Consider the following 118,110-nt stretch of genomic DNA (forward strand, 5'->3'; position numbering starts at 1 on the left):
TTACAGAGGTAAGAAAATATTTATAGGACCTGTTTCTAATCACTTTCATTACATGATTTAAAAATACATGATCGGTATTTTTCAGGGTTTTATCCAGTAGTTTCAGGGCCTTGTGTGAATGACCAATTTTAGTCCCCAAAATTAATACTTTAGTAACAGACTCTTGTGTTAAAATCAAACAGTTCAGACTATATACAATTAGAGTAATAATATACAGTATACTTTTAAAACATATTTTCCCACATACAATTCTCAGCTTTCTAGAGATGACACTCTTTGGCCAAGGTAAGCATTCATGTGAGGATTGTCCTGGTGCCTGGATCATACATCCAATACATGTACCATGTAGATATTCCATTAAGCAGTGCTTCAGAATTCCAAAAACAGTGGCTCTGACAATGCATTGCATTGCTCTGTGGCGCTTGCTGGGTGAGCTGAAGCTTGTTTCATCCGCTTCCAGGCCTAGAATACTTTTCAGGATGACATGGCCTGGCTGCCCCATTGACAGATCAGCACAACCCTAAAAAGAAATTAAGAAAATACTTTGGTGTCTCCCAAACACACACAGCATGTCTTTAATATCTGTGTTACAAATAATCACACGTACCTGTATTTGAAATTTTCCTGTTGAAGCCATCTTCCATAATGCCACCAGCGATGGCACCTCTGCTTTAATTTCAACAGTTTTTCCAGGGTCTTCTGCACCAACATTATTCACACAGTGGTCCTGGAAAATGGAACAATCTATCATGAAGCTGTATCCTGCCTGTGACCCTTTTACAAACTTCGGAAACCACCACAAAATATCCCCTCCAACCATCCATCCGTCCACATAGATAGAAACATTGAAATCGTACCTGTGCTACAAGGTTCTCTACTGAAATGATTTCCAACATATTGTGCCACATTTGGGAAAGCTCGGCCTCCTCCTCGCGTAAAAGTTTAGGTGGTGGAAAAGCAGAGTAATCAGAACTGGTACTGATATACCGTTTTCGGGGGTCACGTTCCTCAGCCAGCAGAGGAGTAGCTGATGGCCCCAGAGGGGTGCTTGGCCGCGACATGTTCTCTGTACAGAAAACGTGTCTGTGCAAGAAAAAAGGCTGTTTTCCTGGGGGAAGGCTGTCCCTATTGGTCAGTGGGGTTGTGGGGCGTGACCTTACAGGGCCAGACTCTAAGACCTCTTCCTATTGGTCCGCAGTGGCATGGCGAGTTTGTAGAGGGGTCACATGACCCCACCGGGCCAATCCAGGCACAGCTTGGAAACAGCCCCATGGGCCATCTCTGCTCCTGTACCTGCTAGGGCTCTAAAACATCTTCCTATTGTCCCATGGCAGTGTGACGAGTTCATAGAGGGGTCACATGACCCCGCCGGGGCCAATCCGGGCGCAGCTTGGAAATGGCTCTGTGAGCCATTTCCACATCCGTGCCCCCTAGGGCTCTAAAACCAATGCCTATGGGTCCACGGCGGCATGGCGAGTTTATAGAGGGGTCACATGAGCCCCGTAAAGTGACCCTGAAGGTCATATGACCAGGTCAGCTGATTGCATACATGGGGCTTCCGGCTAGGGTGGGACTTCCCGTCTCAACGGGGGGCAGCGCAACTGTCATCTTCAAAAACAGGGCGTGGTTTAGAGTTTGATGCGAACCCCCCTCCTTTATTTCTCTGGCAGACATTCCTACATATTAGGCAGAGATCTTATCATGGATATTGTTCTGGAGTGTGTGTGTGTGTGTGTACACTAGGGGACAGGATGCTAGTTGGGTAGCAGGACATTGCTGGCTGGGGCATGCTGGGAATTTTAGAACTTTTTTCTGTCTGAACAAGCATAGGATTGTACCCTAAAACACGTCTAAACAAAGTGTACACCGAAGATCGTTTGGAGGGTCCCAATCCATGTTTAATACCAACAGTAATTACAGTACAGGGATCTTTGAATCCATTTCTTTCTTGTAATGATGCAAATATTAGTTCCCAGATAAAATACAAGTAGTCAAGACAGCACTGCTGAGTATTTTGCTTACCAAGACTTCTCTATAGAGTTGTCTGGCAGTATCACAGGCAAGGAGCTTTGATATCAAAGAAACTATCCGACTCCCGAATCAGACCACATGGATACAGTTTCTACAATACTTTTTCACCAATTGCTTTTTCGTAAATCCAAGTTCACAGTCTTGACTTCTCTGATGATCAAATCACACCTACGAAAACTTAAACCTAAACATACACTTTCCAAGTTAGATACAATTCCTTGAGCAAATTGACAAGGGTAGTTGGCCCATTGCTGGCTAGTGCTGTCCCCGGCCTATTTTGAGGATCCCTGCAATTCCCTAACTTCTTTGGATAAGCGGAGCATTAGAAACAGAATTCTCGAAGCAGATTGCCATGAAACGATTCTAGCTAGCCCACACCAGGCCTTTCCACCATGGTTCAGGTTTTTGTTTTTGTTTTTTTCAAAAAAGGACAATATTTACAACAGTATTTCCAGGATTTCACTTTTGTGGCTCTCAGAAAGGCTTTTACAGCCCTTCGTTTTCAAGCCATGACAACCGCTTGTTTGGATGGGAAGTACAATGGGATCTCTTTGGCTCAGCGGAGCTGCATTTCTGGCTCTGGGGAAGTTGAGGACATAGTACGTTATCTCCTTCATTGCCCCTTGCATGAGAAACCCGGGACCCGCCTTTTGGGGAACCTCCTGAAAAGCAGACCTAGCAGGTCTCCTGTGGAGATAATCTGTGATCTACTGGCAGACTATAACAAATGTATTGCAACGAGGGTCGCGTCTTCTGCAGTAGCAGCTCAAAAAATCCGTTGTAACCTTTTAATGACATCTGTTGTGAATTGCCGAAGAGATCGTTTATGATAACATAACGCTGCATGAGCTTGTCCAGTTTGTCTGTCTGGTATATTTCTGTTATATAAACTGATTTGTATTCTCAGAGCCCGTTTTTAATGAACTTATTTGTTTTAACGTCTGTATGGTTATTCTGTTTTATTGTGGCCTGATCTTAGCATTTTACTTTCTTATTTTCTCTTTTTTGTATGGCCCCCGGATTCTGTTTTTAGGTATTCATTATTTGATGCTTTCGCTTTGGGCTTATGTTATATATAGGGATGTACGAAAATCACTTACCTTTGGGGGATTATGCTGATGGTGCAGGGGGAGGCGTTCCGTCCCTCCCCCCAGAATCCTTGCCAGGGGGGGAGGTGCTCCGTTCCTCCCCCCCCTGGAATCCTGGCCGGCCAGCTCCGCTCCACAGTGATTCTGTGGAGCCGCTGGCCGGCTCCGCCAGCAGCTGGACATCTGGCCACTGGCTAGCAGAGACGCAAATGGCGGCAGCCATAGCTGCTGCCGTTTCCGTCCCTGCAGTCAGCCATGATAGGCTATGTAAATGTTTACGTAGCCTATCACGGCTGAGTAAAAAAACAAAAACAAAAAAATGTGCGTACGCAAATGGCGGCGCCCATGGGCGCCGCCATTTGCATACGTGCGTTTTTTTGGTGTTTTTTTTTTACTCAGCCGTGATAGGCTACGTAAACATTTACGTAGCCTATCATGGCATTTTTTAAAAAATCTAGCCGTGATAGGCTACGTAAAGATTTACGTAGCCTATCACTTTTTTTGTTTTGTTTTTAAACCTGGAAATGGTGGTGGTGGCAGCCGGTCGGAAGACCAGCCGCTGCAGCCACCGCTGCCGAACTGCCACCGGAGCCGCCGCCGGAGCCGCCGCCGGAGCCGCCGCCGCCACGAAGATCCGCCCCAGGTAAGTCCCGTTCCGGGGGGGGTGGCGGGGGGGTGGGCCATTCCACCATCGATTTCGGGGGGCCGAATGCACTGGCATTCGTCCTCCCCGAGATTCGTGGTGGAACTTTTGTATATCCCTTGTTATATATAGCTGTATTGTAACTTGTATTTGTAAAGGCCTATAGGCTATGGACAAATAATAAACAACACACTGTCAAAGTTTACTAATTAAACCTAGGGATAAACATATTTCTAGATGGATTTTTCCTACACATCTATATATGTGATTTAATATTTATAGCTGACAAAATATTTTTGCTAATTAATTGATAAGTTAGGACTCCAAGGCCTCCACGCACAACAAAGAGTGTTTGTTGAGGGGCTTCCTCAGCCGGGGAGCCAAAAGGTGGGCCGAGGAAGAAAATTCTCCAGACACCCCTTGGACTGCAGCCCCCCCTCCCCATGGCCTCTGAGAAATGGCCAAAGTGCCCCCTCCCAATCCAGGCTTATTGTCCCAGAAGGAGGAGGGAATTTGGTCTCCACCCCTGACGTGCCAGTCCACATGGAAATAATTTTGGGAGTGAGGAGGACCAGAGTCATGGAGGAGGAGGAGGAGGAGGAGGAAGGCTGACAGCCAGTATGTCCCAATCAAGAAGGAGATGGAAGTCCTGGAAACCATGCAGCCCCCTTCCAGGCCATCCCAGAGAGAGATCCGCCCCCCTCCATCTTATGCAGCGGTGCTTCTGATCAAATTAGTGGCTATTTCATGGGGATTTTGTTTGCCAGCTAGAGCTTCACAACATCTCCCCCCTCACAGTGAAGTCTCTGGTCTCCCAGTCTGGCTGCTGAAAGGAACGGGAGTCAGCCCTCTCTGCCTCCGCCCAGCCCATGCATTCCTCCTGCCAGTCTTATGAGTGCCATCCCCTGCCCAGCCCCTCGGAGGGACCCAAGGGTGTCACTCTCTCACTTCACCCATGCTCAGCACACACCTGGAGCAGCAGCCCAAGGCACAGGTGTGTGTGGACAGGGTCCCTTTTGCTCCTCCTGCTGCCATTCTGGCTCCTCTGCCAAGGCTGGACATGGGACCTCCACAGTGGAGAAGGCCAGGAGACAATGGGAGGAGCAGGTGAGGGACGCCTGGTTTAACCCGATCCTGGCCCCAAAAGGATTGGTTGGGCAGTCTAGGGCAAGCTCAGCCAATGGGGGAAAGTCCCTGGGGCTGACCAGGCTGTTGCTGGGTGAAAGAACTCCAGATTGCAGTCCAAGGAGGAGATTGAAAGAGTTCCAGTGCCCATTACCTGTTCCCGAGAGGGAGCTGCCGGACCCTCTGACCCCAGCCAAAGTGGAGCAGGGGAGACCCTTTAGTTAACCCCTGATGTATCCCTGACCACAATTCCTCCCCCTCTCTTGTGCACTCCTGGCAGGGACCACCTCATCACCTCCGCACGCTGCATCACCTCACCTGTTGCACACTGGGAGCCATAAAGAAATGTTTGAACATGGGAGAGCAACGAGGCCCCCATGACGGGAGGCTCTCCTGCCCCCACTCCAGAGTCCTTTGTAGAGTCCCTGGTCCTAGCCAGAGTCTAGCCCTGTTGGTGCAATAGCGTCTGGATCCATCCCAAAGGGGAGGCAGCCAGAGGGAGTAGCCTCATAATGGAAGGATGTAAGACCCAACTCTGGGGGGACCTAGTTTGTTTGGGGGTTAAATCTGGGTTGTATAACCCATAAATGACCCGGAGTTTCCGGGTCTGCACATTACAGAACAAGCCGGGAATGGAGCATTTGTGGGGAGTTAATTAAAAAAGCAGCTTCTGCCATCCACTCGTCCCTGCAGTTCCTGGGTTAAGCAATTGCTGCCATGATGTGCTAACCAGGTCATGGGCTTCTTTGAGTCACCAGAGTCCTAACTCTTGGGCTGTTGGGATGCTGCATCTATGCCCCAAATCTAAAGCTCTCTTTTAAAGAACAGCCCAAAGTCCTGTCTCTGCTCACTCAGTGAAAGTAAGACTGGCTGCTGAATGGCTCAAGGCTGTAACTTTGGGAGTAAACTGGACTAAGAATTATTCTGCCTTCCAGTTTAAGCAGGAAGGTAAGAATTGACATGCTGCTGAAAAAGCATTTACCTGATGACTCTTCTAGGGGTGACGTCTGGAGCCTGACAGGGGTGGTGACCCCTTGTCAATACACAGTTCTGCCTTATTTATTGATATATTTATTCACAGAAACATTTTTATACCACCTTCTGTCCCTGGAAAGGAATCACATCGTGTTTTATAATAGTAAAACCTCAAAACAGTTAAAAACAGAGAGCATTAAAATCCAGAATATAACAGTGAAAAACAACAACTGCAACAAAGTAAGCAGGATTAAAATGGCCAGAAGGTCTCCTCCAGTGCTTTTCTGAGGGTGACTTGAAGCCCTGTTTGCCAAGTGCAGACTACCACATAAAAATTAGCAGACAACCAGTGTGTTTGGAAAAACTCTTGCTCAGCCATCCCCTCACCCTGCTCCCTGGCTTTGTGGCCAGGAAGGCCAGCACCACAGTCATTGTTTTGGCCAAGACAGAAGAGACGGCAACTGAGAAGATGATGCTGAAGGCCGTTTATTGGAGGAGGCAGGTCACTTTCCTTGGGTGGCCAATGAAGAGGAAAGAGGACAAGAAGGAAAACAGGAGGGAGACGAGGAGAATGTAGGAGAGGTCCCGGTTGTTGGCTTTAACTACCGGAGTTTCTAGGAATTTTATAAAGATTCCTAACACAAAGGCTGTGATTAGGGAGAAGAATAGGGCAAAGGAAACCAGGATGATCCCCAAATATTCACCATAGGACAGAAAAGTTGTAACCTTGGGGATACATCCATCTCGCTCCTTGTTTGGATGCTGATCATCCGGACACTTGGTGCAATGGTCTGAATCTGGAAAGAACAAGAGAAACATTTCTGTTGCATTAGGGATGGGCGAAAGTCCCTTACCTGGCCCCGCAGCTTGCTTCGCGGTGGGGGGGAGGCGCTTCGGTTCTCCCCCCAAAGTTCAGGCCAGGGGGTGAGGCGCCCCACCTCGCCCGGCCGAAATTCAGGCCGGGGGGAAGGTGCCCTGCCTTGCCCAGCCGAAATTCAGGCCGGGGAGAAGCGCCCCGTCTCCCCGGCCATGAAATAAAAAAGAAAATGTAAAAAAAAACAAAAACCCACACCCATGATAGGCTACGTAACCATTTATGTAGCCTATCACGGCTGACTTTGGAAATCTAGCCGTGATAGGCTACGTAAATCGTTACGTAGCCTATCACGTGTTGTTGTTGTTGTTTTTACTTTATTTTGTAATGGCGGCAGCGGCAGCCGGTCGGAAGACCGGCCGCCGGCCCCGCCCCCACTGAAACGCCACCGAAACGCCGCCGGGACCCGCCACCGTGAGGGACATTCGAGGGAGGTAAGTCCCATCCCGGGGGCGGGGGTGGAGAATTTCACCGCCAATTTCGGGGGGCCGAATGCGTTGGCATTCGGCCTCCCTGAGATTCATGGAGAAATTCTCCGCCATCCCTACCTTGCATTCTTGCCAATCTCTGTCTTTTTACATTCCATCAAATATATTTTTCTGGTGTGATGGGCAGCACATATTCATTTCATGCAGGGCGCAGTCAGGCCTGCCAAGAGTCATCATTCTCCGATGTCAACAAGGCATGCTTGGTGTCTCTTGTGTTTAAACATGATGTTAAACCAGGGATGGAGAACCTCCAGCCCACAGACCTCATCTGGTCCATGGAGGTTCTCCATCCAGCCTTTGAAACCTCCATGAAATCTTCCAGGGCGCAGGAATTCATTGACTGAACATAACTCCAGGGGATTTGGGCACTGAGGAATTCAGCTGGCTCTTCCCATTGCTGGCTGAGTGTGTTTTGCTGGTTGTCTGTTGTCCCCAGGGGGACAGGGGACAGTGCAGAAAGGCCAAGGGACTTGAGGCACCTTGCCCATTGAGGAAGCATCTCCAAAACAGCTGGCGGCTAGAGCAGAGATTGTATATCTTGTTTTATTATCTTGTATTGTTATGTGTATTTTTTTAACACCCAAGACTGGCTTGGCTATTCAGTGGTATAGAACTTAAATTACTATGATAATGATAATGATAATGATAATGATAATAATGGCTGCTAGTCTTGATGGCTGTGTGCAACCTCCACTATCAGAGGTAGTATGCTGGGGAACATGGGCAGGAGGCTGCTTTTGCACTCATGTCCTCCTTGTGGGTTTCCCCCAGCAGCTGGTTGGCCACTGTGTGAACAGAATTCTGGACTAGACAGCCATTTCATTTGATTTGCCATGTATCTACTCAAGTTTTTAGATTTACTTGTAGATAAACTCAAATATTACGACATGCCACTAAGCTTCCCCTGACCCCCTTCCCAAGGAAACCAAACCTTGGTGATCAATCCATCCCTGCAATTTCTCACTGCTCAGAGAAGTGGGGTGAACACAACCATATTAACTATGGAGGGCGTGCATGTGATGTAAAGTGCAGGAGATACATGTAGGCTGGGTGTGCAGATCCCTGTCCCTGTGTCCCATCCACTGCCTTTCCAAACTCCTGCCCTCAGTCCATCCTCCCAGTTCAATTTTCATGACTCACTCTGTGAAAAATATTACAGAAAATCCAACAAAGGAAGGTTTAGAAATGCCTTTAGAGAACAGGTCTGAGTAGATCTTTCCCCTCTTCCTCATGGGCTGCATTTTCCTCTGGAGTCACCCACCTTCCTGGGTGGAGATGGTCCCTTCTGTGCAGGGAGGACAGTCATAGCAGCAAACCGGCTTTCCCTCCTGAACCACCTTGACGGATCCCGGGCGACAGCTTTCCACGCACCTGGAAGGAGGCAGGGTCCAAGCATAAAGATAAGAAGCATGAAGGGGAATGTGTTAGGGCCATTTTAGCTACAGAAATGCGGGAGAGAGTGCGAAGGACCCATCAGGGCCTCCAGGATTGAACTTGAAGTAACTAAGCTTAAGCACATGCAACTGAAAACCCTCCATGTGGCTTCCCACTTTACTCCCCGGGTGTGTCTCCTCCCCTCCCTCTCTTGTTTCCCTTGTGTTTGACTTGAAGGGACCCATCCTCTTGTAGTCCGCAAAGTGCCATATAGACTGGTGGAGCTATATCAATGGAGACATGGTTCAAGTACTACGTCATGTGCAGCCTGTGTTTGAAGGTGATCCTTCTGGTGTCCAGCTGGGGAGCAGAGCTGGGTGAAGGCTCCTCTCTCTCCGAGATCTGGGAGAACTGCTGCTCGCTGGAACTGACAGGGTGCAATTCGAGCAGCCTTCTCCAGCCTGGTGCCAATGGCCTTAGTGATGACCAGGAAGAAAGGGGGCTGCAGTCAGGGCTGACCTCCAGGGTAGGCCTGATGGGGACCTGCTGAGGGTCCAGAGCCCAGCAGGGGTCCAGGGACAAAAAGCACCCTGGGCCTGCTTTTCCTCTGCACCGCTGCAACATGCCTGGTCCCCTCTTGTCGTGGCCCAGACAAGGGTGGTGGTGAGAAGGAGGAGCAGGAGATACCACTGCCTGCTTGCTCACTGCCTCTTTGCTTGTCAAGCAAACCAGAGGCAGCGATGATGAGAAAGAGGAGGAGGGTGAAAAGGCAGCTCGCTGACGGAGGTGGCCGATGGAGGGCCTCTTGCCCAAGGGCCCTCAGAAACCTGGAGCAGGAACTCTTCTTCTCACCTGGTTGAGCCGTTTGGGCCACACAGTAGCATCCTGGTCAATTGTGAACTTGAGGCCTGGGGATCCCTGTCTTTCTATGCTCCCAAATTTCACTCTCATGACAGACCGTCCGATTGGGAAAGTTCACCCAGTGCACAATGTCAAGGTTGTTCAGCTCTCCGCTCCATCCTTGTTTCTCCTGTTGCTCAGGGCTGGTTCCACACTCAGGGCTTGGTGTGTCTCTTAACATTCTCAAGGGACCACAGTTCTTCCTGAATGCCCATTGTCTGCTTTAGCAGTTTGGAGACCTGAAGCCTTCCTGTATCCAACAGTCATCATTTCAGGGTGAAGACTTTCCCCTCCTCCCAGGCATCTAACAGCAAATGATAAGGTTTTAACTGGTTCTGGCATTTCTATTGTTAATTTTTTATTCTTTTTTTTCTGTAAATGGTTTTTGTATTATGCCTCATACTGTTTTTTTCAGGTTTTAATATTTTGTAAACCACCCAGAGAGCTTTGGCTATTGGCCATTACAGAAATGTAATATATAATAATAAAATAATAAATAATTCAACATATAAACTTGTTCTGCCACCTGGGCCTGGTCTTATCCTCAGGCAAAGGGAGATAGGGATGTACGAAATACTCACCTGGCTCCGCGCCAGGGCATCCACAGTGGGGGGGAGGCGCTCCGTCTCTCCCCCCAGAATCCTCTCCAGCCGGCTCCACTCCGCAGCGGCTCCGTGGAGCCACTGGCCAGGGCCAGCCACAGCTGGACTTCCGGCCACGGCCGGGCTGCTGCAGCCGCAAATGGTGGCCGTCACAGCGGATGCCATTTGTGTCCTTGCAAGCAGCCATGATAGGCTATGTAAGTATTTACGTAGCCTATCATGGCAAAGAGCAGGGGCGCAAATGGCATAGCAGCTGCCATTTGCGTCCCTTCTCTATTCCATGATAGGCTACGTAAATACTTATGTAGCTTATCACGGCTGCAAGAATGCAAATGGCGGCAGCAGAAGCCCGGCTGCGGCCAGCCAGGAGAACAGCAGCCGCTGCTGCAGCCGCCCCAGGTAAGTTCCGTCCTGGGGTGATTCCGCAGGGTGATGGGGGGCAGGAGGCTGTTCCGCCATGGATTCCAGGGGAATGGAATGGAATCCGTGGTGGAATTCTCTGACATCCCTAAAGGGAGGTGGTACATAGAATCGTAGAATCCCAGACTAGTAGGGTTGGAAGGGGCCTATAAGACCATCAAGTCCAACCCCCTGCTCAGTGCAGGAATCCAAGTCAAAGGATGCCTGACAGATGGCTGTGCAGCTTCATCTTGAACGCCTCCAGTGTAGGACAGCCCACCACCTCCCTAGGTCATTGGTCCCATTGTCGTATTGCTCTAACAGTCAGGAAGTTTTTCCTGATGTTCAGCCGGAATCTGGCTTCCTGTAACTTGAGCCCATGATTCCGTGTCCTGCACTCTGGGATGATCAAGAAGAGATCCGGGCCTTCCTCTCTGTGACAACCTTTCCAGTACTTGAAGAGCACTATCATATCTCCCCTCAGTCTTCTCTTCCCAAGGCTAAACATGCCCAGTTCTTTCAGTCTCTCCTCATTTGTTTCCAGTCTTCTGATCATCCTCGTTGCCCTCCTCTGAACCCCTTCCAGTTTGTCTGCATCCTTCTTCAAGTGTGGTGCCCAGGACGGGACAAAGTGGTCATGATGAGGCCTAGCCATTGCGTACTGTTAAAAGGCAGCCTAGTGTTTTTGATGCAAGTCCGTTTGCAACCCTATCCAGGGAGTAAGTTAGCACACTGACCTGGGAGTACGTTCAAGTGAAATCAGTAGGGCTTGCTTCTGTGTAGGCACACAGATTATTCAGCTGTACATGTTATATACAGCATTTAGTATTTGTTTGGGAGAGACTCTGAATTTCTTGCTTCAGGCATCAAATTGTAGGTGGAGATTCAATTTTTAAAAATTGATCTCACCAGAAAATGATATAAAATGAGATGCAAGAAACACTTCTGCACAGAGCGGAGAAAACTAATACAAAATGATGGGGGAAAGTAAAAAGATCAAAACTCACCAGGAAAAAAATATACATATTTATCCAACACTAACAGCACATGAACCATTGTTGCATATCCGGACGCCATTTTAGATGCCAGCACTACATAGTGACACGACTGCAGACAAAGGCGGGGAAGGAGGGAGGGAGATGCCTCCGTGGAGCCAGGTAGATGCTCAGAGAGCAGCCCGGTCATGAGACAGGAAGGACCAGAGAGGGCCAGCAAGATGGCTGACTCCAGTGGGGAGCATGGAATGGGCCAATGCAGACACAGAGGAGTTGCACCAGTGATGGAACTATAGCCATATGGGCTGACCCCCAGAGGCCAGTCTCAAGTGACCACAAGAGGGAGCAGCACAGGAATATTTGCAGCTGGTTTTGCTCCATATATATCCAATGTATGAACTATTTTTTTATATTCTCAGATTTTAAATCCAAGGCAATTATTCTGGAATTGTACAATTGATCACCATGTTCAAAAGAGAAATCTGTGATGGGAAAGGGAATACCTGCCATGGCTGTAGCCTTTGAACGTCCAGCTGATCTCCACCCTCCACCACCATCCTCTTGGCTCTGGATGAATAAGCGGCATACAAGGCACAGGCCACAGCCTGGACAGTGTTGTAAATGATGTAGTTGTCTGCAGCCAGGATTCTCTCCACGACCTCTCGGGGCAGGGCCTCCAGTTTCTCATTCTCTCTGCATCTTGTCCAGCCTTTCACAGACAAGGCATGTTTCGAATAGGAACAATGAAATGCTTTGTCTGAAAAATGTTTCATAGCAGAAAAGAAGGACTGAAAATGATGGTCTTGTATCTTCTTTTTTCCCTGGATAGAGAAGGAAAATATACTGTGGATATCATATGTGAGAAAGACAGACTTTTATATGAAAACTCCAGTGTGATGTCCCACAAAGCTGTTTTGATACAGATTATACCTACAATGGGTTTCATCAACTTTTCTGTTGCTTGCTGTATATAATACATTGCATTTATGAAGTATTTAGTCTCTGCACAATAAACAAAGATGTTGACTTGTCTCCAAACATGCAATGAATGTTTATGGAGCTCTGCTTTTCCTGTATTCAGTCCTGAGATGCTTTGTGAGAAAGCGATACAAACACCGTTCCTGATGAGCTCATGGGTCAAGACCTTCATGCATCTTTCCCCATTGTCATTGTCTGGAGCCAGGAGACCAACCTAGGTCCATCTGAAATGCAGGAGCAGTTTGACAATCCCCGGGTACTGGGTTCCTTCTTTGGGGACTGTCCAGTACAAAAAAGGGAACTGAGTTTTATCACTCAGAACATGAGAATCAAAAGCATAAGTGACCTGGCAAAGAAAGAAACAGATGGGTAGTTAGTAGTAAAGGAGGGGGGTTTGCATCAAACTCTAAACCACGCCCCATTCTCAAAGGTGACAGTTGCACCACCCCCTGTTGAGGCGGGAAGTCCTGCCCTAGCCGGAAGTCCGATGTATGCAATCAGCTGACCTGGTCATATGACCTTCAGGGTCACCTTACGGGGGCCATGTGGCCCCTCTACGAACTCATCATGCTGCCATGGATCAATAGGAATTGGTTTTAGAGCCCTAGGGGTTACGGGTGCAGAGATGGCCCACAGGGTCATTTCCAGGCCGTGCCCGGATTGGCCCGGCGGGGTCATGTGACTCCTCTACGAACACACCATTCCACCGTGGACCAATAGGAAGAGGTCTTAGAGCTTGGCCCTGTAAGGTCACGCCCCACAACCCCATTGACCAATAGGGACAGCCTTCCCCCAGAAAAACAGCCTTTTTTCTGCACAGAGAACATGTCATGGCCAAGCACCCCTCCGGGGCCATCAGCTACTCCTCCACCAGCTGCAGAATGTGACCCCCAAAAACGGTATATCAGTACCAGTTCTGATTACTCTGCTTTTCCACCACAAAAACTTCTACACGAGGAGGAGGCCGAGCTTTCCCAAATGTGGCACAACATGTTGGAAGTCATTTCAGTAGAGAACCTTGTAGCACAGGTACGATTTCAATGTTTCTATCTATGTGGACGGATGGATGGTTGGAGGGGATATTTTGTGGTGGTTTCTGAAGTTTGCAAAAGGGTCACAGGCAGGATACAGCTTCATGATAGATTGTTCCATTTTCCAGGACCACTGTGTGAATAATGTTGGTGCAGAAGACCCTGGAAAAACTGTTGAAATTAAAGCAGAGGTGCCATCGCTGGTGGCATTATGGAAGATGGCTTCAACAGGAAACTTTCAAATACAGGTACGTGTGATTATTTGTAACACAGATATTAAAGACATGCTGTGTGTGTTTGGGAGACACCAAAGTATTTTCTTAATTTCTTTTTAGGGTTGTGCTGATCTGTCAACGGAGCAGCCAGGCCATGTCATCCTGAAAAGTATTCTAGGCCTGGAAGCAGATGAAACAAGCTTCAGCTCACCCAGCAAGCGCCACAGAGCAATGCAATGCATTATCAGAGCCACTGTTTTTGGAATTCTGAAGCACTGCTTAACTGAATATCTACATGATACATGTATTGGATGTATGATCCAGGCACCAGGACAATCCTCACATGAATGCTTACCTTGGCCAAAGAGTGTCATCTCTAGAAAGCTGAGAATTGTATGTGGGAAAATATGTTTTAAATGTATACTGTATATTATTACAATTTGGACAGACTGCACCTACTAACCGGAAATTATCTGTGACAAACTGTGACAAGTATTTGCCCTAGAAGCCTTTACATCTTGCAAGACTCCTGCACCAACCTGCATAACAGGGTACCTTGAAATATTGATCTAAAATAGTTATTTGGTCTTCTGCAGTTTTTGTATAAGTGTTTCTCTCTCATGAGTTTTCATCAAAAGCAATAGAATATTAAGGTATATTCCTGTATGATGTTTGAATCAGTTTGATTCTAACAAAGCATTCTGTCAGAAACATTTGTGTTGACATGCTGTGACTTTGGACAGAAACTTCCACTGACCTAAGACCCTGTTAGGAGAAAGATGACATTTCCCCAGCTGAACTCAGGAAAGGAGCAAAATGTGTTTCAGATAAGAAAGTGAAAAAAGGAAGAACCGCTGCCAGACAGTGCACGTGTCCAGGTTAGAGGGATGTATGAATCCCTTACCTTGTTCTGTTCCGGGGATCCGTGGGGGGGGGGAGGCGATCCATCCCTCCCCCCGGAATCCTCCACAGCTGGCTCCGCTCCATGGTAAGGCTGCAGAGCTGCCAGCTGGGGCCGGCCACAGCTGGACTTCCAGCTGCTGCCAGGCTGCTGCGGCCGCAAATGGCGGCCATTGTAGCGACCACCATTTGTGTCCTTGCATTACGCCGTGATAGGCTATGTAAGTATTTACATAGCCTATCACGGCAAAAGGCAGGGACACAAATGGCATAGCGGCCGCCATTTGCATCCCTGCCTTTTGCCGTGATAGGCTATGTAAGTAGCCGGAGCTGCCGCCGCTGCCGCATTCACCACCACATCCGCCGCCAGGTAGGTCCGTCCCGAGGGGGGATTTCGGGGGGTGGCGGGGGGAGGCCGTTCTGCCATGGACTCCGGGGGGCTGGATTCTTTGTGGCGGATTTCTCCAACATCCCTACCAGGTTATGACACAAGTAAGTCAACATAAAATATTGTGAGGAACCTGTCAGAAAATCCAACAAGTAATGAAATAAATACATTAGTTCCCAAAAGCATCGCTGAGAACTTGGGAAAAAGTAATAACCAATTTGGAAAGAAAATCCTGTTTCATGAGAAACATACATAAGTGGCTGATAAGAAATCATTTGAATATGAGAGGGAAAACGCAAGAGCTCAAGGACATCCCGCCTTTCCTCACAGAACCCAAAATCAGTTCTCACGGGATGCTACCGCTGTCCTCAGAAGGATAATAGAACCAGTCCTCACTGACTTCTCTGCTCCATTTTTCTCCCAGCTGAGAAATGTGATGTGGGTGAGATATTTTAATTCTTAAAGGCAATGCCCCTAAATAATTCTTAAATAACTTAAGGCACAATCCTATTCAGAAAGGTGGCCACCTCTGAACTCAGAGGTGGCCGCCTATCCAATGCAGGGCAGGAGAAGCACCGAGGTGATAATTCCCTCCACGCTCCTCCTGCCCTGCATTTTTGGCTAGACAGTCACTTTCAGCTGTCTGGCCATGGGAGGGCGGATGGGGGAGGAGGCTGCTAGATGACACATAGGATGTGTTGTACCGGCAGCTCTTCTCTCCCCGCCCAGGAATGCCCCCCAGAACGCCCCGTTTCAGCTGCTCCACGCTCCTCTTCCGAGCACAGAGCATGCCTCTGCCACAGCGGGGAAGGGGGTGAAGGTTGGTTCTCCAGGAACCCACCTCAGAGCGCGGGCTCCAAGGTCGGTTCCAGGAAAACAAGATATCCTATGGCCGTAATGAAAGCTAAAAACCCAAATCCAAGAGATAACATCCCAAGACAAGGACAAAACTGTCACAATACTTCATGCCAATGGGACAAATAGTCTTAATTTTATGACAGATAAAATGTCCAGGCTACATAATAATTTTGTTGTTGTTCAGTCGTTCAGTCGTGTCCGACTCTTTGTGACCCCACGGACCATAGCACGCCAGGCCTCCCTGTCCTGTGCTCTCTCCCGGAGCGTGCTCAAGTCCATATTCATTGCATCGGTGATGCTATCTAGCCATCTCATCCTCTGCCGTCCCCTTCTCCTTTTGCCTTTAGTACATAATAATAGAACACGGAAAAACTGAGATGCCCTAAACTATGGAGCATCTCCTGAGTCTCCATAAAGGAAGCAAGTTCCAGGAGTTCATCTCACTTTCCCAGCAGTATTGAACTTGGCCAAGAAACGGAACCCAGAATAGGAGAACCCTTGATTCTTAGGGGGGACAATGAGCTGTGAAGTTGTGGCCCGCCCCCATCACGGGTGTGCCTGAGGGCGCCCTTGCTTCCTGAGCTATAAGCATATGAATGAGGCCCAAACTACACATTATGTTAATCACATGGTTTGCCCTTTAGTGGGAGATTTTTTATTTTATTTTTTAACCACAAATAGCCAGCATAACCCCACTGATATTGATTGGGACCCGTGTGTGTGTGTGTGTGTGTGTGTGTGTGAGTGAGACAGAGAGAGAGAGAGAGAGAGAGAGAGAGAGCTTTAACACTTCAAACCCCACTGTGGATCCATATCAACTATTTTCGGGGGGGGGGGATCTCCCATTGAGGTTCCATGGAGCACCTCTTGATTTCTTTGGAGAGAACCCCCAAGTAGAATGAGACTCATCCTGCAAACCCCACCCCCACCCCTGCCACAACTGTGGGATTTTGTAGATGTTCAGGAAGATTGAAATCTGGATGGTGATCTCAGAGGCAGATTCTTCCAGAACGGCCAGTGGGTGACTCCATAGTCCACAGTTGTAGTTGGGAACTTTGGCCTGCCCAGGAGAGAACAGCTCTAGCAAGGCATCCGAAGTCATTCTGGCATCGATATAGTTGTCATGGATGTTGTACCCAGGGTGATGTTGGGTAAGAGCCTGGGGTTCTGGTTGATCTCCTGGGTGGCCAACAAGAAGGGCAGGATCTTCCAGTACTCTGTGGTTATTTTCCTGAAAGAAGTGTCCCATTGTCATCTTCTCTGCAATTATGACACTAAAGTATTCTGCTGTTGCTTCTTTGACTCTGTGAGCCTTTCGGGGCAACATCACTCTCTGCATCATGTTTCTAGAATTTTCTTCACACTAAAACTGACCCCGCCATGCTCAGGAAGGCTGCTCTAAAGGGAGCTGGTAGCTACTTTTAAAAGGGTGGGGGTTCCTGGATGCACTTGTGGTAAAATAGAGCCTCTAAATTAGGAAGAAAGTAACTGAACAAATCTCTCTCTCTCTCTCTCTCTCTCTGTGTGTGTGTGTGTGTGTGAGAGAGAGAGAGAGAGAGAGAGAGAGGAAAGTGAGTTGTCATGACCTTGCTTGAGTTGCAGTCTCTTGAAGCTCTTCTTCTAGTAATTTACTCTGCACGCCTTCAGAGATTTCTGTTCTGAGATTTCTGTAGCGGCTTCATTCCAGGGTTTTTGTCTCAGCTTTATCCACCACCCTCACCCCACATCCTAGCATTTCTGTGTCCTAATGGCAACAGCATCAACAACAACTCAATTACATGAGTCTGCTTGAGCTGGTGAGGTTAATTTTACTGTAGCTCTATAATTCTTAGCATGTATATTGTGCGTCAAGGTACTGCAAGGACATCGTATCTATTTATTCCTGGCCCCATATTATCTCTGTTTATATTATTATCTTCATACCTTATCCAACAGTTTCAAGTCACTCTGCCATGATGCTCCATGGTTAACATTGGCCAGTCACTGACTCACAGCCTAACCTACTTCACGGGGTTTCTTCTGAGGATAAAATGGAGAGGAGAAGGACCATGTATGCTGCCTTGGGCTCCTTGGAGGAATAGTCAGGATATAAATGTTCCCTCCCCCACATCTCTCACATGCATAAGTAGCTAAAATCACATATCCTCCAACTGTTAATAGTTGAAAGTTAGTACATAATCATATTCTAACATAAATATGGAACACGTTGCTAATAACATGTTGCATATTTATGTTGAGTGTCATTTTCTTGGTGGAAAGATGGGATACAAATACAGCAAGCAAACAAATAAATAAATCATACTCTTTTAAAAAACGAACCCGCGGGCTTTGCACTGAATGGAGTCTTCATGTTGATGGATCCCAAAAGGCAAGATAGGACGGCGATTTACCAGGTACCAGAGAACCAGGACAGTCCTTGATAATTAGGAAGGGTTGGAGCTCATGAAATTCATAACTCCGTCACACCCACATTGACTTGCCTGGAGTGTCTGACACAGGGAGGCCCGTTGAAACTGTATGGCAGATACAAAGCAAACGTTGTAGGGATGACTCCACTGATGAGGTGGTCTCCTGGCCTGTAATGGTTCGGTGGGTCTGTTTCATCCCTTTTCAGAGTCAAGGGGCATTTGGCTTTCAGCACCCCGCCGGTTGCCTGGGGCAGCAGCAGCAGCAAGAGCAGAATCATTTTGGTTATGCCTGGAAGAGCCTCCACCTTGCTCCTCTCAACTAATCAGAAGAAAAATGAGAAGAAGCCACCACCACCCTGCAAGACCGAGGCTGCTGCAGCTTTCCTAGTACAGATAGAGCCCAGGCAGCCAAGGCTCCACCTCTGAAGGGGATGATAGGAAGTCACCCTCACACCCCCAGAGTCCTCCTCACCTGCCCCAGACCTCTTTGCAAGCTCTCAGTGAGGCAGGAGGCATTTTTGCCCCAGTCCTTTTGCAAGACCTGGATGCAAGACCTCACTGTGTTTTGACTCTGATGTTCATGTCAGTAGACTCACAGGTGACTTGCGGGGCAGGGAGGTATCCCTTGAATTTTCTCAAGAAGAAGAATAAATTGCTATGATTTTCATAATTTTATGTGGAAGAAATTGGATCACCTCTGCAATATCCTGAACTCTCCATTCAGCTGGAGGAAAACAAGTCTGCGAGAAATCACAGATGAAGCTTCACACTCCAGATTTGGGAGGGGGGGAGCTGAGCTTGGCCAACCGTTTACCAGTGAAACACCTTGAAGTGACCCAGAATGAAAGTATTCTTTTAAGATATACAATTAACCAAAAAATCTATTATGTTAGGGGCTTCTCATGTTAAATAAAGCTCCACAATAGTGTATTTGATGTTTATGGCAGTAGACTCATAGGTTACTGGGGGTGGGGTGGGGATCCCTTGAGATTTGGGCCATGCCCTCAACAGAAGCACTATTGAGGCACTATGCATATGGCACGGGATCTTGACCATCAGTGGCAGAGTGGAGAACCTAAGTCCCATGTTGGTCTGTTCCCTAGAGGAAACACATGGTGCCTATGCAACTGAAGCTGTCATGCAACTGAAGCTACCCATCCACAATACAGTTACCCGGCTGTCAACCAAGACCAATCACATAGAATGAGAGAGCTGGAAGGGACCTTGAAGGTCATGTAGTCCAGTCCCCTGCTCAGTGCAGGATAAGCCATGGGCTAAGCATCCTCCTTACTCCACTTCCCACACACAGGCTTTTGGTTAGCTTTGTAATCCTGAAAGAAAAATCCTGTAAAGTTGGTTGGTTCAGAATGAGAAAAAGAGCTCAGAGGGAGAGAGGGAGAGAGAGAATGCCTTACTTGGAAGTACAGTTGAGTTAATGGCACAGGAAGGATTCAAGCTCTGGGTTTCATAGGCTATGGAACTTCATTGAATATATGCAAACGTAGTCTAATGTAAACCATATGTAGAGACGGAGGCTAGAGCAGAGCAATTTACTGGGACTTCTACTTCCAGAATCTTTGTGGGATTAGATCGGGTCCTTTCCACATGGCTTTTAAAAAAAACCTAAACTTCTCAATAAGGTCTATGTGTTTCATTGCAAAGCCACTAGGTGGCATCGTTGTTTAATTTGCAATAATGCGACTTTAAACAGTATACCCTCATTTACATCGACACCGTGGTGGGAGGAGGGAAAATGCCCAACTTTCATCGTCATAGAAAACAACGCAATAGAGCTCACAAAGACTGGGTGGTGCCCTGGAGGAGAACTGTGTGGTGTACAGGACCCACAGACTTCTGTGAGTAAGCAATCTCCATAGCAGAATAAAAGCCCCGTGAGAAGGAGCCCTTAATGTCATTGGCCACTGAGTAAAAAGTCTTTCCATGTTTTAAAGCAATTACGTTAGCATATAAAGGACTCTAAAAAATTGCACATGCTTTATACCTCTCCTTGTAATCTTGATGACCATCATAACGTCACCGCCTGAGGGGAGGGGGACCTTGAGGAAGGGCCCACAGAGCTTGGAAAGGAGCAGATTCCGTGACAAGGTATGTGAAATGGATGTAAAAATGTGTCCGCTCTTTAGGAAACAACAACATGTGTTTGGGGGCTCAGAACCTTGCAAGGAAGGTACACTGTCTCATCTGAAAACCCATTCCACAAAGAATTCAGTTTAGGAGGAAGTTCCATTCTGCACACGGTCAAAGATAAAAATAAATAGAGCATGGTTTGCGCATGACACAGCTGGGCTCTGGCACAGAAAAGGACTGCAAGAATGCTGCTCTGAATCTGGAGTGCACAATGGGGCACAACATTTCCTCCCCCCCCCCAACACACACAAGTCTAATCCTATACATGTCTACTCAGAAGTAAGACCCACTGAGAGTAATGTAGCTTTATCCCTGGTAAGCGGATAGAGTATTGCAGCCTCAATGGGCTAAAAGGAAAGCTGCTTTAAAATGCTTTATCTGTGGCAGGAGCGGGGGGATCAGTTTTTTCCAAAACCTACAGATACCTTATGCTACTTCTGGGACACAGCACATACTACCCCTTTCCCCTTACCCACGATGACAACTGGTTTTTCCCAAAGATGATGTACAAATGAAGGAATGTTGCTGCAAAGTAAACTCCATGTAAGCCTTGGGTGGGGTTGTTGTTGTTATTGATGTTGTTCAGTCGTTCAGTCATGTCCGACCCTTCGTGACCCCACGGACCATGCACGCCAGGCTTTCCTGTCCTGCGCTCTCTCCCGGAGTGTGCTCAAGTCCATATTCTTTGCATCGGTGATGCTATCTAGCCATCTCATCCTCTGCCGTCCCCTTCTCCTTTTGCCTTCAGTCTTTCCCAGCATCAGGGTCTTTTCCAGGGAGTTTTCTCTTCGCATTAGGTGGCCAAAATATTGGAGCTTCAGCTTCAGGATCTGTCCTTCCAATGAGCACTCAGGGTTGATTTCCTTTAGGATGGACTGATTTGACCTCCTTGCAGTCCAGGGGACTCGTAAGACTCTTCTCCAGCACCACAGTTCGAAAGCATCAATTCTTCGGCGCTCAGCCTTCCTTATAGTCCAGCTCTCACAGCCATACATTACTACTGGGAAAACCATAGCTTTGATTAGGCGGACCTTTGTCGGCAAGGTGATGTCTCTGCTTCTTACTATGCTGTCTAGGTTTGCCATAGCTTTCCTCCCAAGGAGCAAGCATCTTTGAATTTCATGGCTGCAGTCACTGTCTGCGGTGATCTTGGAGCCCAAGAAAATAAAATCTGTCACTGCTTCCATTTCTTCCCCTTCTATATGCCAGGACGTGATGGGGCCAGATGCCATGATCTTCGTTTTTTTAATGTTGAGTTTCAAACCAGCTTTTGCACTCTCCTCTTCCACCCTCAACAAGAGGCTCTTTAGATCCTCTTCACTTTCTGCCATTAGGGTGGTATCGTCTGTGTATCGGAGGTTGTTGATAATTCTCCCGGCAATCTTAATTCTGACCTGTGATTCATCCAACCCGGCGTTTCTCATGATGTACTCTGCATTTAAATTAAATAAGCAGGGCGACAATATACAGCCTTGTCGTACTCCTTTCCCAGTTTGGAACCAATTGGTTGTTCCATGTCCGGTTCTTACTGTTGCTTCTTGACCCTCGTACAGGTTTCTCAGGAGACAGGTAAGGTGGTCTGGTACTCCCATCTCTTTCAGAATTTGCCAAAGTTTGTTGTGATCCACACAATCAAAGGCTTTAGCGTAGTCAATGAAGTAGAAATAGACGTTTTTCTGGAATTCTCTTGCTTTCTCCATGATCCAGTGAATGTTGGCGATTTGATCTCTAGTTCCTCTGTCTCTTCAAATCCCCATTTGTACTTCTGGTAGTTCTCGGTTCACATGCTGCTGAAGCCTAGCTTGTAGGATTTTGAGCATCACCTTGCTGGCATGTGAAATAAGCGCAATTGTGCGGTAGTTTGAACACTCTTTGGCGTTGCCCTTCTTTGGAATTGGAATGTAGACTGACCTTTTCCAGTCTTGCGGCCACTGTTGAATGTTCCAAATTTGTTGGCATATTGAGTGCAGCACTTTAACAGCATCATCTTTTAGGATCTTAAATAGCTCAGCTGGAATACTGTCATCTCCGCTAGCTTTGTTGTTACTAATGCTTCCTAAGGCCCACTTGACTTCACTCTCGAGGATGTCCGGCTCCAGTTCAGTGACCACATTATCATGGCTATCAGGGACATTCAGATCTTTCCTGTATAGTTCTTCTGTGTATTCTTTCCACCTCTTCTTAATCTCATCTGCTTCTGTTAGGTCCCTGCCTTCTTTGTCCTTTATCATGCCCGTCTTTGCACAAAACGTTCCCTTGAGATCTCCGATTTTCTTGAAGAGATCTCTAGTCTTTCCCATTCTGTTGTTTTCCTCGATTTCTTTGCATTGTTCATTTAAGAAGGCCTTCTTGTCTCTCCTTGCTATTCTCTGGAACTCTGCATTCAGTTGGATATATCTTCCCCTTTCTCCCTTGCTTTTCGCTTCCCTTCTTTCCTCAGCTACTTCTAAAGCCTCATCAGACAGCCACTTTGCCTTCTTGCATTTCTTTTTCTTTGGGATGAATTTAGTTGCTGCCTCTTGAACAATGTTACGGACCTCCATCCATAGTTCCTCAGGCATTCTGTCTATCAGGTCTAATCCCTGAAATCTATTCCTCACCTCCACTGTATATTCATCAGGGATATGCTTTAGGTCATACCTGAATGGTTTAGTGGTTTTCCCTACGTTCTTCAATTTCAGCCGAAATTTTGCAAGAAGCAGCTCATGATCTGATCCACAGTCAGCTCCAGGTCTTCTTTTTACTGACTGTATAGAGCTTCTCCATCTTTGGCTGCAAAGTACATAATCAATCTGAGTAGTAGTAATGGGGGACTTCAATTTTCCCGATATTTGTTGGGAGACAAATTCTGCAAAACATGGCCCCTCCAGGAAATTCCTGACTTGTGTGGCAGATAACGTCCTCCTACAGAAAGTAGAGGAAGGAACTAGAGGATCGGCTATCCTTGACTTGATCCTAACCAACAGAGATGACTTAGTGGATAAGGTAGCAGTTACAGGAACTCTGGGGGAAAGCGACCATGTTGCACTTGAGTTCTTGGTTCTAAGGGAAGCAAAAGCCGAGTGTAGTCAAACGCGTACCCTGGATTTTAAGAAAGCTGATTTTAATAAACTCAGAACAATGATCAGTAAGGTCCCATGGCAAGCGACTCTAACGAGAAAAGGAGTCCAAGATGGGTGGGAGCTTTTAAAAAAGGAAATTTTCAAGGCACAATCACAAATAATTCTAAGAAGAAGAAAAGGTGGAAGACAACAGAAGAAGCCAATGTGGCTTCACAAAAAGCTTAGGGATGACCTGAAAACAAAAAAGGACACATATAGGAAGTGGAAAGAAGGCCAAGTAACAAAGAAAGAGTCCAGGCAGGTAGCACAGAATTGCAGGGATGGCATCAGGAAGGCTAAAGCTGAGAACGAGCTGAGGCTAGCGAGGGATGCTAAAAACAACAAAAAGGCTTTCTTCAGCTACGTGCATAGTAAAAGGCAGAGGAATGAAATGATTGTTCAGCTATGAAATAAGGATGGCAAAACGACAACATGACAAAGAAAAGGCAGAGGTGCTCTATTCCTACTTTGGCTCAGTCTTCTCCCAAAAGAGGGTCTATGACCCCCCTGGCAAAGGCGAAGTACAGGCTGAAGGGGCAGGATTGCAGCTTGAGATCGATAGGCATATGGTCAAGGAACACCTAATGCTTTTGCTTTTGCCCGGCACCTTTCCTTGTATGAATTCGGTAGGGATGTACGAAAGGGACTTACCTTGTCCCGCAGCTTGCTTCGCGATGGGGGGGAGGCGCTTCGCTTCTCCCCCCGAAATTCAGGCCGGGGGGGGAGGCGCCCCGCCTCGCCTGGCCGAAATTCAGGCCGGGGGGGGAGGCGCCCCGTCTCCCCAGCCGCAAAATAAAAAGTGGGGGGGGGGAAACCGTGATAGGCTACGTAACGATTAACGTAGCCTATCACGGCTAGATTTCCAAAGTCAGCCGTGATAGGCTACGTAAATCATTACGTAGCCTATCACGTGTGACTTTGGGAAAAAAAAAGCAGCGCATACGCAAATGGCGGCGCTATTTGCGTTGCCCTTATTTTCACCGTAGTCTACGTAAATCTTTACGTAGACTACCGGGACCAAATAAGGAATGCAAATGGTGGTGCCCATAGGGCGCCGCCATTTGTGTACGCGCTTTTTTTTTCTTCAAAGTCACCTGTGATAGGCTACGTAACGATTTACGTAGCCTATCGCGGCTGACTTTGGAAATCTAGCCATGATAGGCTACGTTAATCGTTACGTAGCCTATCACGGGTTTGGTTTTTTTTTAACTTTACTTTGTAATGGCGGCGGCGGCAGCCGGTCAGAAGACCGGCTGCCGCCCCCGCCCCCGACGAAAAGCCGACGAACCGCCGCCGGGACCCACCGCCAGGAGGGACATTCGCCAAAGGTAAGTCCCATCCTGGGGGGGGCGGGGGGCGGAGAATTTCACTGCCGATTTCGGGGGACTGAATGCGTTGGCACTCGGCCCCCCGAAGTTTCGGGGAGAAATTCTCGGCCATCCCTAGAATTCGGAGCAGCCAGCGCCAGTCTAAGTCCTCCTGCCTCGTGGAGTTCAGACAGAGCCTGCCGGCAACTGGTGATGTCGGCCTCAATCTATTTGCGGATTGGGCAGGATTGGAGCTGAAGGGGGGCTGTTCTCAGAATGGGGGGGCTGTCCAGAAAAGCCACGCTACTGGGAGGGGACGGCAGGAGGGAGCATGACGGGGAAGGGAAATTCTGTGCAACAGGAGCGTGTGTGTTTGCTCAGCAAACTTCGGCGTTGCTTCTGCTTCCTGAGGAGGCTCAGACAGGGCCTGACCAAACCTCGATTCCTCCCCCAGGAGATTAAAATCTGGATGCTCTCTGCCACCACCACCACCCCATGCTTTTTCATTTGCTGCCTGAGACGCATAAAAATGGCACATTGAAAGTGATCCAAGGTGGACCAGGGTCCCCTTTTCTTAGTTTCATTTGCAGCCCCTTAATCTGCCCTGGGCGCCATCAGGGCCCCCAACGTAGCGAATTCTATGGCCACCATCACAGGGCAGCAGGTGCTTCACACTGACCCACGGCCCCCCTGTCATAGTAGCCCTTGACAGCAGTGGCCATCCCAACACTCCTGGTAGCCAATTTGACTCTGCGCCGCTGAGGGAAGGAGCCCTTCCTTCCGTCTCCCACCATTCAGCATCATGGGATGACCCCGTCGGGTCCTGGGATCATGGGAGAAGGGCCTTGGCTCGGGGGCTGAGCACCTGCATGGCATGCAAAGGCTTCAACCCCTGGAGCATCTGCAGGTGGGGCTGAGCAAGACCCCCACCCCACCCCGAGAGCCCCTCCCAGTCTGTGGAGCCAGTCCTGCGCTGGAAGGGCGGAGGCTTCAGTTGGGGTCAGGCCGCTTCCTCTGTTCCTCTGTGCAAGTGAGACTTTTTGCCACCATTCGGTTCTGTTCTGAGTCCGGGCCGTGTCTCACCCGGGAGCCTCCTGCTCTGCAGCCATTTCTGGCTGCTTCCCTTGGCCCGCTTGGCAGCCTGGTCCCTCTGTTGCTTACCTGTGAAGTGGCATCGGGGCTTATTTGATCTGAGCCCGAGGCTGAAAACACTTTTCCATACTGGTATCCACCTCTGGATCAAGCATGTGGTGGTAATACAAATGTGCCCCTGAGCATGTGCAGAGTGTATTTACTTCCCTATGGAATGGCCTTAATAAGCTCGTGCACAACTATGGGATGAGTGGAGGACTTTGATTTTCCTAAGGAAGCCAAAACTGCTTGGTCCAGTCCTAGGGTCGGGAAGCAGGTCAGGTCCCGCCTGTCCCATCTTGCCTGGCCTGGCCTTTCCACCACCACCACCCCGCACTCTGGCTCTGTGCCAGGGTTTTCCAGGCCCGGCTCGGCCCCTGATGCGGCCCCTGTGTGCTTGTCTAGGTTTCTGTTTTGTGGGGACGTTTCTCGAGTCGAGACTTGAGCTGTGCCAATCACAGGCTCCGGGACTACACTGGTCATCAGTTGCTGGGCAGGGAAGGCCTCGTCTTTGCAAATCTGTCTCTTGAATGGTCCTTTCACATGCTGCCCTGAACGTCTCAGACTCCTGCAGGCTGGAGAGACTCGCTCTGGTTGGGGGGGGGGGGGAGATCAAAAATGAGCCATTGACAAAGCCCCCCCCCTTCCCATCCCCCATGGGAAAGAGCAGCCCCCAGAGCAGGCTCTTCTTGATTGGGGGCAGCGAAGGTGCAAAGCAGCCAGGGGGAGCCCAGAAGGGCCCAGATGCACTCAGACTCAAGGGCCCATCCAGTCCAGATGGGTGAGAGGAAGAGAGATCTGTTCTAGTTACATTCACATTATGGAAATTATGGTTCTAGTTACATTATGGTTCTAGTTACATTCACATTATGGAAATACAATAATACAGTGTCTTGGGAGATTCTAGGGGCTTCCAAAATTCTTTGTTGTAACTCTGTAATTTGGGCTATATGAGGAACATGTTTAAATATAGAAGACACTGGAGCCTTCAGATAAAAATATGTCCACACATATGGTACACAAAGTGAAAGATTGCAAGTCATGTCTTTACCCAAAAATTATCTTTTCCATGAGTGATTGTTGTCCATGTTATGCTATTATTAACCCACTGTTGTTCAATAGGACTTTTACTGGTCCATTTTTCCAAGGACTTGTTCCACATTTGTACTGTGAAACCTAATGTGGATGGTAAACTGAGTCTACTTGTATACAGATCAAATTGGAATGTTATATTACTTTTCTCTCCATTTATGATATGTTTATCACCATCTTTTGTCCACCATATGCATCCCATTGGATCTCATATCTACACAGTCATTATAGTCATTATTATATATACAGGACTTTGTGTTGTATTGTGTGGCTGTCTTTCCACTTCCGGGTCATGTCCTTGCGCTTCACTAACGTCAAGATCAGGGGACTGGAAACAAAGCCCTATGAAGGGAGACTGAAAGAACTGGGCATGTTTAGCCTTGAGAAGAGAAGACTGAGGGGAGATACGATAGCACTCTTCAAGTACTTGAAAGGTTGTCACAGAGAAGAAGGCCAGGATCTCTTCTTGATCATCCCAGAGTGCAGGACACGGAATAATGGGCTCAAGTGACAGGAAGCCAGATTCCGGCTGAACATCAGGAAAAACTTCCTGACTGTAAGAGCAATATGACAATGGAACCAATTACCTGGGGAGGTGGTGGGCTCTCCCACACTGGAGGCCTTCAAGATGAGGCTGGACAGCCACCTGTCAGAGATGCTCTGACTTGGATTCCTGCACTGAGCAGGGGGTTGGACCTGATGGCCTTGTAGACCCCTTCCAACCCTACTATTCTATGATTCTATGATTCTATGATTCTATGATTCTATGATAAGATCAGCCATGTGTTCTGGTGCTTACATACATCATCCTTTCGTGGTTCCAAAGAGGGGGTTACATCATCATAATCATATTCAGGCTCAAGATCTGCAGGATCAAGAATATTAATTGAAAGAACACAACACACAAGCTTTCGCGGGCTCTGGAACTCCATGATTAAACACGGGCTCTTCGTGAATAAATTTTTAACATCAAAATGTAGACACTTGCAGCAAAAGACAAGGGAAAACAAGGGGGGGACAACAAAATATGGGTCTTTACGGACCCCAGTTCTCATATTCACTCTCAGTATTAAATATTAAATAGCCCATGGAAAGATGTCACCCTCATTCACTTCCTTGTCTTCAGGAGCTACCAAGTCCCAAAGCAGATGATCCAGATGCGGTGCATTCAACAAATGTAATGGAAGCGTTTGTCTTGGCCTCTCACCACGTTGTTGCATGAGCTCTCCGTACTTGCAGTAGGTGACTCTCAACTTGTTACAGTGCAATAGCATTTATTCTATCCCCATTCACTCGAATAAACTCCTTCAGGATTTCTCTATATGGTTTCAATTATTTTACTAGGACTTAACTATACTATTTCATAGCAATGTACCTTTGCATCAGATAGACTAAGCTTGCCATCTTCCCTTAGCCATTTGCTAATTAGACTAGCTGCATATTCATTTTATACATTTCCTTATTACCCCTACTTGCCTTATAACAATTCAAGTTGTTTACTTCTTCATTCTTTTAATTGTCTTGTTGCTATAACCCACCCAAAAAATTCTGCTGAGAAAATCTGGCTGGTCTGGTGATCACCTCTACTGATGGGAAAATGTCACACAGAGTGAACCATAGACAAAACAGACAATGAGTCATTGCTCTAAAGTCAACAATATATACACATTTCATTTCACTTAGGCGAACAGCCCTTTATTTCCTTCAGGGGTCCTATCTCTAGTCTCAGAAGAGAAATGGGATATTCTTCACCACCATTCCAATCCAAAATCAGGTGTTGCACCTAACAACAGGGAGCCCTCAAATCTCCCTAACCTGACATCTTAACTCACAAGGGTTTCCTCCCTTGGCCTTTCTAGTGGTCCTACTCCTTTTCCCAATACACTACGTCAGTCAAATGCCAGCAATACATTCTTCAACAATAATACACTCTTAAAATCAATCAGGTGTCTAAAACAGTCCCATAACACACATGAAACTCACATATTAAATTAATCCAAAGGGCTTGCGGGTCTGACTGAAACGCTAAGGAAACATAGTAACAAGCAGTAGTATAGCAAAGGGAAATTTATGGCTATATAGCTATCAAAACTCGCAGAGGCAATCTATCACATTCTATCTTGTCTATCCAGTGGAGGTGGAATTGCCCACAATGTTGGAGTCTGAAAACATCCAGTATAGAGTGGTGACCAGCATTGTTACAAACTCATCACCCACTTTAATTCTGTAAGGTCTTGTCCATTTTAGGTCCACCTTTTTCTTCTGAACTAGTTTCTTGACTACATCTTTTTTACATCAGCTCTGGCCAAGCTTGCTTTCTTCATTTTCTTCCATTGCCTCATTTGCACACTGTTTCTGCACAAACTTTTTTTCCCTTCTCTTCCTTCACTTGAGGTTGAGTAGTTACTACAATTCCACACTGGACAAGCTTTTTAGTTGCTCTGTCTACAGAACTATTAACACACACCAAAGCATTAGGTTCTACTTGTTCTGTACCCAAAACCCTGTCTGATATCTTGGCTGCATATCCTGCATGTCCAGTCACTGAGGTTGGGTCACTTAACATGACATCTACAGGTTGCTTTCCAACTAAAGAACATTCAACTCTTGAATCCATTAAATTTGGAAGCAGCTTCTTTTTCTCTGATCCCCCCTGTTCAGCATAGACATCCGGTCTGCCAATATAACGAGGCTGTACCAGAGCTATTACAGTCCATTTATGTTCACAGGGGCCACAAGGGATCCGACTTCCCTATTCCTCATCTTCTTCCCCCACACTAGGAATTGCAGCCAGGCGTTGCACCTCAGCTCGCAAGTCAGTATAGGAGGGAGAAGCTGGTCTTTGTCTACTTATCACTGCAACCTGTGGGGAATTAGAATGAGGTGCTGGGGGTGGCCCAGCTTTCTGGCACTCTCCAGATGCCTTTGGGGGCTGAGACCATTTGTTCTTGTCTCTAGTTAAGCTTGCTGGCTTATCAACTAACTGCTGTAATAGGGCCTTATCTAGTGGTCTCATGTCCACACTTGCCTTCACTAAATGTTGCCAGATTTGACCTCTCAAACTCAGGCTTTGTCCTTCCGTTCCCCCTCCATTATTTCTGGTTTTCCATTGTTGGGGCCTATCCTGACTCCCTTTAGCATCTTGCTCACTTAGTACATTATTTTCACAACCTGCCTGATTTGAATAAGTTACTACAGCAACTTTCTTATCTTTCTTGTCCCTCTCTTTCATGCTCAACAACCGTTCTGCTCTTTTGGCTCCTTCCACTAGCCGTTCAAAAGGAACTTGCATTGGGTCCTCTGTTCCCATCAAACACCTTATGCCATACTTCAGTCCTTCAAACCATGCATCTTTATACCTAGCCAGTAACATATCAGGCATCCCTTCCTCATTTAGATCTGTATGTTTTGAAACTACGCCTACAACTTGGAATCTTAAGAAGTACTCTGCTACCGTCTCCTTATCTTGTTGAGTACAAGTCAGGAAAAGTCGTCCCATTGTAGTAAAAATGTAACCTAAAAGCCATTGCATGTGTCTTAAGCAGCACGTAGTATTGTAAGAGCTGCGCATGCCTGGAATGAGTGAGCAGTAACCCTAAGATAAGGTAGCCAGGCAAACTGCTAGCAACCAACCAAAGTGACACGCTGGCTAAGGAATGCAAGCTGAGGTGATAAAACTGTAGCGCGGGAGTTGCCCAGGGTCGACTCTGCTTTTGAGCATGAGCTCCTTTCTTGAACTGTTTGCAAACAATAAAATCGAGTTGGACCCAGCCTGAAGTTGACTCTCCTCTTTGGGGCAAATTGGACTCGCCTCCAGGGGGCGAAACTAGCATTTTGTGCAACACCATCTGAGCTATAGTCATGAACCGACTACCAACATAGTTCAATATGTACTGGAGTCCAAACCGTTCTTTACCTGCCCAGTCCCCTCTGACATCCTCTAATTCTGCTTTCATCACTTTTCCTAGACCTGGGGCACAAACCGGAATCATATCTACAACATCCTACACATCCAGCTGTGTCTGAGACCAAACCATAGCAGCCCATTTATACACATTGTCAGCTTCTAAGGGACCAAGCACTTTTACCAAAGCCTGTTTCTCTGTTTCTGAAAGATGCCTGGACACTGTCTCAATTACTTTCCTCTTAGTGGGGGCTGGAGGGACTTGTGCCACAATCTGAGGAGTAATGACTTCCTCCTCAACTGTCTCTTCCACCACAGTGTCCATCCCCCCCCCCCCGTCTACCATCTCTGAAGGAGCTAAAGTCCTCCTACATTTTATCTGCTTCCGAAAAGGGGCAGCAGGCTGTGTCGTAATGACAGGTATCTGAGTGGGAGGCTCTTCCTCATACTTAGTGCCACTGCACAGGATGACATGCACATGCCTGGGATTCCCATTTCCTACTGTTAATGGTAAGGGAGGAGCAGACGGCACTATTTTCTCTTGATAACAACTACTCTCCCAGTCCCGTTCAAAACATTTTAAATCATCTCCACTGGCATCCAAAGCAGGCCTTCCAACTATGGAACAAATTGTCTTTTGTGCCCGTAAAGCTCCCTTCAGCTTATCTGTCGGAGCTATGCATGAAGCATGGCTCTCCTCACACGTCTGTGCAGTCTGCTGTTTCCTCAACTGCTGCGTCACGACCTCAGTGGCACCTCTAGCTCTGCATTCCTCACACTGAATGCTTCTAGTTGCCCTTCCAGCTGATTACAGCTAGATCCCAACAGGTCTACCTGTTCCCTCAGTCTCTCTTTCTCTGTGACTAAGCTCAAGTTCTGAAGTACTGCTTGCTTTCATTCCCTCTCAAAACATTCACACTTCAGCTGCAATTTCTCGTAGCCCCCTGCCTTGCTTATCAAAGCTACCCTCGCCTGATCCCGTTCCTCAGTCGCCTGTCCCAATCCAATAGTCATAAGACAAAGACATGCATTCAGTTCCTTCATACTACCAGGCTTCACCTTTTCCTCCTCCACATACTGGTCAAGCAACTTACTCACACTGTCCTCTTCAAACGGTACAGGAAGGGGTGCTTTCCCCCAAGGGTTAGATCCTGTATGTTCACAGATCTGTACCAATTTGGACTTCACTGCTATTGGAAGCTTCTTTTTACCAATTAAGACATCAGTCAGAGGGACTTTAGAGTCCTTCCCCATATTCTCTGGGGTCAATTTCTTAGCGTGAAACAACCTTTTCAAACCCGGCATTATGGAGACGATCATGGGGTCAATCTCTAGACACGGTAAATATTCAACAACTATGTCTGCAGAGCGGCTTGGCTTGAAAATACCGTGGGAACAGCTTGGTTTCCCAGCCAATGCACCAATGTAAATTTGGTCCCGTTTAACCTCAGAACCTGCACCAAATGGGTCCAAAGCACCCCAATGGGTAACCAAGCTAATCCCAACAGGTAAACATTACCACAGAACATCACCACAGACGAGATTGTAGCTTGAAACTCTTTTTAAGGCTTTATTGTGGAAAACTCAGGAAAATACAAAATAAAGAAAGTGGCATGGTGGTTATATGAGCGTTAGAAATTCTTTCTCCAATTACAGGGAAAGAGAATACAACAAAAATAGAAGATAAATCAAGAGAAAACTCACTGGAAAAGACCCTGATGCTGGGAAAGATTGAAGGCAAAAGAAGGGGACGGCAGAGGATGAGATGGCTAGATAGCATCACCAATGCAATGAATATGAACTTGAGCACACTCCGGGAGAGGAAGGCCTGGCGTGCTCTGGTCCATGGGGTCACGAAGAGTCGGACACAACTTAACGGCTGAACAACAACAACAACAACAAACCCCTCCATGGGAGCTGACAGATCCCCAAATCTCATACACCTCTGTGCAACCAGTGAAAAGTTATAGCTCTTTGCTTTGAGAGTTTTTGTTGAAAAAATCAAATTTTACCTGTGCCTAGCACAAAAACTACTGGGCCAAACAGTCTGAACTTTGGCAGGTGGAATCTGCCCCATGGGAGCTGAGAGCACCCGAAATTCCATGTATTTATCATGGAAACTGAAAAAGGTATGGCTGTTTCTATTTTCCAAAGCGAGTCAATGGGAAAATGTCATAGCAGAATGATTTGGATAGCTGAATCGTGCTTCGGATCTGAATCCGAAACAAAGCAGATGGAGTCCGAAGTGAAGCGGGGGGCGGGGTCTGTGCACAGCCCCAATTTTTGCAGGGCTGTACCACAACATGCATCCGAGTTTGCCTCTGCTGCTGCGGTCCTGCTCCTGTGTATGTCCTTCAGGGCGGCTCAGATGGCCGAGGCCGGGCAGGCAGGACGACCGGCACGGCCTTTCACCTGGTCTTCCATCTCAGCCGGGGACTCAGTCATTGCAAAGGGCTCGGATGTTATGCATCAGAAGCCAGCTTCTGGGAGTGTGTTTCTTTCTACCTGCAGGCTGGCTGGAAAGCAGAGCATGTGCAGAGTGCACAACGTACAGCCAGTACATGTGCCTCTGGGATTAAGGGCAAGGGCAGGGGCCCGGGGAGGCTTTTGCCCGGCACCGTCCCTTGAATGGATTAGGATCAGCCAGGGCCAGTCTGAGTCCTCCTGTCTTGCTGAGTTCAGCCAGAGCCTGCCGGCAACTGGTGATGTCGGCCTCAATCTATCAGCGGATTGGGCGGGATGGGAGCCAAAAGGGGGCTATTCTCAGAAAAGGGGGGGCTGTCCAGAAATGGCACTGGGCTGGGCGGGGGCCGCAGGAGGGAGCAAGATGGGGGCGGGGAAATTCTGTGCAAAAGGAGCGTGTGCGTTTGCTCAGCCAACCTCTGCGTCGCCTCCTGCCTGAGACGCCTGCCTGAGGGAACTTAGACGGGGTCCAGCCAACCTTGATTCCTGCCCCCAGGAGATTAAAATCTGATGCTCTCTGCCCCCCCACACACACACACCTTGCCCCTGATCATGGGCTGAGCAGCATAAAAACAGCAAATTGAAAGTGATCAAAGGTGGATCAGGTCCTCTTTTCAGGACCACCAACGCTGTGAATCCCCACTTCCCCCAGAGGCACGAACATGAGAATATGCGAGCAGCTCTGAGCCTGGACCGGCCCCAGGGACCCCCTAGTCCAGCACTCTGTTCCCACTGTGGCCGACCAGAGGCCCCCCGCGAAGCCCGCAAGAGGACACGAGCGCCAGGGACCCTCCCGCACCCGTTCCCCGGCAAGTGGTCCTGAGCGCTGTGCTGCCCCTGCCCCTGGCCGCCGTCACAGGGCAGCAGGTGCTTTGCACTGAGCCCCCCCTTGCAGTAGCCCTTGCCAGCAGCGGCCCTCCCTACGCATGAAGGAGCCCTTCCTTCCCTCTCCCGCCATTCAGCATCATGGGACGACCCCGCTGGGTCCTGGGGTTAGGGGAGAAGGGCCCTGGGTCAGGGGCTGAGCACCTGCGTGGCACGCAAAGGCTGCACCCCGGAAGCGTCTGCAGGTGGGGCTGGGCGAGGCCTCCCCTCAGAACCTGAGAGCCCCCCCCCCACAGTCCGTGGAGACAGTTCTGCGCTGGAAGGGCCGGAGGCTTCAGTCGGGGGTCAGGTGGCTTCCTCCGTTCCTCTTCGCAAGGGACCCATTTTGAAAGGGGCCCATTTTGCCACCATTTGGTTCCATGCTGAGTCCAGGCTGCGTCTCACCCTGGGAGCCTCCTGCTCTGCAGCCATGTCCGTGCCGGGCCCCACCTGGCTGCTTCCCTCGGCCCGCTTGGGCAGCCCGGTCCCTCTGATGCTCACCTGTGAAGTGGAATCGGGGCTTAATCTGAGCCCGGGGCTGGAAACACTTTTCCAGAATGGCATTCACCTCTGGATCACACATGTGGTGGTCATAGAAATGTGCCCCTGAGCATGTGCAGAGTGTATTTACTTCCCTGTGGGGGTAGCTTCAATAAGCTCGTGCGCAACTATGGGATGGGTGGAGGACGCTGATTTTCCCAAGGAAGCCACACCTGCTTGGCCCAGGCCTGGGCTGGGGAAGCAGGTCAGGTGCTGCCTGGCCTGGCCTGGCCTGGCCTGGCCTTTCCCTCCCCACCCCACCACGGCCCGCACGCTGGCTCTGAGCGGGGGCTTTCCAGGCCCGGCTGGTCACCGGATGCGGCCCCTGCGTGCCTGTCGAGGTTTCTGTTTTGCGGGGACTTTCATGAGTCGAGACTTGAGCTGTGCCAATCACAGGCTCTGGGACGGCCCTGGTCATCAGTTGCTGGGCAGGGAAGGCCTCGCCTTTGCAAAACTCGTCCATGAACGGGGGTCTTTCCAGGCTGCCCTGAACCTCTCAGACTCCTGCAGGCTGGGGAAACTCACTCTGGGTGTGGGGGGAAGGGGTCAAAAATGAACCACTGCCAAGGCCCCCGCCCCCGTCTCTCTGGGCCAGGCGTTTCACGTTTCCTGCTTTGGGCATGAAACAAGCAGGTGAAATCCACTGAAGGTTTTCCACTGAGAGGCCCCCAGAGCAGATTTGGGGGGCATGCCGGGGTCTTCAGGGGAAGAGGAGAAAGTCTTGTTGTGCCAGCAAAAGCCCCTTGCACAAAATCGGATCCTGCCCCAAGAGTCTCAGGGCTCCTGCAGGACTCACAGATTGATTGGGGTCCGTATCAGCCTGGCTGCTTCCTCGGAGGCATGAGGGGTCTCCTCGGATGGCGGTGAGGGGTCTACACGCATATAGCCACATGGAGACCAACAGCAGCCCCCAGAACAGGCCCTTCTTGGTTGGGGGCAGTGGAGGTGCAAAGTGGCAGGGGGAGTCTGGGCAGCCTGCCTGGCCAAGGCTCCTTCTCACTTCTTTGAACAGAGCCCCAGAAGGGCCCAGATGCTGCCCAGGCCAAATATTTACGTAGGCTAAAACGGGGAATCAAAAAGGGACGCAAATAGCGCCCACTATGCTATTTGCGTTCCCCTTTATTTTCGCCGTCATTGCCTACGTAAATATTTACGTAGACTAAGACGGGCAAAAATAAGGAACACAAATGGCGGTGGCCATGGCCGCCGCCATTTGCGTACACGCGTTGTTGTTTTTTTAAGTCAGATGTGATAGGCTACGTAAACATTTACGTAGCCTATCATGTCTTTTTTTTTTTTAACTGGAAATGGCGGTGGTGGCAGCTAGTCGGAAGACCGGCCGCTGCAGCTGCCGCCGCCCGGAAGATCCGCCCCAGGTAAGTCTCGTCCCGGGGGGGGGGGCGGGGGGGCCGGCCGTTCCGCCACAGATTTCGCGGGGCCGAATGTGCTGGCATTCGGCCTCCCCAAGATCTGTGGTGGAATTCTCTGACATCCCTAGTCTTCTGAGAGCGCTGTGATAGTCCTGTCCTGCCCTGATTCATGGAGGGTCCCAAGCGCAGGTGCTGCGTTGGAGGCCGAAGGGCCCAGGGTCACTCCGGGCAAAGGCAGTCCAAAGGGCCTCCGGGGAGCAGGGATGGGAGACGTCCCCCCTTCCGCTGGGCATCAGAAACGGCCGCCCAGGAGCTTCTCCGCAGCTTTGCAGGCCTTGGGCTGGCGGGTGGCTTGGTCCGGCTGTGCTGTTCCCCAGCAGACCCCCGCACAGAGACCCCTCCCGCAAGGCTTGGGGGGCGTCCGGATCCGTCCCGAGGGGTCCCGCCCCAGGAAGACCAGCAGGTGGGGGAAGCCGGGGGGAGCAGCCCCAGAGTGGGAGGAAGGAAGAGCTCATTTGGAGCGGGGGGGGGGACAGAGCCTGCCTGCCAGACCCCTCAAGGAGCGGAGCCCCCCCCTCCCCACCCCCACCACAGCCCCAATCCCAGGCCACACGTCCCGCTGGGCATCGCAGGGCTGCTCCTTGCCAAAGACCATCAGACCAGCCGGCCGCCTGATGCTCCGCTCCAGATGCGGCTTCCTCCTGGAGCCCCTCGGCTGCAGCCCCCCTGGCCTGGAAGGAGGAGGAACCGGGGGGCTCCTTAATCCGCCCCCCCCAGCACAGACACACGGAGGGAGAGCGAGAGATGCGGAGCCCCCCTGCCTCCTCCTGCAGCAAACCCGTCTCCTCGCGGAAGACGAACCGGCTGCGCTTCTGCCGGAGACGGATGACGCGGCTGAGGGGCGAATTCTCACTGGTGCCTCTCTCGCCCCCTCCGCTGCCCCCCATCACAGACCCCAAAGTTTCCCTCTGGGGCTGGAGCAGACTTCTCTCTTCCCCGGCTTGTGGGGCGGCAGCCATGGGGCCGGTCTGGGCTCCCCCGGTGACGATGGTGCTGCTGCTGGGGCCGTCCTTGCTCCCTGGGGCTGGAGGGAGGAAGGCGCCCCCAGGTAAGGGAGGAGATGGGTGAAGGGGGGTGGAGACAGACCCCTCCTGATGCCCCTCACCATCCCAATGGGACCCCCTTAAGCCCAAAGGCAGGTGGTCCCTGGGGAGAGAAAAGGGACGCAGGGAGCCTCCGAGGCCCAGGGAGGGGTGGGTGGAAAAGCGACGTGGGGGCCCCGGGATCCTCAGCCAGCCCCCAGCCCCCCTTCTGCCTCCCCCCATTGCCTCTGGAGCTGCCTCGAGAGGGGTGGGACACTGGAGGGTCTGTCGCCCCCAAGGAGGCCCCCTTGGCAGGGGGGGTGTGATGAGGAAGAACAGAGCAGGGCAGGACGGGGGCAGAGAGGAGCTGGTGGGGTCTGTGCTGAAAGGGCGCGCTTAGCACACCGTCTTTGCTGGATCAGGCCAAGAAGGTCTGTCTAGTTCTCCCCCTTCCTCCAAGCGTGGCCCCCACGTGGCCCCCGCAGGCTCGCAAAGCCACTTCCAGCCGCCCTTTCCCCTCCCGACGGGCAGAAGGGCTTTGGTGCCTTCACGAGGCGGAGGGGCCTCCCCAGGGAGAAGCAGGGATGGGGGGGTGGGGGGGGACCGAACCAGCCCCTCCCATCGTCTGCCCCCCTCTGGGCTCCCCGCTTGGCAGCCTCCTCTTGAGCAAAGCTCACCAGAAGTGGGGCGCACGCTCAGCGCCGGCCCTGGCATCAGCCGAGAGCCCTGGAGCAGCCACGGGGATGGGCAGGAGCCCAGCCTGCACCCAGCAGGGCGCTGCAGTGATGAGGGACGTCTGCACCTGTGGAACTTCTGCCTGGCCCGCAGCTCTTAAGGGCAGAAGAGCCCTGCCAGGAAAGAGATGGTGGCCCCAGCCCTTCTCCCTGTCGCTGCCCTTCCAAACTCCCCCCCTCCCCCCATCCCAATCTGTGTAGAGTCCACAGAGGAGGAGTTGAGGGTTGGAGGAGGGGACTCCCCTGCAGGGTCTGCCGGTGGTGGTCCTGGGAAGGCACTGCTCAACCCCCCTCCCCACTCCATGGCCCTCAGATGGGGTGGTGTCACGGCCAGTATTTTTGGACCTGAATTGTTGTGTTATGTCCTGGTTGCAGGCTGAGGGAGTAACTTACATCAGCCCTGCGGTGTTGTCCAGTGCTGTTTTCCTGAAACTGCAGGTTGGGGGAGAGAGTCGGGGAGGACAACCCTGCAGTGCAGGCCAGTGGTATTATATGTCTTCCAGAATGGGGGGGCCTGTGGCCATGAGAGAAGGGCGTAGGGCAGCCCTGCGGTGTAGTCCACTGCTGGGACGGAGGCTGGTGGGGACCCTCAGCCAGAGCTCCTCTTACAAAAGAGCCCTCAGCTTGCAGCACAGGCCCCCCTGCTTCACTGGCAGCCCCCTCAGCCCCCTCCTGAGTCCAAATCAAGCCCTGAGCTGCAAGCTGCTTCCTCCATAGACTTTTCAGTGCTCAAAAACAAAACAGGAATTAATTGTTTTCGCATAAAAGGGGACCTGAGTGAGGCTGGGGGAACTCCTCCCTCTGCTGCTGCTAGGGATGTACAAAACTCTTACCTGGCTCCGCGCCGGGCAATCCGCGGTGGGGGGGAGGCGCTCCATCCCTCCCCCCGAAATCCTCGACGGGGGGGGAGGCGATCCATTCCTCCCCCCCAGAATCCTGCCCGGCTGGCTCTGCTCCACGGCCAGGCCGTGGAGCCGCCGGTCGGGCCAACCCGCAGAGGGGCCTCCAGCTGCTGCTGGGCTGCCGTGGACGCAAATGGCGTCCTGAGTAGGGGACGCCATTTGCGTCCCTATGGTAGCCTGTGATAGGCTACGTAAATATTTACGTAGCCTATCACGGCTAAAGCGGGAACGCAAATGGCATCCCCTACACCATTTGCGTTCCCGTTTTCTCTGCAAATTTTTCTACGTAAATATTTACGTAGCCTATCACGGCTAAAGCGGGAACGCAAATGGCATCCCCTACACCATTTGCGTTCCCGTTTTCTCTGCAAATTTTTCTACGTAAATATTTACGTAGCCTATCACGGCTAAAGCGGGAACGCAAATGGCATCCCCTACACCATTTGCGTTCCCGTTGTCTCCGCAAATTTTTCAACATAAATATTTACGTAGCCTATCACGGCTAAAGCGGGAACACAAATGGCGTCCCCTACACCATTTGCGTTCCCGTTTTCTCTGTCATAGGCTATGTAAATATTTACGTAGCCTATCATGGGCTACCATAGGGACACAAATCGGACGCCCCTACTCAGGATGCCATTTGCGACTGCGGCAGCCCGGCAGCAGCCGGAGCCGCCGCCGCTGCCGGAACCACCACCGAAGCCGCAGCCGCAGCAAGGTAGGCTCTGTTTCGCAGGGCTTTTGCGGGGTAGTGGGGCGGTGGGCTCCGTTCCGCCACGGATTCCTGGGGGGCGAATTCACTGGAATTCGGGCCCCTGGGATCCATGGCGGAATTCTCTAACATCCCTAGCTGCATTATTTTATTGTGGGGGGAGGGAGCACACCCTGCTGCCCAGCCATGGCTGCCTTCTGGCCTCTTCTCCTTCTGCCCTGCAGGAGAAGGAAACCTGAAATAAGGTCTACTCAAACTGGGAACTGGAGGGACGCGTCCAGGGCCACCCAAGACATTTTGCTGCCTGAGGGAAACCAGAACATTGCCTCTCCCCTCCCCTCCCCCCAGCTGTGCTGTGTGTGCCCCCCGCCTCCCAGTGCACACACTATCACACACTACTCAGATGCCAGGTCCAAATTCAAGCTTCCATATGAAGCTCCTGGGATCCCCTTGGCCAAATCGCAACCTTTCAGCCTGCCCTACCTCGCAGGATTGTTGTGAGGATAAAAAAGGGGGGGAATATAAATATAATCATATTAAGTCAAGAGTAGATATAGTTGAAGAAACATGATTCTGACAATATGCTATAAATAGTTCAAAACCAGCCACCCAAGCGTGCAAAGTGACCATCTGTGCATTGCACAGTTTCTTATAATGTGAACACAGGGACACCCATGCACAAAGGTAAGATCCATCAAGTGATTTTTAATAGCCCTGATGGCATTTTTCATTTGGGCGGATATAAACCTGAGCAATTAATTATTTCATTCAAGATACCTGGCTTTGGGGTTAAATGTGCAGAGACTTTGGGAAGGCAGCTCAGGCTGCAATCCTGTGCACGCTTACCCGGGAGGAAGCCCAGTTGGCAATTGGACAGAGTGGGACTGACTTCTGAGTAAGCATGCACAGGATTGTGTGAGAAATCCTAAAAACAAACCCACTCTTACATTGGATAGTGATACCTCAGTAGTTGGACCTCATCTTGTCCCCCATCTGCCTTTTTCATGAGCATCAAGATGTGAAAGGAACTTTGCTATGAAATTCCCCCCCTCGCCCCCTAGTAAGGCACAAAAAGGCCACAGTCCTAAACAGTGCTGGGGCCCCATTCTCCTTTCCTGCCCTTGGATTGTGGGAGGGGGATCGGAGGGGGTCCTAGCTGGCTCTGGCTGCTGGTGCGGCAGAAAATTTGGGGAACTGCTGAGAATACGTTTAGGCATCAGGACTTTTAAGGGCGATGCAGTCATGAGAGCCCCCCCCCCCCCCCCGTTAAGAGGATGCAAATCAGCTTTTATGAGTTTGCTTTTTAAATAAAAGGTTCAAATGATGGGGGCATATTTTCAAGAGGAGAACAAGGGTCTGGCCATTCACAGCTCCAGACCCTCACTTCCTAAAGGCACATTATATCTAAAAAGGGTGACAAAAAAGCAGTAAATATAATAATACTAATGCTAACAATAAAGTTTATATAATCCAAATCTAAGTTCCAAACAGCTGTGCGACTTTTTAAACATGCATGAGATTGGATTGATAAGGACACTATTTTATTTTTTAAATACGTGTGTGCGTCCTGTTCCTTTACAATAATGTTTCTCTTGGGAATGGATTAAGCAGACCCAGAAACAAAGGTGGTGGGGAAGAATGAGAAGGACAAAAACACAGGAAGAGAGAGAGTTGCAGCAGACATTTATATTCGTCAGAGATTGAATGTCAAAGAGCAATTCTTTTTGGAGAAGGACAGACACCAGTTGAGGGCACCAGTCGCTTATTCTTAAGGTGTTTTCTTATGTTGCCTCTCCCTTCGTGCTGCCACATGTCCCTTGCCCTGCCTGGGGCCCCCTGGATTTTTGGACTTCAACTCCCATCAACCCCACCCAGTATGGCTAGTGGTCAGGGATGCTGGGAGTTGTGGTCCAAAACACCTGGAGGGCACCAAATTTGGGGAGGCTGGCATCGACAAAGGTCCATCAGGGCTTCTGTCTGTGTTGGGTTTTTCTGCTGCTGCTGCTTTATTTGGCTTGCATTGCATAGGATTATTTATAATGCATATGTACACACACAGTCAGAAAGGGGTAGATAAGGGTTTTCCCTCAAAGGTGCGTTAAAAACCTTTTACATAAATAAATAAATAAATAAATAAATATAAACATGAGATGACATGGCTTGAAAAGGGGGCTAGACAAAGCATGGAGGAGAAGCTTAGCAGTGACCACTAGTCAGGATGGCTATTTGCTGCCTCCCGTTTCAGAAGCAGCATGCTGGGGAACATGGGCAGGAGGGCGCAATTCCTCTCCTGCGCTGCTTGTGGGCTTCCCATGGGGGCATCAGGCCAGCCACTCTGTGAACAGGATGCTGGATTAGAAAGGCCTTTGGTCTGATCCAGCATCAGGGCTCTTCTCACATTCTTAATATAGTCAACGTTGCATTTTCTTTTCTCTCCTCTTCCCTGCAGCCCTGCCCCCACAGTCTACACCAGAAGGTCCCCAAACCTCTGGAGAGTCACCGATGAAGTTCTTTTATGGGGGGGAGACACTAGTTGGATACCCCCCCCCCCCGATATCACACATCTTAAGGGGACAGTGTAAAAGCCAGAACGAAACAGGCCGGAATGACCCCTTTATTTAAAAAAAAAAATTGCCAAAAATAGTGGCCTGTGTTAGAGGCACTTGGGAAGAATATTTTTTGCCATTAAGGGCAGTAGTCCGTATTCAAGAAATATGGCCTGGAACTGCAGCTTCCAAGTGAGCCAGATCAACTCACAAGTCACACTTTCGTTTGTTTGTTTGTTTGTTCAGTTGATTACGGAAATTTGTTATTAGTATTGTAGGCCACCTAGCCAAGTAGCAACGGTAAGTACAGACCATGGAACAACGGACTGGTTTAAGATTGGGAAAAAAGTACGGCAGGGTTGTATACTCTCACCCTACCTATTCAACCTGTACGCAGAACTAGGGATGTACGAAAGTCACTTACCTTTTCGACGGGGTGAGTCGCGGTGCGGGGGAGGTGCTCCGCACCTCCCTCTGAAATACTAACCTGGCCGGCTCTGCTCCACGGCAACTCCGCAGAGCCACCGGCTGGGTGCATTTTAGGCGCCATGTGGAGCCTGCGGACACAAATGGTGGCGGCTACAGCAGCCGCCATTTGCGTTCCTATTTTTTGGCTGAGATAGGCTATGTAAATATTTACAGAGCCTATCATGGCAAAAAAAACCAGGGGTGCAAATGGCGTAGCAGCCGCCATTTGCGTTCCTGGTTTTTTTGCCGTGATAGGCTACACAAATATTTACGTAGCCTATCACGGCAAAAAAACAGGGGCACAAATGGCAGCCGCTACGGCATTTGCACCCCTGTCTTTCGCCGTGATAGGCTATGTAAATATTTACTACGGCGGCCGCCATTTGCGTTCCCTTTTTTTGCCATGATAGGCTATGTAAATATTTACATAGCCTATCATGGCCTCCGCAGGGACGCAAATGGCATCCCTGCGTTAGCCATGATAGGCTACATAAGTATTTACATAGTCTATCACGGCAAAAATAGGGAAGCGAATGGCGGCTGCCGATGCGGCTGCCATTCGCAAAGCAGCGCGAACGGCACCAGATAAGTGTCCTGTTTCGCATGCCTTTCGGGGGGGCGGGGGGCTTTGTTCTGCCATGGATTTCAGGGGGCCAAATGCACTGGCATTCGGCCTCACCAAGATCCGTGGTGGAATTCTCTGACAACCCTATGCAGAACAGGTCATGTGGCGTGCTGGGCTTGATGAAGCCAAGGCTGGATAATGGAGAAAGCCAGGGAGTTTCAGAAAAACATCTATTTCTGTTTTATTGACTATTCTAAAGCTTTTGACTGTGTGGATCATAACAAATTGTGGCAAGTTCTTGGTGGTATGGGGATACCAAGTCATCTTGTCTGCCTCCTGAGGAATCTGTATAACAACCAAGTAGCAATGGTAAGAACAGACCACGAACAACGGTTTAAGGTTGGGAAAGGAGTACGGCAGGGTTGTATACTCTCACCCTACCTATTCAACCTGTACGCAGAACACATCATGCAACGTGCTGGGCTTGATGAAGCCAAGGCTGGAGTTAAAACTGCTGGAAGAAACATTAACAATCTCAGATATGCAGATGATACCACTTTGATGGCTGAAAGGGAGGAGGAGCTGAGGAACCTCATGATGAAGGTGCAAGAAGAAAGTGCAAAAGCTGGGTTGCAGTTAAACCTAAAAAAAACCCAAGATTATGGCAACCAGCTTGATTGATAACTGGCAAATAGAGGGACAAAACATGGAGGCAGTGACAAACTTTGTCTTTCTAGGTGCAAAGATTACTGCAGATGCTGACTGCAGCCAGGAAATCAGAAGACGTTTACTTCTTGGGAGGAGAGCAATGACAAATCTTGATAAAATAGTGAAGAGCAGAGTCATCACACTGACAACGAAGGTCTGCATATTGAAAGCAATGGTATTCCCCTCAGTAACCTATGGCTGCGAGAGCTGGACCATAAGGAAGGCTGAGCGAAGGAAGATAGATGCTTTTGAACTGTGGTGCTGGAGGAAAATTCTGAGAGTGCCTTGGACTGCCAGAAGATCAAACCAGTCCATCCTCCAGGAAATAAAGCCAGACTGCTCACTTGAGGGAATGATATTAAAGGGAAAACTGAAGTACTTTGGACACATAATGAGAAGACAGGATACCCTGGAGAAGATGCTGATGCTAGGGAAAGTGGAAGGCAAAAGGAAGAGGGGCCGACCAAGGGCAAGATGGATGGATGATATTCTGGAGGTGATGGACTCGACCTTGGGGGAGCTGGGGGTGGCAATGGCCGACAGGAAGCTCTGGCGTGGGCTGGTCCATGAAGTCACGAAGAGTCGGAAGCAACTGACCGAATAAACAACAAAGCCACCTAGAGTGGCCGGGTAGCCGGCCAGATGGGCAGCTAATAAATAAAATAAATAAAACTCACCAGTCACACATAACTGCATGGGAAGGATGCAATAAGCCAGAAAGTATCTATAGAAACCACATTCCGATACCCGTTCTGGACAACAGTCTGTATTCAAGAAAAATGTCCCAGAACGGCAACTTCCAAGTGAGCAAACCTTCCCAACTCACAAGTCACACATGACTAGAAAGGATTGCTCTAATCAGTTGCAAAATGTCCACAGAAACCACGTTTCAGTAGCGTTCTGGGACACAGTCCATCTTCCACATAATAGTCAGGAATTGCAACTTCCAAGTGAGCCAAATCAACCAAATTCATCAGTCACACATGGCTAGATGGGCTTAAGCCACAAAATGTCCACAGAAACCACATTCCAATATCTGTTCTGGGCAAGAGTCATCTTCCGCAAAATGGCCTGGAACAGCAACTTCCAAACAAGCCAAATCCACCAAATGCACCACTCAGACATGACTCCATGGGAGGGATGGAATAAGCTGTTGAACCTCAGCAGAAACCTTATTCTGGTCTCTGATCAGAGGAATGGTCCATATTCTTAAGAACCACCAGGATCGATGAGTTCCAAGTGAGCCAAATAACTCAAATTCAGCAGCGACACAGAACTGTATGGGGCTGATGCAAGAAGCCACAAACCCTCCATGGAAACCATGTTCTGGTACCAGGGAATAAATGGCCTGTAACACCAACTGCTGAGTGAACCAACCCAACCAAAATAACCAGGTGCACATACTGGATGGAAAACCTCCAGACAAACCAGGTTCTAGGATATGTTCCAGGCAATAAATATTATTCTGGGAAAATGGCCCAGAATGCAAATTTCCGAGTTAGCCAAATGAAATTCCCCAACAACAATCCAGAAAACACCCTCAGAAACCACATTCTGAGATCTCTTACAGGCAACTTAACATATTCTTGACAACTGGTCTGGAACGCCAATTTCCCAGATGGAGAAACCAACCAAATTCAAACATTGGACACTGACTGAGAATTATCTATGATTTTCAGTACGGTTATTCTGGGCAATAGGCAACTGAGGAGGGCAGATCGCCTGTTCCCTCTGCATCCTTGCCAAGACACTGACATACGGTATTGAATCACCTGGGAGGTGATTCCGTAGCCTAAAATGCTCACATTTAAAACCTCCCAAACCATTTAACTTTCCACTGTCTGACTTACACACACAGGGCAAGATTAAGGGGACATGTTGGAATTGTTTTCTGGGGTAAATGAGAAATATGTTTGGCTTAATAATAGACAACTTTAAATTGATGATGTCAAATGCTACTTAGTAAGGCAAATAGTTAAAGGCAAATTTCTGTAACTTCTTGAGTGTTTTGATTCTGTTATGTTACTGTAATAGCAGTTAAAGCTGGCTTTCCATTCTAACCATGTGTGGTTTCTGTGGACATTTTGTACCTTATTATATCCATCCCATCCAGTCTGTTGTGCCTGGCGAGTTTGGCTGATTTGGCCCACATGGAAGTTGCCGCTCCGGACCCTTTTCCTTAAATACGTACTGTTGCACAGAACTGGTATTGGCTTGATTTTGGCGCGTGTGTGTGTTTTTTAAAATACAGGGCCCGTCCTGCTTTTACACCGTCCCCATCCTCAGTGTGCCGGGGGCTTTACAGAGCACAAACGGGGAGGCCCCTGCCCCAAGGAGCTCCCAGTCCAAACCTGGGCCCTGGGGAAGCAGCAGGGCGAGGGGACGGGAGGCTGGGGTGCGTGGGGGGAGACTCTGAGCGTCTGTTCCAGCTGCGGGTGCTTCTTCTTGGCCACGGGCTCAGCAAGAGGAAGGGCGAGAGTGGCCAGGGCTGTCTCCCTCCTGTCCTGGGAGGGGGATCTGCACTGCCCAGTCGCAGCAGCAGCACAATTCTGAAACTTCCGAAGCTGTTTTCCGTGTGGAGCAGCTGGTTCTTCTCCACCAGGGAAGGCACAAAGAACGGGGGGCTCCAGGAGGCCTCTTTCCTGCACGACGCGTGTGCCGCCCCCATTCAAAACCTCCAGGGCGGTTTTTTCCAGGGCGCAGGGTCCTCGCTGCCCCCCCCCCTCCTGGGCTGAAGGCGCTGGGCGGCGGGCGCAGGCTCCTTTCCCCCGAAGGGATGGCCAGAGGGGGGCTCTCCTCGCTCGGCGGCGCAGCCGGAGCCCCGTCTGTGGAGCCCCGCCCGTTTCCCTGACCGACCCCCCCTCTCCTGCTCTCCAGCCCCCCTTTTCCTGATGCAGAGGAAGTCGGAATGCCGCTTCGCCAACAGGACGCAGCCTCTGCACTTCCTGGACTGGTACATCTACGGCCGACAGTGCTTCACCCACTTCGACAGCACCCTGGGCTGGTGGGTGGCCGACGTGGCGTGGGCTGAGCAAGATGTCCAGCGGTGGAACCAAGACAAGGCCAGGCTGCGGGACTGGATGGCCCGGGTGGACCCCTTCTGCTGGAACAACTACAGGGTGGCTGAGCGAGGGCACATGGTCGGCAGGAAAGGTGAGTCTGCCCGGGAGGGGGGCCCTCCCTGCCCCTCCCCCGGACCCCCCGGGGGTCCCCACGGTGACTGCGACCCAATCTCCCCCCCTCCACACACACGCACTCCGCCCCCAACAACAGCCCTTGTTCATAACAGCCCTCGTAGCAGTCATAATAACAACGACGGGCCACGTGTCTCTTTCCTCCGGCACCTAGGGCTTCCTCAAAAGGTTTCCTTCCAATGCATGAACGCATCTTTAACGCGAAATAAATTAGCCAGAAAAAAAGGCTGCCCTCGGGTAAAAAAAAACACTTCCCAGTACAAGCGTTATTATTATCATCAGGACAAGAGTTGCTCTTATGGTTGGCTAAAAAACCAAGACTTCCCAGTGGGGAAAGCGGTGCGCTCCTTGACGCGTGCGAGCCGCTGCGCCAGGGCGTGGACCAGCGATCCGTGCGCACAGCCGGACACAGCTGGAGCATGACAGTGAGCGACTGAACAAGGGCCTGTCTCCGCACGCTGCGCATGCATTGAATGGGACACATGAACACCCGCTGTTTCCCCACTCAACAAGAACCCCGTCCAGGCACTTTTCGCAATAACACACCTTGACCTTCAGCACATCCAGGGCGCAATCCCAGGCACGTTTGGACAGGAAGAGAGCCCCACGGCATAGGGAGCTAAGCTAGGGAATGCTGGGAGCTGTGGGCCTTTTTTCTTTCTGAACATACTTGAATCCCACCCCACGTTTTCATCTTTCCTCCTGCAATGCTGTCTACTGTATCCTTGGAGGGGGTTTTCCTTATTCCAAATGAATCAGGATGATCTCCTCTGCCCTTCTTTTGGCAATTTATCCCACAGTTTTATAGGTAAACTCTGGAAGAGAAAGATGGACTGTGGTAATATTGACATTTAGGCGGCAATCCCGTACCCACTTTCCTGGGAATAATCCCCACTGAACACAGCGGGACTAACGTCTGAGTGCTGATTGCACCGTTAATGACTGAAATGCAGCCAAATAAGAGACTTATTTATTTCCTATTTTTTAGAATGCACAATGCTGGGTGTTGCAGGACTTTTTTCTGCCTAAACGTGCTGGGATTGCACCTCACCCTTTCATCATCCATCCTGCAATATTGTCTACTTTCTCCTTGGAGGTTTTTCCCTTATTCCAGATAAATTGGGATGATATCCTCAGCTAGGCTTTTGCCCATTTATTTTCCAGTTTCGACATTTAGGCTGCAATCCGGTACCCACTTTCCTGGGAGTAGCCCCACTGAACACACTGGGACTTTCCTCTGAGTAGACATGTGTTGGATTGCACTGTTAATGACAAAAATCTGGCCAAAGAAGACAGATAATAATATTTGTATTAAAAAAATAATATTTGTATTAAAAAAAATACAAATTTGGACACAAATGCAGAAATGACAACAACATTAAATGCAACTTTTAAAAAGAAATCAAACCTAAATAGTCACTCTGAACAGGGACACCAAACATATCGACTCAAGACAGCAGTGAAAGATCTTTATAAGGATTGATACCCATTCTGGAACGTCTCTTCAAAAATGAATCCCAAAGTGCCAAGGTGTCTCAAAGGGCTCCCAATCCTGGAAATGAGGGAAAGGAGTGAATCCTGCCTTGGGTGCAAAATGCTGTATCCTTTGAAGCGATTCCTTGACTCTTCATCCTTCGGTTCTATCAACTGAGTCCATTTCTCAAGTTATTCTCTCAATATTTCCAAAAAAATCCTCAGTTATTTTCAAAAAGTTTATTCTTGTTTTCAAGGTTAAAGAAAGATCAGACATCACAGTATTAAAACACGCACATATATAGCTGAAGATAATAGAAGTTGGGTAAAAAATACTAGACCAGAGCGTCGATGCCGTGCCCAGTTACCGGGGAGGAAGCCCTTTGAGCTCAGTGGGGCTTCCCTCTGAATAGAAATGTATAAGATTGCAATTTAGGACAAATATCTTAAGATCATGAGAATGGATATATAAAAGGCTCCCAGAATAGATATATAAAAGGCTGCTCCTTCCCCCACTTTACCCCGTCTTTTGAATTGGAGCACCGCAAATCAGCCGGGAGCAGGATAACGTGTTCCTTTTCTTGTTCTGCCTCGGCTTCCCTGTGTCTCTCACGAATGTCCTTCTTTCCTTCCAGCTTCACCCACAGTTACCATCTCCCCCACCAAGGAAGACCCCGCCTCCCCCCACATCCTGCTGCTTTGCACCGTGACAGGATTTTACCCCTTGGAGATTGAGATCAAGTGGCTGAAGAACGGGCAGGAGGAGAAGGAAGGGGTCGGCTACGGCGAAGAGCTCCAGAACGGAGACTGGACGTACCAGACCCAGGTGATGCTGGAGACGAGGCCCGGGAGGGGAGATGTCTACACCTGCCAGGTGGAGCACGCCAGCCTGGAGATGCCCATCACCGTGCAGTGGGGTAGGAGCCCCCTCCCTCCCCTTTCCCCTGGAGACATAATTCCCCATTCCTGTGTCTGTCCTGGTCAGGCTGCAGAAAGGCCCCACACTCTGCCCTATTCTCACGCGTGTTCGTAGTGGGAGCCGAGGTTTGCGCGGTGCCTTGCTGATGATCACATGGAATCATTGTGCCGGTAAACTACTCTAGTAGCAGCCTGTCTACGCCAGTTGCTGGGGAACATGGGCAGGGGGGTGCTGCTGCGCTCCTGTCCTGCTTGTGGGCTTCCCATTGGGGCCTCTGGTGGCTCCAATGGGAACAGGATGCGTCTCCTTCACAGAGCCGCGGACTTCAGACTCTGCCAGGAGCAAAGTGTGGACGGGGGTGCTGGGGGCCGTGCTGGGCGTGGTCTTTGTGGCCATGGGACTCTCCCTCTACCTGAAGAGCAGGAAAGGTAATCAAGTGTGTGTGTGTGTGTGTGTGTGTGTGAGAGAGAGAGAGAGAGAGAGAGAGATTGGTGGCACCAGAGGGACCTGGTGGGGAGGGGATCAAGGAAATGAGAGTAGGGGTTGCCTGCTCTCTCCCGTTCTTCAGCCCCAGCAGAAGCTATCCAGGAATCTCCCAGCTTCTGCTCCCCCAGGATCCACCTGGATGAGACCCTTCTAAAAGGTTGGGGCCTGATCCAAGGGGAGTGACCGCCCTCCTCCTAGCATAGTGGCTTAGAGACTGAGTGGTGAATCGGGAAGCCCCCAGTTTGAATCTCGCCTCTTCCGCGAACTCACCAGGTGGCCATGGGCAAGCTGCTCTCTCTCAGCCTCGGTCTCCCCATCTGCAGTATGAGGGCAATAACAGTGGCATACCTTACAGGGTTGTTGTTGTCAGGATTAGATCACTTGAAAGCACCATCAAAATGTTCAGCATTATTACTGCTTGTTCTGGCTGGCCATGGCTCTCCAAGGTCTTGGGGAAGAGAGAAGGATCTTTCCCCCCATCTCCTACTGGCATTTTTTCTTCACTGGAGCTGTCAGGACTGAACCTGGGTGGGCCTCCTGCATGCCAAGGAGCGCTGAGCTGTGCCCCCTCCCCTCCCTCAAATCCACATGCTGGTGCTACGGATGTACGAAAGTCACTTACCTTTTACGAAATTTGATTCGCGGTGGGGGGAAGGCGCTCCGTCCCTCCCCCCGAAATTCTGGCTGAGGGGGGAGGCGTCCTGTCCCTCCCCAAAAAAATTCTGGCCGGGAGGGAGGCACCCAGTCCCTCTGCCCCGAAATTCTGGCTGGGGGGGGAGCAGCCCCATCCCTCCTGCCGCAAATCCTGGCCGGCCGGGTCTGCAAATGGCATCCAGCTGCTGGGCAGCCTGCAGGGACGCAAATGGTGGCTGCCGTAGCTGCCACCATTTGCGTCCCTGCAGCCAGCCGTGATAGGCTACGTAAATGTTTACGTAGCCTATCACGGCTGAGTTAAAAAAAAAAAAAAAACCACGCGTACACAAATGGCGGCGCCCATGGGCGCCGCCATTTGAGTTCCTTATTTTGGCACGTCTAGTCTACATAAACATTTACATAGACTACGGTGAAAATAAGGGGAACGCAAATAGCGTAGACGCCATTTGCGTACGCGCGGTTTGTTTGGGTTTTTTTAACTCAGCCGTGATAGGCTACGTAAACATTTACGTAGCCTATCACGTTTTTTTTTTAACTTGGAAATGGCGGTGGCGGCAGCCGGTCGGAAGACTGGCCGCCACAGCCACCGCCGCCGAACCGCCGCTGGAGCCGCCGCCGCCAGGGAGATTCGCCCAAGGTAAGTCCCATTCCGGGGGGGGGGGGGGGGAGAGACCGTTTCACCACCAATTTCGGGGGGCCGAATGTGCTGACATCCCTAGCTGTTGCTAGCTCAGATCCTGCCCTGGTTCTCGGGAGCTTCTGGCCCCGGAAAGGGGGTCCTTGTGCTTCAGTGCCATCCCACCTTCCAGGAAAACAGGGGGTCTCCGAGGTGGGTTTGCTTGGAAAGATCCCCCTCGAGTAGAGGTCAGTGCAGCTGCTGGGCCCAGAGGGCAGGTTGTGTTTTGCAACAATACCGGATTTTGGCTGTGCAGAGAAAAGAGGCACGAGAGGCTTGCGCTTTGTGAGGCAGTTCATGGTAGAGGGAAGGAGGGGTGATGCTTTCATCATCCAAATAAGCAGCACCGCCCTTAAATGGGTTTAACGTTATCTCCGTCTCTCTCTCTCTCTCTCTCTCTCTCTCTCTCTCTCTCTCTCTCTCTAGCAACACCCATCCAGCAACCTGCAGGTAAGATCACTGCACAACTCCCCAGTTCCCTGTGTTTATTTTTATCCTTCCTTTCCAAAAACACTTTGCTCAAGTAGCTGACAAATGCTTTAAAATGGCCCCACAAAGCCAGCATGCAGAGTGCGACCAGAACAGCTGCCCTGTGAGTCTCTTGCAGCAGAAACTACCAAGAGTCTTGTGACACTTGAAAGAGTTGCAGATTGATTGTGGCAGAACTGTTTATGGGCAGAGCCCACTTCCTCAGGTGTGTGAAGGGCTATCCTCAGTTTGTTTGATTTTAATACTGAGATACAGCTTAATATATTAAAATCGCTTAGTGGTTTACATATAACAATATTAACATCACAGCTTAAAACACTATTAAAACAACTGCAGCTACTACAACAAGAACAATATAAAAACAGTAAAAAGCAGCAGCATCATGATCAGTTATGAATATTACAAGCCAGATTAATAATAAGGCAGGTGAGAGATGTATGTGGATACGGAGGGGGGGAATCCAATCAGTGAGGCCCAGAGGTACTGAAATGCAAGGGTTGCTATGAGCAAAACCCGCTTGGCTGCAGCCCCCTGACCTGCACAGCATGACATTCTGGGACATCCATCAGCCCTTCTAAGTGGGTTGGTGGTGGGGTGTGAGGGGCCGCAGTGGCCAGGGGGTGAATGGGAGAGCCCCAGGGTAAGTCGATATTCCCGACCATCTTCTCTTCTCGCACACCATCCAGATATGTAGGTTCCTGTGTATTTACGCATTTTACTGTGCACTTTCCTTTTCTTCTCCCCTCCCTTCTCCCTCCCAGCACTCGTCAGCTAGTCCTTCCAGCTCGGAGTCCCAACATGGACAACATCTCTTTGGATCCCTACTGGAGCTCTTTCTTTTACTGCATTCCTTGGAGGATGCAAAACGGAGGAGGGAGGAAGAGAGAAAAGAGAATCTGCAGCCTGGACCTCCTCCTGCCGCCACCTCCCACTGGCTGGCCTCTGCTAATTTGGGGTTTTGGGGGAGGGGAGGGGGCTTCATCCCGCAACTTTTTAAACTTTGATTCTGGGTTGCTGGGGGCAGAAGGGAGAGAGATGGGAGGCAGATCAATCCTGCCACGTGCTGAGAAGATCTTCATCCTTCCCTAGATTTCTGATCAGGAGCAGAAAACTGGTCAGATTCTCCTCCCCACCAGGCAGAACCGTACAGATGACCCCCTTCCCAGATGGGAATGACATTCACTCCCAGATCAGGTGTCTCAATGCACCCAGAACTGCTGCATCTGTCAGTCACGTTAGGCGTTCTGAAAAGCATCACGAAAACGTTCAAGCGGATTCCTCTACAGGTTGATTTACTGCTAATTGAAACTGTTGTTCCCTGTTCCTTGAGCAGCAGGAAATGACAAGGTTTAGTTGACCGGCACTGAAAAATTATCCATGTACTTTTAGGGGAGGGGCTGTAGCTCCATGGTACAGCCCTTGCTTTGCATGCACAATGTCCCAGTTTGAATCTCCAGCAGCATCTCCAGCCAGGGCTGGGAAAGGCCTCTTTCTTTCTCTCTCTCTGCGTGAACCCCTGGAGAGCAGCTGCCCGTCAGCACAGAGCACAGGCGGGGAACTTGGAGTCCTCCTGATTTTTCCCTCTCCATCATTATACAAACGAAGAAAGAAATTACAGCCCAAACTAAAGTACAACATTACACAGTCGCAACGTGTCTGAAGTACTACATAGATCTAATCCATAATGTTACAAATAAAAACACAATATTTTAACCATCCGTCTCACTGAAGTCTGCCACAGGGAAACTTGGGTAGGTGGAGGGGGAGGAAAAGAGGCAAGGACCGAATGACACACGTGAGGAAAGGGACCCCATCGAACTCGTCTGCACTGGACAACCCGTGCAGTATTTTGCTGTGCTGGATTAATTTCTCTGGCAGGGCCATTTCCCACGCTCTCGCCATCCACTTTTGCACAGATGTTTTTGACTACGATTCCCATGCTCCCAGAGCATTGGCCCTGCTGTCTGGAGCACAGGGGAGTTGTAGACCAAAATATCTGGCGGGCACCACATTGCCTCCCCTGGTGCAGACGATGCTGGACTAGGTGGATCTGGGGCTGGCTCTGAAGGCCGCGTGGTATCCACTATCGCAGCCTTCCTCAGCCTGGTGCCTTCCAGATGTGCTGGATTACAACGCCTATCCTCCACCTAGGCCACTTGTCTGGAAGGCACGAGCTTAGGAGAAAGGCGCATTTCTGTTCCCATCGTTCGTATTGTTGGCCCCTTTTCACTGTGGAGAGGGATCCTTCTCCATTGGAATGTCAGAGGCAAATGTTTCAGTAAAACAAGGGTGCCCTTTGCGGAGAGCTGCCTGCGTGGCTTCAAGCAGAACAGGATGCGTGTTGGGAAACGGTCTCGGGCTCAAGTGTTCGTCCCATGGAGTCGGATGGGGGGCCTACTCTGTGGAACTGGAGCGTGTCTGAAGGAAGGAGATGTTTTCTGGCAGTGCTGCCCTGTTTTGGGAAGAGACATCTTGAGGGGCTGGTGGAGCAGCGTGAAGATCCAGGAGGAAGGGAGAAGGATGCGATCCTGGTGCCAGTTTGGGAGGGACCCATCCCAGGGAGAGCTCGCCCCCAGACGCTTCCTCTGATGGGACCCTGAAGTTTATCTGACCCCTCCTCTCTTCTACTTCTTGTGGAGAGGAAGACACTTTCCTCCCTCCCTCATCATACTAGAACCCAATGGGACCATCCCATGAAGCTGACTGGTGGGAGATTCAGGGCACACAGAAGGAAGTCCTCCTTCACACAGCGCAGAGGCGAACAGTTGGCTGCTGTGAGGTGTAGAGATGGCCACCAAGTCAGATGGCTTTGAAAGGGGGCTGGGCAAATACCCGGACCAATCCTAGAATCATGGAGCAGTAGGCTTGGAAGGGGCCTGTAAGACCACCGTGTCTTATTCAAGCCATGGAGGAGAAGGTTGCATGCGGCCCCCAGAATCAGAGGCAGTGAGCCTGCGGACACCAGTCGGGGGTGCTGATGCGCTCATGCCTGGCTCGTGGGTTCCCGTGGATGGCTGGTTGGCCACTGTGTGAATGCTTATGCTCCCATGTTGGCTGTCCAGTGCACTCGGGGTAGGAACGGCCTCTGCTCTGTGCTCTGAACAGCGCCTTGCACGCTGCGGGCAATAAATGGCTGTTCAAGCATGGGGGAGCAATGACCCCCCCGAGGCCCCCCCTGTGGTCCTTGTCTAGACAGCACAAGCAGCAACCCCAAACGGTCCCAGCATCTTCTGGGGTCTTGGGCTGTTTCGTGACTTCCCCAGCAGACCCACACACAGGCAGCGCCCCCACAAGACTTCAGGGGGGGCTTCCAGCGGGCCCTTCGGGAAAAGGTGCCTGAGGGCTGTTGGGCCAGAAAAGACTAGTGCGTGAGAGGCAAACTAAGCCAGACCCATCCTGCTGCCCGTGGTGCAGCCCCCCCCCCCATGAGGCTGCAAAGGGGGCTCGCTCTGTTCGATGGGCCCATCCCTGGTTTTGAGGCCTTGATGTTTGCTGGACCTCTGGGGGATTCTGGGTAGCATTTGCACTGCTTCCATGCATGTGTGTCTGACTCTAGGAGCTCCGCCCTCTTGGCACGTCACCCCTGGAAGCCCCCTCCCCCCCCCAATTCTTCTCCCAGCAGAAGAGACCCAGGAGAGCAGTGGGTCTGCAGCACCCCATAGTGCAGCTGGGGGGACGGGATGATGGAGCCTGGATCTGCTGGCAAAGGAGGCAACCTGCAATACTGGAAGGACAGAAGAGCTGACTCTGGGGGGAGAGGAAGGCTCCAGGGCCAGGCCCCCACTGGCCAAGGCAGGCTCAGGCCCATCAGTGGGGGGTTCCCTACCTGTCGTCCCCCCGATAGAATGAAAAGCCACCTTTAACGGCTATTACAGTAATATAGCAGAATCAAAACATTCAAACATTCACAGAAATTTGCCTTTACCTCTTTGCCTTACCAAGTAGCATTTGACATCATCAAATTAGTCTATTGTTAAACCAACCATATTTGTCTAATTTACCCCAGAAAACAATTCCAACATGTCTCCTTAATCTTTCCCTGTGTGTGTAAGCCGGAGAGTGTAAAGGTAAATGGTCTGGGAGGTTTTAAACCCGAGCATTTTAGGCTATGTACTCCCACTGGATTCAATACCGTATGTCAATGTCTTGGCAAGGATGCAGAGGAAACAGGCGTTCTGAGCTCCTAAATGCCCTATTGCCCAGAAGGACCTGATTGAAAATCATAGATAATTCTCAGTCAGTGTCCAATGTTTGGATTTGGTTGGTTTCTCCATCTGGGAAATTGGCGTTCCAGACCATTTTTCAAGAATATGTTAATTTGCCTGCACCAGATACCAGAATTTGGTTCCTGTGGATGTTTTCTGGCTTATTGTTGTGGGTGCAATCATTTTCAGCGGTAAACGAGACAAATATGGTTGGTAAATGTTTGAGGGTTTTGATTCTCTTATGTTACTGTAATAGCTGTCAAAGGTGGCTTTTCGTGCTAACAATGAGTGGTTTCCGTGGAGGTTTTGTGGCTTATTCTCCCAGTCCCCTCTAGTCTGCAGTGCCTGGTGAATTTGGTTGATTTGGCTCACCTGAAAGTTGCCATTCTGGACCATTTTCCTTGAATACGAACTGTTGCCCAGAACAGATACCGGAACGTGGCTGCTGTGGAAGCTTTGTGGCTTATTGCACCCCCATCACGGAGTTATGTGTAACTGGTGAGTCTGGTTGATTTTCCTCATTTGGAAGTGGCCGTTCCGGGCCGTTCCATATGTGTTCCGCACATTATGGGGGTACTGATAATATAATGTTGCAAGGGTTTTCTTCCTAAAATATTGTTCTCAAGTGTCCCTAACATCTGCCACTATTTTTAGCATTGTTTTTTTTTAAAATACAGGGGCCGTTCCAGCCCAGCTTTTACACCGTCTGTCTCCTTAGTGTGCCTGGGGGAGGTCCCTGCCCCAAGGAGCTTCCAGTCTAAAACTGGGCCCTGGGGAAGCAGCAGAGGGAGGGGAGGTCGGGGTGAGGGGGCGACATTCTGAGTGCCTGTTCCAGCTGTGGCCACAGGCTCACCGAAAGGATCCGCTACTGCCCAGTTGCAGCAGCAATAACATTCTGAAATTGCGGAAGTTGTTCTCTATTTGGAGCAATTAGTTCTTCTCCCCCGGGGAAGGCAATAAAAGGAAAAAGGAACGGTGGGGGCTCCTAATGACCCAGGAAGTCCCTTGTCGGGACAATGTGTCCAAAGTCTCCGTGGCTGTCACTCTGTCATTGCTGTGGCTGACACTCTTGGCTGTGACTTCACTCATTGGCTGAAGGTGCCGCGAGGCAGGGGCAGGCTCCTTTCTCCCAAGACCATTGGGCCAGAGTGGCTTGGAGCTGGGTAGGCGCCCCCCGCTGACAGACCCCCATCCTCCCCCTTCTCTTCCTCCTCCCGCCGGCCCGCAGCCCCCCGTTCCTGCTCCAAGGGAAATGGGGCTGCCACTTCACCACGGGTCGAGGGCGACATCCTCTTCACCACGGATCTTCTGCTGGCACAACTACGGGGTGTTTGAGCAAGGGCGCGTGGTCGGCAGGAAAGGCGAGTCTGTCCGGGAGGGGCAGAGGGGGGACGTCGCCGTCGAATATTGACGCAAATGCCGAAATGGCAAAAACATTAAATGTGACTTTCAAAGAGAAATCAAACAGATCAAGGGCACCAGACTTGGCGACTCTAGACAGCAGTGAAAGTCCTTTCTAAGAACTAATATGATCCGTTCTGGCATGTCTCATCATAAATTAAACCAAAGGTGCCCAACATCTCTCAAAAGGCTCCCAATCTTGTGTGCACACTTGGAAATGAGCAAAACGGATGAATTCAGCCTTGAGTGCAAAATGCCGTATCCTTTGAAGCCGTTCTGTGACTCTTTGTCCTTCAGGTCTAGGGATGTACGAAAGTCACTTACCTTTTCGACTGGGTGATTCGCTGTGGGGGGGAGGCGCTCCGTCCCTCCCCCCCTGAATCCTGGCCAGCTGGGTCTGCAAATCCTGGCCAGCCGGGTCCGTTTGTGTCCCTGCAGTCAGCCATGATAGGCTACGTAAATGTTTACGTAGCCTATCACGGTTGATTTTTAAAAAAACAACAACGCGCGTACGCAAATGGCGGCGCCCATAAGCGCCACCATTTGCGTTCCTTATTTTGACACGTCTTAGTCTACGTAAACATTTACGTAGACTAAGACGGCGAAAATAAGGGGAACGCAAATAGCGTAGTGGGTGCTATTTGCGTTCCTTTTTTCCCGCCATTTTAGCGTACATAAATATTTACGTAGGCTATTACGGCAAAAAAAAAAGAACGCAAATAGCGTAGTGGGTGCTATTTGCGGTCCCCTTTTTTCGCCGTAATAGCCTACATAAATATTTACGTAGATTAAGACGGCGAAGAAAAGGGAATGCAAATGGCGGCTGCCATAGCCGCTGCCATTTGCGTACGCGTTTTTGTTGTTGTTGCTTGCCGTGATAGGCTACGTAAATGCTTACGTAGCCTATCACGGCCTCCGCAGGGATGCAAAAGGTGTCCCTGCGCTACCCGTGATAGGCTACGTATTTACGTAGCCAATCACAGCTTTGATGAAGAAGCAAATGGCGGCTGCAGGGCGGCTGCCATTCATAAGGCAGCGCGGATGGCAGCAGGTAAGTGCTCCATTTCACACGCCTTTTGTGGGGTGGGGCTCCATCCCGTGCACCTTTCGTGGGTTGGGGGGGCGGGGGCTTCGTTCCAACATGGATTTCGGGGGGCGGAATGCACTGGCATTCGGCCTCACCGAGATCCGTGGCGGAATTCTCTGACATCCCTATTCAGGTCTATTCATCGAGTCCATTTCTCAAGTTATTCTCTCAATCAATACTTTTGAAAAAATCCTTCATTATTTTCAAAAAGTTTATTCTTGTTTTCCAGGTTAAAGAAAAAGCAGACATCACACTATTTGAAAAACACACACATATAGCTAAATAGAAGATGTGTTTAAATGAAACAAAAAACAACAGCCTAGACCAGAGCGTCAATCCTGTGCCCACTTACCTGGGAGGAAGCCCTTTTGAACTCAGTGGAGCTTACTCTGAGTAAAATGTATAAGACTGCACTGTAGGACAAATAATTTAAGATCACGGGAACTTGTATATAAAAGGTTCCCAGAGCAGCTTACAATCGATCAGAAAACAAAGCAGCCCATGCCCACAGGCCCACGATCTAAAGAGACATGACACAAAAGGATAAAGGGTTGGGGAGGGAAGAGGAAAAAATTAAGCAGACTTCCTTGCATGTTCCACTGGATTTAGCCTCATGGCCCCTCAGTAGCCTTCCAAAACCCAGTAGCTGGGGTGTAATCAGAAAAAGCAATGGGGCTGCGCCCCCCACTTTACCCCCTCTTTCGAATTTGAGGACGGCAAATCAGCTGAGAGCAGGATCACGTGTTCCTTTTCCTGTTCTGTCTCGGCTTCTCGGTGACTTGAGCTGCGCCAATCAGAGGCTCCGGGACGGCCCTGGTCACCAGTTGCTGGGCGGGGAAGGCCTCGTCTTTGCAAATCCGTCCCTTGACCGGGGTCTTCACAGGCTGCCCTGAACTTCCCAGGCTCCTGCAGGCTCTGGGGGAGGGGGAGGAGATCGAAAACGAGCCATTGACAAAGCCCCCCTGTTGCACAAAACGCTAGTGTCGCCCCCTGGAGGCGAGTCCAATTTGCCCCAAAGAGGAGAGTCAGCTTCCGGCTGGGTCCAACTCGATCTTATTGTTTGCAAACAGTTCGACAGAGGAGCTCACGCTCAACGCAGAGTCGACCCTGGGCAGCTCCCGCGCCACAGTTTTATCACCTCAGCTTGCATTCCTTAGCCAGCGCGTCACTTTGATTGGTTGCTAGCAGTTTGCTTGGCTACCTTACCTTTGGGTTACTGCTCACTCATTCCAGGCATGCGCAGCTCTTACAATACCACGTGCTGCTTAAGGCACATGCAATGGCTTTTAGGTCACATTTTTACTACACATGCACAGAGGCACATGGAGGAAAACAGCAGCCCCCAGAACAGGCTCTTCTTGGTTGGGGGCAGCAAAGGTGCAAAGTGGCCGGGGGGAGTCTGGGCAGCCTGCCTGGCCAGGGCTCCTTCTCACATCTTTGAGCAGAACCTCAGAAGGGCCCAGATGCTGCTCAGACCCGATGGCCCATCCAGTCCAGCACCCTCTTTCCCGCAGTGGCCACCCAGGCGCCCCTGGGGAGCTCCCAAGGAGGGTCACATCCAGGTGGGGTCAGGGGTGGGTGGTGCTTGGAGGGTCTTTTCAGTGGTGGCCCCCCAGCTGCAGAATGCCTTGCCTCCCCACCGAGGGAGGGGCTGCAGCTCCGTGGTAGAACACCTGCTTTGCATGCAGAAGGCCCCATCCCAGCACCAGGCAGAGACCCTTTTATTTCCCAGGGCTTTTAAAATCTCATTTACCTTGATTTTTTTTTTTCAGTCGCTGCCACTTGGGTTTTCATGCTGCATTATGCTTTTGTATTTAGGTGTTTTCATGTCATGGGATATGTTTTCAGATATTGAAAATGTGCTGTATTCCTTGTCTTCGGCTGCCCTGAGAGCGCTGTGACAGGCCTGTCCTGCCCTGACTCATGGAGGGTCCCAAGCGCAGCTGCTCCTTTGGAGGCCAAAGGGCCCAATCCCGGCAACCGTAGTTCGAAGGACCTCTGAGTAGCAGGCATGGGAGAACATCCCCCCTTCCGCTGGGCCTCAGGGACGGCAGCCCAGAAGCTTCTCAGCAGCGTTTCTTGGGCTGCCGGGTGACTTGGTCCGGCTGTGCTGTTCCCAGCAGACCCTCCCACAGAGACCCCTCCCTTCGGGGGGAGTCTGGAGGCATCCCAAGGGGTCCCGTCCCGGGAAGACCAGCAGGTGGAGGCGGCCGGAGGGAGCAGCCCCAGAGTGGGAGGGAGGGAGAGCCGACTTGGGGCAGACAGAGCCTGCCTGCCAGACCCCTGAGGGGCCGAGGGAAGCCCCCCTGGCACTGAGAGGAGCCCCCCTCCCCACACCCACCCCGGCCCCAGGCCCAGCTCACCGGGCCTGCTGGACGTCTCAGGGATGCCCCTTCCCAAAGTTCATCCGACCAACAGGCCGACTGACTCTCTTGCTGAGATGAAGCTTCCTCCCCAGAGCCCCCTCAGCTGCGCCCCCCTAGCATGGCAGGAGGAGGAACTGGGGGGGGGGTCTTTAATTCACCCCCTCCAGCACAGACACATACAGCCTCCCCTGCCTCCTCCTGCAGCAAAACCCATCTTCTCATACAGGACAAACCAGCTGTGCGTCTGCTGGAGACGGATGATGCCGCAGAATGGCGAATTCTCACTGGTGCTTCTCTGCCCCCCCCTCGGACTTCGGAGAACTATCACTCCCCCCCCCCCAAGTTTCTCTTCTGGGGCTGGATCTGATTTCTCTCTTCCTCTGCTTGTGGGGAGCAGCCATGGGGCTGGCCTGGGCTCCCCCGGTGATGATGTTAATGCTGATGGGGCCATCCTTGGTCCCTGGGGCTGGAGGGAGGAAGGTGCCCCCAGGTAAGGGGAGGAGCTGTGCAGAAGGGGGGGTTGGAGAAAGACCCCCCCTGATGCCCCTGACCATCCCAGAGAGGCACCAAGTAAGCCTCCCCTGAGGAGGAGACCCCCCTAAACCCAAAGGCAGGTGGCCCCTGGGGAGAGAAAGGAGCCCGAGGGATCCAGGGAGCGTCCAGGGCTCAGGGAGGGGCGGGTGGAAAAGGGAAGCGGGCCCCCCCGGGATCCTCACCCAGCCCCCACGCACCTCTTCTCCCTCCCCCCATTGCCTCTGGAGCGGCATCAAAAGAAGTCGGGACACTGGAGGGTCTGAACCCCCAAGGAGCCCCCTTGGAAGGGGGGGGTGAAAGAGAAAGAACAGGGCAGGGCAGGGCAGGGCAGGGCAGGGCCGGGGAAGAGAGGAGCTGGTGGGGTCTGAGCTGAAATGGCCCACTGGAGACAGTCCTTGCTGGTCAGGCCAAGAAGGTCCTTCTAGCTGGCCCTGTGCTCCAAGCTGGCCCCCCAGGTGGCCCCCGCAGGCTCACAAGACCACTGCCAGCTGCCCTGCCCCCTCCCGATGGGCTGAACAGCCCTGCCAGGAAAGCGACGGTGACCCCAAACCTTCTCCCTTTCACGGCCCCTGCAAACTCCCACTCCCTCCCCCCCATCCCCAGTGTAGGTCGAGTCCAGAGTGGGGGGCTCGTGGGTTGGAGGAGGGGACCCCCTGCGGGGTTCACCAGTGGTGGTCCTGGGAAAGGACTGCTTAAGCCCCCTCCCCACTCAACAGCCCCCTCCCCTGAATTGCCTGGAGTTGTGTCAGGGCCCCAGACATTTCCTAGAGGTGCTGTGTCATGTTCTGATTGCAGACTGGGGCTAGGGTGGGGAGCAACTTACAACAACCCTGCAGTGTTGTCCAGGGCTGTTTTCCTTACACTGCAGGTTGCAGGAGAGAGTCGGGGAGGACAACCCTGCAGTGCAGGCCAGTGTCTCCCACAATGGAGGGGCCTTTGGCTAAGAGAAAGGGGCTTAGGGCAGCCCTGCACTGTAGTCCACTGCTGGGACGGAGGCTGGTGGGGATCATCAGTCTAAACTCCTCCTGCAAAACAGCCCTGCATTACAGGCCCCCTGGCTTCACTGGCAGCCCCCCCCCGGTCAGCCCCCTCCGAGTCTCAGTCAGCCCTGAACTGCAGGCAGAAGCGTCTTCCTCCTGGAAAAGCGACTGTTAATGACCCTGAGCTGTTGGGCGGTATATAAATATAAAGAAATATATAAATCTAAATATAAAGAAATATATAAATCTAAGCAAGTAATTAATTAGAATACTGGACTTTGAGATTAAATTGACAGAGACCTCAGGAAGGCAGCTAAGGCTGCAATCCTGTGCACACTTAGCTGGCAGAAAGCCCAAATGTTTAGGCATCAGGACCCTTAAGGGCGACGCTGTCATGAGAGCCCCCCCCCCCCCGGTTAAGAGTATGCAAATCAGCATTTTTGAGTTTTCTTTTTAAATAAAAGGTTGAAACAGTGGGGGCATATTTTCAAGAGGAGGACAAGGGCCAGGCCATTCACAGCTCCAGAATGCTTCCTAAAGGCACATTCTATCAAAAAGGGGTGACAAAAAAGGGGGAAATATAATAATACTACTAATAAAGTTTGTACAATCCAAAATTATGTTCCAAACAGCTATGCGACTTTTTAAACACGCATGAGATTAGATTGATAAGGACACTATTTTATTTTTCAAATACGTGTGTGCGTCCTGTTCCCTTCACAGTAACATTTCTCTTGGGAACGGATTAAGCACACCCATAAACAAAGGTGGTAGGGAGAATTAGAAGGACAAAAAAGCAGCAGGAAGAGAGAGAGTTGCAGCAGAAGGGGGGGGGGGTCTCGATGCATGGCAGGGATGAAGTAAGAGAGAAAATGTCCACAGAAACCACGTTCTGATACCTGTTCTGGACAAGAGTCCGTATTCAAGAAAAATGGCTCAGAACAGCGACTTCCAAGCAAGCGAGATCCACCAGACTCACCAGTCACACGTTACTATATGGGGTTGATATAATCAGAAAGAAAAGGTCCACAGAAACCACGTTTCAGTAGCATTCTGGGACATAGTCCATATTCCGCAAAATATAGCATCCATGGTCCATATTCTTAAGAACCACCAGGATCCATGAGTTCCAAGTGACCCAACAACCCAAATTCACCAGCGACACAGGACTGCATGGGGCCAATGGAAGAAGCCACAAACCCTCCATGGAAACCACGTTCTGGCACCAGGGAATAAATGTGTTGTGGCACCAACAATTGAGTGAACCAACCCAACCCAAATAACCAGGTACGTACTGGATGGAAAATGCCACACAAACCATGTTCCAGGATGTGTTCCAGGCATTAAGAAAATTATGATTTTAAATAAGATTATTCTGGGCAATAGGCAATTGAGGAGGCCAGGTCCCCTGTTCCCGATGCATCCTTGCCAAGAAATTGACATACTGAATTGCGTGCATCCAATGGGAGTACATAGCCTAAAATGCTCAGGTGTGAAACCTCCCAAACCATTTGCGTTTACACTATCCTGCTTACACTCGTAGGGAAAGATTAAGGAGACATGTTGGAATTGTTTTCTGGGGTAAATTAGACAAATATGGTTGGTTTAATAATGGACACATTTAATTTGATGATGTCAAATGCTACTTAGTAAGGCTGAGAGTGAAAGGCAAATTTCTGTAAATGTTGGAGTGCTTCGATCCTGTTATGTTACTGTAATAGCCGTTAGAGGTGGCTTTTCATTCTAACAATGCGTGGTTTCTCTGGAGGTTTTGTGGCGTATTCTATTGAGCCTGTCCAGGCTGGGCCGCCTGGTGAATTTGGCTGAGTTGGCTCACTTGGAAGTTGTCGTTCTGGGATGTTTCGCAGAATATGGAGTGTGGCCCGGAAGGGCAGCTGAAACGTGGACTCTGTGGATGTTTTGTGAGTGATTCTATCAATCCCACCTAGCAACGTGTGACTGGTGAGTTTGGTGGATTTGGCCCACTTGGAAGTTGCCGTTCTGGACCATTTTCCTTGAATACGAAGAGTTGCCCAGAACAGATACCGCAATGTGGCTTCTGTGGAGGTTTTGTGGCTTATTGTGCCCCACCATGCACTGATGCGTGACTGGCGCGTCTGCTTTCGCTCATTTGGAAGTGGCCATCCGGCCTGTTCCGCGTGTGTTCTGGGCATTATGGGATTTATGATATGTAACATTACAAGAGTTTTCATCCCCAAATATTGTTTTCATGTGTCTCCAACACTTGCCACTATCTTTGGCATTTTTCTTTTTAAATCAAGGGCCCATCCCGGCTTCTACACTGTCCCCGTCCTGCGTGAGCCTGGGGCTTTCCAGAGCATTGGGAAGGTCCCTGCCCCAAGGAGCTTCCAGTCCAAAGCTGGGGCCCGGGGAAGCGGCAGAGGGAGGGGAAGGGAGGGGAGGGGAGGCTGGGGGGAGACTCGGAGTGCCTGCTCCAGCCGCGTGGCTTCGGCTTGGCCACAGGCTCCCCAAGAGGAAGGACAAGCGTGCCCAGGGTTGGGCGGGGATCTGATCCTGCCCAGTCGCAGCGGCAACACCCTGAAACGTCTGGAGCTGTGTTCAGGACGCGAGAGCCTCCGAAGCGCCCTGCTGGTCGGACCCAGGGTCCCCCTGGCCCAGCACGCTGTTCCCACGGCGGCCGACCCGCTGGCGACGGGAACCCACCGGCGGGGCAGGAGCGCCGCAGCACCCTCGCGCCCCTGTTCCCCGGCGAGCGCTGCGCCCAGGCTCGCCGCCTCTGGCCCCGGAGGCGGCACGCGGCCCCGGCCCTTCTCCGCAGGGAAGGCACAGCGAGAAGGGGGCGTCCCGGGGAGCCCGGAGCCTCTTTTCCGGACGAGCGCGCGCGCGTCCGCCCGCCTAGACCCCCAGGGCGACGCCCTGGCTGAGGGCGCTGGACGGGGGCGCAGGCGCCTTCCCCCCGCGGGGCCTGGCCAGCGTGCCTTGAGGCGGGGGGCGACCAGGGGGCGGCGGCGTCCGAGGCTCCCCTCACTCGGCGGCGCGGCCGGAGCCCCTCTGTGGCGCCCCGCTTTCCCCGACCGAGCCCCCGCTCTCCAGCCCCGCTTTTCCTGCTCCAGGGGAAGCTCGAGTGCCGCTTCGCCAACGGGACGTAGGCGGTGCGCTTCCTGGAGAGGCTCATCTACGGCCGGCAGCGCTACGCCCGCTTCGACAGCGCCCTGGGCAGCTTCGTGGCCGAGGCGGCGTGGGCCGAGCCAGACGTCCGGCGCTGGAACCAGGACAAGGCGCTGCTGCGGGACCGGACGGCGCAGGTGGAGCGCTTCTGCCGGCACAACTACGAGATCTTGGGGCCTTTCGCCCACGCGCGGCGGGGTGAGTGGGGGGCCCGGGCAGGGACAGGCAGGCGAGGGGGGCGCGGAGAGGGGAGGGGGGGGCGTCTCCTCCAAGCGCCGGGGGGGGGTCTGTGCGGGCGGGGCCCAGCCCGCTCTCAGGCTCCGCCCTGTCGCCGTGGGCTGGGGCTGCAGAGGAGACCCCTTTGAGGACCTGCTCACGACTGGGAGACCAAAGGCGGTGATGCGGGGGAGGGAGGGCAGCAAGGAGGAGACCGGGGGGGGGCAGGGGCAGGAGGGGGGTTCGAAGGGTCTCTCTCCCTCCCCCTTTCTCCGCTCTGCAGTTACCAGGATTTTTATTTATTTATGTATTTATATCATGTCTTGGCCCCCTTTCAAAATAATATGCTTTTGAGGCCGTCTTAAAAGTCTTCAAGGATGGAGCACGGCGGACCTCCGATGGCAGCTTGTTCCAAAGGTGTGGGGCTGCTGCAGAGAAGGCCCTCTCACGTGTGGTCACCGTGTGTGTGTGGGGGGTGCTTGTGACTCCCCCCAATACACAGATCTAGACACAAGCAGAGCAGGCTCAGAAGCCTCCCATTGAATCCCCCTCCCCACAGGCCGCAGGGCAGGGAAGAGAGACACACACAGAGAAGAGCAAGCAGGAGTCTCCTGGCACCTTCAGGCGGAGCCATACCGCCCCCCCACCCCCACCCCCCCAAGAACACAAACAACTCCAGGATCTACCAGGGTACCTCGAAAGGACCTCATGCCCGCACTATTTCACTTTATAGGAGAGAGAAACACATTTTTCCTCTGTCACCCCGGCGCATCTCCCTCTGACCTGGATCTCATGATCAATCAAAAACATCTCCATCTTCATCCCTATGTTCTTACATATCCCTTTTCATACTGAGTGATGAGCTTAAACTCAGCATTTCCTTTGCAGATATTATCCAAACAGCCTTATCCACTAGTTTTTAAGATCAGTTTCCCAGAATTTGTTGTGACCCAGCTTCTGTTTTTGTGCATCTTCTCTTTACTAGAATCGCTACTTTTTACTTATACCCCTTTCCAAAGTTTCAGTTTCAGCATTTTCAGTAGTGCTTCAGTTGGCGTTTCATAGCAAGACCTCTTTTCTCGCTTCGAGGGCGGGGAGTTAACCATTTATCCCTGGACGCCTCAGCAATTCCGATACAGCAGAATCAGCCTTTGCCTTCAAACGAAGACAGTCCCACTTGCCAAAACCTGTGAGGCCTGAAAGATCCCTGCAGCCCCCCTGTGCGAATGCAGCTTCCCTCTGCAGGCGGCCAGGTGCTGGGGGGAACCCGAGGGATGGGCTGCACCGCCCTGCCCTATTTTTGGACCTCCCAAAGGGCATCTGGGTGGCTGCAGAGGGAAAGAGATGGCTGTTGTTGTTCTCCTCAGTTTCCTGGATCTTTCAGCTTCTCCTGTTTCCTCCCCTCTCTCCCCCCACCATGACAGCCTTCTTCTTTGCTTCCAGTGAAGCCCACAGTCTCCATCTCCCCCACCAAGGATGACCCCCTCTCCCCCCACACCCTGCTGCTCTGCACTGCGGCCAGTTTCTACCCCCTGCAGATCGAGATCAAGTGGCTGAAGAACGGGCGGGAGGAGAAGGAAGGGGTCGCCTACGGGGAAGAGCTCCGGAACGGAGACTGGACCTACCAGACCCAGGTGATGCTGGAGACCATGCCCGAGCGGTGAGACGTCTACACCTGCCAGGTGGAGCACGCCAGCCTGGAGAGGCCCATCACCGTGCAGTGGGGTAGGAGCCCCCTCCCTCCCCCTTTCCCCTAGAGACACAGTCCTGCAAAGAGGGTGGGAATCCCGCAGTCCCGTGTCACTCCTGTCCTGCTTGAGAGGCAGAAAGAGAGGCCCAGCCCTTCTCAGGAGGTGCCCCGTTCTGAGGCATGTGAGCAAAAGCCGAAGTCTGCAGCTCCACAGGAGATCATTGCACCCACGACTTCCAACCAGCAGGCAGATAGTCATGCATGTGGCACTAGGTGCAGTACCCTGGATTGCGCCCCCCCCCCCCGCCCACTGGCTTTCTACCTTCATAACTGGATTTTTATTTGGGTGTGTTTTCCCTGGAAGATGTAGTTGCTTAGGACGAGAAGGTTGGGAAATTATTTACAGTTACTTACTGTGAGTATGGAATAGGGAGGAAAGAGTCGACTGCCCTGGCTTCCTTGCGCCGCTGTGGCTAAACTCCCACAGTTGCTTAACTCACTTGTTTGCTGATGCTTTGTCCCTGGGATAGCTGGCTCCCTTGCAAGCGTACCTCCGTATAGAGACAGGCCCAACTGCTGCTGCAGTGAATTTGACTGGGGGGCCTCCTTTGGAAGGCGAGGGAGGCTGTGTGTCAACTCCTGATCTGCCCTGGCTTCCAGGGGCTGGGAATGTAGGTCAGCTGCCCCCCCAGGGAATGGCGATCCTCATCTAGCAAGGAGGACTATTACCAGTAGATGCTCCATTCAGTGGGTCATTGGAGGGGACAGCAGACAAAGGGTAGGCGATTCGGGGGGGGCTGTGGCTTGCAAGGTCTGGATCCTTTTCTGTGTGTTTTTCAAAACTTAATTGATATGCTGAGCTCTTAAACTTGCTTTTGTTAATGAACTGCTCTTGAAGGCCTCAGCCTGAGCCTAAACTGATCCCAAACAGAAGCTAGCCTGCACCTTTTCCTGCTTTAAGCAGACGCTTCCACTGCTCACTTTTTAAAAAACGTAATTGATATGCTGTGTAAATCTGGTCCTGTTTCACTTCACAACCTGCGCTAGATGGGTCTGAAGCACCCCGGTGGGCAACCAAGCCAATTTCAACAGACAAAGATTACTCCAGACAAAATTGCAGATTGAAATCAATGTAAGGCTTTCTTTCAGAAAAATACAAAATATAAAGAAAGTGGCATGGTGGTTATATGAGCGCTAGAAACTTCCTCTATAATTACAGGGAAAGAGAAAGCAACAGAAATAGAAGCTTAATGCAAAGAATTGCAATTGCCAAAGCTGGTATTCTGAATTCGGCTAATGGGATCACGGCTTGAGCTTCTCCCCTTGTTATGACTCCTCCTTCCAGCTTTCTCCTGTTTACTGCTTGTGGTTTAAAGATAAACTAAAACAAAGCTAAACTTAACTAAAATGTAAAACTCTCCTGTTCTTTCCTCCTGCACTTTACTTGAACATAAACATTATGCTAAAGCATTACTGAGTTCCTCTAGGCATGTGAAGAATAGAGGGTAGAAGTCAGAGTGAAAGGAAAAACCCAAGACTTGGAAATAAGTCTATGTCCCATCTTCAGAAATGACTCCCAAGTCCCAGACTCAGAAATAACTAAGTTCCACTTCCAGAAAATACTCTTAGTCCTACCTCCAGAAAACATTCTAAGATCCAAAGTCTAAGAACCTAAAGAGGTCCATAGTGACCCACATCCTCGGGCCTGGTGGCGGGGCAGAAAGAGCGCAGTGAAGCGGCAGAGGGAACAGCAGCGGGAATGAGCCTTCCTGCCTGTGCTGTTCCGCCCTCGCTCCGGTCACAGGGGGCCCCGAGGAGGGAGGAGAGAACCATCTTCCCATCAAAACGGGGTGTGTGTGGTTGGACCACCTGCTCACCAATCGGAGGTCCGGTGCCTCCTCTGTCTCCCACATTCTCACCTGTCTGGGGAACATCTCTGGCACCACTGCAAACGGGTTCCTTCAAATGTCCCCAAGCGTGGCCCGCAGCCTGCCATCTGGGCATCCTATTTTCATTGACGCGTTTCTCCCTGGAACATCTTCTTTGGAGTCGCGGTCGCCTTTGGCCATCTCCGCCCAAACACCCCCCCCCCCGGTTGTCGCGTGTGCTCAGGGCTACAGCTTCCCTGCCCAACCAGCGTCGAGAAGGACATTCCCTTGTCGGCACCACGAGGTGTCAGAACAGGACTTGTCCTCCTCTCAGCGCGCCTCTGAGCAGGCTCAGTCCCTCGTTCATCTCACTCGTGCCCTCTGCCAGCGCCCCGTGGCCTTGAGCAAGCCCCGTGAAGACAGCCGCATTTCCCCCTTCCTTCAAAGACAGTCCTGCAAAATCGGAAGAGTCTTGGCTAGTGAGATAGCATCAGTCTGCACAGAGTCAGACCTCAAACTCTTCTCGCCCAGGGGCCAAGAGTGTGGAATACAAGAAGTTGTTGTTGTTGTTGTTGTTCAGTCGTGTCCGACTCTTCGTGACCCCATGGACCATAGCACGCCAGGCCTTCCTGTCCTGCGCTCTCTCCCGGAGCGTGCTCAAGTTCATATTCATTGCATCCGTGATGCTATCTAGCCATCTCATCCTCTGCCGTCCCCTTCTCCTTTTGCCTTCAGTCTTTCCCAGCATCAGGGTCTTTTCCAGGGAGTTTTCTCTTCGCATTAGGTGGCCAAAATATTGGAGCTTCAGCTTCATTATCTGTCCTTCCAATGAGCACTCAGGGTTGATTTCCTTTAGGATGGACTGATTTGACCTCCTTGCAGTCCAGGGGACTCGTAAGAGTCTTCTCCAGCACCACAGTTCGAAAGCATCAATTCTTCGGCGCTCAGCCTTCCTTATAGTCCAGCTCTCACAGCCATACATTACTACTGGGAAAACCATAGCTTTGATTATGCGGACCTTTGTCGGCAAGGTGATGTCTCTGCTTCTTACTATGCTGCCTAGGTTGGCCATAGCTTTCCTCCCAAGGAGCAAGCGTCTTTGAATTTCATGGCTACAGTCACCGTCTGCGGTGATCTTGGAGCCCAAGAAAGTAAAATCTGTCACTGCTTCCATTTCTTCCCCTTCTATATGCCAGGAAGTGATGGGGCCAGATGCCATGATCTTCGTTTTTTTAATGTTGAGTTTCAAACCAGCTTTTGCACTCTCCTCTTTCACCTTCAACAAGAGGCTCTTGAGATCCTCTTCGCTTTCTGCCATTAGGGTGGTATCATCTGCATATCGGAGGTTGTTGATAATTCTCCCAGCAATCTTAATTCTGACCTCTGATTCATCCAACCCGGCATTTCTCATGATGTACTCTGCATATAAGTTAAATAAGCACGGTGACAATATGCAGCCTTGTCGTACTCCTTTCCCAATTTTGAACCAATCGGTTGTTCCATGTCTGGTGCTTACTGTTGCTTCTTGACCTTCGTACAGGTTTCTCAGGAGACAGGTAAGGTGGTCTGGTACTCCCATCACTTTAAGAATTTGCCACAGTTTGTTGTGATCCACACAATCAAAGGCTTTAGCGTAGTCAATGAAGCATAAATAGACGTTTTTCTGGAATTCTCTTGCTTTCTCCATGATGCAGCGAATGTTGGCGATTTGATCTCTAGTTCCTCTGCCTCTTCGAAACCCAGCTTGTACTTCCGGTAGTTCTCGGTTCGCATACTGCTGAAGCCTAGCTTGTAGGATTTTGAGCATCACCTTGCTGGCATGTGAAATGAGCGCAATTGTGCGGTAGTTTGAACACTCTTTGGCGTTGCCCATCTTTGGAATTGGAATGTAAACTGACCTTTTCCAGTCTTGTGGCCACTGTTGAGTGTTCCAGATTTGTTGGCATATTGAATGCAGCACTTTAACAGCATCATCTTTTAGGATTTTAAATAGCTCGGCTGGAATACTGTCATCTCCGCTAGCTTTGTTGTTACTAATGCTTCCTAAGGCCCACTTGACTTCACTCTCTAGGATGTCCGGCTCAAGTTCAGTGACTGCACTATCATGGCTATCAGGGCTATCAGGGACATTCAGATCTTTCCTGTATAGTTCTTCTGTGTATTCTTGCCACCTCTTCTTAATCTCATCTGCTTCTGTTAGGTCCCTGCCTTCTTTGTCCTTTATCATGCCCGTCTTTGTACAAAACGTTCCCTTGAGATCTCCAATTTTCTTGAAGAGATCTCTAGTCTTTCCCATTCTGTTGTTTGATTCGTAAATCCGAGTCTGAGGTCTTTTAGGGGCTGTTCTTGTAGGTCTCCCCAAACCCTCACTCAGGGCACGCAACCATCCCAGGTGAAGCTGGCCATCTCCTGTCTTCCTTAGCAGCGCCATTTCACCCTTTCAGTGCCAGATTAACATGCTGAACTCTTAAACGTGCTTTACCGAATGCAAGAGGCTGAGGAGAGGTCAGCAGTGTGGGCCGAGAAAGGCCCTCCCTGTGTGTAGCGCATGGAACGGATCCTCCTTTCGAACCCTGGAGGTTGAGAGGCCAGACTGGCCCTGATCCTGCTGCTCACGTGAGCCTCCCCCTCCTCCCACAGAGCCACGGCGGTCGGACTCTGCCAGGAGCAAACTGTGGACGGGGGCCGTGGGGGCCGTGCTGGGCTTGGTCTTTGTGGCTGTGGGACTCTCCCTGTACCTGAAGAGCAAGAAAGGTAATTGCGCGTGTGTGTATGTGTGTGTGTGTCTGTGAGAAAGAGGGAGAGAGAGAAATGGGTGGCAGGAGGGGAGCATTGTGGGAAGTGATCAAGGAAGTTGGGGTGGGGGTTGCCTGCCCTCCTCCCCGCCCTCCACCCCCAGCAGAAGCTCCCAAGGAATCTCCCAGGCTCTACTCCCCCAGGATCCCCCTGGAGAAGGCCCTCCGGAAAGCTCCATGGGCGTGATCCAAGGGAGAGAGCACCCTCCTCCAGGCACAGTGGCTTAGAGGCTGAGCTTTGAATGAGGAAGCCCCCAGGTGGAATCTCACCTCTGCCATGACCTCACAGGTGGCCTTGGGCAAGCCGCTCTCTCTCAGCCTCCCCCGCCCCACCTGCAGCATGGGGGATAAGAACACTGGCTTACCTTACAGGGTTGTTGTTGTAGTAAGGATGACAGCTGGGCAATGCATGTTGAGCGCTTGGACTAATTCGAAGCGCTGTGGAAATGGGAAGTGTCCGTACTGCCTGTTGGACTGGCAGCAGCACTCTGGGGCTCTGGGCAGAGAGAGAGGGGGCTCCCCCATCACTTGCTCGTACCGGGCACCCTTCCTTCCCTGGAGATGCCGGGACTGGACCTGGGCAGAGGGACCCTCTGCATGCAAAGCAGGGGCTCGAACACTGCAGCCCCTCCCCTCCCCAGAGGTCTCATGCCGGGAGTCGCACAGATCCTGCACTGGGACTCAGAGGAGCTTCTGTCCCCAGGAAGGGGGTCCTTGTGCTTCAGTGCCATCCCATCCACCAGGACAGCAGGAGGCCTCTGAGGAGGGTTTGCTTGGAAAGATCCCCCTCAAGCAGAGTCAGGTCAGCTGCTGGGTCGGGAAGGCAGGCTGTGTCTTGCAAGAATACCGGAATTTGTGCTGGGCAGAGAAGAGAGGCAGGAGGGGTTTGTGCCTTGAGGGGCAGGTCATGGTGGAGGGAAGGAGGGTCTCGCTTCCATCCTCCCATGAGCAGCACCCCCCCTCCATGCATGTAACTGTGTCTTCATCTCTCTCTCTTTGTAGCAACACCCATCCAGCCTCCTGCAGGTAAGGTCTCCACACCTCCTCCCCCAGTTCCGTGTGTTTATTTTCATCCTGCCCTTTCAAAAGCATTAGTCCAAAGTAGCTCACGAACGTTTCGGAAAGACCCCGCAAAGCTGGCGTCTGTAGTGCGGCTTATTTGTTCATTCTAAATATAATAACATCTCTGAGTGGTTACATAGAACAATTGTAAAATCACAGCTTAAAATACACCTTTAAAACAGTTGCAGCTGCAACAATAAGAACTATATAAAACAGGAAAAGGAGCAGCATTTTGGCTGGGCCAAAGCTGAAAGGACACTCAGCTGTGGATATGTCTGGTGGTGAAAAGAAAATCCAATGCTGTAAAGAACAATATTGTTTAGGAACCTGGAATGTCAGATCAATGAATCAAGGTAAGCTGGAGGTGGTCAAACATGAGATGGCAAGATTGAACATCGACATCTTGGGAATCAGAGAACTAAAATGGACAGGCATGAGCGAATTTAATTCAGGTGACCATCATATCTCCTACTGTGGGCAAGAATCCCGTAGAACAAATGGAGTAGCACTCATAGTCGACAAAATGGTGGGGAAAGCAGTACTGGGGTACAATCTCAAAAACGATAGTATGATCTCAGTACGAATCCAAGGCCAACCATTCAACATCACAGTAATTCAAGTCTATGCCCCAACCACTGATGCCAAAGAAGCTGAGGTTGATCGGTTCTATGAAGACCTACAACACCTTCTAGAACTAACATCAAAAAAAAAAGATGTCCCCTTCATCATAGGGGATTGGAATGCTAAAGCAGGAGGTCGAGAAATCACTGGGATAACAGGCAAGCATGGCCTTGGTGTACAAAATGAAGCAGGACAAAGGCTAATAGAGTTTTGCCAAGAGAACACGCTGATCATAGCAAACACTCTCTTCCAACAGCACAAGAGGTGACTCAACACAATCCTAAAGGAAATCAACCCTGACTGCTCATTGGAAGGACAGATACTGAAGCTGAAGCTCAAATATTTTGGCCACCTAAAGTGAAGAGGAAACTCTCTGGAAAAGACCCTGATGCTGGGAAAGATTGAAGGCAAAAGGAGAAGGGGATGGCAGAGGATGAGATGGCTAGATAGCATCACCGATGCAATGAATATGAACTTGAGCACACTCTGGGAGAAAGCAGAGGACAGGAAGACCAGGCGTGCTATAGTCCATGGGGTCACAAAGAGTCGGACACAACTTAACGACTGAACAACGACAACAAATAAATGTAATAAATAAAAATGCAAGGGGTGCTTTTAGTATAAGCACAGTGTCAATTCACAAGTTGAGATAATTCAGCCTTCCTAGCTTTGCTATGCTAATTTAGCACTTCCAAAGGGGGAGGTACATCCTTCATCCCAATTAAGCCCTGAATGAATTGAATCAAACCTGTGGATTATTCCAACATAGCCACTTCTTTCTGGAGCCTGTCAAAAGATGGTCTTTCAAAAGATGTCGACCTTTGGTCAGCAGCAGAGCATCCAAGGAGGCTGACAGGGGGGGGGTCCACCTCACTGGGCTGCAGCCCCCTGCCCTGCATAGCCTGCCAGTCTGGAAGGTCCGTCAGTCACTCTGAGTGGGGACTGCAGTGGGGAAGGGGGAGATGGGAGAGCCCCTGGGCAAGGCAACATTCCCGCCCGTCTTCTCTTCTCACATGTCATCCAAACATACATTTTCCTATTTGTTTCTGTGTTTTACTGTACATTTTCATTTTCTCCCAGCACTCATCAGCTAGTCCATCCAGCTCTGAGTCCCAACATGGAAACCAACTCTTTTGAAAGCTACTGGAGCTCTTTACGTCCTGGAAGATGCAAAACCGGAGGGGGTGAAAAAGAGAACCTGCCGCCTGGACCTCCTCCAGCTACCACCTCCCAGCACTGGCTGGCTTCTCCTGTGTCTCTGAATGTGTTTCTGGGGTTTTCGGGGTGGGGGGGGGGTATGGAAGGGGGATTCATCCTGCCAAGTGCTGAGAAGATCCTTCTCCTTCCCTGGATTTCTGATCAGGAGCAGAGAACGGGTCAGAGTCTCTCCCTCACCTGGCAGGACCATGCAGATGAGACGACCCCCTTCCCAAACGGGGTGAGACTCACTCCGGGGCCAGCTGCCTGCATTCACCTGGAGCTGCTGCATTGCATCTGTCTGCATTCACCTGTGTTGCATCTGCATTGCCAGCGTTCTGAACAGCGTCCTGAGACACGCCAGCGGATTCCAGTCTAAGTTGATCGACCGCTAATTAGAAGTGATGCTGCCTCTTGCTGGAGTTGCAGGAAATCACGAGGTTTAGTCGAATGCCATTGAAGAAGCTCGCCATCTTTTACTTTTGGGGGAGGGGCCGTAGCTGTGTGGTAGAGCCCTTGCTTTGCATGCAGAAGTCCCAGATTGTGCCTCCTGCAGCATCTCCGGGCAGGGCCGGGCAGGGAGCTGGCAACCTGGTCCCCTTCAGATGTTTTGGGCTATGATTCCCACAATCCCCCAGCATTGGCCATGCTGGCTGGGGCAGATGGGATTTGTAGGCCAACACATCTGGACGGCAGCACATGCCTCCCCCTGGTGCAGACGGTGCTGAGCGAGGTGGACCAGGGGCTCTGCGTGCGGCCGCATGCTGTGTATCATTGCAGCCTGCAGACCTCCCAATGTGTTGCACTAGGACTCCTTTCACGCCCAGCCAGCACAGCCATTGGGGATGATGGGACCTGTAGTCCCTCCCATCTTGAGGGCTCCAGATGCAGAAGGGCGTATGTTGGTTTCCACAATTTAAATCCTTGATCCCTTTTCACTTTGATTAGATGGGAGGAGTTTTCAGTTTCCATATCTAATGGAAACGCGCTAATAAAAAACAGAATCCTTTTTGGGGGAGAGCTGCATATGTGACTTGGAACAGCACAGGACGGGTCTTTGGGAAAAGGTAGGCCGGTCAGAGGGTTTGAGTGGCGGCCCAGTAGAGATGGGCGGGGGGGCTCCCCTGTAGAATTGGAGTGTCCGTCTAAAGCAAAATACCTTTCCAGAGCGTGTGTGGGGAGAGGAGCTCTCGAGGGGTGGGTGGGGCAGCATGGAGATCCAGCGGAATGGAAATATGATCAGTATCCTGGGGCCATTTTGGGAGGGACACGACCCCAGGGATTCGGGTGAGCTGGCATCCTGCTCCTGTCTGTTCTAGCGAACAACCAAGCCTCGGTGGCTCATTCTTCAGGGTAGCTTAGCATCCATGAGAACTGGCCCAAAGTATATGAAGGGGCCCCCTGCCACCTCCGACGTCCTCGCACCCCAGACTGTGCAGGCAACAAGCCCCTTCCGAATGTCTTGCCAACAAGTCTGGGAGTGGCCAGATCTCCCCCTCTTCTCTTCTGATGTTACCCCACTTTGCTGGAGAGCCCAGTCATCTCTCCCCGCTCCTCTTCTTATCCCCAGGCTTGTGTGGCGTCAGGAATAAGTGCCTTGCTAGGTGCTTCTGTGCTCACCAGCTCTGCTGCCAGCCCCCACCTCCACCTCCCCCCTCTGCCCCCCGCTGCCAGGGCTCCCCTCTGTCTGCTAGTCTGTCCCGCCAAAGCATTGCTTGCCATGCGTCTGTTTTAAGAATTTGAACTGGCATTCTGCACAAATCGAACACGCACCCCTTAAAGTGCCTCTTGGTTGATGCGATCCCTTGAACATCTCTTTCCAATAAATCGCTCCTGGGCTAACAGCTGCCTGTGTTTTCACCCTCTAAGTCCCCTGGACCCCTGAGGCGCTCAGCTTTGGGACGCTCAGTGCTCGATGTGAAAAGATCCCTTCAACATGTCTGAAAGTGCGCGCTCAGAAACAGTGGGACAGGGGCACTTGCTACGAGTGTGCTTGCTTTAGAGTAATGTGAAGCAGGCTTTTTTTAAAAAAAGCAGTTCACTAGCTAGCAATGTAAGTGCCAAAGTGGAAGAGAGGGACACGGGGATGCTTGGCTAAACACGGGAGAGGCGGAGTTGCGCTCTTGCGCAACAGCAAAACTACCCCCCCCCCCCAAGCTGGCCAACACAATCCCGCATTCATAAGGGCTCAGAGGATTAATTCCGTTTGGGGACTGATGTGTGTGTGCGCGCAGGGGTTGCGGGGAGTTTCCCCAGGTGGCTAGCAGACCCAGCAGAGGAGCGGGGGGCAGGGGCTGAGAACAGCCATGGCACGCCTGCTCCCCTGCCAGGAGCACGGCGCGGCACTCGGGGAACAACCAGCCCCTGGGGGCCGATGCGCAACGGGGCTTAGTGTGGCATGATCATCCCCTCATGTACCCAGGAAGCAAAGGGGGCTGTGCTGGATATCAGAAAAACAGCCCCCCCCCCTGTCTCAGTGTGGTTCCCGCACTGGACCAACCCAAGGTTCCCTAGACCTGTGCAAGGCGCCGCAGGGCATAGGCCTCTTCATCAGGCCACAGGTCACAAAGAGCAGGTTCGGGGGGCGGGGGAGGAACATTAAAAGGCCACAATGGGCCAGGAGTCGATCAGCCCCTTGTCGGAGGCGTATCCCGGCTGGTTTCCAGCACTCTCCTCCTGGCCGCTCCTTGCATGTATCCTGGGGGCCTTTGCGGCACTGGTCCGCTCCACGCCTGCTGGGATGAGATTCCTTCCCCGACACCTTTCTTGCCTTGCGAAGCACCTGCAGCTGAGGGATGTCGGGGAGATCCACAACGGAACCACAGGAGTCCGGACTGTTAGGGATCTGACCTGGCAGAAGCAGGGAGAACGTGCAGCGCACTGAACGTGGGTGACGTGGATCGGAGGGGGGTTCGTGGGGAAATCCGCTTCCTTCTCTGGGTGGCTGCGGTGCGCGAAGTGGTCGGAGGGACATGCGGGCAACGTCTGGGCTGATCTGGGATGGGCTTCTGAGGGCAGGAACGGCTGTGGAGGTCGGGGTGGGCACATGGGGAGACCCAGCACCACTGGGGGAGGAGAAGAAAGGGTTGGGGGGAGCTGGGAGGGGAGAGAGGTTTCCAGGGAGGGTTGTCCTCTGTGTGTGGTGTGGCTACTGTAACAAGAGCAGATGGCAGGACAGGGTCTCCTCTCTCTATCACACGCACACAGACACACACTAATGTCCAGTGACTCGTGCGCACTCCGTTTCCTCCCATTTCCACTCAGGGAGAAGGGCGGCGCTCCAAAAGTAACCAGGCACGTGTTCCCAACTGCAATTCCAGACAGATCAGCCACATCTCCCAGAAGACGTGGCCGACTGATGTGGGCCGAGGGAGGAAACTCAGGGTGGCAACAGGAGTCTGGGCTGCAATTCTTCCCACTCCTTGGCCAGGGGGGAGCTGGCCACCGAAACATCATCCAAAACTGGACCGAATTGCACACTCACACGCACACAATACCAAAAAAATGGGGTGCAGAGGAGGAGGCAGCAGTCTGTAGAGGAAGGTCCCCCTGGAAAGAGGAGAGAGGTGCGAAAGGCCCACCTTGGGTTTGAGTGGCCTGAGAATAAGCCCGTTTGAGAAAGGGGGGTGCAGCAGGTGTCTCCCTTGGCCGAGGGCAGAGCCTGCGGCTGGTTTATTGGTAGTCTGAGTATAAAGGGGCGCCCCATGCCGCTCGGTGTTTCTGTCTGGGCTACAAGGGGCACGGAGGCATACCTGGCCCTGGGTGGCCAGTGGCCATGGAACTCCGGAAGTTGCCATGTTCCAAAAAGTGGGCTGGAATCCTGCCTGCCGTGAGTGGGAGGCCAAGAGACCCAGGCGGTCCCAGTGGCGTGCTCCCAGCATGTTACTGGTCCAGCAGCCACAAACGGAACCGATCAAGTGAACCAGCCCGCTGAGGGTTCGGAGTCCAGGGTTATTCCGCCCTTCAACAAACGCTTGCGAAGAACAAGGGGCGTCATTCCTGACATGACCAAGACCCAAAGGACAAGAGGAAGATGAGGGGAAGACGCTCTAGGCGGTTCAACAGCCGTTGTGGGCAGAAAGCAAAAGGGTTGGGGCAGCTCCGGGCCAGAGTCACGGGGAGTGCCAGAGGAGGCGCCTTGGGTGGGCCAGCCAATCCAGGGGGTGCTGTGCCTGGAGCTCTGCAGATGCTCTTTCCCTTTTCAAAAGGGAAAGGAGTTCCTGGGTTGGCACCTGGACCGGTGTTGTACTCAGACCTGGGGAAATCGCATCAAGCGTGGCCTAGGCGGGCATAAGGACATCCGTGTTTCCCCTCCTGGGGCTTCTGACACCGTGCACTTTGGATTAGACGGGTGCTGCTGGATCTGACCTTCCGTACGTGACCAGCAGGGGTCTTAGTGAAGGCTGCTTCACTGTCCTTTCTCACTCAGGCGGGGCTTCTCCAGGTGACCACAAGCTTCCTTGGCCAGGGCTTGGGAAACTGAAGCATCAGCATTGTGGCTGAATTTCAGCCAGTTGTTGCAAGGCCCTTGTCTGGAATTAGTGCCGTGGTCTGTTTCTTTCCACCTGCAGGCTGGCTGGGGAGGAGAGTGCCCCTGAGCATGTGCAGAGTGCGTAATAACAATTGCAGAGGCTTCAATCAGGGATCAGGCCGCTTCCTCCGGTCCTCTGCGCAAGGGAGCCCTTTCACCACTGTTCGGTCCTGCGGTGAGTCTGGGTCGCATCGCATCTCACCCTGGGAGCCTCCTGCTCTGCAGCCATGTCAGTGCCGGGCCCCACCTGGCTGCTTCCCTCGGCCTGCTAGGGCAGCCCGGTCCCTCTGTTGCTCACCTGTGAAGGGGCATCAGGGCTTAATTCTAGCCGGGGGCTGGAAACGCTTTGCATGCTCGCATCCACCTCAGGACGAAACAGGTGGTGGCAATGGAAACGTGCCCCTGGGAGACTCGCTCTGGGTAAGGGGGGAGGAGACTGAAAATGAGCCATTTGCAAACCCCCCCCCCCCCCGTCTCTCTGGGCCAGGGCATTTCACAATTCCTACTTCAGGAACAAAACCAGCAGGGGTGAAATGCAGCGAAGGTCTCCCACTGACAGACCCCCAGGGTAGAGTTCCTGGGTATGCAGGGGGGCCACGGGGGGAGGGAAGGGGAGAAAGCCTTGCTGTGCCTGCAGAAGCCCCTCGTGCGACATTGGATCCTCCCCCAAGAGTGTCAGAGCACCTGCCGGACTCACAGATCGACGGTGGTCCCTATCAGCCTGGCTGCTTCTCAGAGGCATGAGGGGTCTCCTCGGGTGGCAGCGAGGGGTCTGCATGCACAGAGGCACGTGGAGGAAAACAGCAGCCCCCAGAACAGGCCCTTCTTGGTTGGGGGCAGCGAAGGCGCAAAGCAGCCAGGGGGAGTCTGGGCAGCCTGCCTGGCCAGAGCTCCTTCTCGCATCTTTGAGCAGAACCTCAGAAGGGCCCAGATGCTGCTCAGCTTCGAGGGCCATCCAGTCCAGCACCCTCTTTCCCGCAGTGGCCACCCAGGCGCCCCTGGGGAGCTCCCAAGGAGGGTCACATCTAGGTGGGGTAAGGGGTGGGTAGTGCTTGGCGGTCTTTCCAGTGGTGGCCCCCCAGTTGCGGAATGCCTTCCCCACCGAGGGAGGGGCTGCAGCTCCATGGTAAAACACCTGCTTTGCATGCAGTAGGCTCCGTCCCAGCCCCAGGCAGAGACCCTTTTATTTCCCAGGGCTTTTAAAATCTCATTTACCTCATTTTTTTTTTCAGTTGCTGCCACTTGGGTTTTTATGCTGCATTATGCTTTTGTACTTACATGTTTTCATGTCATGGGATAAGTTTTAATCTATTGAAAATGTGCTTTATTCCTTGTCTTCGGCTGCCCTGAGAGCTCTGTGATAGGCCTGTCCTGCCCTGATTCATGGAGGGTCCCAAGCGCAGCTGCTCCCTTGGAGGCCAAAGGGCCCAATCCTGGCAACCGTAGTTCGAATGCCGTCTGGGTAGCAGGCATGGGAGAACGTCCACCCTTCCGCTGGGCCTCAGAGACGGCAGCCCAGAAGCTTCTCAGCAGCGTTTGTTGGGCTGTTGGGTGACTTGGTCCGGCTGTGCTGTTCCCCAGCAGACCCTCCCACAGAGACCCCTCCTGCAAGGCTTGGGGGGGGTCTGGATGCATCCCGAGGGGTCCCGTCCCCAGAAGACCACCAGGTGGAGGTGGCTGGAGGGAGCAGCCCCAGAGTGGGGGGAGGGAGGAAGAGACGACTTGGGGGGCGGGGGGAGACAGAGCTTGCCTGCCAGACCCCTGAGGGGCCGAGGGAAGCCCCGCCCCGGCACTGAGAGGAGCCCCCCCTCCCCACACCCACCCCGGCCCCAGGCCCAGCTCACGGGGCCTGCTGGGCGTCTCAGGGATGCCCCTTCCCAAAGTTCATCCGACCAACAGGCGGATGAGTATTGTAGTATTTGGGAAGAAAAGGAAAACGCATTTGTGGAAGTTGGACAATGAATCCATTGAACAAATGAACAACGTTAGATATTTGGGCCTTAATTTCAACGCCCGACTTTCGTGGAGACAACATCTAGATGTGATTAAGCTGAAATCATCCCAGTCTACTCAATCTCTCCTTCAGTTCTCTCGATCACAAGGGGGAAGCTTGGTTGCCCCTGCAGTTGAGATATTTCAGAAGAAGGTAGTTGCACAACTGACGTAGGGGGCTGAGGTATGGGGATACACGAATGCCACTATTTTTGAGGTGGTTCAGAACTCTTTTATGAGATCTCTCTTAACTGTCCCCTGGAGTACACCTGACCTGGGACCCTTCTAAGGGCAGAAGTAGGATTGATTTCAGTTAAAACATCTATTCACGCTGCTCTCGCTTTGTATTGGCTCAAGTTGACCCACATGAGCGATTTCTGCCTTCCAAAAAAATGCTTTCAAGAGCAACTTCAGACCCCATCCCAAAAGTCTTGGGTAAACCTGACCAGACCTATGTTGCAAGCTTATGAAATTGATACTGAGTCCTTTCCTTCTTTCCCTTCTGATAGAGTAAAGCAGAGGCTTAAAGAAAAAAATTATCTTTCTTCTAAGTGGATGGATTTGGTTATAATCTCACAAATGCCTTATTCTTGCTGGTACCCATGATATAAGATGTTATTTGGTCTGGAGAGTTACTTTTCAACTCTGACTGCCTCACTTACGGAAATCATTTACAGCATTGCGTCTACAATGCACGCCTTCTGCCTTCTTGGAGGGAAGATTTGACAATACTCCAGGCCATCAGAGACTCTGTATCTGTGGGTCTGGGAAGGTTGAGGATGTCTCTCATTACTTACTAAGATGCCCCCTCTATGGCCATCCTAGGCATAAACGTCTTGCCATTATTTCCCAGAGCCTCCTAAATGGAACCCCTTTAGAACAGATATGTGTCCTTCTTTCTGGCACTGATGCTTTTACCGCTGCCCAGGTAGCAAAATTTGCCTTGGCAGCAGGGAAAATACGTGCCAAAGCCCAAACAGCCTACTAGGGATGATTCTGTGGGATGTATGAATTTATGTATATACAAATATGTGACTGTACTGTACTGCTTTTTTCTTTCTCTCTCTCTCTTTTTTAATGTACATTGTGGTGGCCTATGGCGTTAAGCAATAAAGTATCGTATCGTATCATCCGACTAACAGGCTGACTGACTCTCTGGCTGAGCTGAAGCTTCGTCCCTGGAGCCCCTGGCAGCTGCAGCCCCCTAGCCTGGCCCAAGGAGGAACTGGGCAGGGGGCTCCTTAATTCACCCCCTCCAACACAGACACAGCCTCCTCTGCCTCCTTCTCCAGCAAAACCCATCTTCTCATACAGGACAAACCAGCTGTGCGTCTGCTGGAGACGGATGACGCTGCTGAATGGCGAATTCTTACTGGTGCTTCTCTGCCCCCCCCTCGGACTTCGGAGAACTATCACTCCCCCCCCCCAAGTTTCCCTTCTAGGGCTGGAGCAGATTTCTCTCTTCCTCTGCTTGTGGGGAGCAGCCATGGGGCCGGCCTGGGCTCCCCCGGTGACGATGTTAATGCTGATGGGGCCGTCCTTGGTCCCTGGGGCTGGAGGGAGGAAGGCGCCCCCAGGTAAGGGGAGGAGCTGTGCAGAAGGGGGGGTTGGAGAAAGACCCCCCCCTGATGCCCCTGACCGTCCCAGAGAGGCACCAAGTAAGCCTCCCCTGAGGAGGACACCCCCCTAAACCCAAAGGCAGGTGGTCCCTGGGGAGAGAAAGGGGCCCGAGGGATCCAGGGAGCCTCCAAGGCTCAGGGAGGGGCAGGGGGAAAAGCGAAGCTGGCCCCCCCGGGATCCTCACCCAGCCCCCACGCACCTCTTCTCCCTCACCCCATTGCCTCTGGAGCAGCATCAAAAGAAGTCGGGACACTGGGGGGTCTGAACCCCCAAGGAGCCCCCTTGGAAGGGGGGGGGGTGAAAGAGAAAGGGCCGGGGAAGAGAGGAGCTGGTGGTGGGGTCTGAGCTGAAATGGCCCACTGGAGACAGTCCTTGCTGGATCAGGCCAAGAAGGTCCTTCTAGCTGGCCCTGTTCTCCAAGCTGACCCCCAGGTGGCCCCCGCAGGCTCACAAGACCACTGCCAACCGCCCTGCCCCCTCCCGACGGGCAGAAGGGTTTGTTGCCCCCAAGAGGTAGAGGGGCCTCCCCAGAGAGAAGCAGGGGGCACAGAGATCAGGGGGGTGAGAATGGACCAAACCAGCCCCTCCCGTCATCTGCCCCCCTCTGGGCTCCCCACTTGGCAGCCCCCTTTTGAGAAGAGCTCACCAGAAGTGGGGGAGATGCTCTTCTGCCCACGCCGACCGCCTGCCCTGGCACCAGCCAAGAGCCCCTGAGCAGCTGGGGGACGGCAGAAGCCCAGCCTGCACCCAGCAGGGAGCTGCAGTGATGAGGGAGGTTTGCACCTGTTGAACTTCTGCCTGGCCTGCCGCTCTTACGGGCAGAACAGCCCTGCCAGGAAAGTGACGGTGGCCCCAACCCTTCTCCCTTTCACTGCCCCTGCAAACTCCCACTCCCTCCCCCCCATCCCCAGTGTAGGTCGAGTCCAGAGTGGGGGGCTCGTGGGTTGGAGGAGGGGACCCCCTGCGGGGTTCACCAGTGGTGGTCCTGGGAAAGGACTGCTTAAGCCCCCTCCCCACTCAACAGCCCCCTCCCCTGAATTGCCTGGAGTTGTGTCAGGGCCCCAGACATTTTCTAGAGGTGCTGTGTCATGTCCTGATTGCAGACTGGGGCTAGGGTGAGGGAGCAACTTACAACAACCCTGCAGTGTTGTCCAGTGCTGTTTTCCTTACACTGCACATTGCGGGAGAGAGTCGGGGAGGACCACCCTGCAGTGCAGGCCAGTGTTATATATGTCTCCCAGAATGGAGGGGCCTTTGGCTAAGAGAAAGGGGCTTAGGGCAGCCTGCATTGTAGTCCACTGCTGGGACGGAGGCTGGTGGGGATCATCAGCCCAGACTCCTCCTGCAAAACAGCCCTGCAGCACAGCCCCCCCGGCTTCACTGGCAGCCCCCCTGTCAGCCCCCTCCGAGTCTCAATCAGGCCCTGAACTGCAGGCAGAAGCGTCTTCCTCCTGGACTTCCAGTGCTCAAAAACGAAACAGGAAGTGATTGCTTTCGCATATAAGGGGATCTGAGCGAGGGAGGGAGGGAACCCCTCCCTTTGCTGCTGCATTAGTATTTGGGGGGGGGAGCCCACCCTGTTGCCCGGACATTACATTATGGGCTTCTTCCCCTTCTGCCCCACAGGGGAAAAACATGAAATAAGCTCTGCTCAAACTGCTACTTGGAGGTATGTGTCCAGGGCTGCCCAAGACCTTTTGCTGCCAGAGTGGAACCAGAACATTGCCCCCCCCGCTGTGCTCTCTGCACCCCCACCTCCCAAGGCACACACGATCGCACACTCCTCAGATGTCACGTCCAAATTCCAGCTTCCCCATGGATCCCCCTGGCCCAATCACAACCTCTCAACCTAACCTACCTCACAGGATTGTTGTGTGGATAAAAATGCGGGTGTGGGGGGAGGATTTGTACACCACCTTTAGCTCCTGGAGAAAAGGTGGGACAGAAGTGTCACCACATCAGGCTAAGAGTAGCTCTAGCTGAGAAAACACGATTCTGACAAAATGCGATAAATAGTTAGAAACAAGCCACCCAGGAATGCAAAGTGACCCTGTGTGCATTGCATGGTTACGGATGATGCGCATGCAGGGACACCACGCACAAAGATGAGATGCGTCAAACGACTGTAAATGATCCTGTTGGCATTTGTCAGTTGGGTGGTATATATATGAAATTAAAAGACGCTTGCTCCTTGGGAGGAAAGCTATGGCAAACCTAGACAGCATAGTAAGAAGCATAGACAACACCTTGCTGACAAAGGTTCGTCTAATCAAAGCTATGGTTTTCCCGGTAGTAATGTATGGCTGTGAGAGCTGGACTATCAGGAAGGCTGAGCGCCGAAGTTTTCCTTGATTTCTGTGCATTGTTTCTGTGCATTGATTTCTGTGCATTGATTTCTTGCTGTTGTTTTCCTTGATTTCTTTGCATTGTTCATTTAAGAAGGCCTTCTTGTCTCTCTTTGCTATTCTCTGGAACTCTGCATTCAGTTGGATATATCTTCCCCTTTCTCCCTTGCTTTTCACTTCCCTTCTTTCCTCAGCTACCTGTAAAGCCTCATCAGACAGCCACTTGGCTTTCTTGCATTTCTTTTTCTTTGGGATGGATTTCGTTGCTGCTGCCTCCTGAACAATGTTACGGACCTCCGTCCATAGTTCCTCAGGCACTCTGTTTATCAGGTATAATCCCTTCAATCTATTCCTCACCTCCACTGTATATTCATAAGGGATATGATTGAGGTCATACCTGAATCCCCTTCATGGATCACTGCCTTGTTGTGGTGAAGGGGCTTGCGTAACTCAGTGAAGCCATAAGCTATGCCGTGCAGGGCCACCCAAGACGGACAGGTCATGGCAGAGAGTTCTGACAAAATGTGGTCCACTGGAGAAGGAAATGGCAACCCACTCCAGTATTCTTGCCAAGAAAACCCCATGGAACGTATCACAAGGCTAAAAGATATGACGCCGGAAGATGAGCCCCTCAGGTCGGAAGGTGTCCAATATGCTACTGGGGAAGAGCAGAGGGTATTTCCAAGTAGCGCCAGAAAGAGTGAAGCGGCTGGGCCAAACCCGAAAGGACACTCAGCTGTGGATGTGTCTGGTGGTGAAAAGAAAATCCGATGCTGTAAAGAACAATATTGTTTAGGAACCTGGAATGTCAGATCAATGAATCAAGGTAAGCTGGAGGTGGTCAAACATGAGATGGCAAGATTGAACATAGACATCTTGGGAATCAGCGAACTCAAATGGACAGGCATGGGCGAATTTAATTCAGGTGACCATCATATCTACTATTGTGGGCAAGAATCCCTTAGAAGAAATGGAGTAGCACTCATAGTCAACAAAAGGGTGGGAAAAGCAGTATTGGGGTACAATCTTAAAAATGATAGAATGATCTCAGTACGAATCCAGGGCAGGCCATTCAACATCACAGTAATTCAAGTCTATGCCCCAACCACTGGGGCCGAAGAAGCTGAGGTTGATCGGTTCTATGAAGACCTACAACACCTTCTAGAACTCACACCAAAAAAAGATGTCCTCTTCATCATAGGGGATTGGAATGCTAAAGTAGGAAGTCAAGAAATCACCAGGATAACAGGCAGGCATGGCCTTGGTGTACAAAATGAAGCAGGACAAAAGCTAATAGAGTTTTGCCAAGAGAACATGCTGATCATAGCAAACACTCTTTTCCAACAGCACAAGAGGCGACTCTACACATGGACGTCACCAGATGGTCAATATCGAAATCAGATTGATTATGTCCTTTGCAGCCAAAGATGGAGAAGCTCCATACAGTCAGTAAAAACAAGACCTGGAGCTGACTGTGGCTCAGATCATGAGCTGCTTCTTGCAAAATTTCGGCTTAAATTGAAGAACGTCGGGAAAACCACTAAACCGTTCAGGTATGACCTAAATCATATCCCTGATGAATATACAGTGGAGGTGAGGAGTAGATTTCAGGGATTAGACCTGATAGACAGAGTGCCTGAGGAACTATGGACGGAGGTCCGTAACATTGTTCAGGAGGCAGCAACGAAATCCATCCCAAAGAAAAAGAAATGCAAGAAAGCAAAGTGGCTGTCTGATGAGGCTTTACAAGTAGCTCACGAAAGAAGGGAAGCGAAAAGCAAGGGAGAAAGGGGAAGATATACCCAACTGAATGCAGAGTTCCAGAGAATAGCAAGGAGAGACAAGAAGGCCTTCTTAAATGAACAATGCAAAGAAATCGAGGAAAACAACAGAATGGGAAAGACTAGAGATCTCTTCAAGAAAATCGGAGATCTCAAGGGAACGTTTTGTGCAAAGACGGGCATGATAAAGGACAAAGAAGGCAGGGACCTAACAGAAGCAGATGAGATTAAGAAGAGGTGGCAAGAATACACAGAAGAACTATACAGGAAAGATCTGAATGTCCCTGATAGCCATGATAGTGCGGTCACTGAACTTGAGCCGGACATCCTCGAGAGTGAAGTCAAGTGGGCCTTAGGAAGCATTAGTAACAACAAAGCTAGCGGAGATGACAGTATTCCAGCCGAGCTATCCTAAAAGATGATGCTGTTAAAGTGCTGCATTCAATATGCCAACAAATCTGGAACACTCAACAGTGGCCACAAGACTGGAAAAGGTCAGTTTACATTCCAATTCCAAAGAAGGGCAACGCCAAAGAGTGTTCAAACTACCGCACAATTGCACTCATTTCACATGCCAGCAAGGTGATGCTCAAAATCCTACAAGCTAGGCTTCAGCAGTATGTGAACCGAGAACTACCGGAAGTACAAGCTGGGTTTAGAAGAGGCAGAGGAACTAGAGATCAAATCGCCAACATTCGCTGCATCATGGAGAAAGCAAGAGAATTCCAGAAAAACGTCTATTTCTGCTTCATTGACTACGCTAAAGCCTTTGATTGTGTGGATCACAACAAACTGTGGCAAATTCTTAAAGTGATGGGAGTACCAGACCACCTTACCTGTCTCCTGAGAAACCTGTACGAGGGTCAAGAAGCAACAGTCAGAACCAGACATGGAACAACCGATTGGTTCAAAATTGGGAAAGGAGTATGACAAGGCTGCATATTGTCACCCTGCTTATTTAACTTATATGCAGAGTACATCATGAGAAATGCCGGGTTGGATGAATCAGAGGTCGGAATTAAGATTGCTGGGAGAATTATCAACAACCTCCGATATGCAGACGATACCACCCTAATGGCAGAAAGCGGAGAGGATCTCAAGAGCCTCTTGTTGAGGGTGAAAGAGGAGAGTGCAAAAGCTGGTTTGAAACTCAACATTAAAAAAACTAAGATCATGGCATCTGGCCCTATCACTTCCTGGCATATAGAAGGGGAAAAAATGGAAGCAGTGACAGATTTTACTTTCTTGGGCTCCAAGATCACCAGACGGTGACTGTAGCCATGAAATTAAAAGACGCTTGCTCCTTGGGAGGAAAGCTATGGCCAACCTAGACAGCATAGTAAGAAGCAGAGACATCACCTTGCCGACAAAGGTCCGTCTAATCAAAGCTATGGTTTTCCCAGTAGTAATGTATGGCTGTGAGAGCTGGACTATAAGGAAGGCTGAGCGCTGAAGAATTGATGCTTTCGAACTGTGGTGCTGGAGAAGACTCTTACGAGTCCCCTGGACTGCAAGGAGGTCAAATCAGTCCATCCTAAAGGAAATCAACCCTGAGTGCTCATTGGAAGGACAGATAATGAAGCTGAAGCTCCAATATTTTGGCCACCTAATGCGAAGAGAAAACTCCCTGGAAAGACCCTGATGCTGGGAAAGACTGAAGGCCAAAGGAGAAGGGGATGGCAGAGGATGAGATGGCAAGATAGCATCACGGATGCAATGAATATGAACTTGAGCACGCTCCGGGAGAGAGCGCAGGACAGGAAGGCCTGGCGTGTTATGGTCCATGGGGTCACGAAGAGTCGGACACGACTGAACGACTGAACAACATACCTGAATGGTTGAGTGGTTTCCCTACATTCTTCAATTTAAGCTGAAATTTTGCAACAAGAAGCTCATGATCTGAGCCACAGTCAGCTCCAGGTCTTGTTTTGACTGACTGTATAGAGCTTCTCCATCTTTGGCTGCAAAGGACATAATCAATCTGATTTTGCTATTGACCATCTGGTGATGTCCATGCATAGAGTCGCCTCTTGTGCTGTTGGAAAAGGCTGTTTGCTATGATCAGCGTGTTCTCTTGGCAAAACTCTGTTAGCCTTTGTCCTGCTTCATTTTGCACACCAAGGCCATGCTTGCCTGTTATCCCAGTGATTTCTTGACTTCCTACTTTAGCATTCCAATCCCCTATGATGAAAAGATCATCTTTTTTTGGTGGTAGTTCTAGAAGGTGTTGTAGGTCTTCATAGAACCGATCAACCTCAGCTTCATTGGCCTCAGTGGTTGGGGCATAGACTTGAATTACTGTGATGTTGAATGGTTTGCCTTGGATTTGTACTGAGATCATTCTATTGTTTTTGAGATTGTACCCCAGTTCTGCTTTTCCCACCCTTTTGTTGACTATGAGTGCTTCTCCATTTCTTCTAAGGGATTCTTGCCCACAGTAGTAGATATAATGGTCACCTGAATTAAATTCGCCCATGCTTGTCCATTTTAGTTCGCAAGATTTAGATTCCCAAGATGTCGATGTTCAACCTTGCCATCTCATGTTTGTCCCAGCATCATATCTTTTAGCCTTGTGATATGTTCCATGGGGTTTTCTTGGCAAGAATACTGGAGTGGGTTGCCATTTCCTTCTCCAGTGGACCACCTTTTGTCAGAACTCTCCACCATGACCTGTCTGTCTTTGGTGGCCCTGCACGGCATAGCTTATGGCATCACTGAGTTACGCAAGCCCCTTCGCCACAACAAGGCAGTGATCCATGAAGGGGAGTGATCCATAGCCTAAAATGCTCAGGTGTGAAACCTCCCAAACCATTCACCTTTTCACTATCTGGCATACACTCATAGGGAAAGATTGAGACATGCTAGAATTGTTTTCTGGGGTAAATTAGACAAATATGGTTGGTTTAATAATGGGCAAATTTAATTAGATGATGTCAAATGCTACTTAGTAAGGCTGAAAGGCAAATTTCTGTAAATGTTGGAGTGCTTCGATCCTGTTATATTACTTTAACAGCCATTAAAGGTGGCTTTTTATTCTAAACATGTGTGGTTTCTTATTGAAGTTTTGTGGCTTCTTATATCGAGCCCATCCAGTGTGAACTGCCTGGTGAATTGGCTGATTTGCTCACTTGGAAGTTGTTGTTCCGGGCTGTTTTGCAGAATATGGACTATGGCCCAGAATGGCAACTGAAATGTGGATTCTGTGGATGTTTTATAACTGATTCTATCAATCCCATCAAGCAATGTGTGACTGGTGAGTTTGGTGGATTTGGCCCACTTGGAAGTTGCCGTTCTGGACCATTTTCCTTGAATACGAAATGTTCCCCAGAACAGATACTGGAATGTGGCTTCTGTGGAAGTTTTGTGGCTTATTGTAGACCCACCATGCAGTTATGTGTGACTGGTGAGTGTGGTTGATTTCCCTCATTTGGAAGTGGCCATCCGGCCTGTTCCGCATGTGTTCTGGGCATTATGGGATTAATGATAATATAATATTGCAAGGGTTTTCATCCTAAAATATTGTTCTCAAGTGTCTCTAACACTTGCCACTATTTTCAGCATTTTTCTTTTTAAATAAGGGGCCCCTTCTGGCTTTTACACTGTCCCCATCCTGTGTGTGCATGGGGCTTTCTGGAGCATAAGTGGGAAGGGCCCTGCCTCAAGGAGCATCCAGTCCAAAGCTCGGGCCTGGGCAAGCAGCAGAGGGAGGGGAGGGGTGAGACTCGGAGTGCCTGTTCCAGCTGCGTGGCTTCGGCTTGGTCCCAGGCTCCCCAAGAGGAAGGACAAGTGTGCCCAGGGTTGTTCTGCCCTCATCTCTGTCCTGGGAGGGGATCTGATCCTGCCCAGTCCTAGCAGCAGCAAAATTCTGAAATTTCCTGAGTTGTTTTAAGAACACAAGAACCTCAGAAGGGCCCTGCTGGATCCGAACCAGGGTCCCTCTAGCCCAGCATTCTGTTCCCACAGTGGTCGACCTGCTGTTGATCAGGAACCCACAAGCACAGCACCCTCCCGCCCATGTTCCCCAGCGACTGGTGTGTATATGCTCGCTGCCTGTGGTCCTGGAGGCAGCACGTGGCCCTAGTTCTTCTCCGTCAGGGAAGGGGAGGTTCATACTGAACCAGGGAGTGTCTTCTCTGAACGGTGAAAGCTGAAGGCACTGAAAGGGGGCGCAGGCTCTTTCCCCCCACAGGGACTGGCCAGCGTGGCTTGAGGCTGGGGAGTGGGCGGGGCAAGAGGGCAGCGGCGTCTGAGGCTCCCCTCACTAGGAGGCACAGCTGGAGCCCCCTCTGTGGCGTCCGCCCACTTTCCCTGACCGACCCCCTCCTGCTCTCCAGCCCCCCTTTTCCTGATGCAGAGGAAGTCTGAGTGCCGCTTCGCCAACGGGACGCAGCACGTGCGCCTCCTGGACTGGTATCTCTACGGCCGGCAGCGCTACTCCCGCTTCGACAGTGCCCTGGGCAAGTTCATGGCCGAGGCGGTGTGGGCCGAGCACGACGTCCGGCGCTGGAACCAGGACAAGGCGCTGCTGCAGGACTATATGGCCGACGTGGAGCGCTTCTGCCGGCACAACTACAAGATCTTGGGGCCTTTCGCCCATGCACGGCGGGGTGAGTGCGGGGATCCCGGCCAGGCAGGCAACGGGGGGGCGTGGAGACGAGGCGGGGGCGTCTCTTCCACGCTCTGCGGGCGGGGCCCAGCCTACTCTCAGGCTCCTCCCCGTCGCCACGGGCAGGGGCTGCAGAGAAGACCCCTTTGAGAGAAACCCCCCCCCACGAATGGGAGACCAAAGGCTGTGATGGGGGGGAGGGCAGAGAGGAAGAGGCCGAGGGAGCCGGGGAGGCTGCGGGAACGGGGGGGGGGGCAGAGGCAGGAGCGCAGGTTCGAAGGGTCTCTCTCTCCCCCTTTCTCCGCTCTGCAGTTACTGCGGTTTTTATTTATTGATTAATTTAAAGCATCCCTTGGCCGCCTTTCAGGCCACGGTAAAATAATATGTTTTCGAGGCCTTCTTGAAAGCCTTCAAGGACGGAGCACGGCGGAGCTCCGATGGCAGCTTGTTCCAAAGGTGTGGGGCCGCTGCAGAGAAGGCCCTCTCCCCTGTGGTCACCGTGACTATTTCACTTTATAGGAGTGTGAAAAGCAGCCCCATGCATAGTGCCGTAAGGTAGTCCAGCCAGGACGTGACTAGTGTGTGGACAACTGAGGCAAGGTCCGTCCTCTCCAGATAGGGTAAAAAGCTGGTAAAAAGCACTCCTGGACACCGTAGCCACCTGGGCTTCCCCAGTTAGCTCAGAGCCCAGGAGGGCTCCCAGACCGCACACTCGGTCTTTCAGGGGGAGCGTAACCCCACCCAAGACCAGTTGTAAACCTCCATCTGAAGCAGTTGGTTTCCCATGTGTGGGGGCACTTGTGACTCCCCCCAATACGCAGTTCTAGACACAAGCAGAGCAGGCTCAGAAGCCTCCCATTGAATCCCCCTCCGCACGGGCCGCAGGGCAGGGCAGGGAGACACACGCACAGCAAGAGCAACCAGGAGTCTTGCGGCACCTTCAAGGGGAGCCATACAGCCCCCCTCCCCTGCCCCAGGACACAAACAACTCCAGAATCTACCAGGATACCTGGAAAGGACCTTCTGCCTGGACTATTTCACTTTATAGGAGGGTGGGAAACACATTTTTCCTCTTTCTCCCCCACTCATCTCTCTCTGACCTGGATCTCATGACACGGCAGCCCACCATGGCTTCATTGAACCGTGGGGGCTGTTGCATCGTGCCACGTGCCGAGGGCACCATTTTTGCACGGCAGCCGTGGGAGCCTGGCTTGCCGTGGCTTGCCGTGACATAGGAACCCAGGCAGCAGGGGTGGTTTGAGGGTTTCATAACCCTCAAACAACCCTGAAACAAGCCAGGAGTGATTCCCTTGGGGCCGTAGCCTAGGGAAGGGGGCGTTTCTTCCTGGAATGTCCTTGCCAGCCAGAGGTTCCCTGTGGCTGTTCCAGATGGTAAAGTAGCTTCCTCATTCCAGAAACAAAAGAAACCCCCACCTCTTTGTGTTGATCTTGCCTCATAGCTAATGTGATCTTCTGATGTGGAGCAGTATATAAATATTGTAAACAAATAAATAAATAATATCTCCCATAAATTTGAGCTCACAGTCTCAACTCTTAGAAGATTCCGATAAGATTAAGAACATAAGAAGAGCCCTGCTGGATCTGACCAAGGGTTCATCTAGTCCCCCATTCTGTTCACACAGTGGCCAACTAGCTGTCGACCAGGAACCCACAAGCAAGGCATGAGTGCAACAACACCCTCCCACCCATGTTCCTCAGCAACTGGTGTACATAGGCTCTCTGCCTCCGATGCTGGAGGTAGCACAGAGCCATCAGGACTAGTGGCCACTTATAGCCTTCTCCTACAGGAATGTGTCCAACCCCCTTTTAAAGCCAGCCAAATTGGTGGCCATCACTACATCCTGTGGTAGCAAATTCCATAGTTCAACTATGCGCTGTGTGAAGAAGTCTTTCCTTTGATCTGTCCCGAACCTCCCACCAATCAGCTTCATGGGATGACTCTGGGTTCGAGTAATTTGAGAGAGGGAGAAAACTGTCCCCCTATCCACGTTCTCCATGCCGTGCATAATGTTTTAGACCTCTACCACGTCTCCCCTGACCCTCCTGGTTTCCAAGCTAAACAATCCCAGCTGTTGTAACCTTCCCTCGTGGGGAGATGCTCCAGCCCCTTGGTTGCCCTTTTTTGCACTTTTTCCAGCTCTACAATATCCTTTTTGAGATGTGGTGACCAGAACTGTACACGGTATTCCAAGTGTGGTCACACCATAGATTTGTATAGGGGCAGTCTGATCTTCGCAGTTTTATTCCTTTTCTCTTTATGCCTAACATGGAGTTTGCCTTTTTTAGAGCAGCCACACGCTGGGCTGACATCTCCATTGAGCTGTCCACCACAACCTTAAGATCTCTTTCCTGGTCAGTCACCGCTAGCTCAGCTCCCATCAGGCTTTAGATGCCATTTAGATAGGGATGTCAGAGAATTCCGCCACAGATCTCGGTAAGGCTGAATGCCAGTGCATTCGGCCCCCTGAAATCCATGGCGAAACGGCCTGCCACCCCTCCACCCCTCGCGGATCCCCCCCGGGACGAGACTTACCTGGGGCGGATGTTCCGGATGGCGGGGGCGGCTCCAGCGGCGGCTTTGGCGGGGGCGACTGGTCTTCTGACTGGCTGCCGGTGCCGCCACCATTTGCAGTCTGGTCGCGGGTGTGGGTTTGTGTTTTTTTTTTAACATAGATGACTTAAAGACTTACATAGCCTATCGCGTCTGGGTGCAAAAACAAAACAAAACCGCGTACGCAAATGGTGGCGGCTACGGCTGCCGCCATTTGCGTTCCTTAATTTTGCGTCTCAATATACATAAATATATATATTTTTTACCCAGACGTTTTAGGCTACGTAAAAACTTACATAGCCTATCATGTCTCTGTAAAAAACAAAACAAAAACAAAAACCTGCAAATGGCGGTGGCGGCAGCCAGTCGGAAGAACAGCCGCCGGAGTCGCCGCCGCCCAGAAGATCTGCCCCAGGTAAGTTTCATCCCGGGGGGGATCCGCGAGGGGACAGGGGGGTAGCAGGCCGTTCCGCCACAGATTTCGGGGGGCCAAATGCACTGGCATTCGGTAGGGATGGACCAAAGTCCCTTACCTGATCCCGACGCTTGCTTCGTGGTGGGGGGGAGGCGCTCCGTCCCTCCCCACTGAAATTCTGGCCGGGGGGGGGAGGCGCCCCGCCCCTCCCCACTGAAATTCTGGCCGGGGGGGAGGTGACCCGTCTCTCCGGCCGTGAAACCTCATCGTCTGCCGGGACGCAAATGGCAGCGGCCATAGCCGCCGCCGTTTGCGTCCCTGCTGTCAGCCGTGATAGGCTACGTAAATGTTTACGTTGCCTATCACGTTTGTTTGTTTGTTTGTTTTACTTGGAAATGGCGGTGGCGGCAGCCGGTTGGAAGACCGGCCGCCACCGCCGCCGCTGAACCACTGCTGGAGCTGCCGCCGCCAGGGACATTTGAGCAAGGTAAGTCCCGTCCTGGTGGGGGGGCGGGGGGGCAGACCGTTTCTCCACCAATTTCGGGGGGCCGAATGCACTGGCATTCGGCCTCCCCAAGATACGTGGAGAAATTCTCTGACATCCCTAGCATTCAGCCTCACCGAGATCCGTGGCGGAATTCTCTGCCATCCCTACCCCACATACAAAAACATACCAAGAAGGCTTCAACATACTCCTCTCAGGAGAGATACCACGTGAAGTTTACCTTTGAGAAAACCACTCTTTCCTCAACCTTTCTGTATTAAACTTCGGTAAATAAATCTTCTTGTTGTTGTTCAGTCGTTCAGTCGTGTCCGACTCTTCGTGACCACACGGACCACAGCACGCCAGGCCTCCCTGTCCTGCGCTCTCTCCCGGAGTGTGCTCAAGTCCATATTCATTGCATCGGTGATGCTATCCAGCCATCCCATCCTCTGCTGTCCCCTTCTCCTTTTGCCTTCAGTCTTTCCCAGCATCAGGGTCTTTTCCAGAGAGTTTTCTCTTCGCATTAGGTGGCCAAAATATTTGAGCTTCACCTTCAGTATCTGTCCTTCCAATGAGCACTCAGGGTTGATTTCCTTTAGGATGGACTGATTTGACCTCCTTGCAGTCCAGGGGACACGTAAGAGTCTTCTCCAGAACCATGGTTCGAAAGCATCTAAGTATTTCATCTGCTTCTGTTTCATCTGCTTCTGTTAGGTCCTTGCCTTCTTTGTCCTTTATTATGCCCGTCTTTGCACAAAACGTACCCTTGAGATCTCCGATTTTCTTGAAGAGATCTCTAGTTTTTCCCATTCTGTTGTTTTCTTTGATTCCTTTGCACTGTTCACTTAAGAAGGCCTTCTTGTCTCTCCTTGCTATTCTCTGGAACTCTGCATTCAGTTGGATATACTAAGACCTACAACACCTTCTAGAACTAACACCAAAAAAAGATGTCATCTTCATCATAGGGGATTGGAATGCTAAAAGGAAGTCAAGAAATCACCGGGATAACAGGCAAGCATGGCCTTGGTTTACAAAATGAAGCAGGACAAAGGCTAATAGTGTTTTGCCAAGAGAACACGCTGATCATAGCAAACACTCTTTTCCAACAGCACAAGAGGCGACTCTACACATGGACATCACCAGATGGTCAATATCAAAATCAGATTGATTATGTCCTTTGCAGCCAAAGATGGAGAAGCTCTATACAGTCAGTCAAAACAAGACCTGGAGCTGACTGTGGCTCAGATCATGAGCTTCTTGTTGCAAAATTTTGGCTTAAATTGAAGAATGTAGGGAAAACCATTCAAACATTCAGGCCTGACCTAAATCATATCCCTGATGAATATACAGTGGAGGTGAGGAATAGATTTAAGGGATTAGACCTGAGAGACAGAGTGCCTGAGGAACTATGGATGGAGGTCCGTAACATTGTTCAGGAGGCAGCAAGGAAATCCATCCCAAAGAAAAAGAAATGCAAGAAAGCAAAGTGGCTGTCTGAGGAGGCTTTACAAGCAGCTGAGGAAAGAAGGGAAGCGAAGAGCAAGGGTGAAAGGGGAAGGTATATCCAAATGAATGCATAGTTCCAGAGAATAGCAAGGACAGACAAGGAGGCCTTCTTAAATGAACAATACCAAGAAATCGAGGAAAACAACAGAATGGGAAAAACTAGAGATCTCTTCAAGAAAATTGGAGATCTCAAGGGAACATTTTGTGCAAAGACGGGCATGATAAAGGACAAAGAAGGCAGGGACCTAACAGAAGCAGATGAGATTCAGAAGAGGTGGAAAGAATACACAGAAGAACTATACAGGAAAGATCTGAATGTCCCTGATAGCCATGATAGTGTGGCCACTGAACTTGAGCCAGACATCCTAGAGAGTGAAGTCAAGTGGGCCTTAGGAAGCATTACTAACAACAAAGCTAGAGGAGATGACAGTATTCCAGCTGAGCTATTTAAGATCCTAAAAGATGATGCTGTTAAAGGGCTGCACCCAATATGCCAACAAATTTGGAACACTCAGCAGTGGCCACAAGACTGGAAAAGGTCAGTTTACATTCCAATTCCAAAGAAGGGCAACGCCAAAGAGTGTTCAAACTACCGTACAATTGCGCTCATTTCACATGGCAGCAAGGTTATGCTCAAAATCCTAAAAGCTAGGCTTCAGCAGTATGTGAACTGAGAACTACAAGCTGGGTTTCAAAGAGGCAGAGGAACTAGAGATCAAATCTCCAACATTCGCTGGATCAGGGAGAAAGCAAGAGAATTCCAGAAAAACGTCTATTTCTGCTTCATTGACTACGCTAAGGCCTTTGATTGTGTGGATCACAACAAACTGTGGCAAATTCTGAAAGAGAATGAGATGGGGGTAGTAGACCACCTTACTTGTCTCCTGAGAAACCTGTACGAGTGTCAAGAAGCAACAGTAAGAACCAGACATGGAACAACCGATTGGTTCAAAATTGGGAGAGGAGTACGACAAGGCTGCATATTGTCGCCCTGCTTATTTAATTTATACGCAGAGTACATCATGAGAAACGCCGGGTTGGATGAATCACAGGTCGGAATTAAGATTGCTGGGAGAATTATCAACAACCTCCGATATGCAGACGATACCACCCTAATGGCAGAAAGCGAAGAGGATCTAAAGAGCCTCTTGTTGAGGGTGAAAGAGGAGAGTGCAAAAGCTGGTTTGATACTCAACATTAAAAAAACTCAGATCATGGCATCTGGCCCCATCACTTCCTGGCATATAGAAGGGGAAGAAATGGAAGCAGTGACAGATTTTACTTTCTTGGGCTCCAAAATCACTGCAGACGGTGACTGTAGCCATGAAATTCAAAGACGGTTGCTCCTTGGGAGGAAAGCTATGGCAAAGCTTGACAGCATAGTAAGAAGCAGAGACATCACCTTGCTGACAAAGGTCCATCTAATCCAAGCTATGGTTTTCCCAGTAGTAACATATGGCTGTGAGAGCTGGACTATAAGGAAGGCTGAGCGCCAAAGGATTGATGTTTTCGAACTGTGGTGCTGGAGAAGACTCTTACGAGTCCCCTGGACTGCAAGGAGGTCAAATCAGTCCATCCTAAAGGAAATCAACCCTGAGTGCTCATTGGAAGGACAGATACTTAAGATGAAGCTCAAATATTTTGGCCACCTAATGCAAAGAGAAAACTCGCTGGAAAAGACCCTGATGCTGGGAAAGACTGAAGGCAAAAGGAGAAGGGGACGGCAGAGGATGAGATGGCTAGATAGCATCACTGATGCAATGAATATGAACTTGAGCACACTCCGGGAGAGAGTGCAGGACAGGAAGGCCTGGCGTGTTATGGTCCATGGGGTCACGAAGAGTTGGACATGACTGAACGACTGAACAACAACAACAACTGCTCCACATTCTTTTAATTTCTTCATTAAAATTTCAATTCCTTTGAAAGGTTCTTCCAACATAAACACCAAGTCATCTGCCAAAGCCCTCAGCTTATATTTCTCCTTTTTAATCTTTATTCCTGTAATTCGATCATCTTGTCTTATATCCCTATTCAGTAATTCTAAAACCAGTATAAACAGTAGCAGTGACAATGGGCAACCTTGTCTTGTTCCTCTTTGTATCTCACAAGGTTTAGTCAGATCCCCATTTATAATTATTTGAGCCTTTTGATTGGTATATACCGATTTCACCCATTTTATAAAGTTTTCTCCAAAGTCCATTTCTTCTAAAGTCTTAATTAAAAATTTCCAGTTGAAATTATCAAATGCTTTCTCTGCATCTAAAAAGATCAGAGCTGCTTGTTTTTCTGGGTGTTTTTCCAAATATTCCACCACATTCAAGACCGTTCTTACATTCTCTCTCATCTGTCTCCTTGGTAAGAAACCACTTTGGTCCTCATATACAAACTCCTGCAATATTTTCTTGAGCCTTTCTGCCAGAATTGTTGCAAATATCTTATAGTCATTGTTTAATAATGAGATTGGTCTGTAGTTTTTTGTCATGGTTAAATCCTGTCCTTCTTTAGGTGTTAATGTTATACATGCTGTTTTCTATGTTTCCGGGATCTCCCCCTTTTCTAAAATACCGTTCATCATATTTTTCAACTGTTGTAAAATTTCTTCTTCTAAAGTTCTTCTTACACTTCTTATAATATAATCCTGATATTCCATCTAGTCCCAGAGTTCTTCCCAATTTAATTTTTTTTATTGCTTCCACCATTTCATTTACTGTTATTGGGCCATTCATCATTTGTTTTTGTTCCTTAGTAATTTTGGGTAAATTTTGTTTATGAATATATTTATCCATTAATTCTGGGGAGATATCCTGTCCTTTATACAAATTTGAATAGTATTGATAAAAAGCTTTCTGAATTGCCACATTATCAGTTAATTCTAATCCACGTTCACTTATTTTCACAATTGTTTTCTTTTCTTTTTCCTTTCTAAGTTTGTAGGCCAACCATCTCCCTGGTTTATTAGCAAATTCAAAATGTCTTTCTTTGACAAAGTTCCACAATACTTTTATTTTGAAATATCATTTCATTCAATCTCCATCTAAAAGTAGTGCTTCTTTTCACATATGACATAGATCTGGAGAGGATCTCCTGATGCCAAAAAGAGTACACTGTACTCTTTTTGGTGTCAGGTGAAGGGCTTTTTATTTTCTCTGGCATTTTAGTGTTTCAGTTTCTGTTTTAAATCTGATATTGTATTTTAAATCTCTCGGCTGTGGCTAGGTTTAATTTGGCTATTTTTTTATTTTTTTATCCTGCAGTTTTAAACTTTAAAAGTTTTATATCTATTTTATTGCCTTGTATTCTATGGTTTTTAATTGTTTTGAACTGCCCAGAGAGCTTTGGCTATTGGGCGGTATGAAAATGTAACGAACTAAATAAAGAAAATGGCAAACGCGATTCATTGTGAGCAAGCGTAAAGTGATGTGCCTTGGCGCAAAAAATCCCAACTTAAGGTTAGTGTAAAAAAGGTCAACTCCATGTTAGTAAAAATTAGAAAAGGAATTGAGAATACAACTGCCAATATCATACTGCCCTTTTACAAATACAAGACCACACTTGGAATACTGTGTACAGGTCACCACACCTCAAAAAGGATATTGTAGAGCTGGAAAAAGTGCAAAAAAGTGCAACTACCATGACCAAGGGGCTGGAGCATCTCCCCTACGAGGGAAGGTTACAACAGCTGGGATTGTTTAGCTTGGATAACAGGAGGGTCAGGGGAGACATGACAGAGGTGTACAAAATTATGCATGGCGTGGAGAACGTGGATATGGAAACATTTTTCTCCCTCTCTCAAATTACTAGAACCTGGAGTCATCCCATTCATCTGATTGGTGGGAGATTCAGGACAGGGAAAAGGAAGTCCTCCTTCACTCAGCGCAGAGTCAGACTAGAATTCACTACCTCAAGAGGTAGTGATGGCCACCAATTCGGATGGCTTTAAATGGGGGTTGGACAAATTCCTGGAGGAGAAGGCTATGGCTACTAGTCCTCTGTGCTACCTCCAGCATCAGAGGCAGTGAGCCCATGTACACCAGTCGCTGGGGAACATGGGCCGGAGGGTGCTATTACTCTCATGCCCTGCTTGTGGGTTCCTGGTCAACAGCTGGCCGGCCACTGTGTGAGCAGAATGCTGGACTAGATGGACCCTGGTCTGATCCAGCAGGGCTCTTCTGATGTTCTTACATAACCCTTTTCATACTGAGTGATGAACTTACACTCAGCATTTTCTTTGCAGATATTATCTAAGCACCTTGTCCTCTAGTTTTTAATACACGTTTCCCAGAATTGACTGTGACCCTGCTTCTGTTTTTGTGTGTCTTCTCTTTACTAGGATCACTACTTTTTACTTATCCCCCTTTCCAAATTTTCAGTCCCGTATCATTCAGCATTTTCGGTCGTGCTTCAGTCGGCGTTTTATAGCAAGAGATGTTTTCTTTGTTCAAGGGAGGAGAGTTAACCATTTCTCCACAGCCGCCTTAGCAATTCCACTACAGCAAAATCAGCCTTTGCCTTCAAATCCATGACAGGCCCACTTGCCAAAACCTACGAGGCCTGAAAGATTCCTGCAGCCTCCCTGTGCGAATGCAGCTTCCCTCTGCAGGAGGCCAGATGCTGGGGGGAACCCGAGGGATGGGCTGCACCTTCTTGCCCTATTTTTGGACCTTCCAGAGGATGTCTGGGTGGCTGCAGAGGGAAAGAGATTGCTGCCCTTTGTCTCCTCCATTTTCTGGATCTCTCTCAGCTTCTCCTGTTTCCTCCCCTCTCTCCCCACACCATGACATACATACATTCATTCATTTATTTATTTACAATATTTATATACCGCTCCTCATCAGAAGATTCTGGAGCGGTGAACAACATAAGAATAAAACAATAGTTAAAAGAGTTTAAAAAGTTAAAATATTTTTAAAAAGACAAATCCCAACAAAGTGGAATTCAACAACCCACGGCTGGTCATGCAAGGAAGGCCTCTTGAAAGAACAACGTCTTCAGGAGGCACCGGAAAGAACACAATGTTGGCGCCTGCCTGACCTCTAAAGGCAGGGAATTCCACAGCAAGGGGGCCACCACACTGAAGGCTCTTCTCCTGGTGGACTCCAACGGGGCCATAGGTCCATGTGGAACCACCAGGAACATGCCCTCTGATGACCTCAGTGACCAGGCAGGTTGGTAGGGAAGGAGGCACTCTCTCAGGTATCCTGGTCCCAAGTTGTTTAGGGCTTTGTACACTAGTACTAATACCTTAAAACTGGCCCGGTGGCAAATAGGCAGCCAGTGCAGTTCCCTCAGCAAAGGAGTTACACACGAAAAGGGGCAGCTCGCGACAACAGCCGAGCTGCTGCATTCTGCACTAGCTCCAGCTTCTGGAGCAGCCTAGAGGGCGGCCCCACATACAGCGCATTGCAGTAATCCAGGCTTGAGGTTACTAATGCCTGTACCACCGTGGTCAAGCTATCCCTGTCCAGGAGAGGCCATAGCTGGCGAACCAGCCAAAGCTGGTCAAAGGCACTCCGAGCTGCTGCGACCACTTGGGCCTCCAGCAACAATGATGGATCTAGGAGTACCCCCAGACTACAGACCTGATCTTTCAGAGGGAGAACAACCCCATCCAGAACAGGCAATAAGCCCATCTCCCGGACCTGGGAACCACTCACCCACAGGGCTTCTGTCTTGCCAGGATTCAGCTTCAGTTTATTGGCCCTCATCCAGCCCATCACTGAGTCTAGGCACTGATTCAGGACTTGCACAGCCTCTCCTGATTCAGACATCACAGGGAGATAGAGCTGCGTGTCATCAGCATACTGATGGCATTTAGCTCCAAATCCCCTAATGACCGCTCCCAGTGGCTTCATATAGATGTTAAACAACATTGGGGACAGGATGTTACCCTGCGGCACCCCACAGCTCAATTGCCAAGGGGCTGAGGAATAGTCACCCAATGTTACTCTCTGAAATAGGCCCCGTAGGTAGGACCGGAACCACTGTAGCACAGTGCCTCCAATACCCATCCCACGGAGTCGATCCAGGAGGATATCATGGTCAATGGTATCAAAAGCTGATGAGAGATCGAGCAGAATTAACAGGGTTGCACTCCCCCTGTCCCTCTCTTGATGAAGGTCATCCATCAGGGCGACCAAGGCTGATTCAGTCCCAAAGACATCCTTCTTCTTTCCTTCCAGTTCAGCCCACAGTCTCCATCTCCGCCACCAAGGATGACCCCCTTTCGCCCCATACCCTGCTGCTCTGCACTGTGGCCAGTTTCTACCCCCTGCAGATCGAGATCAAGTGGCTGAAGAACGGGTGGGAGGAGAAGGAAGGGGTCGCCTACGGGGAAGAGCTCCAGAACGGAGACTGGACCTACCAGACCCAGGTGATGCTGGAGACGACACCAGAGCAGGGAGACGTCTACACCTGCCACGTGGAGCACGCCAGCCTGGAGACGCCCATCACTGTGCAGTGGGGTAGGAGCTCCCTCCCTCCCCCTTTCCCCTGGAGACACAGTCCTGCAAAGAGGGTGGGAATCCCGCAGTCCCGTGTCACTCCTGTCCTGCTTGAGAGGCAGAAAGAGAGGCCCAGCCCTTCTCAGGAGGTGCCCCGTTCTGAGGCATGTGAGCAAAAGCCGAAGTCTGCAGCTCCACAGGAGATCATTGCACCCACGACTTCCAACCAGCAGGCAGATAGTCATGCATGTGGCACTAGGTGCAGTACTCTGGATTGCGCCCCCCGCCCGGCAGCTTTCTACCTTCATAACTGGATTTTTATTTGGGTGTGTTTTCCCTGGAAGATGTAGTTGCTTAGGACGAGAAGGTTGGGAAATTATTTACAGTTACTTACTGTGAGTATGGAATAGGGAGGAAAGAGTCGACTGCCCTGGCTTCCTTGCGCCGCTGTGGCTAAACTCCCACAGTTGCTTAACTCACTTGTTTGCTGATGCTTTGTCCCTGGGATAGCTGGCTCCCTTGCAAGCGTACCTCCGTATAGAGACAGGCCCAACTGCTGCTGCAGTGAATTTGACTGGGGGGCCTCCTTTGGAAGGCAAGGGAGGCTGTGTGTGAACTCCTGATCTGCCCTGGCTTCCAGGGGCTGGGAATGTAGGTCAGCTGCCCCCCCAGGGAATGGCGATTCCTATTCAGGAAGGAGGGCTTTTGACAATAGTGAATGGGGAGACCTATCCATCTTCTTTGGAGTCGCGGTCGCCTTTGGCCATCTCCGCCCGAACGCCCCCCCCCCAGTTGTCGCGTGTGCTCAGGGCTACAGCTTCCCAGCCCAGCCAGCGTCGAGAAGGACATTCCCTTGTCGGCACCACGAGGTGTCAGAACAGGACTTGTCCTCCTCTCAGCGCACCTCTGAGGAGGCTCAGTCCCTCGTTCATCTCACTCGTGCCCTCTGCCAGCGCCCCGTGGCCTTGAGCAAGCCCCGTGAAGACAGCCGCATTTCCCCCTTCCTTCAAAGACAGTCCTGCAAAATCGGAAGAGTCTTGGCTAGTGAGATAGCATCAGTCTGCACAGAGTCAGACCTCAAACTCTTCTCGCCCAGGGGCCAAGAGTCTGGAATACAAGAAGGCTGATTCGTAAATCCGAGTCTGAGGTCTTTTAGGGGCTGTTCTTGTAGGTCTCCCCAAACCCTCACTCAGGGCACGCAACCATCCCAGGTGAAGCTGGCCATCTCCTGTCTTCCTTAGCAGCGCCATTTCACCCTTTCAGTGCCAGATTAACATGCTGAACTCTTAAACTTGCTTTACCGAATGCAAGAGGCTGAGGAGAGGTCAGCAGTGTGGGCCGAAAAAGGCCCTCCCTGTGTGTAGCGCATGGAACGGATCCTCCTTTCGAACCCTGGAGGTTGAGAGGCCAGACTGGCCCCGATCCTGCTGCTCACGTGAGGCTCCCCCTCCCCCTCCTCCCACAGAGCCACGGCGGTCGGACTCTGCCAGGAGCAAACTGTGGACGGGGGCCGTGGGGGCCGTGCTGGGCGTGCTCTTTTTGGCTGTGGGACTCGCCCTCTACCTGAAGAGCAAGAAAGGTAATTGCGCGTGTGTGTATGTGTGTGTGTGTCTGTGAGAAAGAGGGAGAGAGAGAAATGGGTGGCAGGAGGGGAGCATTGTGGGAAGTGATCAAGGAAGTTGGGGTGGGGGTTGCCTGCCCTCCTCCCGGCCCTCCACCCCCAGCAGAAGCTGCCCAGGAATCTCCCAGGCTCTACTCCCCCAGGATCCCCCTGGAGAAGGCCCTCCGGAAAGCTCCATGGGCGTGATCCAAGGGAGAGAGCACCCTCCTCCAGGCACAGTGGCTTAGAGGCTGAGCTTTGAATGAGGAAGCCCCCAGGTGGAATCTCACCTCTGCCATGACCTCACAGGTGGCCTTGGGCAAGCCGCTCTCTCTCAGCCTCCCCCGCCCCACCTGCAGCATGGGGGATAAGAACACTGGCTTACCTTACAGGGTTGTTGTTGTAGTAAGGATGACAGCTGGACAATGCATGTTGAGCACTTGGACTAATTCAAAGCGCTGTGGAAATGGGAAGTGTCCTTACTGCCTGTTGGACTGGCGGCAGCACTCCAGGGCTCTGGGCAGAGAGAGAGGGGTCTCCCCCATCACTTGCTCATACTGGGCACCCTTCCTTCCCTGGAGATGCCGGGAAGGACCTGGGCAGAGGGACCCTCTGCATGCAAAGCAGGGGCTCGAACACCGCAGCCCCTCCCCTCCCCTCCCCTCCCCTCCCCAGAAGTCTCGTGTTGGGAGTTGCACAGATCCTGCACTGGCTCTCAGGGGAGCTTCTGACCCCAGGAAGGGGGTCCTTGTGCTTCAGTGCCATCCCATCCGCCAGGACAACAGGAGGCCTCTGAGGAGGGTTTGCTTGGAAAGATCCCCCTCAAGAAAGCAGGGTCAGGTCAGCTGCTGGGTTGGGAAGGCAGGCTGTGTCTTGCCGCAATACCGGACTTTGGCTGGGCAGAGAAAAGAGGCAGGAGGGGTTTGTGCCTTGAGGGGCAGGTCATGGTGGAGGGAACGAGGGTCTCGCTTCCATCCTCCCATAAGCAGCACCCCCCCTCCATGCATGTAACTGTGTCTCCGTCTCTCTTTCTTTGTAGCAACACCCATCCAACCTCCTGCAGGTAAGGTCTCCGCACCTCCTCCCCCAGTTCCATGTGTTTATTTTCATCCTGCCCTTTCTAGTCCCCTTTCTAGTCCCCACTTGGCCAGGGAAGCTCACTGGGTGACTCTGGGCCAGTCACAGACTCTCAGCCCAACCTACCTCGCAGGTTGATGTTGTGAGGATAAAATGGAGGAGGAAGAGGGTTATGTACGCAGCCTTGAGTTCCTTGGAGGAAAAAAAGGCGGGATATAAATGTAATAAATAAATAAAAATGCAAGGGGGGCTTTTAGTATAAGCACAGTGACAATTCACAAGTTGAGATAATTCAGCCTTCCTAGCTTTGCTATGCTAATTTAGCACTTCCAAAGGGGGAGGTACATCCTTCATCCCAATTAAGCCCTGAATGAATTGAATCAAACCTCTGGATAATTCCAACATAGCCACTTCATTCTGGAGCCTGTCAAAAGATGGTCTGCCAAAAGATGTCGACCTTTGGTCAGCAGCAGAGCATCCAAGGCGGCTGACGGGGTGGGGCCCCCTCACTGGCTGCAGCCCTCTGCCCTGCATAGCGTGCCATTCTGGAAGATCCGTCAGTCATTCTGAGTGGGTTGGTGGTGGCATGTGAGTGGCTGCAGTGGGGAGGGGGTGGATGGGAGAGCCCCTGGGGAAGTCAACATTCCCGCCCATCTTCTCGTCTCGCACATCATTGAAACATACATTTTCCTATTTGTTTCTGTGTTTTACTGTACATTTTCATTTTCTCCCAGCACTCATCAGCTAGTCCGTCCAGCTCTGAGTCCCAACATGGAAAATAACTCTTTTGAAAGCTACTGGAGCTCTTTCCTTTACGTCCTGGAAGATACTAAACTGGAGGGGGTGAAAAAGAGAACCTGCCGCCTGGACCTCCTCCTGCTACCACCTCCCAGCACTGGCTTTCTTCTCCTGTGTCTGAATGTGTTTCTGGGGTTTTCTGGGGTGGGGAGGTGGGGGGGGGTACGGGCGGGGGATTCGTCCTGCCAAGTGCTGAGAAGATCCTTCTCCTTCCCTGGATTTCTGATCAAGAGCAGAGAACGGGTCAGAGTCTCTCCCTCACCTGGCACGACCATGCAGATGAGACGACCCCCTTCCCAGATGGGGTGAGACTCACTCCGGGGCCAGCTTCCTGCATTCACCTGGAGCTGCTGCATTGCACCTGTGTTGCATCTGCATTGCCAGCGTTCTGAACAGCGTCCTGAGACACGCCAGCGGATTCCAGTCTAAGTTGATCGACTGCTAATTTAGAAGTGATGCTGCCTCTTGCTGGAGTTGCAGGAAATCACAAGGTTTAGTCAAATGCCATTGAAAAAACTCACCACATTGTACTTTTAGGGGAGGGGCCGCAGCTGTGTGGTAGAGCCCTTGCTTAGCATGCAGAAGTCCCAGATTGAGCCTCCTGCAGCATCTCCAGGCAGGGCCGGGCCGGGAGCTGGCAACCTGGAGCACTTCAGATGTTTTGGGCTATGATTCCCACAACCCCCAGCATTGGCCATGCTGGCTGCAGCAGATGGGATTTGTAGGCCAACACATCTGGACGGCAGCGCGTGCCTCCCCCTGGTGCAGACGGTGCTGAGCGAGGTGGACCAGGGGCTCTGCGTGCGGCCGCATGCTGTGTATTATCGCAGCCTGCAGACCTCCCAATGTGTTGCACTAGGACTCCTTTCACGCCCTGCCAGCACAACCATTGGGGATGATGGGACCTGTAGTCCCTCCCATCTTGAGGGCTCCGGATGCAGAAGGGCATATGTTTGTTTCCACAGTTTAAATCCTTGATCCTTTTTCACTTTGATTAGAGGGGAGGAGTTTTCAGTTTCCATATCTAATGGAAATGCGCTAATAAAAAACAGAATCCTTTTTGGGGGAGAGCTGCATATGTGACTTGGAACAGCACAGGACGGGTCTTTGGGAAAAGGTAGGCCGGTCAGAGGGTTTGAGTGGCGGCCCAGTAGCGATGGGTGGGAGGGCTCCCCTGTGGAAGTGGAGTGTCCGTCTAGAACAAAATACCTTTCCTGAGCGTGTGTGAGGAGAGGAGCTCTCGAGGGGTGGGTGGGACAGCATGGAGATCCAGCAGAATGGAAATATGAGCCGCATCCTGGGGCCATTTTGGGAGGGAGCTGGGCAAGCTGGCATCCCGCTGCTGTCTGTTCTGACCCATTAGACACCCCCCTGCCCCTTCCAGCGTAGGTCCATCCACTCTTCCGCCTTCCTCCTCTGCAGGGCATCCGGGCTCCCCCCTCCCTCCGTTGTAGCCGCCCCACTCTGGCATGAAGCGCAGGGAGAACCGGCCGAAGGAGCCGGCCTCTGCACGGCTGAAGTCCAGCAGCCCCTTGCAGCCCCTCCTCTCCCTGGATCCCCTGCAGGAGGGTCCTTTTTTCAGGCTGCCCAAGTTTGAATAGGTTGCCCCCCGCACAGCTTTCTCCCGGGTTTGGAGGGCAGTCCACCAGTGGATGGAGGGGCCGAGTCTTTTGTCCCTCCCGGACAAATTTGCGCAAATCTCCCTGACCGTCTTGTTCAGCTGCCTTCTAAGGCAGCCTCGCCATCTCGATTTCCTCGTCGATTACCCAACTTGGGGCCTCCCTCGACAGCTGCAGCGTACCCGGATGCGAGAGGGCCATACCACGCAGCGCGGGGAGTGGACCTGCGCTTTTGCGCCCGTGAAAGACGGGGGGGGGGATTACAGTCCCGGGGGGGGGGGAGTGGCGATGGAAGTAAGTGCTCTGGAAAGGGGTAGGGATGGAGCGGGGAGGGGGGGCACAAAAGTTTCCTGCCATAGGTACGAGGGCACGAGAGGGGTTGCCGTGCAAAGGCCCCTGAGATTTGCGCTGGGAGCAGGCTGGAGGGCTGAGGGGGAGAGGAGTGGAGCCGCTGCGTGCCCCATTGTCAGGAGTAATGTGGGTTGGGGCGTGAACAACCAAGCCTCGTTGGCTCATTCCTCAGGGTGGCTTCGCATCCACGAAAACTGGCCCAAAGTATATGAAGGGGCCCCCTGCCGCCTCCAACGTCCTCGCACCCCAGACTTTGGGGTCTGCAGGCAACAAGCCCCTTCCGAACGTCTTGCCAACAAGTCTGGGAGCGGCCAGGTCTCCCCCTCTGCCCTTCTGTCGTCCCCCCGCTTGGCTGGAGAGCCCAGTCATCTCTCCCAGCTGCTTTTCTTATCCCCAGGCTTGGGTGTCTTCAGGTATAAGCGCCTTTGAAGCCCCCTCTGGGCTCACCAGCTCTGCTGCCACCCCTGTCCTCTGCCAGCCCCCGCCGCCACCTCCCCCCTCTGCCCCCCGCTGCCAGGGCTCCCCTCTGTCTGCTGGTCCGTCGCGCCAAAGCATTGCTTGCCATGCGTCTGTTTTAAGAGTTTGAACTGGCATTCTGCGCAAATGAACAGTCACCCTTTGAAGTGCCTCTTGCGTGATGCGATCCCTTGAACGTGTGCTTCTCACTCTTTCCAATAAATCGCTCCTGGGCTAACAGCCGCCTGTGTCTTCACCCTCTAAGTCCCCTGGACCCCTGAGGCGCTCAGCTTTGGGACGCTCGGTGCTCGATGTGAAAAGATCCCTTCAGCATGTCTGAAAGTGCGCGCTCAGAAACAGTGGGACAGGGGCACTTGCTAAGAGTGTGCTTGCTTTAGAGTAATGTGAAGCAGGCTTTTTTTTAAAAAAGCAGTTCACTGGCTAGCGATGTAAGTGCCAAAGTGGAAGAGAGGGACACCGGGATGCTTGGCTAAACACGGGAGAGGCGGAGTTGCGCTCTTGCGCAACAGCAAAACTCCCCACCCCCAAGCTGGCAAACACATTCACACGTTCAGAAGGGCACAGAGGGTTAATTCCGTTTGGGGACTGATGCGTGTGCGTGCGCAGGGGTTGGGGGGAGTTTCCCCAGGTGGCCAGCAGACCCAGCAGAGGAGCGGGGGGCAGGGGCCGAGAACAGCCATGGCACGCCTGCTCCCCTGCCAGGAGCACGGCAGGGCACTCGGGGAACAACCGGCCCCTGGGGGCCGATGCGCAACGGGGCTCAGTGTGGCGTGATCATCCCCTCATGTACCCAGGAAGCAAAGGGGGCTGTGCTGGATATCAGAAAAACAGCCCCCCCCATCTCAGTGTGGCTCCTGCACTGGACCAACCCAAGGTTCCCTAGACCTGTGCAAGGCGCCGCAGGGCATAGGCCTCTTCATCAGGCCACAGGTCACAAAGAGCAGGTTCGGGGGGCGGGGGGAGGAACATTAAAAGGCCACAATGGGCCAGGAGTCGATCAGCCCCTTGGAGGCGTATCCCGGCTGGTTTCCAGCACTCTCCTCCTGGCCGCTCCTTGCATGTATCCTGGGGGCCTTTGCGGCACTGGTCCACTCCACGCCTGCTGGGATGAGATTCCTTCCCCGACACCTTTCTTGCCTTGCGAAGCACCTGCAGCTGAGGGATGTCGGGGAGATCCACAACGGAACCACAGGAGTCCGGACTGTTAGGGATCTGACCTGGCAGAAGCAGGGAGAACGTGCAGCGCACTGAACGTGGGTGACGTGGATCGGAGGGGGGTTCGTGGGGAAATCCGCTTCCTTCTCTGGGTGGCTGCGGTGCGCGAAGTGGTCGGAGGGACATGCGGGCAACGTCTGGGCTGATCTGGGATGGGCTTCTGAGGGCAGGAACGGCTGTGGAGGTCGGGGTGGGCACATGGGGAGACCCAGCACCACTGGGGGAGGAGAAGAAAGGGTTGGGGGGAGCTGGGAGGGGAGAGAGGTTTCCAGGGAGGGTTGTCCTCTGTGTGTGGTGTGGCTACTGTAACAAGAGCGGATGGCAGGACAGGGTCTCCTCTCTCTATCACACGCACACAGACACACACTAATGTCCAGTGACTCGTGCGCACTCCGTTTCCTCCCATTTCCACTCAGGGAGAAGGGCGGCGCTCCAAAAGTAACCAGGCACGTGTTCCCGACTGCAGTTCCAGACAGATCAGCCACATCTCCCAGAAGACGTGGCCGACTGATGTGGGCCGAGGGAGGAAACTCAGGGTGGCAACAGGAGTCTGGGCCGCAATTCTTCCCACTCCTTGGCCAGGGGAGGGCTGGTGCAAAGGAGCCTTTGGGCTCCCACTGAAACATCGTCCAAAACTGGACCGAATTGCACACTCAGACGCACGCCATAGGAAAAAAAGGGGTGCAGAGGAGGAGGCCAGAGTCCGTAGAGGAAGGTCCTGGAAAGAGGGGAGAGGTGCGAAAGATCCCTTGCCTTCAATAAGCCCCTTTGAGAAAGGTGGGTGCAGCAGGTCTCCCCCTTGGCCGAAGGCAGAACCTGTGGCTGGGCTATTGCTGGTCTGGTAAAAAGGCGGCGGAGCAGGGAGGCAGAGCAGGGGCGCCCGTGCCTCTCGGTCTTTCTGTCTGGGCTACGAGGGCCAACAGAGGCATAACTGGCCCTGGGTGGCCACCGAACTCCGGAGGTTGCCATGTTCCAAAAAGCGGGTTGAATCCTGCCGTGAGTGGGAGGCCAAGAGACCAAAGTGGTCCCAGTGGTGTGCTCCCAGTATATTACTGGTCCAGCAGCCACGAATGGAACCGATCGAGTGAACCGGCACACTGAGGGTTTGGAGTCCAGGGTTCTTCTACCCTGCAACAAATGCTTGCAAAGAACAAAGGGCGTCATTCCTGACATCATGAAGACATAAAGGACAAGAGGAAGACGCTCTAGGTGGAGGCAACAGCCATTCTGGCCTGGCTAAAAACAAAAGGGTTTGGGCAACTGCTGGCCAGAGTCAGGAGTTGGCCTTGTAGGCCCCTTCCAACCCTGCTATTCTGTGAGTCATGGGGAATGTCAGAGAAGGCAATTTGGGGTGGGCCAGCCAATCCAGAGGGTGCTGTGCCTGGAGCTCTGCAGATGGGTCCCCGTTTCAAAAGGGAAAGGAGTTCCTGGGTTGGCACCATCAAGCGTGGCCTAGGCGGGCATAAGGACATCCGTGTTGCCCCTCCTGGGGCTTCTGGCTACGTGCACTTTGGATTAGACGGGTGCTGCTGGATCTGACCTTCCGTGAGTGACCTGCAGGGATCTTGGCCAAGGCTGTTTCACTGTCTTTCCTCCCGCCCTGGGCTTGCCCCACTCAGGGGGGCTTCTCCAGGTGACCACCTGCAGGGTTGCCAACTCTCATGGGAGCCTGCTGCGCCGGCCCCACCCGAGCAGCCTGCTAACAGCTGCCAGAGTCTGACCCCTGTGGTCTCCTTGAGAGAAGCTTCCTTGGCCAGGGCTTGGGAAACCGAAGCATCAGCATTGTGGCTGAATTTCAGCCAATCATTGCAAGGCCCTCATCTGGAATCAGAGCCTTGGTGGTCTGTTTCTTTCCACCTGCAGGCTGGCTGGAAAGGAGAGTGCCCCTGGGCATGTGCAGAGTGCATAGTTACAGCCAGCACAGATGCTTCTGGGATTAAGGGCTCACGCCTGATGCCTTTCCTTGTACGAATTAGGATTGCCCAGCACCAGTCTGAGTCCTCCTGCCTTGCTGCGTTCAGAAGTGGGGCTGTTCTCAGAAAAGGCACTGGGCTGGGCTGCGAGGGGGCAGGAGGGGGAGTGATGCGGGGGGAGTTCTGTGCAAAAGGGGCTTGTCTGTTTGCTCAGCGAACTTCTGCGTTGCCGCTTCTTCCTGAGATGCCGAGGAGACCGACCCCTGTGGGTCTCCTTGAGAGAAGCTTCCTTGGCCAGGCCTGGGCAACCAACCGGTGCTCGTAGCCTCACAGGATGGGCAGGGGGCAGATCACCCACCCCCCGCAGAACTGCCCACCCACCCGGCCCTTGACAGAGGAAGCCAACACAATGCCAGCCATTCTGAGCCGCAAAGAGGGAGCAGCAGGACCTCAGCCTCAGCCGCAAGGGCGCCAGGTGGCTCGAGCAAGTGAGCCCAGTCGCGTGTGTCAAGGGGAGGCAAAAGTCCCCCAGGACACGTGGGAGATCCCTTCCTGACTCCAGGTTGGCGATCAGCAAGACCTTGAGCTTGAGGAAGCAGCATCCATGAAACGGTCCCCGCCTTGCCAAATGGGGCCGGGGCGTGCTCCTCGCTCAGTTGTCCCTGTGAGCCTGGGTGGCGGGTGGGGTTCCCCCTTGCTTGTGACATTCATACTCAGCCATTCCCAAGGACCCCCTTCCAGAGAAACTGGTGATGTAGGTCCCTGCTGGGGGCTGTCTGTGCGCGCACTGGTTCCGTGGGGGTGGGAGGGGGGTGGAAGCTGGAGCGGCTTTGTGAGGAGGCTTCGCTTCGCTTTTTGCTGCCCACAGCCTCTTGGATTGTGGCCAGTTTCTCTGCTTCATTTCCACGAACGCTGAGTCCAGCTTGGTGCATGGGGAAGTGAAACCTGAGCGCCTCTGCAGTGCCGGTGGGGGTCTCTGGGGAAAGGAGGATGTGGGGGTGGGGGGGAAGTGCCCAGAGTTGCTGCTTCTGCCACCAGAGAGCTGGAAACAAATGGATGGGGGTTAGGGGGTGACTAGTCCCTGTGACCAGTGTGCATGAGTATATGTGTCTGCCCTCCCCTTGTATATAGCTGAAAACAGTTACAGAGTGGTGGAATTTCAGGCTCTGACTCTGGAGAGCCACCCCTCTCCCTTGCTTACTTCTCTTCCATTCTCTTCACAGTCTCAGTCAAGCAGGATCTGTACACACACTACAATGAAGTGGGAGAGTAGACTAACTCCCTGCAAGCAGAAATCTAGCACATCAGGGAGAAAGGTTGTCGTTCACACTGTTGCATAGGAAGAGCCCTGCTGGATCAGACCAAAAGGCCTCTCCAGCTCAGCAGGCCGTCTGGGCTCTTTATCTTCCAAATTAAGTCTGGAAAATAAAGGTTAATTGTGGCATTACACAGATTTAATGGTTGAATACGGCTAGAAAGAGAGAACCGCTTATTCATGTTCTGTTACAAAAATACAAATACATAAATGCACAATGACAAGAACAAGAACAAACTAAAGACCAACTTCTAAAAAGAAGTGAAACCTAAATAGTTCCTCTGAACAGCAACAACAAAAACAGTTTCTTATGACTGCAGTGGAACAGCTTTATAAGAACTTACATCCATTTTGTGATGCCTGTTCATGAATAAGACAAATGGGCCGCAGTGTGTTTCAAAGAGTTCCCACGGCTGTGCACAATTCCGTGGATGATCAAAAGTGGTGAGTTCAGCGTGAGTGCAAAACACCATGTCTCTTACATAAAAATACAAGGAGAGTCGCGCTGGATTAGACCACAGGGCCATCCAGGTTGCCACAGTGGACAACCGAGGCCCCAATGGGAAGCTCATGGCAGCAGGACATGAATTCCTTCCCGCACGTGTTCCCCAGAAAATGCAGGTACTATGTACCCATCAGGACTAGTTTCCTATCTGCAGGAAGGGGTTTTTTCCCCCATGCAGGGGAGCCTTTTGTTAAAAAAAGTGACCCACCAGCTGAAGTGGTACAGTCCATTCTACCACATTAGGACTCTACCACCTTGTCCTCTCCTCACCCATCCCTAGAAAACTAGAGTGGAAATTCCGTTTGAATGCACAAGGTTCAAGTATTTTAACCCTGACCTGTCAGGAAGTATCGGGGGTGGGAGGGGGGGGGCAACTGAACAAAAGCACAACCTGATTTGGGCCTCGACCAATGCCTTCCGATGCCTTCCGAAGCCCAGACAGCCTGTCTCCAAAGTGTATCAACTTGAGAAAGATCAGGGAGGGGGAGCAGAGGGGGGAGGGGGGGAGCTTTGGCGAATGGCAACTCTGGGGCAAAGCAAAGCGTTCAAGCAAAGCACAGCATCCACATTTCAGAAAAACAGCGGGCAAAGCACCACACACACACCAGCATCTGTTATTCCAATAATATAATACTACGCTGTGTGGCAAAGCCAGCCAGCCCAACGTGAGGCCTCTTCGGAGTCTGGGCAGGGGCAGTGGTGGGCGAGGTGCCGCTGGGACTAGCAGCACTGGCAGGCCGGATAGGGCATCCTGGTGTAGCAGGGCAGCAGAGCGTGGAGGCAAGTTGCAGTGCCCGCCTGGCAGGGCTGCTGTGTTTGCGTCCTGCCTCGGCCAGATAAGAGACCACCGTTCTTTGTTCAAGTCGAGGTGAAGCGGGGGAACGGCACGACATGCCCGCCTCTCGTGGCACAATAAGCACTGGGCTGGGAGAGCGGGATTAGGCTCCCCATGTCCCTCCGGTGGGATCCCCTTAGGGGATCCGGGTGGGTGTGGCACCAAGACCAGGCCAGCACAGTGGCTCCAAGCGGGCCGCATCCAGCGGGGAGGGAAAGGGTTCACATCAGCAGTCCGCACCGTGGTGGGTCTCTGGCCCTTCCATCCACCACCACTCGCTGGGTGACTTTGAGCCAGTCACAGACTCTCGGCCAAACCCACCTCACAGGGTTGTTGTTGTGAGGATAAAATACAGAGGAGGATAATGCAAGCCACCTTGGGTTGCTTGCAAGAGGAAATCAGTCGGGATTTAAATGCAATAAATACAAAAAGAAAAGAAACCTACAGCAGAGAGTAGGGATAGTGACTTCCTCCTAATCACGAAATTCGGTAGGTGGGATGCCCTCCATGGGGGCTGAGAGGTCCCCAAATTTCATGGACCTCTGTGCGCCCCGTGAAAACTTATAGCTCTTTGCTTTGAGGGCTTTTGTTGATAAAAATCAAATTTTACCTGCGCCTAGCACAAAAACTACTGGGCCAAACTGTCTGAAATTTGGCAGGTGGAATCACCTCCGTGGGGGCCAAGAGGTCCCCAAATACATGTAGTTATCATGAAGACTGAAGAAGTTATGGCCGTTTCTATTTCCCAGTGCAAGTCAATGGGAAAACAGCATATCAGAATTATTCGGATATTTGAATCTCACTTTGGATCCAAATCTGAAGTGAAGCGGGTGGGGTCCGAAGTGGTCTGAACTGAGACGGCAGCTCCATGCACAGCCCTAATTTGTACAGGGCTGTACCACGACATACGGCTGAGTTTGCCTCTGCTGCCAAAGTCCTGCTCCGGTGTCCATCCTTCTGGGAGGCTCAGATGGCCAAGACCTGGCAGACGGGATGACCGGCACAGGTCTCAGCCGGGGACTCAGTCATTGCAAAGTGCTGGGAAGTTGTGTATCAGAAGTAGGGATGGCGGAGAATTCCGCCACGGACTCCGAGGCCAGATTCTTAGAATCTGCCCCCCCCCCCGGAGTCCGTGGTGGAACGGACCACTCACCTCTGCCACCCTGCGAAGTCCGCCTCGGCCGGATCCTACATGGCACCGCTGGGTCCGGGTCTGTCTGCTGCCGGTCTGCGGATGCAAATGGCATCTGGCGCAGTGGACGCCATTTGCATCCCAGCTCTTTGCCGTGATAGGCTACGTAGCCTATCACAGCAAGGAGCAGGGGCGCAAATGGTGTCCGCAGGCCGGCAGGCTGGCAGCGGACGGACCCGGCCGGCAGCTCCGCGGACTCGCCGTGGAGCAGACCCGGCTGGGGAGGATTCCAGGGGGGAGGAACGGATCGCATCGCCTCCCCCCCCCCGGCGACCCACCAGTGGACCCGAAGGTAAGCGTTCCGCCTATCCCTAATCAGAAGCCAGCGTCACAATGCGGACTCAGAGCCTGGAAGTGTGTGTTTCTTCTACCTGCAGGTTGGCTGGAAAGCAGAGTACTCCTAAGCATGTGCAGAGTACATACTTTACAGACAGCACAGATGCCTCTGGGGTTAAGGGCAGAGGGCCCAGGCAGGCTTTTGCCCAGCACCTTTCCTTGTAGGAATTTGGATCAGTCAGCGCCAGTCTGAGTCCTCCTGCCTTGCTGCGTTCAGCCAGAGCCTGCCGGCAACCGGTGATGTCGGCCTCAATCTATCAGCGGACTGGGCGGGATGGGGGCTGAAGGGGGGCTGTTCTCAGAGAAGGGGGGGCCTGTCTGGAAAAGGCACTGGGCTGGGGGCAGCAGGCAGGAGGGAGAGTGATGGGGGAGGGACGTTCTGTGCAACAGGAGATGGTGGGTTTGCTCAGCGCACTTCTGCGTTGCCTCTCCTTCCTCGGAGGCCCGAGGAGGCACAGACGGGGCTGGCCAGCCTCCAGTCCTGCCCCAGGAGATCAAGCACCCTGATGCTCTCCGCCCCCCCTCTGCCGGATCCTGGGCTGAGCAGCATAGCGGCAGCACATTCGCAGCGACGAAAGGAGGACCAGGGTCCCCTTCTCTTGGTTTCCTTTCTGGAGTTGCAGCTCCTCAATCTGACTGGGCGCCATCAGGACCCCCTACGCAGCGAATTCTATAGCCGTCGTCATGGGACAGCAGGTGCTTCACGCTGACCCGCCGTCATAGTAGCCCTTGACAGCAGTGGCCATCCCTACGCTCCTGGTAGCCAATTTGACTCTGCGCCACGAGGGAAGGAGCCCTTCCTTCCGTCTCCCGCCATTCAGCATCATGGGACGACCCTGTTGGGTCCTGGGACGATGGGAGGAGGGCCTTGGCATGCAAAGGCTTCAACCCCTGGAGCATCTGCAGGTGGGGCAGAGCAAGACCCCCCCCCGACCCTGAGAGCCCCTCCCAGTCTGTGCAGCCAGTCCTGCGCTGGAAGGGCCGAGACTTCAGTCAGGATCAGGCCGCTTCCTCTGTTCCTCTGTGCAGTTGAGACTTTTTGCCACCATTCAGTTCTGTGCCGAGTCCGGGCCGGTCTCTCCCTGCGGGCCGGCTGCTCTGCAGCCATGTCCGTGCCGGGCCCCACCTGGCTGCTTCCCTCGGCCCGCTTGGGCAGCCCGGTCCCTCTGATGCTCACCTGTGAAGTGGCCTCGGGGCTTATTTAATCTGAGCCCAGGGCTGGAAACGCTTTTCCATACTGGTATCCCCCTCTGGATCAAGCATGTGGTGGTAATACAAATGTTCCCCTGAGCATGTGCAGAGTGTATTTACTTCCCTCGGGAGTAGCCTCAACAAGCTCATGCACAACCATGGGATGGGTGGAGGATGCTGATTTTCCCAAGGAAGCCACACCTGCTTGGCCCAGGCCTGGGGGCGGTGTCGCCGGCCTTTCCTCGCCTGGCCCTTCCACCACCATCACCACCCCCCGTCTGCGTGCTGCCTCTGTGTGGGGTTTTCCAGGCCGGCTCGTCCCCTGATGCGGCCCCCGTGCGCTTGTCTCGGTTTCTGCTTTGTGGGGACGTTTCTTGAGTCGAGAACCGTCGATTGGCTGTGCCAATCACAAGCTTCGG

General features: G+C 51.6%; 3 protein-coding genes across 6 annotated transcripts; all 3 read left to right on the plus strand.

Annotated features, from left to right (window-relative positions):
• Positions 1–36,121: 36,121 nt before the first annotated feature.
• LOC146356652 (H-2 class II histocompatibility antigen, I-E beta chain-like) lies at positions 36,122–53,518 on the plus strand. Of its 3 annotated transcripts, none has more exons than XM_084841265.1 (6): positions 36,122–36,198; positions 46,787–47,062; positions 49,212–49,493; positions 49,810–49,923; positions 51,738–51,761; positions 52,562–53,518. In XM_084841265.1, exons 2-6 carry the CDS (start codon positions 46,801–46,803, stop codon positions 52,573–52,575), a joined length of 696 nt encoding a protein of 231 aa, XP_084697391.1. In that variant the 5' UTR covers positions 36,122–36,198; positions 46,787–46,800; the 3' UTR covers positions 52,576–53,518. The 3 variants fall into 3 exon arrangements, 2 of the variants coding, with proteins under 2 accessions (XP_084697391.1, XP_084697389.1); XR_014788674.1 differs by lacking the exon at positions 36,122–36,198 and adding an exon at positions 37,180–37,300 and having other exon boundaries at positions 51,738–52,005; positions 52,562–53,515; XM_084841263.1 differs by lacking the exon at positions 36,122–36,198 and adding an exon at positions 37,180–37,300.
• A 7,693-nt stretch (positions 53,519–61,211) lies between these two features.
• Positions 61,212–76,812, plus strand: LOC146356653 (uncharacterized). Of its 2 annotated transcripts, XM_084841267.1 has the most exons (6): positions 61,212–61,349; positions 65,469–65,721; positions 67,183–67,464; positions 71,938–72,051; positions 73,095–73,118; positions 74,856–76,812. In XM_084841267.1, the coding sequence occupies exons 1-3, from the start codon at positions 61,259–61,261 to the stop codon at positions 67,217–67,219; spliced, it is 381 nt and encodes a 126-aa protein (XP_084697393.1). In that variant the 5' UTR covers positions 61,212–61,258; the 3' UTR covers positions 67,220–67,464; positions 71,938–72,051; positions 73,095–73,118; positions 74,856–76,812. The 2 variants fall into 2 exon arrangements, with proteins under 2 accessions (XP_084697393.1, XP_084697392.1); XM_084841266.1 differs by lacking the exon at positions 61,212–61,349 and having other exon boundaries at positions 63,157–65,721.
• Positions 76,813–82,930: 6,118 nt separating this feature from the next.
• On the plus strand, positions 82,931–109,404 carry LOC146356654 (H-2 class II histocompatibility antigen, E-S beta chain-like). The gene is made up of 6 exons (XM_084841268.1): positions 82,931–83,072; positions 91,576–91,848; positions 103,007–103,288; positions 104,733–104,846; positions 105,907–105,930; positions 106,679–109,404. The coding sequence occupies exons 1-6, from the start codon at positions 82,982–82,984 to the stop codon at positions 106,690–106,692; spliced, it is 798 nt and encodes a 265-aa protein (XP_084697394.1). The 5' UTR covers positions 82,931–82,981; the 3' UTR covers positions 106,693–109,404.
• The last annotated feature ends 8,706 nt before the right edge of the window (positions 109,405–118,110 follow it).

Source organism: Heloderma suspectum, chromosome 2 (assembly GCF_057233095.1).
Source record: "Heloderma suspectum isolate Gila_16-S chromosome 2, 16-S_ref, whole genome shotgun sequence".
NCBI lineage: Eukaryota > Metazoa > Chordata > Lepidosauria > Squamata > Helodermatidae > Heloderma > Heloderma suspectum.

Bases quoted from the DNA above. Each gene is read 5' to 3' on its own strand.
- LOC146356652 (XM_084841263.1), top strand. From the start codon at position 37,210: ATGGGGCCGGTCTGGGCTCCCCCGGTGACGATGGTGCTGCTGCTGGGG. The intron at 37,301-46,786 runs GTAAGGGAGGAG...CCTGCTCTCCAG, and splicing joins AGGGAGGAAGGCGCCCCCAG to CCCCCCTTTTCCTGATGCAG. The intron at 49,494-49,809 runs GTAGGAGCCCCC...TCTCCTTCACAG, and splicing joins GCCCATCACCGTGCAGTGGG to AGCCGCGGACTTCAGACTCT.
- LOC146356653 (XM_084841266.1), top strand. From the start codon at position 64,474: ATGCGTGACTGGCGCGTCTGCTTTCGCTCATTTGGAAGTGGCCATCCG.
- LOC146356654 (XM_084841268.1), top strand. From the start codon at position 82,982: ATGGGGCCGGCCTGGGCTCCCCCGGTGACGATGTTAATGCTGATGGGG. The intron at 83,073-91,575 runs GTAAGGGGAGGA...CCTGCTCTCCAG, and splicing joins AGGGAGGAAGGCGCCCCCAG to CCCCCCTTTTCCTGATGCAG. The intron at 103,289-104,732 runs GTAGGAGCTCCC...CTCCTCCCACAG, and splicing joins GCCCATCACTGTGCAGTGGG to AGCCACGGCGGTCGGACTCT.